The sequence below is a fragment of the Loxodonta africana genome, chromosome 4 (genome assembly GCF_030014295.1).
Source record: "Loxodonta africana isolate mLoxAfr1 chromosome 4, mLoxAfr1.hap2, whole genome shotgun sequence".
In the NCBI taxonomy this organism is placed as follows: Eukaryota; Metazoa; Chordata; class Mammalia; order Proboscidea; family Elephantidae; genus Loxodonta; species Loxodonta africana.
In genome coordinates, this window is record NC_087345.1 from 67,777,361 (window position 1) to 67,921,539 (window position 144,179).

Sequence of the window (144,179 nt, forward strand, 5' to 3'; positions counted from 1 at the left end):
CAACTTAGGCCTTGTGACCAATTACACATGATTAAAATTACTTCCCACATTCACATCCACAGTACTCGTCAACCATTTAACATCTCAACCAAAACGTTACACATGTGAAACAATCACTAACAGGCAAAAATACTAAACCTGTATATTTGGTATTGCAAATACACTTATGCATGAGCAAGCAAGGGATTCACAGTGAGAATCTACAGCTGCAGAAGCCTGAAAATGATTTACAAAAATTGTTAAATCATTAAAAAACTGTTTGAAAATATACACTTCTTGTTGTAGACCCCCACTGTACACACAACTATAAACACTGTTCCCTATGTAAACAAAAAAGGAAACATATAATAAGAGATTTGAAAAGTCTGGACATTTCCTTCCCGACAGATATTAAAGGCAATGTCTTTAATCTAAGACATTATACTGAAAGGACTATCGTATTTTAAAGACAAGATCACTGTCTCCACAGGTTTTTCAAAAAAAAAAAAAAAAACTATATAGCTGTGTTAATCAAAGCGCTTATTATTTTGTACAATACAATGATAATGATCTTGAATTTCTTAAAAAAAAAATTACAATAAGCTACAAGTATCAAAGAAGCAAAGTTATCTGGAGTAGTCTATATAGGAGCTCTTTGGACTTTCTTTTATTATGCTAAAATAGTGGTGCTTTTAGGATTTACATTATTGTACTCTCCAATACAAAGTATGGGGCGTGTTAAAGTATACAGTACACCATTTTCATACATGTACAACATCGGTGGATGAAGAATGTCTCTTAGCAGTAATACTGGATGTAGCCTCTGGTTTTACCAGTTGCATACTCTAGGGCTATTATATAAGTAAAAATCTCTCTTGTGATACTGGAAAGTGATTAGAATGTGCAAACTGATGTAGTAGCTTTCATCCGCCTCTTAAAGGGTACCACCACAGGAAAGTCCATTTAAGATGTTGTAGGTTTAACAAAGTTGGAATGCTGGCACTGTTGAATTGGGCAACAGTTTTTCAGACCTGTCAAAAGGAAAAAAATTAAGTGAAAACACGGGTTGAAAATAGGACATTAAAAAATCTAAAGGAACACATTAAGATAACACTCTTTAAGTGTTAGAAATGAAAATAAACACAGACTCTTGTCCTAAATCATTACATTAATGACTAATGAACCACAACTCATAGCAAAACACAGCATGAGTAGACATTTTCATCTTTGCATTCCAAAAAGATAAATGCTTTTCTGGTGTCACTTTGAAAGATTTTGTTTTGTTTTGCAGTAAAATTTTAGATACAAAAAAAACAAAGTACCTTTGTGCAAATTTCTATAATTACCTTCCAAAAGTTAAGAGAGAAAAAAATCCTATTAATATTTAGGTTAATCTTATTAGAATAGGAATAAAGAGATATTATCAATACTAACAAAATGGATGAACTTAAAACAGTGTTTACAATCCTAGAATTACATTGTTAGTATAGAATATACATCTAAACCAGGGTTTCTAGTATCAGAAAATCAATACCTTTCTTCTTTACTCTTTTAATAAAACTGGCCAAGAAGCTGGTTTTGAGAACTGTAAAAAATAGACTTATTTCAGGATGCCTCTTTACAGCTTTACCAACTGACAGTTACACATTCCCTAACTCTAAATTTAAACAGGTTCGATCAACTTTTTAAGATGGATGCCAGAAAAAACTGGTATTACACTAAAACTGTATGTAATTAAACTTTTAAAAAATACTAGTGAGATAAAAGAAGTAAAATCAGAACTCATTTCCTGCTAAATATTTATTTTGGATGATTTTCTGCAGGTATGCCTAGGCTAAATAAAAATGTTTTCTTTTTATTACATATATTTTTTTAACGGAGTTCAGGCTTATTGCAAGCTCCAGAAACAGCTGTTAATACAGATGTGGCTGCTGAAATAATTTGCACAAATGTGCTGAACTTTAGGCCCTCAGTGAGAGCCTGAAATCTCAACAGGTTTGGTAATCTAGTTTTCTAAAACCTAGCAGACAGGGTGTAGCAAATTGGAAAGGACAGATGGGAGCTGAGCTCAGGCATATGTGTGTTCTTGAAAATGGGCACGTGGACAGGAATGAGAGGATGTATTGCTAAACAGAAAGCCTTAAATGGGACAGAAACTCTAAAAAGATAAAGAATCAGAGTGGTATGGTAGTAAGGGCTATTTAACATAGGGGGAAGCAGGGCCACAAATCTCAAAATGTTCTCAAGGATAAGAGTGTAGTAAATAATGGTTTAACGATAACTGAGCAAGAAATTGTCTTTAGCATAAATGCAAGGAGCTAATAATTGAGTGCTTGCTATGTGCTATGCACTGATCTAACTGCTTTAGAGATATTGCTGTTGTTGTTAGGTGCTTCCTACTCATAGTGACCCCATGTACAACAGAACAAAATACTGCCCGGTCCTGCACCATCATCAAAATCATTGCTATGCTTAAGCCCATCATTGTAGCTACTGTGTCAATACATCACGTTGAGGGTCTTCCTCTCTTTTGTGGACCTTCTACTTTAAAGTATTAACTAATTTAATAGGATTGTTTTCAAAATCTACCTAAATATGTTGTATGCTCAGTTTTCCTTTGCAGTCTCACCTCTGGACTTTTATATTAGTGGTTCCCTCTCCCTGGGAATCCTTCAGGGGCTAGCTTCTACTTGTTTAGATCTCAGCTTGGCTATCTCTTACTGACAGACTTTCCCTCAATTCTCGATCCATATCTGACACATTTGGTGCCCTAGTTATAGACTCCTACAACACCCACAATAGCATACTGGTTAATAGCATGGAGTTGAGAGCCAGCCCACCCGGGTTCAAATTCTGCCTCTTTTATTTATTAACTATGTGGCCTTGAGTAAGTAATTTAATCTTTTTGTGCCTCAGTTCCTTCATCTGTACAATAGGAATAATGATGATTCTTTGTCTCACAGGGCTGTTGTGAGAATTCAATGAATACATAGACAGTACTTAAAAGAGTGCCAGTTGTTATTAGTCGCCGAGTCAATTCCAACTCATGGCAACCCCATGTGTGCAGAGAGAACTGCTCTATAGGATTTTCAAAGCTGAGACCTTTAGGAAGAACATCACCAGGCCTGTCTTCTGAGGTACACCTCTAGCTAGGTTCCAACTGCCAATCTTTCAGCTAGCACCAAAACTGTATGTGCCATCCAGGGACTCAGAAGAGTGCCTGGAATATGGTAAATGTCCTAAATGTTAGATGGTGTTATTATTAGTACTACCCTGGATTTATCCCATCAGAGGCATTTTTCAATTGTTTGTTTATCTGTTCCACTAGCCTCTAATTAGCTTCATGAGGTTAAGGGAGAAGGTCGATCTTATTCTCTGCTGTTATCACCAGCACCAACCAGTACCCTGCTGGGGCATAAGTATTTACTGAAAGAACTTATCTAGAATACTCACTTATATGGAACACCTTACTTCCGATGATGTGAGGTAAATAATTATTTCAATAGGGTATCATACTAATTCATGGATATCTTAAGAAGGAACTATTTCATTTTTAGAACTAACAAAAGACTCTATAGTTGTTTTCCTGACAGAGTGCCCTTAATGAAGATGAGTGGTTAAAGGTCAAAGGAAAGACAAATGAACATACCTGGCTCAGAGCTACAATGCATTCAGTATATTAAAGCAGCTGACATGATGACTTTTTGCGGGCCTTCCCAGGTACAGGAGTTTTTCTGTTAATTTGCCGCACTAGGTCATAAAAGATCTGCAAATACATTAGTTTTTTAATTTACAAGAGGAAAAAAAAAAAAAGTAAAGCAACAACAAAAACCAACAGAAAAAAAAAAAAAAAAGGATTTCCATGGATAAAATTGAACCTAGAAAGCAAATAGTCTGTTTAGTTAATGAATGACAGTAAAACTAGATATGCTTATAATTGCTGAGTTCTTTTGTATTAGTTTGTTTTTTGGGAGGGTCAAATTTTTTCTCCTTAAAGTAAGTACCAGTTGAAGGAGCTTCAGAGACCTTAATTAGAATATTTACAATCATACAAAAAGCCAACTCTTTACTTTTCTTCCAACTTTTCTATACAAGATAGCTTTAAGACCCCCTCAAGGCAAGAACCATGCAGATGCAAACCTTTCTAAATTTCAGTCACCATCGTTTATATAAAATCCTTCATACACCAGAAGACTTAATCTGTCTTCTACAACTCTATCATCTGTCTAGTCTTCTTTTCTTCATGGTAAGTTCCACTGTACCAGCACTTAAGAGACTGAAACAGCTTATTAACATGCATATATTTAACATAAGATTTTTTTGCCTGTAAGATCAACATAGTACTCTGAGCACACATTAACTTGGGGCTATATTAATACATACACGTTATTTCCTATTAATTATGAATGCTGAATTCCAACTAGAGTTATTTTAAGCATAATATCTGGCCATACCTCATTAACATTTATTTTTGACTTTGCAGAAGATTCTAAGAATGCACAGTTGTTCCACTGTCGTGCTAGATTTTGGCCTTGTTCCTTTCCTACAACTCTTTCATCTTCTAAGTCACACTTATTTCCAACCAGAATCATTGGAACCTAAAAATAAAATTTGTGAGGGTGAAAATAAGTAAGTAAATAAAAATATGCCCTAAAAATTCAAATCCAAAGAATTCTGAGAGAGCCCCAAGGATTATTTCTCATATTATGCCAAAGAAAAACAGCATTAATAATATACAAAATTTAGTTAAATATGAAAGCCTTAACACTGTTCATTTGTAATTCTTAAGCACAATTAATAATAAGTATTGATTTTCAGGTGTGTTAACTACACTGTCAATTGTCTCCACTGCCTTATCTCATGGAGATGTCATATGGTAACTCCAAAGAAAAGACAGAGAGGAAAAAAAAAGGAAAATTCTCATGTTAAATAAAATGGATATAATACAGGTCCTCAATGAGTCAATGCAGATACAAACAAGAACCTTTCACATGAGCTTCTTAGAAAACCACGACCTACTTATAAAAGAGACACGCAAAACTGAAAATTACAAAATGGACTTATAATTACAGTAAGCAAAAACACATAACCTTTTAAAAGGAAGTACAAAGAGGTGTTACTCCAGAAGCCAATATATTTCAACATTTAAAAAAGTTTAAGGAGTGTGAATCAACTTCAAGTTTTCTTGTTTCCTGACATGCATTTATCACATAAGCGTTTCTCAATTTCACAACACAAAAAGGAGAAATTTGGAAGGCGCCTATAGATTATTACAAAGCCAAAGTTAAATTAACTTAAAAAAAAACACAACCACTTATTAATAATGTCATGTGTTTGCATACATGTGGTATTTATAATTTTTAAAAAATACTATATGAAAAAATAACACTTATTCTGCAAAACCACTGTTAAACCTTTTGGCTTTCCAAAGCACTTCTGGGAAAAAAAAATTCGAAGTTGAAAAGCAAGAATTCTGTTTTATTAGGAAGAGAGAGTTTTATTTCTTGGAGATAAAGGAATTTCGCAGTTCTACACTGCTAAGTTCTATACACACACCACCCCCCACACCCACCCACCCACACCGTGTTCACTTAAAAAAAAAATATTTTAAACATGTAGCTGATGACTTGCAGGAATATTCTTCTGTATCCTACAATGAATATCACTTCCAAAAAACGCTTTTAGTATAATCATTCCCTTTAGCAGGTGGAGTGTGGTCCTTTGACCATGTAAACGATCAAGTATAAAGAAAAAACATCTAATACTTTCTTACATGGTACGGCAGAAACTGACCTTGTTGAATGAAATACCCTTTTTAATTAAATTAAACCACAACATGTAAAAGGTCGCACTTGGACAGTATACAGGAAATCAGACAACAGGAAGTAGGCTCTAGGAAAGTTAAGTATTATTTACTTTTTTCCCCCTCAAGTTGGAAAGTAACATTATGAACCACAAATTATCTATGTTCTAGTCAAGCAGCCATGTTCTAGCCTCATCCTCACATTTTCCACACATTCTCAAATTTGCAAATTAGCCCATCAGAGATTTTTTTTTTTTAATCCTCTTCTATTTTTACATTTTGATAATTTCAACACATTTTTTCAGGGCCAAACTCAAAGATCCACCATCTTCAAAGAGCTTCTTCTATTTACTCCAGCCCAAACTAATTTTTTATTGTTCTACAAATATTTGTTTTGTTAATTTTGACTCGTTAATTTTAAGTTCCTTAAAGGGAAGAACCATGTCTTTAAATTTTTTGCATTCCCAATATCTATGACAGTTCTAGGTATATCAGACACACTTAGTAAGTACCTGTTAGGGATGCAAACAACTGAAGAGAACTACGCTAGAAGAGAACTACAACTGAAGAGAACTACCAGAGACAGGTGAAAACATATATTAACTGAAAAATGAGGTTGCTATAAATAGGTAGGTTCCCTGAAGGTTCCCTTGTTCCAGAAGTCCAGAAAATGGCAGGATTTACCATGGGTATCTCCCAGCTCTCGCAATAGTTGCTACTTACAGTACAGTGGTTCTCAAGGTATAGGGACAGGAGCAGCAGCTTCACCATCACCTGGAAATTTCTTAGAAACATGAATTCTTGGGTCCTACCCCAGGCCAACCCAGGTTTACTGAATCAGTAACTCCGGGGATAAGGCCCAGCAATCTGTATTTTAACAAGCCCTATAGATGATTCTGATACAAAATGAATTTTGAGAGCCACTGCTACATATAATACAATAAATAATGAAAATAATCTTTTCAATAGGGATTAAACTCCATTATGACGTACTCTGAAGGGGCATCTAAATTAAGCTTCGGTTCTAATATATTTTTTTCCTTCTTTTAAAAATTATTATTATTATGCTCTTTCTATGTCATAGCTGCTTGAGATATGTTCGTATGTATGTGATTCTTGTTTAAAAAAAAAAAAGAGCTCTTAATTCTACCGGAAATTGGCCAGAACATCATTTATTCCATTTATTAACATCTGTCTTCCACATCCTTCCTCTCTCCCCACCAAATGCATGATTTAAAAATAGAAAGGGTATAAAATTTATTTTGCACAGGATAAGGTGGCAGGAAGAAATTTTTTCACTTTCCACATTATAAGGAAAAAACTTTTGAACATAAACCAGCAAAAAAGTTAAACTGAATACCATTACAAGGGTTTAAAAATAGAATGTATTAGAAGTCAGCTTACATCGTCAGTGTCTTTAACTCGAAGAATTTGTTCTCTCAGATCTTGCAAATCATTAAAAGTGGACTGTGCTGTGATGGAATAAACTAATGCAAAGCCTTGTCCATTTTTCATGTACAAATCCCTCATTGCTGTAAATTGTTCCTATAGTGGGAGGAAAAATTCATTAAAAAAAAAAAAAAAGTTTTGATAGTTAATTTGACAATTTTCAAAGTAAAGTCTACAATTATAGTTCAGTGAAGATTATTATAGTATAATGTAACGTTTCTTAAAATTACAGTCATGGAAAAATACAATTTGAAAAACTGGTATTTCAAGAAATAGGTTTTTTATTTTAAAATAATACATCAAACTAGATTTATGCATAATAAATACACTTGAGTAGGTTAGAAATATCTCATCTCCAAAACTTACTTAAACGCAGATCTTATATATGGTTAACAACTTTTTCATGTATCTTAATGTGTAAGGCATCCAAATTCTATTGTCAAGTTATTCAGCTATCTCACAACGCTCTAGCTCTATGAGGTCCATCAGCATGCTTCCCCATATCTTGTCATTTCTTCCTACCATTTTTCTCTTCACTACAGTGTGAGCTTTTGAGGGTTAGTACACAGTGCCTGGCGCATATAAGGTACTCAAACATTAGTTGAATAAATACCATATACCCAGAATACATCTTCCTTTCACCTTCAGATACCTATAAATCTAGTTGGCCTGTAAATACTTCGAAGGGGCAAAGATACCATGCAAAATAAATTCACAGTCACTGAAGAATGAATGTATGCCCAACTATTTTTCACATTATTTGAAATATGGCAATATACTCTAACTTGTTTTAAAAGTATTCCTGAGCTTATAAAAATTATCATTCTAATAAATGTTCTAATTCTTCAATAACTGACCTACTGTAATTAGAAAGCACACCATAAAAAAGAATGTAAGAATTATTCAAGAGAGTAAGAAAAATAGTTTCCAGATTTAATGTCAGTACTTTTAATAAGCTTAACTAATATTTGGCTATAGAGTACTAGCATTTATAAGGTCGATACTGTACAAACTGCACATACGCTTTGGTACTTATTTTACATACCGTTCCTGCAGTATCCAAGATTTCAAGCATACACTGTTGTGCATCTACTTCAACTTGCTGGGGAAAAGATTAAAATACACCTTTAGTTTTCACGAATACAAGACTACCTTAATATACACAAAGGCTAATGTGATTTTAAACACAGACACAGGTAAATCAAGGTTCAAAGACCCCTAAATTGTATTAGGTTTAAAAACCATGTGTTCTCAACTCAACACAAGGACACCTACAAGATCGAGTCTCAATATGCATCACTCAGCACTTAATTCTGGAGAGGCAATGATTTCAAAACAGCTCAAAGATAGTTCCAACAATATTGAACTGTTCCTATATCAACTCCTCTATACTTTTTACTCTTCCTCTAGATAGCCACAGTCCCTATCATTACTAGTAACAAGCAGTGCCACGGCTATCAAATTAATTACATACACTAACCAAAACGTGGGCAGTTCAACTGCACCAGCAGCTCCTTGGAAACCCTATGGGGTAGTTTAAAAAAAAAAAAAAAAAAAAACCAAACTCATTGCCAATGAGTCGATTCCGACTGATAGTGACCCTGTAGGTAGTTACCTCTTTTGCCTGATATTCCTTATGGTAAAAAAAAAAAAGTTGCTTAGATGTGAAAAGAAAATAGTAATACTGCCTTACAGCTGAGGTGCAAGAAGGCGTTCCCAGTTTTTCTGGATGACTGTGGACATGGAGGGAAAAATGGAAACAATACCTGTTTTTTTCCATCAGGCTGGCTGATACACAAAAAGTACAATTCTTTTTGTACTGTTAAAATGTCTGTGCAGTAAGCTTTACTGTCACATGCTGTGTTAGTGAACACAGGAATTCACTTTTCCATTGTTAGCAGTGGCGCTTTCTCAAGGAGTTCTAAGCAGGAAGCTTAGGTAGACCTCCAGACTCATACCTCAAGGTTTAAGAGAAGGAAGCCTGAGAATACTCAGTCTTTCTAGAGGGAAAAACATGCAGACTACCACTTGGAATGGATGGCCACACTCTAAAATCTGTAGGTCAAATTATAATCTTGGCGTCAAAATAAACTTAAAGATTCTCTATGTGTGTGCACACGAGTGTTTAAGATGCTCCTATACGGGCAAACACACGCCACGTAATAATCAGGTGTTAACTTTTTCCACCAAATAATTTTATAAATTAAATCTGCTTCTTCATTCTACTTTGTATACAACACTCAATAATTATAAAGCTAAAAGCAGTAAGTATTTATATATATATTAAAGTAAAAGCAAAAGGCCTTCTAAAGTAAGACATACCTTTCTATAAGAATCTTCTATCGTAGGATCATATTTTTCAACAAAAATTCCTTGAACAAACTGTACGGTCTGAAAAAAATTAACATACCATTATACTTCTTAAAAAAAAAAGAATTGAAATCTGTAAATTTTAAACTATTGATTTCACACTGCAGACTGTATCATTGAGGAAAAAACATAATCCATCTGAATGTATGTGCTGGGTGAGAAGATTATCTTAGGAACGACTCCTGTTTTAGCCTTAAGGGCTGAAATCTGAATTTTAATTAGAATGTATGTAACTATTGTGTATATACACACATGGGCACATACAACACACCTTCCCATCGCTTCAGATATATTTACAAATGAAAAAACACCTCACACCATGTTGTGCACACTTCTCAGTTTAATCCAACCAAGTCAAGTTCTGTGCTAGGTGGCTACTCTAAGTGGCCAAGTGAGGTGGTTTTCTCTCACTTGGAGAAAGAGAAGGTCAATCTATTTTTTATTGTGGGGCTTTGCTAAACTCTCAAATATCCAATTTATTTTCTCTACGTTTCTCCCCCTTTATCCCATCCCCACCACCAACTGTGTCTTCTTTCTTGTTACAGTATTCATTGATGCAGAAAACGTGGTTGCTAAAATTATGTTAAAAACTGGACAAAGGTAACACTTGAAAAAGATTTTTAAAATAAATGTTATTTTATATTTTCTAACAAAATATCTAGTATAAGCCTACTCACAGGGAGTAAGACCAAAATTCATTCCCATCTGACTCTGAAATACAAATCGACACACATTTATATGCTCTCACCCTCTGGGCTTAGCCCAAACTCTATTCTGGGATACTTCATGTCAGTTTGGAACTAATGTTCCAGAAAGAGTATGATTTATCCAGATACAACTGGAAGCAGAGTACAATTACAAGAAAAATATATTACTTCTAAAGCCATTAGGAGATTTTACCCTAAACAAAAGAAGCTTAATAATCAAAACCTAAACCTCAACAAAAAAAGAACATGTCTTGGAACGAATAGCTTAAGTACACTGGGAACGACTTACCAGAGCAGACTTTCCAACACCTCCTGAGCCAAGAACGACTAACTTATATTCACGCATGGTGCACACTTGTTGTTAAAACCTGTTTAAAAAAAAAAATAATGCTTAAGTAATGTCTTTGTTTTCACGTGCTTCTTATATAAATAAGACATACTCAAGAAAGCAGATTTATTTAAAATAACTATACTGTGCTAATCAGGAACATTCTTTAAACAACTCCTAAAGGATGCTATGGTAGGCTCTTTACGACAGAGGTAAAAAGAAACTACAGAGTTACAAAACATGACTTTCAGTAATACCCTAATTCAGAATCAAATATTTAGTCTGGTAAGTTAGAGAAAGGGGGGAGGGGGGATGGAAAACAGCACAAAAGGGTATTTTATTGGTTACAAGATACCAGTGACAAACATGTTTCCCACTATCCCTTTCTTAGAAGCCATCCCAAAACAAGAGCAGGAAACAAATGCAAACATACCATCAATCATCTGTAATCTTACATTTAACAGGTAGCTGAGTGCCTACTAAGAGCCAGGGATACACCCAGCAAACAAAAGACAAAAACCAATGTCCTCACTGAGCTAATGGTCTAGTGAAGATCCCCAGGATAGGGCAGGGATCTGAAAACAAATCTGACCCATTACCTATTTTTGTACATACAGTTTTACTGGAATACAGCCACACTCATTCATTTGTGTATTATGATTGTATTCTTGCTACAATGGCAGAGTTAAGCAGTTACAACAGACACCATCCAGCCTGAAAGCATAAGGTATTTACTATCTGGCATTTTTGGAATCAAGTGGAGGACGACAGGTTTGATTATTATGCAGAAAAAGTCTGCTGACCCCTGGGGACAGAGGAATGGTAAATGAGTCAGCACAGGAAGCTGAATCCCAAATGTATATTCCTGAAGTGGGGGGAGGTACTGACAAACAGCCCATTTGCCCCTGAAGAATCCTGAAAATGCTCTGGAATTATAGGTAGAACTGCAGAATATGAGTGCCCAGAATGAAAAGTTTACTGAGTGTTTAGCATGACGAAATACGGAAATACCAAAAAAAAAAAAAAGGAAGCCCATAACAAGGCTTATCATTATGAAACTTCAAAATACTAAGGACAGAAAGAGAAGATCTAAAAGTTTCTGCAGTAGGGGATCACATAAGAATAAAAAGCTCCCACACTTCTAAAAAAAAAACAGAAAAACCCTAATTGGTCAGTAGCCATGGTAGCTGCCAGAACACATTTTAAACTCCCTCAATTAAGGAAAAAAAGTTCTATAGTCATGGTAAGGAGCCCTGATGGTGCAATGATTAAGCTGCTAACAGAAAGGTAAGAATCAAACCCACCAGCTGCTCCTTGAAAGAGAAGACCTGGAGATTTGCTCCCTTAAAAAGGAAAACCTACAAAGGAGCCCTGGTGGCAGCCTGTTAAGTGCTTGGCTGCTATCCAAATGGCTAGCAGTTCAAATTCACCAGTTGCTCCTTGGAAAACCTATGGGGGCAGTTCTACTCTGTCCTATATGGTCAGTCGCTACGAGCTGGAATGGACTCGACGGCAATGGGTTTGGTTTTTTGGTTTACAGAGACAGAAGTAGATCATTGGTTGCCTGGAGGTGAGAGTGGAGACTAAACTATATATGGTCACAAGAGAACAGTTATGGATTGAATTGTGTGCCCCCAAAATGTGTGTTAACTTGGCTAGGCTACAATTCCGGTACTGTGTGGATGTATACCATTTTGTGATCTGTTGTGATTATCCCTTTTATTGTAAATCCTAACCTCTATGATGTTAATGAGGCAGGATTAAAAAAAAGGATTAGAGGCAGTTAAATTAATGGCACAGGACACAATCTACAAGATTAGGTTGTATCTTGAGTCAATCTCTTTTGAGATATAAGAGAGAGAAGCCGGCAGAGAGGAGGGGGACCTATCACCACCAAGAATGAAGAACCAGGAGGGGAGAGCATTCTTTGGACCCAGGGTCCCTGTACTAAGAAGCTGCTAAACCCTGGCAAGATGGACGACAAGGACCTTCCCCTAGAGCCAACACAGAAAGAAAGCTTTCCCTTGGAGCTGGCATGCTGAATTTAGACTTCGAGCCTCCTAGACTGTGAGAGAATAAATTTATCTTTGTTAAAGCCATCCACTTGTAGTATTTCTATTATAGCAGCACTAGATGGATAACTAAGGCAAGAAACTTTTGAGGAGATAGAGGTGTCCTAAAATAAGTAATGGTGATGGCTACACAACTGTATAAATTTTCTAAAATGCGAAAGCATAACACATTTGATTGCATCAACATAAATACTACCATTAAAAAATAATGAATATAAAAAGTAAAAAATTTTGGATATTGTATTTCTTAACAAGATGGTTAGGGCTCCAGCTGCTTCATTTATCCATGAATGAAAATTACTTGTTGCTAAAATGGATCAAGAATCATCCTGAATTGTCTTGCTATTTTTTATTTTTATGGGTGTAAACATAACGATGGGGGTGGAGTTTTGTTATATCAATGTCACCCAATTTTCTGAGCTCCTTTCAAGTTACATAGCAAAACACAGTAATCCATTATCAAAAAATTATTTTTAATAATCTCTTGGCTAATTTCATTCCATCCTTCTTAAATTTTGTTGAAAGCAAAGAATGGAAATCAAAAGATTTCTTAGAAGAAACTTCAAATAAATGGAATCATACAAGATGTGGTCTTTTGTGTTTGTATTATTTCACTTGGCATGTTTTTGAGGTTCATCCATATTATTGTTTCTATCAATAATTTGTTCTTTTATTTATTACTGATAAAAATATCTCCCTGCTACGGATATCCCATATTTTCTTTACCCATTCACCAGCTGATGGACATTTGGATTGTTCCCAGTTTGAGAATATTATAAATAATGCTAATCAATTTGTGTTTTAATTTAATAACTCAACCTAGAAGAATTTTTACTGCAGAGCCTTATGGACATAGAAAATTTAAGGTCAGCGATAAAGATTTTAAGCCTAAAAATATTTAGTGACAGAACATATCTAACTTATCAGTAAGCAGCTTTCTAACAAGGAACAGTGCTAAGAGGACAATACAACTGAGCATAATCATTATCTTTCTTAATCTTTTACTAATATTTCCTCATCTGGACCAACTGAAATATTTTATCTACATTCTGATAAATACCACTCCCAGGGGGTTAATTTTTCCCCTCAAAAACAGAATAACTAACAGTCCAATAGCCAATATTTGAAACAATATTTTTTCAAACCTTTGCTACTATAGCAGTCCTGAAAAACTGTTCGAACATTTGGAAATCTGTGACCTGTCTAAAGTCTCATGCACAATTTTAAGATGAGGAGAGACATCACATCGGATTTTCAAATGGGTTTGTGGTAACTACTGTTTGAAACCCTGAGACTAACTGCTTTCTCTGAAGATCACAAATGCAGACAATTTTGAAAGCACAGCACAGTGGATAACAGCACCTAAGTTTTAAATCCTGTCTTTGTATAACCTTGGGCAAGTCAGGAAATCTTTCAGAGCCTCACTTTCCCTGTAGGTAAAACAGAGGCAAAAACACCTACATAAAATTGTGAAGCAAATTACACAAGAATGTAAACCCCACAAGGGAAGGGATTTTTGTTTTCTTTATTGTTACATGCCCAGAACTTGAAACAGTGCCCAGCCCATAATATGTGCTTAATAAATTAAGGAATGAAATGTGGTAATTTTTCCTAAGAGTCATTGATATGATACCTGTACACCCATAAACCGCTGCCATCGAGATGATTCCAACTCATAGAGCCCCTACAGGACAGAGTAGAACTGCCCCATAGGGTTTCCAAGGAGCGCCTGGTAGATTCGAACTGCCAACCTTTTGGTTAGCAGCCACTGCTCTTAACCACTACACCACCAGGGTTTACACCTTGTACACAGTAACAATAAATGACAGCTGTTTAACACCATTAGCACTGGTCTGAGCTGGCACTCAATACAGTGAAACAGAATTGCTTTTTCCTCCATTAAGAATCAGAGCCCTGGTGGCGCAGTGGTTAAGAGCTTGGCTGTTAACCAAAAGCCTGGCAGTCTGAATCCACCAGCTGCTCCTTCGTAACCCTACAGGGCAGGTCTACTCTGTCCTATATGGTTGCTAAGAGTCAGAATTGATTTGGTGGAAACGGGTAATGAGTTTTCCACTGACAATCAGTTTTACCTACTAGCTCAATACAAAAAACTCAGTAAAGTTTTAGGATAAATGTGTTCACTATATAAACTCCAACTCATAGCGACCCCAAAGGACAGAGCACAACTGCCCCATATAGTCAAGGAGTGCCTGGTGGATTCAAACTGCCGATCTTTTGGTTAGTAGCCGTAGTTCTTAGCCACTATGCCACCAGGGTTTCCTCACTCCATAAAAGTACGTATCAAAAAGCAACGAAACCCTGGTGGCGTAGTGGTTAAGTGCTACGGCTGCTAACCTAAAGGCCAGCAGTTCAAATCTGTCAGGCACTCCTTGGAAACTCTATGGGGCAGTTCTACTCTGTCCTATAAGGTCACTATGACTCAGAATCGACTTGATGGCAATGCGTTTGGTGTCAAAAAGCAAATAACAGTTTAATTATCCACTGTTCTGGATTATATAATACTTTTCATTAATAAGACCTAAGATCCAACTGCAGATATTACTGACCCAAATTATGAACCATAGGAGTTAACTCTAAAAGTCACTGGGAAGTGAAAAAGTGTAACAAAATGATAAGTTGATGCAGTATTAAAAAAAATTAAAAGGCTCTTGTTAACTGTTTACTTGGTGGAGACATTTCTTGAGGACCTATTCTGTTCTAGCGTTCCAGGAGTCAAATCTATTCTTCAGATGGTCTCTAAATTCAGGTGGGATACACTCAAGCTCATATTTTGGCTCTCGTGGACTTGCTCTGATTTTCTTCAGTTTCAGCTTGAACTTGCATATGAGCAACTGATGGTCTGTTCCACAGTCAGCCCCTGGCCTTGTTCTGACTGATGATATTGAGCTTTTCCATTGTCTCTTTCCACAGATGTAGTCCATTTGATTTCCGTGTGTTCCGTCTGGCGACGCCCATGTGTACAGTCGCTGTTTATGCTGGTGAAAGAAGGTATTTGCAATGAAGAAGTCGTTGGTCTTGCAAAATTCTATCATTCGATCTCCGGCATTGTTTCTATCACCAAGGCTGTATTTTCCAATGAGTGATCCTTCTTCTTCGTTTCCAACTTTCGCATTCCAATCACCAGTAATTATCAATGCATCCTGATTGCATGTTCGATCAATTTCAGACTGCAGCAGCTCATAAAAATCTTCTATTTCTTCATCTCTGGCCCTAGTGGTTGGTGTGTAAATTTGAATAATAGTCGTATTAACTGGTCGTCCTTTTAGGCGTATGGATATTATCCTATCACTGACAGCGTTGTACTTCAGGATAGATCTTGAAATGTTCTTTTTGACGATGAATGCAACACCATTCCTCTTTGAGCTGTGATTCCCAGCATAGTAGACTATATGACTGTTCAATTCAAAATGGCCAATACCAGTCCATTTCAGCTCACTAATGCCCAGGATATCCATGTTTATGCGTTCCGTTTCATTTCTGACGATTTCCAATTTTCCTAGATTCATACTTCATACATTCCAGGTTCCGATTATTAATGGATGTTTGCAGCTGTTTCTTCTCATTTTCAGTCGTGCCACATCAGCAAATGAAGGTCCCGAAAGCTTTACTCCATCCACGTATTTAAGGTCGACTCTACTTTGAGGAGGCAGCTCTTCCCCAGTCATCTTTTGAGTGCCTTCCAATCGGGGGGCTCATCTTCCAGCACTATATCAGACAATGTTCCGCTGCTATTCATAAGGTTTTCTCTGGCTGATGCTTTTCAGAAGTAGACTGCCAGGTCCTTCTTCCTAGTCTGTTTTAGTCTGGAAGCTCAGCTGAAACCTGTCCTCCATGGGTGACCCTGCTGGTACCTGAATACCGGTGGCATAGCTTCCAGCATCACAACAACACACAAGCCCCACAGTACGACAAACTGACAGACACGTGAACACTAGTGACCGAAGACCAGACGAGTTGTGGAATGACATCAAGGACATCATCCACGAAGAAAGCAAGAGGTCACTGAAAAGACAGGAAAGAAAGAAAAGACAGGAAAGAAAGAAAAGACCAAGATGGATGTTGGAGGAGACTCTGAAAATTGCTCTTGAGCGTCGAGCAGCTAAAGCAAAAGGAAGAATTGATGAAGTAAAAGAACTGAAAAGAAGATTTAAAAGGGCCTCTTGAGAAGACAAAGTAAAGTAATGACATGTGCAAAGAGCTGGAGATGGAAAACCAAAAGGGAAGAACAAGCTCGGCATTTCTCAAGCTGAAAGATTCAAGCCTCAAGTTGCAATAGTGAAGGATTCCATGGGGAAAATATTAAACGATGCAGGAAGCATCAAAAGAAGATGGAAGGAATACACAGAGTCATTATACCAAAAAGAATTAGTTGACATTCAACCATTTCAAGAGGTGGCATATGATCAGGAACCGATGGTACTGAAGGAAGAAGTCCAAGCTGCTCTGAAGACACTGGCAAAAAACAAGGCTCCAGGAATTGATGGAATATCGATTGAGATGTTTCAACGAACAGATGCAGCGCTGGAGGTGCTCACTCATCTATGCCAAGAAATATGAAAGACAGCTTCCTGGCCAACTGATTGGAAGAGATCCATATTTATGCCTATTCCCAAGAAAGGTGATCCAACCAAATGTGGAAATTATAGAAAAATATCATTAATATCACAACGCAAGCAAAATTTTGCTGAAGATCATTCAAAAACGGCTGCAGCAGTATGTCGACAGGGAACTGCCAGAAATTCAGGCCAGTTTCAGAGAAGGACATGGAACCAGGATATCACTGCTGATGTCAGATGGATCCTGGCTGAAAGCAGAGAATACCAGAAGGATGTTTACCTGTGTTTCATTGACTATGCAAAGGCATTCGACTGTGTGGATCAGAACAAACTATGGATAACACTGCAAAGACTGGGAATTCCAGAACACTTAACTGTGCTCATGAGGAACCTTTACACAGATCAGGAGGCAGTTGTTCGGATAGAACAAGGGGATACTGATTGGTTTAAAGTCAGGAAAGGTGTGCGCCAGGGTTCTATTCTTTCACCATACCTATTCAATCTGCATGCTGAACAAATAATCTGAGAAGCTGGACTATATGAAGAAGAATGGGGCATCAGGATTGGAGGAAGATTCATTAACAACCTGCGTTATGCAGATGACACAACCTTGCTTGCTGAAAGTGAAGAGGACTTGAAGCACTTACTGATGAAAATCAAAGACCACGACCTTCAGTATGGATTGCACCTCAACATAAAGAAAAAAGTCCTCACAACTGGACCAATGAGCAACATCATGACAAACAGAGAAAAGACAGAAGTTGTCAAGGATTTCCTTTTACTTGGATCCACAATCAACAGCCACGAAAGCAGCAGTCAAGAAATCAAAAGACACATTGCATTGGGTAAATTTGCTGCAAAGGACCTCTTCAAAGTGAAGAGCAAAGATGTCACCCTGAAGACTAAGGTGCGCCTGACCGAAGCCATGGTATTTTCAATCACATGATATGCATGTGAAAGCTGGACAACGAATAAGGAAGACCGGAGAAGAGTTGATGCCTTTGTATTGTGGTGTTGGCGAAGAATACTGAATATACCATGGACTGCCAAAAGAACGAACGAATCTGTCTTGGAAGAAGTGCGGCCAGAATGCTCCTCAGGGCAAGGAGGGCGAGACTGCGTCTTACATGCTTTGGACATGTTGTCAGGAGGCATCAGTCCCTGGGGAAGGACATCATGCTTGGCAGAGTACAGGGTCAGCGGAAAAGAAGAAGACCCTCAACGAGGTGGACTGACACAGTGGCTGCAACAATGAGCTCAAGCATAACAACAATTGTAAGGATGGCGCGGGACCAGGCAATGTTTTGTTCTGTTGTGCATAGGGTCGCCATGAGTCGGAACTGACTCGAGGGCACCTAACAACAACAACATTCTGTTCTAAGAACTATGCTAGAATTAGAATCTGAAGACAAGAAAAGTAAATCTAGGAAATGATCATCTTTCACCAAAGAACTTAGGCTTATGAGGAAGACAAGCGTATATAAATAGATTACTGTAATACAGCTTTTAATATTCAATATCAACATTTACTGAGTACCTAAGACATGTCAGGCACCATTCTACGAAATCGGAATACAGCAGGGAACAAAAGACTCTGTCCTCCCTCATAGGATTTACAATCTAGAGGGACATAAACACAGTCAATATGCTATATGTCAAGCAGCAGTGTGGAAAAAAAAAATAAAACAAGGCAAGGGAAATAAAGAATGTAGGAATGGAAGGATTGCTTTATGTGGCTATGAAAGACCTGGGTTAAAGAGAAAGTACTCAGTATCTAGAGTCCTTTGAATAGTTTGATATTAAATCCTTTGTCAACAAAATGCTCTACCATTAGGCTTTGTCCCGTTCAGCATTTTAAAACCAACATCTTTCATGGAATAATTTAAGACATGATAAGGTGGCTGACGTTAAATTAGGATTTGGAGAGTACAGGGATTTGTCCAGGATCCACTGTAGAACTCATGGTATGGACGCCTCCTTCTTCCTCTGCCAACAGGGGCATAAATGGGATTGATTTACGGAGGAATCTTAATGCAGTTGGTCTTACGTGGTTCCGTTACGGTAGGTACAAACTGCCCCTCAGTGATATCCTTTGCCAGCTCTAAAAAGAAAGATGACTCCCCGCCCCCCACTCTGTAGCAAGAATAACACACAGATCAGGATAGGATGTTCCTGATTAGCACATACTCAGGATGCAGCTCTTAAAAGAGGGTAATGTCAATGAAATGTCCCTGAAGTACTGTTGCACTATCTCAGCCCACAGTGATTGCTCCCCTTTCTGACAAGCTGTACCAAATACTTTAGAACTTGATTATATACTATCTTGTATTGTTTTCTAAGAGGAAACAAGCTGTGGAAAGCAACATTATCTTGGGATCTAAGAGGCTTAGCTCTGCTATTTAGAAAGTTGTATCCCGTTACCATCAAGTTGATTCTGGCTCATAGTGACCCTACAGGAGAGTAGAATTGCCCCATAGGGTTTTCAAGGAGCACCCGGTGGATTTGAACTGTCAACCTTTTGGTTAGCAGCCGCAGCTCTTTACCACTACACCACCAGGATTTCCAGAAAGTTGTACAACTTGAGGTAAATCACTTAAATACCAGATTCCAGGTTTCTCATCTACAAAATGAAGGAATGGGGGAAAGCAGAGGAACTGTATACTCAGATGCCTTACATGAGACATCAGCCAGGTGGGCATGTAAATGTCTAAAGCAGCAAGCTGCTAAAGTCATCTGAATTCTACAAATTGTGAACATTGTGGAAACCAACAAAATTTATCTAGAGGATCACGATTTGGACACTGGACCACCAGCTTTTTAACTTCTGTACTAGCTGATCTCTGAAGTCCCTTTCAATTCTAAAACGCATTATTACATACATTAGGATCTTGAAGAATTACGTATGGATGGAATTTTAAAAGTATCTTAGCTTTTATATTCCTTCTCCTTATCACTGTACAAAAAGATGTAAAACTCTGCTTTGGTAATAAAATTTAATGATAACAATAACCTTTAACTTCATACTGGTGGTTTGATTACTATAAACATTTTGGAATTATCTTTTGAATATAATACAAATAAAACTAAAGGGGCTGAAAATAATACAGGACAATCTGCCTATAGCTGGGAAAATCCATTAACATTACTGAGCACTCAACCAAAGCAATATGCAAAGGCTGTCCACATTTCCTTCTTCCTTCCATCCAGCATGCTGAATCCCTGGGTGGTGCAAACAGTTAATGGCTGCTAACTGAAAGGCTGGAGGTTTGAGTTCACCCAGAGGCACCTGGGAAAAAAGGACTGGTGATCTACTTCCAAAAAACCAGCTACCGAAACGCTAAGGAGCACAATCTTACTTTGATGCACACGGGGTCACCGTGAGTCAGAGTCGACTTGCTGGCAACTGGTACTGGTCCAGCATGCTTGTTCCAGATGCTCTGTGTAAGGGATTCTTTCAAACAAGCTTAAGATTAGGCCATAGGCATGAGGTCCTCTCTTAGATACATACTTCTCTTTAACTATCACCCCAAACAAAGAGATTGGTCATATAGGGTTGGTGAATAATATGTTATCTTTAAAGACTGCTTTAATTCTATGCAGAACAGAATATAACAAAGCAGGCCAAAGGAATTAAAAATTTAAGTTTACATTAATTTAGTAACAAAATTTATACATAAGGTACTTTGAAAACAAGATTATCTTGAAAAGCAAACAAAACAAATTGATTCAGCTTTTTTTTTGAAATGGTGGACCTATGTTAAAGGACCTAAAGCAACTCTGTAATTTAAGAAGGTTAAACTAAATAGTAACCAACTGACATTTTCAGAGACTTTCTTAACCAAGTGAAGCCAGTTCATCATCTATAAATAAAGCCACCTGACTAGTCTGGAACCAATCTTAGTTTTTTTCTTATACACATAAAAGTAAATATGTGCAGCTCAGGGTGCTAAAAACATGGAATTCAAAAATAAGGAGACACAGAGCTGGCTATCTCTGCAGCTTACAGGTGGTACTCACTTATTTCTCGGCTGGTGTCTTAATCTGTAAAGTATTAACAGTGATAATACCTATTTCACAGGGTTGATGGGCAGATTAAGGAAGAATGTAGATTGTCAATAAAAACCTTAAATGTTAGTCATTATAATCAACAACTAGATGCAGTCGTCCTTATTTACTTTCGTATCCACTATTTGATCTAGAAATATTTGATGAATAGAAGATTGACTAGATAAGACTCATTTCCAACAAAGGGAAAAGCTTTTTTTTTAAGACCAACTAGTTTTTTTTTTTTTTTTAGTTAACTCTTACAGGTAATTGTCATTTAAGTTTATATCAATTATTGACAAATGCCATGGATCCCAAATGAAGATAAATGAAACAGATCTTGCTATTAAAAAAATAGTAGTAATAGTGCTTATCCTTGTCTTCTTAGAATTTACAGTCCAGTAGTAAAGAAAACGCCGCAGAGCAGAAATACTATTAAAGCCAACAGCTGTTAGGTCCTAGAGGCATCTGCTCTTAACCTCATAATTTGACTAATGCTTTAAATCTCATCAGTAAATACAGAAAGTAGAATCGAATGCTTGAAAAGTGATAAGCAACATTCTAAAAGCATAATTTCTTTCATTGAAACATCACATCAAAGGGTCATCCAATGTTGTTGTTAGGTGCCACCGTACTGACTTCCACTCACAGCAACCCCATGTAATCTAGAAAAAACACCCCACAAGGTTTTCTTGGCTGTGATCTTTATGCAAGCAGACTGCTAGGTCTTCCTCCTGTACAGCCACTGGGCGAGTTCAAACTACCAACCTTTCTGTTGACAGCCAAGGGCTTACCTTTGCGCCACCAAGGCTCCTTAATCACCAAAGGAAAAAAACACACACACAAGCAAACCCGTTGCCATGGGGTAGATTCCGACTCACAGCTACCCTACAGGACAGAGAAAAACTGCCCCAGAGGGCTTCCAAGGCATCTTTCTCCTGCAGAGCAGCTAGTGGGTTCAAACCACCGACCTTTTGGTTAGCAGCTGAGCACTTAACCACTGTACCAATAGGACTCCTGTAGTCGCCAAACAGCCATAGTCAAATTAAAGTTTTCCAAAACGCTGATAACTCAAGTGATTCTGTCAACCTCAAGTTGTTTAGCTACCCCCCATCCCATTTGGAATTCTGTGATCTTAAATTACAAAGAAAGGACTAAGTAAAAATACTTAACTACTGGTTCTTGAAGTCAAGTGACATTAGTTCTCCTACTGAACACTTCTGGGAGAGAAAATACTTGATTTTTCCTTTCCGCCTCCAACTCACAAAGTAGTATTTTAGTAGCTAAAGGGGACTGTGTTCTCTTTTTCACTGCCAAATAAAACTAACTAATTCAAATGTCAGAAGAGCCTGGTACTAATCCGTTGGACACAACTGATACAACTGAAAACTCCTGAGCAGATTTTAAAATTACTTTTGGAGGGAAAAATATGAGGCCCAAACACTACCTACTTCTCATATACTCTTTAAAAAATAAAACTTCTAATGGGGAATTACAAAAATACACTGCAAGCTGTTAAAATGAATACTGCTTATCATATTTACTTTCTGAGATGTCTGCGTCTCTTATGAGGACGAATGGGAAATGTTTCTAATCTTACTAACTCATCCTGTTGAGAAAGGTCTTCTTCGTGAAGGGAATTTCTAAATCTAGTCAAGCACAGAATTTCTAGACTATGAAACTGTTTGTACAACTTCTGACCATATTTATAATACCTCAAGTAGGAAAAAATTATTTTCTTGCCCTTTTCATGGATTAATATTGGTAGTAAATAAAGCTTATTTCAGTTAATCAAACCAACTCTCACTGAAATATTCAATAACATATACACTGACATGCAATTTGAGGTCATATTTTCCAGTTTTATTACTGTTGTTACCTTTCAGTTCAGTACTTGATCACATCTCTAACAGAACATACTAGCTAGAGGGTAACAATTTATCAGTACTCTGACAAATGTAGAACTACCAGTTTTTTTTAACAGATTTTTCAGCTGGAGTCAAAAGATGAGCACAGTAGTTAAGTGACCAAAAAAAAAAAGAGAGACCGAAGATGTTTCAAAAGCAGGCAGGAAAAAATAATGTGGGTTGTTCAAGATCATCTTACTAGTTTCTATCAGCTCTCTAAATAAGTCGGATTTCTGTATAACTCTTCCTGGCTCCCAACAGGACATAATCTAAAAAATAACCTACTAGTTTTTTTCCTCTCATCAGATCTAGCTGTAAATTCACAGGCAAACATATTAACTCAAAAGATCTTCTGTGTCCTCCAAATACAGTTTAAGTAGCTTGAGTATAGACATTAACCTCAATATGTGTTACATAGCGTGTGATACAAAAACGGGCCTTAGTTAACTACATTTTAAATTGGGAAAATATGATAAAATAGAAAAATGTAACTGTTACGAGTATAGGCTAATTTTAGATCTGACCGCTTGGGTTGGAATCCTAGTTCTACCACATCTTAGCTGAGTGATCATGGTCATGTTATTCAGTGGCATCACTTGGGTTGGTGTCACCCAGTACGATAATTCATGCTGACCTCTCTCCCCCATGGACCTCTTCCCATACCAGACCATACAGAATACTTGGTAATGTTTTTTGTACTAATGTAACTTGCAAATCATAATTCCTGTGTACCACTCTTTTTCCTTTAATTACTTCATTCTCAAAGAAGTTACTGATATAGGTTCAAAAATACTAATTACCATAACATTGTAGCTAAAACACCAGATAATTTGACAAAATCAGAGAGAATAAAAACACCAGCAACGACAAAAGCAACAGCACATGCTTGTAGTGCGTGCAGACAAAACCATGTCATTTGAAGCATCATTGTAACTGAGTAATAATGACAGCTCTGACTGGGACACATTAGAAGGTGCCAAAAGTAAACTGCTATAGAATTTTAGCCTTATAGGTATATTGATACATATAAGCTGTGTTTATAAAAAATGTTTTTGTTTTGATATTTTTATAAAAAACCATAAATTTCTGCTGAAACAGTGCATGAAAATTTTTACAAACAGTCATCCTGGTGTCACCCCTAATAGTGTCACCTGGTGCAGTCTGCACTCCCCGCCCCCTCTAGTGACACCACTGATGTTATTTAACCTCTCTGTGCCTCAATTCCTAGCCTGAAAATGGGAATAACCATATCTACTTCATAGAGTTTTTAAGAGTAAAATGCCTAGCCTGAAAATGGGAATAACCATATCTACTTCATAGAGTTTTTAAGAGTAAAATGCCTAGCCTGAAAATGGGAATAACCATATCTACTTCATAGAGTTTTTAAGAGTAAAATGAAATAACTTTTCCTATGCACAACACTTTGCACAAGTAGCACACACAGTAAGCAGTCAATAAATATTACTTGCTAATTTTTTCATCTCACTTATCTATTTACAGTGCTTAAAACCTGAGGCACCAAATGACTTCAAATATTTTTCCTTTTGTGACTGACTTGTTTCACTCAGCATGTCTTCAAGCTCCATAATATATTATAGCATGTATCAAGACTTCATTTCTCCTACTAGCTCAGTAGTATTCTATTGTATGTATGTACCATATTTTGCTTATCCATTTATTTGTTGGTGAGCATTAAGGTTGTTTCCACCTTTTGGCTTATTGTGAGTAGTGCTGCAACGAACACTGGTGTACAAGTCTCTGGTTTGAGTCCCTGCTTTTGTCTTTTGGGTATATATCTAGAAGTGGAAGTGCTGGGTCATATGTTAGTTCTATTTTTAGTTTTTCTGAGGAGCTGTCACACTGTTTTCCACAATGCCTGAACCATTTAAGATGTTCTTAAAAAAGCTGTTAAGACAAAGAGACAGAATGTCTCAGAAGCTTGGGAAAAACAAATATGACAAACATATTTTTAGTGGCCTTTCTACTCCAGAAGATACTTTGTTAGTTTAGAACTTTAAAATGTTTATAATGTTTGCACTGTGTGAGGTCACAATCAAGCAGGCATTACAAAACAAAGTGCTGTGGGTTAACAGAGAACTGTCTGCCTGTAGTAACAGACAAGGTTTCACTATGTGCATGTTTGAACCAGACCTTAAAGCAACAGGGAGGAGTTCACTGTGATATGGTGAAGTTATGGGGAAAAGGATTAGCATGAGTGAGAGCGTCTGTCGAAAGGAGTGAGAGAAGGATGTGTGGTATTCCCGTGTGCATGCTAGGAGCAGGGGGAAAGGGAGCTCTCTGCTGAGGAGTTTGGCCTCTACCCTGTAAAAGTTTAGAAGCTGAGAGATGAACGGTATGCAAATTGGGATATGATAGGGACAGATCTGTTTTCAAAAGATCACAGGAACTGAGGATTTATTTTATGAATTCTGGGGATTCATATGGTAGACTATGTCAAGGCAGTGACAGAAGGAATAAAAGATGGTGCATCTCTGAGAAACTGATAAGCCAGAATCAAGAGAACATGGTGACTGTTAGATAGGTGAGGAAGGAAAAACAAGATGTAGCATGATCAAATAGATGGACAGTGATGCCATGAAACAAGATAGGGAGTCTAACAGGAACAGAAGGTATCTTCTTTTACCTTTTGGGATCTGTCTCAAAGACAGTAGAGTGAAACCGGGAATGGCATGGACATGGCAATAAAACCAAAACCAAACCCACTGCCACTGAGTCAGTTCTGACTCATAGCAACCCTACAGGACAGAGGATCTGCCCCATGGTTTCCAAGGAGTGCCTGGCGGATTCGAACTGCCGACCTCTTGGTTAGCAGCTGTAGCACTTAACTACTACGCCACAAAGGAATTGGAAATAAGATGGTGACTGCCTATATTCAAAAGACTCAGGCATACAGAGAAAAAGAACACTGATTCATGCAAGGAGGTTATAAACATACTAGGTATAATTTGTTTCATAATATTTTGGGCTTAATTTAAGATGTACAATTTATTTGATTACAAATATCGACTTAATTTTAAGGCCTTATTTTTATAGTTTTAGTTGTAAGGTTCCATTAAATGAACTTCAAGGTATCTTTTGCCAGTTTATGTGGAGCAGAAATAGGAACAGAAAAAATTATCAATATTGCACAAAACCAAAACATTTTCTAGACTTAATGAGTTCCTGAGTGTAAAACACTCAATGGCTCGCTTCTATTATACAATAACCCATATCATATAAAAATCATTTGCTCATGCAGTGCCTGTAATCTTTGCACTTGCTCCTTTTCTTCTTCACCCGGAATCTTTTGTAACCAAGGCAGTAAGCATCTTATTTCTAATTTCCCTAGGAATAAATAGATGCTATTGCTATGTTCACACTACTGGCAGTGTTTATTCTACATTTGAGTCCCCCCCCCGCCAAAAAAAGTCTAGTCTAAAAACAAGTATCTACTAAAAATGAACAACAACAACAAAAAAAAAACACAAGAAAGCAAACTCCTTCTGTTGTGAAAAGGACATTTTTTCTTTAACTTTAAAATTTCCAGTTCTCTTCCTAAATTTTTTTGTCTTCCAAATCTGACCTTTACACTTCAATATAGGATTATAATGTGGGATACATCTGCTTTGAAGGGACAAGTAATTTTAATACAACAATGTGATCCAGAATTTTGCTGAAGAATCAAGTGCAAGTTGGATCAGTCTGACAAGAACCATGAAGAGCTAAAAAGATGTCAAAAGAGCTATATTTGGGACAACTGGATCTCCACATGCAAAAGAATGAAATTGGATCAATACCTGAAACTATATACAAATTTAACTTAAAAAGAATCAATGATCTAAATATAAGAACTAGAACAATGAAACTCTCAGAAGAAAACATAGGGATAAAACATCCAGGTCTTGTTTTTGACAATGGATTCTTAGATATGACACCAAAGCAAAAGCAACAACAAAAACTAAGAAACAGATAAACTGGGCTTCATTAAAACGAAAAAAAAAAAAAAAAAAAAAAAAAATTGCATCAAACAACTTTATAAGAAAGTGAAGATACAACTTAAAAGAATGGGAGAAAATATTTGGGAACCATATAAACAAATATACATTCCCAAGTAGATGAATAAATTGATAAGGGTTTAATATCTACAACATACAGAAGACAAAGAATCCAATTAAAAGAGGAGGAAAGGAACTGAACAGATTATTTCTCTGAATAAGATATAAAAATAGCCAGTAAACTCATGAAAAGATGCTCAAGGTCATTATAGTCATTAGGGAAATGCAAATAAAAACCACAATGAGATACTACCTCATATCCACTAGGATGGCCATTACAAGAAATATAGAAACTAAAAAATGTTGGCAGGGATGTGGAGAACCTGGCGTATTGGAGCCCTAGTGCATTGCTGGTGGGAACGTAAAATGGTGCAGCTCCTGTGGAAAACAGTTTGGTGGGTTCTCAAAAAGCTACACATAGAATTATCGTATGACCCAGCAATTCTACTCCTGAATGTATACCCAAAAGAATTACAAGCTGGGACTCAAACAGACACCTGTACATCAATGTTCACTGCAACATTATTCACAACAGACAAAAGGTGGAAACAACCCCCATGTCCATCAACAGATTAATGCATAAATAAAATGTGGTATATACATACAATGGAATATCAGTCAGTCATAAAGAAAAAATAGATTCTGATACATGATACTACATGGATGAGCCCTGGAAACATTATGTTGAATAAAATAAACCTCACATAAAAAGACAAATATTGTACAGACCTACTTACATGAAATATCTAGAATCACCAAATGCATAGAGACAGAAGTGGATTATTAGTGGTTGCTAGGGGCGAGAAGGAATGAAGGTTACTGCTGAGTTTCTGTTTGAGGTGGTGTAAAATTGTCGGAAATGAAGAGTGGTGATGGTTGTGCAAAATGATGAAAGCCATTAATGTTACTGAACTGTACAATTAAAAATGGTTAAAATGACAAACTTGTTTTACAAATATTTTATCATACTGAATAATTAAAAAAAAAAAACTATTCACATTGTTACAAGAAAAAGGAGAAGAAAATAAAACAAACCATCCCTGAAGAGTCTATTTTAGCCAAAAGGTTAATCGAATTAAGGACACTATTACTCCACACAGCTCCATGAAGTATGTTAAAATTTAATCATTACAAAATGGGAAGAATCTGGTCTTTGATGCCCTTTTTGGTATAAAGTACTGTATAAATATTTTTAATGGATAATTCTGTTTTCCAACAATATCACCAGGAATAATGTATGTCCCACTACGGTTTGCCTATTGATAAAATACACAAGAATTTTTAATAGCCACTTTATCCTAAATTATATACCTGTCATACACCCCTTAAGAAGCAGTCTCCACAGACTTAAGACCAAAGCTGAAACCACTTTAAAGGGAACCAAGAGGAAATTTTTCAGGCCATCTGAGACTCCTCTGCTATTGTAAACATATCTATACCTAATACAGTACATACCTGACAGTTTATGCAAATTTAACAAAAAATTTTGAGTACTATTACCTTCTAATAAGGCCATCAAGACATGTCTGATACAAATACATTCCTAAGTAGATGAACTGATCAAACACACTTTTGAATTTTCATTTGGACATTAAAGACCATCTGTCCAAAATAAGTATATTTGGAAACCTAAATAAATAAAAGCTCAAGTGCCTCCAACACAGCTCTCCCGCCAAAAATGAAACAAAAACCTAGGTGCCTAGAATTTATCACACCTCTTCAAAACTGTACTAACACAGTGATACACAAAAGAGATGATTACACAGTGAGGTGGAATCAGCGCAGTCAACTGTCCCAGTTTTATTACTTTAAGTCCCATGTCCCAGAAAACCCCTAGTCCTAGGCAAACAACGATGGTGGTCATCCCAGGTGGATCACATATCATGCATCGTAGGAATCTGCTTCCTCTCATGTTTCATAATCTTAATGTAAACATTTGGGGAGGGAGGCTCTGCACAGCCTTTAAAAAAAAAAAACAGAATCTTCTCTGAAATATATGGAAATTAAAAACTGAATTGTGTGCAGCACTTAGCAGCAGAGTCAAGTTCAAGTGTTTATGATAACAGACAATATCATATAGGCTTTACAGTTCACAATGTATTTTTACATGTGTTTTCCCATGTGGATAAAAGTCCAATGACTTCTCATGAAGAACACTGCCCCTTGTTGAATCTAAAAAGGAACTTTTCATTTAATTAACATGTGATAAACATTTTGTGCAGGACACAGTCAAGATTACAAAGATGAACAAAATGTACTTGTTCTCACAAAGCTTATAATTTTGTAGAAAAGGTGACATAAAAATATGGAAAATCAGTATCACGAGAAACACAAAATACTATGGGAGTTCAGAAAAAGGTGGCCAGTGAAGAACAGTTATAGTGTTTCAATTGAAAAGAACATGCCAGACAGAAGGAAAGTCAGAAGTACAGAAGGAAGCAAAATTCAGGAAAACCATCAGAATACAGCAGAAAGCAGTCTGAAAGGATCACAGAGCACAAAGGAATAGGAAAATAAAAACAGCTAGAGTGTCTGCAGTTAAGATAATGGAGATCTTGGTATTTATTAGTCAAGAGCCTTGACTCCATTTCATAAGCAACAGTATCAGACATTTTGAAGAGAAACTTACCATTATTGTGAAAAATAAAGGTACTTTAAACTGAAGAAAGGTATTCTAACAATAGAAGGCTGTCTATTACATCTAGCAAAGTTAAGCATTTCATTAAAATATGATTAATACGTGGCCTACTTTAAAAATGCATGAGTAGGCTTGCAATGAAAACCCATATTAAGACGGCAAAAACCAAAATTAAGAGGTCAGAAACAACATACCACATGAAGAATCAGTAAGATAATTGGTAATTTTACCTTTATTCAACAACATCATAAGGATGCTAAGTGCCTACCACGTACAAAGTAGTGTAGATACAAGACACAACATCTTTGGCTTCTTATTTTTCATAGCAGGATGTTAACTTTGATACCCCAGAATGTGGTATCTAAAGCAGATCGAGGTTACTTAAAGTTAATACCACCAGCACAAAACATGACTTAGGGTACCTGCCTAAAATCTCACTTGTATTGACTGTTATGCAATGGGCGAAAAACCATATTCTTCCTCAGAGAGTTTCTCTGGATCTACTCAAGTGCATAAACAAAAAATACTCAGTTAAGGCTTAAGTCCCTTACAGCCAGGGATCTGTGTGTAATGTTCACTGCTGTATAACCAATGCTTAATACAGTGTGAGGAATACAGAAGCAGCTTAATTGTGTGCTGAATGGAAGAAAAGTAGAGTTTCTTGTCCTTGAGCAGGAGGCTGGCAAAACTACGGCCCTCAAGCCAAATCCCATCTGTTGCCTATGTTTTTGCAAATAAAGTTTTGTTGGAACAGTCACACTCATGAAGTTTTATTGGAACACAGTCAGGCTCATTTGTTTAGGTTGCCTACGGTTGCTTTCATGCTACAACTGCAGAATGTGTAGCTGTGACAGAGACTGTATAGCCTATAAAGCCTAAAATATTATATGACTTTACTGTACAAGTTTATCGATCCTTGTCCTTTGGCTAGAGCTTGGAAGAGACAAGGAGAGATCCTGCCAATTAGTCCAGCAGTGGCAAGCAAATGGGTTTTAGCTCAAGCACCAGCTGAAAATATTAATGGCTGCTAACTAAAAGATTTGTGGTTTAAACCCACCTAGCGGTTCCATGGGAGAAAAGACCTGGTGATCTGCTCCCATAAAGATTACGGCCTAAAAACCCCACTGAGCAGCTCTACTCTGCCACATTGGGTCACTATGAGTAAAAAAATGGATTTAACGGCACTTAACAACAACATCACCTGGAGTGTAGTATTGAGAAAACTCTGAGACCAACTCTAGACTCAACGGGAAAGCGTACAGTTCTTAATTTTCAATGTCTAATGTGGCTTAAGGAGTCCCTGGGTGGTACAAATAGTTTGTGCTCAAATACAGACCTAAAGGTTGGTGGTTAGAACCCACCCAGTGGCTCTGTGGAAGAAAGGCCTGGTGATTTGGTTCCGTAAAGATTACAGCCAAAAACCCTATGAATACTTCTACTCTGTAACACATGGGGTTGCCATGAGTTCAAACTGACTCAACAGCAATGGGTTTGGTTTGCGGTAATATAGTATAATAAGTCCTTGGGTGGCGTAAACATTTAATGCTCTCAGCTGCTAACCAAAAGGCTGGAGGTTCACATCCACCCAGATATGCCTCAGAAGAAAGGCTGGTGATCTATTTCTGAAAAATCTGCCACCGAACACCCTATGGAGCACAATTCTACTTTGACACACGTGGGGTCGCTATGAGTGAGAGCTGACCTGTGAGCAACTGTTGTTTTTAATGTGGCTTATAATTCTGAAAATACCAGAAAATGCTGTAGAATACTTCATTTTAAATAGCTAGCACTGTTCTCTGAGTTTTACAAAGATGAGTTAATTTGCTGTAACGTATATACCAAAAACACAAAAAAGCCTAAATAGAATTACTGAGACTGGTTTACCTGAATACTGAAGACTGTCCACCAAAAACAATGATTTTGGTCCTGGCACAGCTGATGTTGCTCATTTTTACAACACTCATTTAATATCTCTATGTGCGAGGCACATTATTCATTTAGTCAACAGATACAGCTGTTTAAAGTCATTTAGAAAGTATGCTAAGTGGTGTTATCAGGGGAACCTACGGCAAGAAGGTAAGCCCCTCATATACCTAAAACTTCACCAAGCTTTACAGATAAAAATGAAAAGGGCAGTTTGGATAAAGTTAAGTTGTTCACATTTAAAATGAAATTTGATTGTTAGGAGACCATTTCTTTCCACTTTGATTCCTGAAGTGGTTTAATATACACAGTCTAACATTAAAGCATTCACACCACTGGGGCTTTGAAAGGGTTCCCTTTAGATTGTTTTAGAAAAATTTTTTGTCAGCCAGCAAAAATAATCCTCATCTGAAAACATTTTTAAAGATGTTCCTGTATCTTTGATAAGTTAAATAACACATCTGCATGGTACTTTTAAAATTTATATAGTCTTTTCACACATTGTTTCATTCAATCTTTAAAACAACACTGTGAAGATAAGGCATTGTTTCTGCATAAGGATTTGAGGTTCAGGCCACTTATCCAAGATTGAAGAACTAGAAAATTATAGAATTAGACTAGAATCTGGACCAGTGCTTTACAACACACTTTCTGTAATGATCTAAATGTTCTACAGCTGCACTGTCCAATACAGTAGCCACTAGCTGCACGTGGCTATGGAGCATTTGAAATGTGGTTAGTGTGACTGAGAAACAATTTTACATTTCATTAAATTTCAATTAAAGTGCTTTCTACACCACAGAATTTGCACCTCTGAACCTATGGAATAACATATCCAGAGCTTCAATACTCATGAGAAGCTTGGATCTACAAAAGAAACACCAGGGAAGAGAGTCTGCCTCTAACCTCATTCATGTACTTTTCTCTCACATGAGGACATCACTCTTCTTTTTCCTCACATAAACCTGCCTTTGATGATAAAGTTTTACTAAATTTTCTAGTGACGTGTATCAGACAAGGTTCTCTATTGCAAGTAACAAATCAACCTTATACAGCAACCAAAAAAAAAAAAAAAAAAAGACCCATTGTCATCTAGTCGATTCCAACACATAGTGATCCTATGTAATGGAGTAAAACTGCCCCAAAGGGTTTCCAAGGAGCAGATGGTGGATTCGAACTGCCACCTTTTGCATTCGCAGCCTTATCACTTAATCACTGTGTCACCAGGCCTCATTATATAGAAAAAGAATTCCACTGGAAGATACCAAGTAACTCACAAAGTTATGGTGAGGGCTAGCGAATCAAGTTTGGGACTTACATAGCCAAAAAACCCAAAATCATATTGCAAAATTGGCCAGGTGAGGAAACCTGGGGATTTCCTTCTGAAAAATCAGCCATTGAAAAGCCTGAGGAACACAGTTTTACCCTGGCACACATGGCATCACAATGAGCCAGAATTACTTTGACAGGCAACTGGTTTTTGATTTAGGTTAAGTATTTGTGCCCTAATTGCAAGGGAGGTTGGAAAAGCGAGTACTTGGCATTTTCATTTTCTATAAAGCAAGGTTGTCCATATGGCTGAATAATAAGGTGGAGAAATGTCAAACATAGGAAGTATAAGTTCAGATGTTGGGTAACCAGTTAGAATGACAAACGTCCCAGTAAAGGATCAATATTAATTTGAAAAAAATCTTTAAAAAGTACTGCTTTGGTTTGAAATTTTATTTAAAGTCATCCTAAGGACCAAAAAATAAACGAACAAATTTCTCTTAATACTGGATTATAACAATTTCAAGTGATCTTAAAAAACCAAACAAACAAAAAAAAACCCTTGTATGCTTATTGACAGCACTTCACATTTGAGATGTCTCATACGCATTTTAAACTCTGTATGTGCCAACAAAAGCACAAACAGCAAAAGAAATAAATGGGACCTCAAAAAGTTAGAAACTTTTGTTCACTGAAAACCAAAAAACCCCAAACCCAGTGCCGTCGAGTCAATTTCGAATCATAGCAACCCTACAGGACAGAGTAGAACCGCCCCATGGAGTTTCCAAGGAGTGCGTGGCGGATTCGAACTGCTGACCCTTTGGTTAGCAGCCGTAGCACTTAACCACTATGCAACCAGGGTTTCCTTTTGTTCATTGAAAGACTTCAGCAATAAAGTGAAAAGACAAGTTACTGACTGAAAGGGTATCTTTGGAAACCCTTTATCCAACAAGAACCTAATAACCAAAACATATACGAAACTTTGACAACAACAAAAGGACAAACAACCAATCATAAATGGGCAAAGAATTTAGACATCAGAAAGGACATTCAAATGGCCACCAAGCCATGAAAAGATGGTCAACATCATTAGCCATAAGAGAGATGCAAATCAAAACCACAATGAGATACCATTTCATTCCCTCTAGGATGGCTAAGATTAAAAACAAAAACAAACAAATGCCAGGAACAACAAATGTTAGCAAGGATATGGGGAAATTAGAACCCTTACCCATTGCTGGTGGGAATGCTAAATGATACACCTGTTGTGGGAAACAATGTGGCAGTTCCTCAAAAAACTAAAACTGGAACCACTATATGATCCAACAATTCCACTCCTAGGAATATACCTAAAAGACTTGAAAGCAGAGACTCAAAAAGAGACTAGTACACCAACGTTTGCTGCAGCACTATTCACAATAGCCAAAAGGTGGAAACGACCTAAATGCCCACCAACAGATAAATGGATAAACAAAACGTGGTACAAATATACAATGAAATACTACTCAGTGAGTAGGAGAAACGAAGTCTTGATACACGCTACAATATTGATGGAGCTTTACTTATGCTAAGTAAAATAAGTCAATCACAAAAGGACAAATACTGTATGACCTCTCATATAAAAAGATAAGACAAATGTATAGAGAAAAAAGTTTATCAGTGGTTACTATGGGTGGGAGGGATGGGGAAAGGCAAGGGTTAACAGTGATGGAAATATCACATTGATTAAGGATAGGGCTGCACAGTTGATTATTTTAATTGCTGTCAATAAACTGTATACCTGTAAAAAGTTGAACTGGCAAAAGTTGTATGATAGATATATTTACGATGACAACAAAAAAGAAAGAAAAATAGCTGCTGAGGCTGATTATGTACAACCAAAAACTTCATGGGATTTGGTTTCTTTGTTTGGAGGTTTAGGGTCATAGTTTTATGCAGCATCCCAGTTAACTGGCCTAATAACAGGTTTAGTGCCTCTGTTCTACCTCCTAGTTCGATGCATAGTGTCTGCGGTCTTAAAAACTTGTAAAAGGCCATCGAAGGCACACCAATAGATCTCTTATTTGCCTAGAATGACAGAGGAAGAAGGAGAGTCAGGAATAAGAGGAGAATATGGAATGTGTGGCTAAATGCCTCCATGAACAGCTGTCCCCTTTGACACGAGACCAGAAGAACTGGATGGTGCCTGGCTACCATCACTGAAGCTTACATAGAAGAATTCTGATCAACAGGGGAAAAAGGCAGAACAGAACTTCAAGTTCTCACGGGCTCCAGACTTCCTGGAGGCATGAAGGTTGGATGAACCCCTGAATACTTCTGCCATGAGATAATCTTTAAACCTTAAACCAAAAATATTCCCTAAGTCTTCTTAAAACCAAACCATACTTTAGCTTAACTAGTAAAAAATACCTGTCTTGAGCATTATGCTCTTTTAAGAACTATCTATATGAGGTAAACTGACGACAGCAACTCTAAAGATTACCACAGATAGGAAAATCAGGGGGCAGTTAATCTATGTCAACCTGGGAGGAACAACTCAGAAAAGGAGGATAAGAATGGTTACACAACTTGAATGTAATCAATGCTACTAAATGGTACATGTAGAAACTGTTAACAATAAAACTCCTCAATGTGTGCAAACATGAACTCATTTTTTGCATTCATAAACCAGCTCCTGTTTGTTATTTCTGTATCACACTGAACAATGCCAAAAACTCAACCATGCCAAAAACTCAACCCAAAATATGACAAAGTGCTCAAGTTCCCTGAATGTACTTGGTGCTTGTTCATGCCGCTCCCTCAGCCAAGAATGCCCTTGCCTCATCAAAACTGCCACCTCATTTTTCCTGAGTCCATTCAAACATGAGCTCCTCCTCTACAAAACCCTTTCTAACTCCTTATCCCACTTGAAGAATTTAGTAATTCTTTCTTTGTGCCCTGATTACAGCCTCTCACAATTTATTATAGCTGTTTATATGCCCCTCTTCCCAACTAGACCCTAAGAAAATTTGAGGGAGGGCTATTTCAATGATTACCACAAAGCAGGCAAACAGATAACTGATGAATGAATGTTGTAAATGTTTTCATTCATCTTCTACTCTGTCTTTTAAATATGAAAACCTTAATTTGAGAGGGGGGGAAAAAAACAAAACACCTTCACACACGTTCTTTTTTAAGTATGAAAACTGACGAACTTCATTGGGAGTAGTGACTTTACAGTGCCATGTTCAGAGTAAGGGAGCCCATATTCCAAATCTCGGAATGCCACAACTTAGTCTTTTAATTGAGAAATCACATATTCTAGTCCCCATATTAGATTGCTACCTCTGTACTAGGTACATTTGATCCTTGACACAATCCTGCAAGTACTGTTGTTGTTGTTATGTGCCGACAAAATTGATTCTGACTCATAGTGACCCTGTATGACAGAGTAGACTACCTCACAGGGTTTCCTAGGCTGTAATCTTTACAGGAGCAGACTGCCACATCTTTTCTCCCATGGAGCCACTGCTGGGTTCGAACCACCAATCTTTTGGTTAGCAGCCGAACGCTTAACCATTGCACCACCAGGGATCCTCTCTGCAAGTATAATTATCCCTAATACAAAGATTAAAAATAAAAACTGAGGCTTAGAAAAGTTATTTACCAATGACAGTAAACATAACTGAGATAACTTAGGTTTCTTTCTTTTTAGTACACCAGGGAGCCTCTCTAAATAGAAATGTGAATGCATACATTCCTAAGTCTATATAATAAGACATTTTTAGTCAGATGTTATGTTTCTGTTAAACGTAGCCTGGCTGGTATGGGCCACACCCTGGCATGACAGGAAGTAAGGAGTCATGCATGGGGTATTTGAAGATGTGGTTAAAACAAAAGTCACTGCTGGGAAGAGTGTGAAGGGAGGTCTCAAGGCCAGATCAAATCTAAATCCGAAGACACCAGAAGCCCAGAAGAGCTAAGTAATTACACTACAGCAGTGGCTATCCACCAAATGGTTCATATTTCCAACACTGGTACCAGTAATATCTCCCATTATAATAGGGATTTGGGGAGGGTGGAAGTTTTAAAATACACCCCTGAAAGACTCTGATAATATCCACCTCCCCCTTAAGACTGTAAGACCTATATCCCCAGCAAAGAAAGGTCAAGGTCCACCAGAGACCATCTCAGTCACCTTTTTACCTCCAAAGATTTTTCCCAATTTAGTACAACAAAGGAGGGTCTCTTGTTCCTCAGGTCTCTAGAAACGAGATTCTTCAGCAATTTAAACAAACTACTCAGTGTCTTAACTTCCAAAAGCCAAGGAAAAAAAGAGACACCACCGCTCCAAAGGGATGCTCATTATTAAGCTTAAGAAGGGTACCCAGATGGTTTTCCATGTTCCTAGCTAAACCAAATACTATAATAAGTACAGTTTATGAGCTTTTGTGGCAAAGGTATAAGAAATCAGAAACGAAGTTCTCAAGCAGTACTAGCAGACAGAATTTAAGGTAAGGTAAGAATTCCAGAATAATCCACATTTGTTTTAATGAATGGGAGAATGCCAAACATATTTCTTTTAATATAAATACCTAGATTTTACAATACCCCTTTCCCTCAAGGATGGGGAAACATTTTTTAAAACATAATTTACTGTCTGTTTTAACAGAAAGCTGGATTCAGAAATAAATAGAATTAGTATCTTCCATCAGAGAATACATGACTACAAAAATTAATATTTTCATTTTACTGTTAATCTAGTAACTAGGATTAAATGGCAAGCTTATGTCCGCCCCCAAATGCATTTGAAACCGTAATAAGAATGTCTTGGAGTTTAGACTGTGGGTTCATAGTCTGCATGACTATACACACTCTAATGCAATTTGAGGACCAGGACATTCCAATGGAAAATTCCCTGGTTAAAACTGCCAGGGATGTCTGAGGTCTTAAACTCTAGCAAACAGCCATCTAAGATGCATCAATTGGTCTCAACCTACCTGGACCAAAGGGGAATGAAGACTACCAAGGACACAAGGTGATTACAAGCCCAAGAGACAGAAAGGGCCACATGAACCAGAGACTACATCATCCTGAAACCAGAAGAACTAGATGGTGCCTGGCTACAACTGATGACTGCCCTGACAGGGAACACAAGAGAGAACTCCTGAGGGAGCAGGAGAGCAGTGGGATGCAGACCCCAAATTCTCATAAAAAGACCAGACTTCATGGTCTGACTGAGACTAGAAGGACCCCAGTGGCCACGGCCCCCAGACCTTCTGCTGGTCCAGGACAGGAACCATTCCCGAAGCCAACTATTCAGACATGGATTGGACTGAACAATGGGTTGGAGAGGGATGCTGGCGAGGATTGAGATTCTTGGATCAGGTGGACGCTTGAGATTATGTTGGCATCTCCTGCCTAGAGGGTAGATGAGAGGGTAGAGGGGGTTAGAAGCTGGCGAAATGGACACGAAGAGAGAGAGCAGAGGGAAAGAGCAGGCTGTCTCATTAGGGGGAGAGTAACTGGTAGTATGTAGCAAGGTGTATATAAGTTTTAATGTGAGAGACTGACTTGATTTGTAAACTTTCTCTTAAAGCACAATTAAAAAAAAAAAACTGCCAGGGAACAAAAACCAACAAAACACAATGGAACCACAGGCACCTCCCATAATTTTAATATCCCAATCTACACAGCAGCTTATGTAAACTATTACATGCCCGCACTGGCATTTGTAGCAAATTTTACTCCTAACATGTTGTTTTTAACTAATTTAACAGTTCTTCCTTTTATACTCTACCCTCTCCCGTTTATTCAAAGATGTGCTTAGTATCCAGTAAAATATAGACCATGATGAAAAATAAAAACCGCACCACACTTCACTGGAAGCCAAAAATAACGCTTACAATTGGCTTTTACATACACTATTCCACTTGCTTGCCTAACTACTAGGTCAGTCAGTAAGCACTTAAAAAAAAAGTAGCTTTGAAACATGCCTGTCTTGGCAATTCCGAGGGCTAAATCAGTATCCTAAAAACAGCTGATGCATACGTGCTTGGGTTCTTGGGCATTAGTATATACCAAATGAATGAATAAAGCCAATAAGAACTGAAGTGTGGCTGTTAAAATTCGGCTGCTACCATAAGCAGAGCATATGGGGGAAAACATGAAAAGTGGGCAGGCACTTCCTGTAATCAGTTCTGAGTTTCAAAGTAGCCTCTTCAGATAGTTACTTCTTTCCTTGTCACGACCAAGTGGTTCCATCAAATATTTAAAACAGGGATTGTGTTAGTCCTGTTCTATAACATTCCTATTTTAATCTTCTACTATGTTTTTACTTCACAATTAAATACACTCTAATTTTTAGAAACCTTATCAATTAGGAGACAAACTGCATTAAGACTTTCAAATGTATCAAGAAGAAACTATGGCTAAAATATAAGCTCTCTCAATCACTAAACATATTTCTTATACTTATTACTTTCCAGCCATTAATACACAAATTCTCATTATTTCCAAAGATTTATCCGGATACTATGGGATTAGGTGGTTCTTCCACACCCTTAAAGCCTCATCTCCAGCAGTAGTCATTCCTTTCTCAGTCAATGTCAAAAAGAATTCTTTGGTAATGACTCCTTCTAAGCTAACTGCTTCAAAGTAACATTTTCAGACTCCTTGTATTTTCCCCAAAGACACAACGTAATAAGGAGTATAGTCTTTCCAGGCCATTCCGGACTACAGCTTTGAAACTTTTATAGAAATTCTGAAATCATAAAATCCCCAACAACTGAAAGTTTCATAACTTATTTGGTGGCAAAAAACTGACCTGATATAAATTAACTCTTTAAACACCAGAACTTCATCTAAACACTTACATGAGACTATTTAGTTTTTAAAATTAATCCTATTTAGTGTGACTATCCATGTTTCGGAGCCCTGGTGGCACAGTGGTTAAAAGGCTGGCTGCTTACTAAAAGGTTGGAAGTTTGAACCCACCAGCTGCTCCTTGGAAATCCTATGGGGCAGTTCTACTCTGTCCTATAGGATTGCTTGAGTTGGAATCATCTCGACCGCAATGGGTATCCACGTTTCATTCTAGAAGTATTGATGGTGTTGGACTACTCTTACTTAGAACAAAAAAAAAAAAACCCAAAACTTGAAAAATTTCTGAATTCCAAAATATGTGGCACCAAGGGTTATAGGTAAGGGATTATGGATTTATAATCCACTTCACAAACATTTTCTGGAGCAAACCACTCCCTTGAGCATTCTTTGCACTTTATGTGTTGTTGCCCACTGTTACTCACTGTTAATCTAAAATTTATACACCCCTCCTTTTAAATTTCTCCTCTGACTACTGGAGCCTAAGAGTTTTCACTTCTTCCTCTGACTTTATAAGCACTCATCTGTATCACTTATTTGGGTTTTTATTATTACACTGAACTGCTATTTGCATTTCATATTGGTTAACTATTCACGCCTTTGCTTACAACATTACTCAATTTAATCCTAACATAAAGTAACTGAGAACAATTAGCTCTATGATGAACTAGCCCTCAAGAGACAGATGACCTAAACAATGAAGAATTATACTTGGAAATAAACGTAACACTAAAAAGAATATAAGAAGTAGTTTATGATGGGAATGGATAAAGAAAATCTACTGAACACCTTATGTATTCTTTCAGTTAAAGTGAAAAAATGTGAGCACTTACTACGCACCAGCTACTGGGCTAAGCATTTGTGATAATGGTGGACAAGGGAGACAGTGTCCCTGCTCTCCTGAAACAAATAGAGGGAAAGAAAAGTAAACAAATGGATCAATGTAATTACTAATTTTAATAAGAACTAAGAAAGTAATAAAAAAGGTCATGCTTTTTAATAAAAGGCAATCAGAAAACACCACTCTGTAAAGGTGACATTTGAGCTGGGATCTAATGTTAAGACTGAGCAAAAATTGCAGACAACTGAGGAAAGTTTATCACAGACAGAAAGTAGTAGTTAACATCAAAACACAAAGGTGGTAAAAAAGCTTGTCAGGTCATTAACAGAAAGAGGTCCAGACTAGCTACGGATCAGTGAACAGTGGAAAGGAGGTAAAGTTGTGAAGCAAGCAAGAATCGGACTACATAGGGCCTCCTAGGCCATGACGGAAACCCTGGCGATGCAGTGGTTAAGAGCTACCAGCTGTGAGCCAAAAGACAGGCAGTTTGAACCCACCAGGCACTCCTTGGAAACCCTATGGGACAGTTCTACGCTGTCCGATAGGGCCACTATGTGTTGGAATCGACTTGACGGCAACAGGTTTAAGCCATAATGAACTGGTTTTTATCCTAAGTCATGGGAGGGAGGGTTTGGGCGTACACTGGCTTCTGCGTGGAAGCTGAAGTGAAGGGGACAAGAATGAGTCGGGAAGCTCCTGTAGGAGTCCAGACAAGAGATGATTGTGGCTTAAACAAGCGTGGTATTATCACAGCAATACAGGATTTTAGAGCTTTAAAAGGCCTGAACAGCCATTTAATCAAACTTCCTCTACATAAAGATAATGTTCTAAACAGGAGTTGTTCAAGGTTTCATGGCCAGCGTCAGAACTGAAACCTAGGTCACCCAGCCCAATACCATCACTACTAACCCAAGCAGCTTAAGACAACAGGCTGCAATGAAATGCCAAGCACATCGTTTTTCTATCCCTTATGCCCAAAGGAATAAAACTAAAACTAATGAGAATAATGAAATAAATGTCTAATTTGAGCACCTGAAGGTTCAGAGAGAATGCATAAGGTTCCGCTGGGAAGCAGAAACATCCAAAATACTCTCAACTCAAACTGCTCAGTGATGAAGCTCTTAAAGTAAAACCTGAGAAAGCCAGAACCTGTGTAAGGCGGAAACCTGTCAGAGATGGAAAACTCAAAATAATTTCCCCAAAAACCAGCGATAGAAAAGCGGTAAAATCACGAGACCCAGAAAAACAAGGAATTCCATCTCGTTCCAGCTCTCACAGGTTTTACTGTACTTTAAGACCACCATCTGTTACCGAACAGGTATCCAATTATTCTCTACATAGGACCCGCTGGTAGACAAGATCTATCAACCACTAGAGCATCACAAGTGCTTTTCAAAGTGGGTTTTCTCATTCCTGTTCATCCAGAGGAAACCCTGGTGGTGCAGTGGTTAAGTGCTACGGCTGCTAACCAAAAGGCCGGCAGTTCAAATCCGCCAGATGCTCCTTGGAAACTCTATGGGGCAGTCCTACTCTGTCCTACTGGGTCGCTATGAGTCGGAATCGACTCGATGGCAGTGGTTTTTTCGGGTTCATCCAGAACTCTGGAGTAAGTAGTGTGAACGACAGCACTGCTGGCTAGAAAGAACCTTCCAGTCACCGTTCTCTTTCCTGCTGCACTTCCTCCTTCCAACTTCTTCACTGCCTGTTATCGCCACCAGCACTTTCAGCTAAACAGTAAAAAATGTTACAAATGCTCTCTATCCTCAAAAACTTTTAAATTCTTTTTGGTGAAGGATGATGAAGTAATGTTAGAGGGCTCTTAGAAGAAAAAAGGCTTAAGTATAAAAAGGCTAAGATGGAATGAATTTTCACACAAAATTTTTTTTAGCTAACAACTAAAACTGTGTAAATAGCCAGCAGCAACCTAGCGACTCATCTGGATGTCCTGGATATAAAATACGATCTCAGTAGGGTCCTTAATTCAGAAATGCCAGAATAGCCGACCAGTTAATTATTTAATATACAGAGAACTAATGCTTCCTATTGAACTCCCTCCCTCCCTCACTGTGGGATTAACTCATGTAGGCATGAGTTCTATAAAGCTTAATCTCTGAAGCTACATCGAAGAGCATTTTCACACTTATTCCTTCTCTAAACCATTCCAGACCCCTTTTTCTCTTCCTTTGGTGTCAACCCTGTTCTTTCAGACACTGGTGTTCAGACTTAATATTCTCTTTACAGAACACACTCATCTTATTACCTCTAGGGAAATAACTGGCACTAAATTTCCAAGAAACTGACTGTCTTAGTCATCTAGTGCTGCCATAATAGAAATACCACAAGTGGATGGCTTTAACAAAGAGAAATTTATTTCCTCACAGTCTAGTACGTTACAAGACTAAATGCAGGACTTTGGCTCCAGGTGATGGCTTTCTTTCTGTCGCCTCTGGAGAAAGCTCCTTGTCCTCAATCTTCCCCTGGTCAAGGAGCTTTCTTAGGTGCAGAGAGACCCCATGTCCAAAGGCTGTGCACTGCTTCTGGTGCTGCTTTCTTGGTGATGTGAGGCCCCCACTCTCTGCTTGCTTCTCTTTCCTTTATCTCTTGAGAGAGAAAAGGTGGTGCAGGCCTCACCCCAGGGAAACTCCCTTTACACTGGATCAGGGAGGTGACCTGAGCAAGAAGAGCATTACCCAAAAACCCTCCTACCCTAATCCTTTTAATCAGAGATTATGACTTACAACACATAGGAAAATCACAAAATGGAGGACAACCACACATGGCCTGACCAAGTTAATACACACATTTTTGGGGGGACATAATTCAGTCCATGACACCAACCAAGTACAGTATATAATTTATCCATATTTCTTACTGCTTTCATAATTTTGAAACTAATTACTTGATCCAAACGCATGTTAGGCTAAAAACCCTTTAAAATCTGGAACTGTCTTTGGTATTTATAAAAAAACAATAGTTTAACAAGGATTGCAACAATTGTTTTTAAACAAGTATGAAAAAGAAACACCATTCTCCCAAAAGGTAAAATGTTATTATTCTGGAGGTGTTTTGGAAAAGTATCTACTAAAAGTAGACAAAACACCAAATTCTCAGGTCAAAAAAACATCACTAAGCTTGAAATGGGGAAAAGTCTATTGCTTCACCACAGGAAAACTATTAAATACCCCAAAATTCAGAAGGTCACCTATTAAAAATCTACCTAAGGTTTATGTTAAATCTTGGACACACACGCATCTGTCAATATATGAGAGTAATGAGGTGTACACAAGTTTTAAAACAAAAAATAAGTTTAAAAATGATAAACCTATTACTGTGAGCAAAATACTGAATGGACTCCTCAAAAGGGGCAACATGGTTAAGATATTAACCAAAAATGATTATACATTAATAAGAGATTTAAAGATAAACACATGAAAACACTGCCTTACATTTACCTATGGTTCCCACTCCTCTACCTCCTCTCAACAGAAATACAAACAAATCAGAGACATTAAACACTAACAGCAAAGCATGAAAAATTAATATCAAAGAGTTGGGAAACCCAAGTTCTACTCCTGGCTCTCCCATTACCACCTCTGCTACCTCAAGACCTAGCCCAGACTTCAGCTTCTTTTAAAAATGAGGCATTTGAACTAAACTGTTTCATTCAACAGATAATAGCTATATTAATAAAGTTTTTTTGATGTTTAAAATTCTGCAATTATCCTTTTAGTTTGTGTGAGGATGACAACGTTCTCTCATTCACACTGTTATAACTGATCAAGTATCATTCTTACTAAGGATATATATTCACTCAACATATTTGAAGACACATTACAGAGCTTTGAAGAAATGCTCTTTTCTTGATGCTTGTTTTTGAGTCTTTAACCTAGTGTCTGAGAACACAGTGTTTGAAATCAAACACGGATCCAAATTCCGGCTTCTCCATGTAGTGGCTGTGATTTCACTTCTGTGTGCCTGTTTCCTCACTTGTAAAATTGGGTAACGGAGGGCTCTTTCGCCGCATAGTGAAGACTTAATGAAGTAATATATATATAGTGCCTGGGACAGTGGCTGACACACAGAAAATATTTAATGCATATTTACTATTATATTTTCTGGGGAGATAGCATGAACCTTACTATATGGTTTAATGGAAGGCAGCCGAAGTCTGTGTTTTGCCTCTAGGCTAGTCAATTGACATTTTTCTCTGTGCCCAAAATAACCCATCACATTGATCTAGTTTTACTGTTAACTCTGGAACAGTAAGGCTTCCTGGTGGTGCAGTGGTTAAAGCGCTCAGCTGCCAACCAAATGGTCAGTGGTTTGAACCCACCAGCTGCTCCATGGGAGAAAGACGTGGTAGTCTGCTTCGTGAAGATCTACATCCTTGGAAACCCTATGGGCCAATTCTACTCTGTCCGATAGGGTCGCTATGTGCCAAAATCGACTCAACAGCAGTGGGTGTTGATGCAGCAGTAATACAGGTGGCTGACACCATATGGGGATTCTGCTATCAATACCTCAGTCCTATGTATGATTATTTTAATGAATTCCTGCATAATCACTTATAAAAGAGGGTTTCTGCTAAATAGTAATAATGCTGAGTCTATCTATTTTACTTTCTTCCATATCAAAATGACAGAATCTCAAGATTTGGAAAGGACTTTTCAACTTCTCTCTTAATGACGTTTCTTTTGCAATAGCCTGGAACAGTCACCTAGACTCAGACTGAAATTCTAACATGGTGACCAGGAAAAGCAGTGGGCAAGAAAAATAGATCAAGTAATAGATTAAGTATATCTCTGGAAGGCTCAGAATTTAAAAGTTACTTTCTTTTGCACATTTTAACACACCAGCAGTTAACCTTTTTGGTCTTCTTGTTGTTGAGTCAATTCTGATTCATGGGGCCCCATGTGTGCAGAGAAAACCATAGGTTTTTCAAGGCTGTGACTTTTTGGAAGCAGATCAGCCGGCCTGTCTTCTAAGGTGCCTCTAGGTGGGTTCACACTGCCAGCCTTTCCGTTAATAGTTAAGCACTTAACTGTCTGCGCCATCCACGTACTCCTTGGTTAAGTGCTTGGTTACTAACTGAAAAATTGGTGGTTCGAATCTACCCAGAGGCAACTTAAAGAAAGGCCTGCTGATCTACTTCTGAAAAGCTAGTAATTGAAAACCCTATGGAGTGTGGTTATATTCTGATACACATGGGGTCACCATGACTTGGAAATGACTCGATGGCAATTGGTTTTTCGGTCTTAGGATGATGAAAATTACTGAGATTCTCAAAGAGACTGTCATGTGGATTATACCTATGGATATTTACTGTATTCAAAATTAAAACAAAATTTTAATATTCATTAATTTAAAATAAAACCACTACATGTTAACAGAAATAACTTTTTTTGAGGAATAACTGTATTTAAAAAAGGTGATAACAAGATTGGCATTAGTTTAAATCTTTACAAATCTCTTTAATGTTTGGCTTAATAAACGACAGCTAGATTCTCAAAATTTGCTTCTGCATTCAATCTGTTGGAATATGTTGTTTTGGCTAACATGAAGAAAACTCAGCTTCACACATAATAGTTGGAAAAGGCAGGAATATTTAAATAGTCTTTTTAGATTAAATGTGGGTATTCTTTTAGACGGTTCTGACTCACAGTGACCCTATATGACAGAGTATAACTGCCACATAGGGTTTCTTAGGCTATAATCATGGGAGCAGATTGCCAGGTGTTCTCTCCTGCAGAACCACTGGTGGGTTCGAACTGCCAACCTTTCAGTTAGGAGCGGAGCTCTGAAGCCATTACGCCACCAGGACTCCTTATTCTTCTTTGGCACTATACCAAAACTCGACAGTTGGTTGCAATATGGAATGGGAAACCACATCAATAAACTCTATATCCTCTATAACATTAAAAACCGTTAGTCTAGCTAGACCTTTGGAATGATTTTTTTAAACTTGTGCATGATTTTGTAACTCATACATTTGGTCATTTGTAATACACTCTTTCACCCAATTATGCCATCTTTAAGTGTTAACACATTATACATTATCAAAAAAACTCATGTTCATTAATATCATCACCAATATAACCAGGAAAGTCTTTTAAATACTGGAAGCTCTCAAGTGTACAATGGCTTATATAAGTTTTCTAAAATTCTAATTTTCATTTGAAATCTTGAGCTTCATTACTGACTACAAATACTGTCAGTTATTTTCCTTAAAGTGATAGGCCCCTTTTGTTTATTTTCAGTCTAATACCTAAGTATGAATAACCATAGTTTGTCAAGCACTCTTTAAAGTAAAAATGGTGTTCCACGAAGAAGGTGTCTGGTTCAACCTGCAACTCAAATAAAATAATCACACAGATGCTTTTCCAAAAGTCTACGGTTATACTTCAGAATGCAGCAAAAGTATTTTAAGTGTACTTTCCATTTTGTCATATTATACATTAAAAACATGTGTACAAGGGTCAGGATTTAGTAAAAATTTCTACTGCTTCATCACAGACATTCGTGAAGCTTTTTAAAAAACTGTGACTACTTAGCAGTGAAGTAAACGATGACTAGTACAGTGTGGTGCTCTAACCTGATTCCTTCTTCAGTACCGGCAGTTTTACCTACCAAATGTCAACCCAGTAAAAAAGACAAAGAACATCTTATTATTATAAAAATAATTTCATCCTTGCAGATCCCTGAAAATGTCTAAGGGATCCCCAGGAGTCCTTGGACCCACTTTGAAAACCACTGAACTAGACAATTCACTTAAGTTGTTTAGTCATAATTATTCTTTCTTAGTCCTTATTTATACCTTAATGGGATCTTAAAAATCAAATAAATCAACTTCAATTGAGAGAATCAATGCTATATGAAAATTAAAATTTTATAAATAAGAACTAATACTACTTTGGTATATTCTTTTACAGTTTATAAAATATTTATGAATAATACTTTTAATCCTCAACAACTCTAAGAAGTATATGTCACCATTCCCACTGAGGAAGCAAGGAGATAGGAAAGCTTCAGAAAGGGAAGTACAAATTTTGCCTGAAAATATATTGGTGGAATTATATGTTAATTTCCTTCTTCATACTTTATTATATTATAAATATTTTAATAAGACAACGAAACAGGCAAACATATTTGAAAACTCAGGCAGTCTTACCAATACAAATTCAGTGCAATTGCACAAGTTCAACAATTTCAATACCAGTAGGAGAAAAAGAACAGATGCATACATGTTTATGTAACTCATCCCTATCTCTTTTTTTGTACAGTTATAGAATTAAAGATTCCTGAGGGATTCCCAAGTTTTGTTATTGTTATTGAGAAGTTTAACAGTAACGTATAAAGCTTAGAAGCAGTAGCAGCTATAAATACGTTTGCATTAACAGCATAATATAGTAATAGGTTTCCGTATTTTCACTGCAACCTTAAAACACAAAGTTGTCAGTTGGATGCAATATACATAACACATTGAAACCTAAAAACTTTTAAATGAAATACCATATATTCATATAATATAAACCATATAATACCAATATATTTTATTGATACCCTCAGTTCCATTAACTTAGAAAGTCTCTCCAATTTTTTAAGTATAAAGTGATTTTGAAAAATATATTGTTAAGACGACAAATTTCAAGACACAGATAACTGACGTTTCATTTTACCTAACGCTTTCCATTTTCTCTCCAGAAGCTTTTGCCAAAAACTGCTATCAAATGGACAAAACAGACTGTTTACTTTCATCTGCTTTTCCTTCCGACAAGGCAAAGAGGAAGAAGGCAACCCAGACCAAAAAACCTCATGCCATTGATTCTGACCCATAGGACCCCATAGGAGAGAGTAGAACTGCCCCGTAAGATTTCCAAGGCCGTAATCCTCATGGAAACACACTGCCACATCTCCCTTCTACAGAATGGCTGATGGGTTCAAACTGCTGACCTTTCAGTTAGCAGCCGCGTGTCAAAAAAGTTCACTGTATATTAAAAAAAAAAAGGTTACTAAATGAAATGCTGAATGTTTTAAACATAGGAGAAAAATCTTATTTTATTAAAGTGTATATTTACTGAAACAAAATTTCAAAGCAACTAGTGAAAAATACATCAAGAAGCTCTATGATATAGTAAAAGTAATGGTTTCATGAGTTAGTAATTTAAAGTTATCACAAATATTTCTACCTGCTTTTAATGGATGCTCTATTTTAACAACTTTATTCAGTCTACCCATATAATAGTTAAAAACATTCAATCCCCCACCGCTTAAAAAGATCAAGTTAGAACAAGTCATCTCATGAAATCAAAATTCCATTTAAATCTAAAAGGTCTGAATTATGTGTGTCTGTGTATGTATGTCCACACTGCTACTGAAATACACACACGAGTGTAATAAAAGAGTAAGCTTTAGGAACCAGTTCAATGTAAAATTCAAAATTAGAATGTTAGATAATTACTTTATGATCAGACTAAAATTCTTAATTTAAAAATGAAAATATTTCTAGTATTCAAACATCTCATATACAATCAAAATTTTAAGCATAGTGATACTCTAGAATATTGCCCTTATGTATAATATAAACCATAATATATCGTATGTAATATATATTATACATACAGTGTATAATATAAGGTGGAAATTCTGCAATTCATTTTACACGTTATTTTTAAGCAACTTAAACGTTATTTAAAAACCCGGTACATTTCTTCTATTCACCCTCCCCCTTTTTTGGGCAGGGGGCTCCTTTTTGGAAACAGAATTTAAAATTTTTTGATCTAATGATGCAAAGCAAAAATTCTTTCCAAATTGCTACTGAAATAATGGTCAGTTGCTGTCTACCCTATTTGACTAACAACAGGAATAGTGTTAGAAGTCTGGAGAACAAGTGATACTTCTTTTCGTTGGTGGTGAATTAAAAAAATTCTAGTACTCTCAGCTAAAGGGATTGACTCTAGAATCCAGTGCTAAACTGGATTCAAAGTACACCAAATTATATTTAGCAATTCGGTCTGTACCATATGTGCATAAATTCATTCTACTTTTTGTAGTTACTGCTTCTACAGAGTTAACGAGATTTCCAAAGAACTAATAAATTAAAAGACTTTTAAGTTTTTAAACGGTAATTAGTACCCTTCAATACTATGGAAAAATATCTAAGAAGACTGAAAAACATTACGCTGTCAGCACAGGGTAAACCATGGTACAATACTCCTGTTTATAGATGGTTTAACAGAAAAATCTGTCCAATGTTATGATGAATCACTGCATCAGCCAAAATGTCCCATCATGAGAAGGCTAACAGTTAAAACTTTTCAGCCGAACCTCTTAAGACCACTGAGTTCTCAAAAACGACAAGCTTTTATGGTCTTAGAAAGTTTAAGATCCCTCTTGATCAAGTTTTTCTGATAAGTAAACTTGTGACATCACTGCCATAAAAGAAAAAAAACAGCTTTTGAATACTTAGTTCATAAATGCTCAACTATTTCTAGGCCAGTCAAATTTAGACACCACAGATCAATGCCAAACCTCTTTATCAATACAGATAGGCACAGGCGCACATTTTAACTGTCTTTAGTAAAATAACACATGCAAATCAGTAAGATTTCCTTGATATTCAATTATAAACTGTCGTTTAAATTATGCTTTTTGAAAACAAACAAAAAAAACACTTTTGTAAAATAAGCCAAATTCTCTTTGTATCAGATCTAGCGTCACTGATTAATTTCACTCCCTCAACAAATATTTATCAAGTAGCTACAACAAAAGATAAAGAAAAGTGAACATGAGCTTTTCATCCAAATCTATCCTATACTTCACCTTTAAAAAAATGTATTAGTAGTTACTATGTAATCAATCTCTGCATAGATCTTCCACCAATCTTATATTACATGGAAAGACACACCTGATTAAGACTCTTACAGGCATAAATCAAATTTTATGATCAATTCTTTACTATACCTCACTAGACCCACATGGGGTGGCCACAAGTCAGAATCCACTCAATTACAAAAAGACAATATGGCAGGTTGTCATCATGGGGGTTTTTCTTAACGTAGCTAAAATATTGGACATTCTACTGTAAAGCAGTATTTTGAGGATAAAATGGAAATCAATTTGTAAAGCAAAAGAGATCCCAAAACCAAGATGGAAATGTTTCTCTTCGAAAGATTACAACATTCTCTTCAAATATCTTCTCTTTCAATGCTCATTACCATTAATCCCTAAATCCAAATACTGAAGACTTACTTGGTGCCCAGGCCAGGCTCTAAGAACTGAGAATACACTGGAGAATTAAACAGGTGATGTCTCTACCTTCACAGTACATTTTAAATGAACTGGTACTGTCTACGTACAAGGTACAACGTCAGTGCTTTGGGACACACAAAGAACAGACGTATATATTGTCTTCGGAGCTTACAATTTAGCGGAAGAGATAAGAGTGATGATTTTCATGGAGGGCTGGGGGTGTGGGAGTTCCAGAGAAGAGAAGGCAGAGCAACCATTTTCATGATCCATGACACATATTTAAATCAAGTTGTTAGTATCTGGGCTCTCCAGTTGTATAATAATATCTGGCACATTGAAATCAAAATGACCACATGTGTTTCAAAGACTGACTTTGGGGGTTCTCTGATAAGGTAGAGTCATGTTTATTGTGAATGTCAAACAAGAAAATGCAACTGAAAACTCCATGCAGTACAGCGATTAAAAGCATGGATAAGCTGAAATAAGGCTATCATCCAAGGTTCTGTGTCCATGAAGTTATCTAACCTCCTGAGCATCAGGTTCATCTCTTAAAACCTGGGGATGAAACTACCCGAGTGGTGTCTTGCACACTATTTGACTAAGGTACCCACCTTCTTTGGGTATGATGGGAATATCAGCTACAAAAATGTAATTAGCTATAAAATGTCCTATTTCTTCCTCCAGGTTCTCTACTACAGACAAACTATTTTCCTAAAAGTCAGGAGACACAGTATGGCCACTAACTGGTTATCTTATCTGTTCTAGTCCTCAGTTTCCTCCTCCATAAAAGGATGATCTAAATAGTCCCTTCCGGCCCTTAAAAAGTCTCGTGACTCCATTATGACTCAATAAATACTATTTCAAGAGTCATCTTTTAAATGATAGGAAGTTGAAATGAAATGAACGTCTCCCTTTCCTCTAAATTATTTCTTGCTAAGATAAAAAGCATTCTAATTACAAAAAAGACAGCTGCAAAATGAATTTACAAGTTAGAAACTTTAAGTTATAAGCACTCAATTATACCTCAGCTGTTGCAACAGTGCGGGAGAAAGATGTGGCAGTCTGCTTCCACAAAGATTTACAGCTTTGGAAAACCTATGGGGCAGTTCTACTCTGTCCTACAAGGTCGCTATGAGCCAGAATCCACTGGACGGCAGTGGGTCTGATTTGGATAAACAACAAAATTCCAATTAGAGTGAATTAATGTAAAATTTAAAAAACCCACCATCTTCGCTGAGTGCCAACTTTTTATCCTGTAAAAATCTTTCCCTTTAGTATAACACAAAACTGCTTATATTCATACCAAACAGTACTTGCATAACAAAAATGCTTTTCTACATTATTAAGGGGGAGGGGGGAGGCAAGCGAAGGGGAAGCAAACCATTCGAAGGGGAAGCAAACCATTCGCTTAAACTTGCAAGGATGATCTTTTCCCCAAAGGCCATCAGTTTTTTCAGAAGAAAAATCTGGAGGGCTCGGTTCATTGAAAATAGTTTTAAACAAAATTCATGGCGCTGATAGTTTTGGATGAGACACATCGACATGGCTGAAAAGAGAACAGGACAAACTTCCTGGATTTGCTCTCCCTCTCTAAAGAGATTTCCTCTTGCTGACGAAGGGAAAGGCCCCTTTAACAGTTTTTCTCTACAGTGGTTACTGCCAGACTAGGTGGGGCTCCCTTTGCTGTCTTCCTCCAGCCACTTCCCGCAACAAATGGAGCACACCAACCCCGTTTCAGGGAAACTTTTTCCCTGTCAGGCTTGAGCCCTCAGGGCGCCGGGGAGTGGTTTCCCCCGAAGGCTCCTCGCCCAGGTTAGGGGCCGGGGTAAGCTGTTCTTGCAAAGGATAACTTTCTGGTTTCCGTTCTAACTTCCACCCACCCCCGGGAGATAACCAAGGCGACTTGCTAAGGGGGCTCCGCGGCGGGGTGACGAGTCTTGAGCCGTGGGGGGCGACGGGCAGCGGGAAAGGCGGCGGCGTCCGCCGGCAGGAGGAGCGGGCGGGTGGGGGGGGGGTCCTCGGGCTCTCACTTCCTCCGCCATATTTCAGACATTTGACCCCTTCCGCAAAGCGCGCCGTTCTCCCGCGGCGGCGGCTCGTCCCCGCCGGCCCCAGAGTCGGCCCGTTCGCTGGCCGGGCGCCGGGCCCTCGCGCCACCTGCCGCATGCCGAGGAGCCGCTGCTGCCACTACCGTCACCCGGGGCCCCTTACCGCTCCGCGCGCCCCGCCCGGCCCGCGCCGCACCCCACCCGCTTCCCTCAGCCGGCGCCGGCCCCCCGCCCCCGCCCCGCGCGGCGGCCGCCGCTCCCCTCAGCGGCCACGCACGCACTTTGCGAACCTCTGGCGCTGTCACCGGGTCCCCGAAGCCAGCGTCTTCCAACGTCTCGCGCTCCCTCCCGGTCTCTGTTCCCGGCGCCACGGCGGTCCTGCCGCTACCGCCGCCGCCGCCGCTTGGCTGGTTACACGCCTGACTCTGGGCGAGGTTTGGCGGTGTCGCCTTGACGTCAGGCGTTCAGCCTCGCTCTCGCTTCCGTCCGCGGGCGGGGCGCGAGGGGCGGGGCGGGCCGCCGCGTGGAGGCGGGGCCGCTGCGCGCGGGGGTCCTCGCTGCGGGCCTCCTGCCCCGCCTCCCGCTCTGCACGGGGCGCAGGCCGGATTCTCGCGGCGCCTTTTGCGGCACTTGGGCGGCGGAGTTTCCTGCGTAGTTTCCTTCGTGTCTCCAACACATCTTCAACCACGCCTCAGTCGGCCGGCTGGAGGGCTGGATCTTGTGTCAGCAACCCTGAGGGCGCGCCCTTACCACCCCAGTGGGTTACAGTAATGCAAAGGGCTTAGAAAACCTCCCAAACCTCGTAATGAGTGACGTGGCCCAAAAGGTAACTTTTTTATGCCGACTGTAATTCAGTCATTAATGCCACCCAACAGTTGGTGTTCGTGTATTCATTCCTTTGTGCTGGAGCAAAGAGCCGGAGAAGTGACAGCGCGCCGTTTCCACACCTAGAGTTTGTGTGAAGGAGCCTAGGCCAGGGCAGTCTTCATTCCTGAGTTGGTTTTTTTCTTGAACTGACGAGTGTTCCATCCAGTGATGTTTTAACCCGTCTAAACTTTTTTCGAATTACCAGGCCAAAGTCAGTAATCCCCGAACAAGTTTCTATTCTATACCCAAATCAACACTATTTGCATGAATAAAATAAATTGCTCATTTAATGCCTGACTCGGGCAGCTCAGAGACTTTAAAGAGTTACCCGTACGAAGGTGTAGGGTGTGACTTAAGGGTACCAGAACGCACTTCCGTTGCAAAAATGCCTTGTTCCAAAAAGGGCGGAGTTATAATGGAAATTCTCTTAGCATGGCAATTTACCATCGTTTAAGAAAAGACTAAAAAGTACAACTTCCCTTGTACAAGAAACTTATTGGATCTTTTTTTTTTTTTTGAAACCAGGTTTAATGGGCGGAAAGATTGAGAGAGCGCAAAGTGCAGGGAAAAGTAGGGGTTAGGGGCCGTTGAAGCCTAACCTTGGCTTAGTTTATAGTTTAACTGGGTCCTGTACAAATTTTTCCTTTTTTTTTTAAAATGAGAAAATTTTTAAACAGAGAAAATTAGTTTCTCATTAAATAGTTAATACACAAATTGTTTTGTGACGTTGGTTGCCAACCCTGCAATGTGTTGACACTCTTCCCTTCTCTACCCGGGGTTCCCTGTTTCCATTTGTCCAGTTTTCCTGTCCCTTCCTGTCTTCTTTGATTTGGGGCTAATGTGTCCATTAGTCTCATATACATGATTGAACTACCAAGCACGTTCTTCACATGTGTTGGCCATACAGACCTGTCTAATCTTTGGTTGAAGGGTGAACCTCAGGATTGACTTCAGTACTGAGTTAAAAGGATGTCTGTCTGAGGCCCCTACTCTCCAGGTTTCTCCAGTCTCTGTCAGACCAGTAAGTGTGGTGTTTTTGTATGTGTGTGTGTGAATTTGAATTTTGTTCTACATTTTCTTCTACTCTGTCTGGGACCCTCTATTTCAGTTCCTGCCAGAGCAATCGATGGTGGTAACCAGGCACCATCTAGTTCTGGGCTTAGTCTGGTGGAGGTTATGGCAGTTGTCCCTTAGTCCTTTGGACTAATCTTTCCCTTGTGTCTTTGGTTTTCTTCATTCTCCTTTGCCCCAGCTGGGATGGGACCAGCAGATGTACCTTAAATGGCTACTCACTGGCTTTTAAGGCCCCAGATGCTACTCACCACAGTTGAATGAAGAACATTTTCTTTATAGGTTATGTTAGGCTGATTGAACTAGATGTCCCTCAAGACCATGATCTCCAGCCCTCAGCCTATTAGCTTGGTTCCTAAGGGCGTTTGGATGTACCTGTGAAGCTTCTATGACTTTGCCCTGGCCAGGTTGTGCTGACTTCCCCAGTGTTGTGTACTGTCTTTCCCTTCACCAAAATTACCACTTACCTACTGTCTAGTTAGTGTTTTTCCCTCCCCATCCGTCCCCTCCCTTGTAATCATCAAAGATAGTTTCTTACTGTGTGGAAACCTTTTCATGTGTTTTCATAATAGTGGTCTCATACAGCATTTGTCCTTTCGTGACTAACTTATTTCATTCAGCATAATTCTCTCCAGATTCATCCATACTATGAGATGTTTGGAAGACTCATCATTGTTCTTTATTGTTGGATAGTATTCCATTGTGTGTGTGCACCATAGTTTGTTTATCCATTCATCTGTTGATGGGCACTAAGGTTGTTTCCATCTTTTTGCTGTTGTGAATAGTGCTGCAGTGAACACCGGTGTGCATATGTCTATTCATGTGAGGGCTCTTATTTGTCTAGGACATATTCCTAGGAGTGGGATTACTAGATTGTATGGTTATTTCTATTTCTAGCCATTTAAGGAAGTTCCATATCTTGTTCCAAAATGTTGTACCATTTTGTATTTCTACCAGCAGTGCATAAGAGTTTCAATCTCTCTGGAACCTCACCAACATTTGTTATTTTCTGTTTTTTTGATTCGTGCCAGCGATGTAAGGTTGAGATGTTACTTCATGGTCATTTTGATTTGCATTTCTCTAATGGCTTTTTTTAATGGCTAGTGATCGTGAGCATTTCCTCATGTATCGGTTAATGACCTGAATGTCTTCTTTGGTGAAGTCTCTGTTCATATCCTTTGCTCATTTTTTAATTGGATTATTTGTCTTTTTGTTGTCGAGGTGTTGGATTTTCCTATAGATTAGAGATTAGACCTTTGTCAGATTTGTAATGGCCCAAAATTTTTCCCAGTCTGTAGGTTCCCTTTTTACTCTTGAAGTCTTTTGATGAGCATTAAGTGTTTAATTTTAAAAGATCCCATTTATGTAGCTTGTCTTCTGCTGTTTGTGTATCGTTAGTTATGGTTTTATCCTGTTTATGACATACTTTAGGGTCCCTAGTGTTGACCCTATTTTTACTTCCATGATCTTTGTAGTTTTTGGTTTTATATTTAGGCCTTTGATCCCTTTCGAGTTAGCTTTTGTGTATGGTGTGAGGTATGGGTCTTGTTACATTTTTTTGCAGATGGGCATCCAGTTTTGCCAGCACCAGTTGTTAAAAAGACTGTCTTTTCCCTCATTTAATGGACTTCGGGCCTTTGTCAAAGATCAGGTGGCCATAGGTAGATGGATTTACATCTGAGTTCTCGATTGTGCTCCATAGGCCAGTGTGTCTGTCCTTGTACCAGCACCAGGGTGTTTTGACTACCATAGCAGTGCAGTAAGTGCTGAGGTCAGGTGGTGCAAGGCCTCCTACTTTGTTCTTCTTCTTCAATAATGCTTTACTTATCTGGGGCCTCTTTCCTTTCCATGTGAGGTTAGTGATTAGTTTTACCATCTCGTTAAAGAATGCTGTCTGTATTTGGATTCGGATTGCATTGTATTTGTGGATTGCTGTGGGCAGAATTGACATTTTCACAAAGTCAGGTCTACCTATCCATCACCCATGAGTGTGGTATGTTTTTCCATTTATGTGTATCTCATTTGGTTTCTTGCAGTAGTGTTTTGTAGTTTTTTTTGTGTGTAGGTTTTTATGTTCCTGGTTAGATTTATTCCTAAGTATTAAAAAAAAAAAAAAAGTTTTTTTTCTTATTTAATTTTTTAGAAGCTGTTATAAATGGTATTGTTTTCTTGATTTCCTTTTTGTAGTTCTCTTTACTGCTGTATAGAAATCCAACTAATTTTTATATGTTGATCTTGTATCCTGCTGCTCTGCTGAATCCTTCTGTTAGTGGCAGTAGTTTTCTTATGGAGTCTTTAGGGTTCTCTATGTATAATATCATATCATCTTTGAATAGGAATAGTTATACTTCTTCCTTACCAATTTGGATGCCCTTTATTTCTTTTTCTTGTCTTATTGCTCTAGCTGTGACTTCTGGCACAATGTTAAATAGTGGTGGTGATAAAGGGCACCCATGTCTTGTTCCCATTCTCAGGGGGAATGTTTTCAGCCTCTCTCTGTTAAGAATGATATTGGTTGTTGGTTTTGTGCATATGCCCTTTATTGTATTGAGGAATTTCCTTTCTCTTCCTATGTTTTTTTATCAGGAATGGGTGTTGGGCTTCACTGAATCCCTGTTGTGCATCGATTGAGATGATCATGTGGTTCTGTTATTTATGTAGTGGATTATGTTGATGATTGAGTTTCTAATGTTGAACCATCCTTGAATACCTGGTATGAATTCCACTTGGTCGTGGTTTTTTTTTTTCCTTTTTTTGATGTAGTGTTGAAGTCTACTGGCTAGAATTTTCTTGAAATTTTTTCGTCTATGTTCATGAGAGATATTTGGTCTGTAATTTTCTTTTTTTTTTTTTTTTTTGTGGTGTCTGCCTGGTTTTGTGGTATCAAGGTTATACTGGCTTCATAGAATGAATTTGGAAGTACCCCTTTCTTTTCTGTGTTCTGAAATAGTTTGAGAAGTACTGGCGTAAGCTCTTCTCTGAATGCTTGGTACAATTCTCCAGTGAAGCCAGAACTTTTTTTTGTTTTCAATCTCTTTTCTAGTTATGCATCTGTTCAGATTTTCTATCCCAGTTTGTGTTAGTTTGGGTAGGTAGTGTGTTTCTAGAAATTTGTCCATTTCCTCTAGGTTTTCAAATTTGTTGGAGTACAGTTTTTCATAGTACTCTGTTATGATCCTTTGTATTTCAGTTGGGTCTGTTGTCATGTCACCCATTTCATTTCTTATCTGGGTTATTTGCATTCTCTCCTGCTTTTCTTTTGTCAGTTTGGCCAATGGTTTGTCAATTTTTTTGATACTTTCAAAGACCAACTTTTGGTTTTGTTGATTCTATTGTTTTTCTCTTCTTTAATTCATTTTTTTTTTAATTCATTTACTTCTGCGCTGATCTTTAATACTTCCTTTCTTCTGGTGTCTGTGAGTTTCTTTTGCCATTCTCTTTCTGTTTGTTCAAGTTGTAGGGCTAACGTTTTGATTTTGTCCGTTCTTTTTTGATGTGTGTGCCTATTGCTGTAAGTTGACCACTGAGCACTGCCTTCGCTGTATCTCAGAGGTTTTGCTATGATGTGCTTTCATTTTCATGTGATTCTAGAAAGTTTTTTATTCCGTCCTTGTTTTCTTTTATTACCCAGTGGTTTTTAAGCAAGGTGTTATTCGGTTTCTGTTAATTTTTTTCCTTGCCCTTCCTGTTTCTAATTTCTACTTTTATGGTGTTGTGATCAGAGAAGAAGCTTTGTATTAGCTCAGTGTTTTGAATTTTGTTGAGGGTTGCTTTGTGGCCTAAGATGTGGTCTGTCCTGGAGAACGTTCCATGTGTGTTGGGAAAGAATGTATACTTTGCTGCTATTGGGTGGGGTGCTCTATATATGTCAGGATGGTTGATTGTTGCCTTATATTTTCTGTATGTTTGTTGAGTTTCTTTCTAGATGTTCTGTGCTTTACTGAGAGTGGTATCTTGAACAGGAACTGTCAATTTCTGTTTTTGATGCTGTTAGAGTTTGTTTTATGTATTTTGGAGCCCTGTCATTGGGTGCATAGATATTTGTTATGGTTATGTCATCATGGTGGATTGTGCCTTTAATCATTATATAATGTCCTTCCTTGTCTTTTATGGTGGATTTTGCCTTAAAGTCTGTTTTAGCTGAGAGTAGTATTGCCATTCCTGTTCTTTTTTGCTTGCTGTTTGCTTGATATATTTCCTTCTGTTGTTTGATTTTGAATGTATTTATGTCTTTGTGTCTAAAATATGTCTATCCTAGACAGGATATGATGGGTCATATGTTTTTTTTAAAACAATCTGTCACTCTCTGTCTCTTTACAGGTGCTTTTAAGCCTTACATTCAGTGCCATTATTGGTACGTGTGAGTTTATTGATGTCATTTTGTGTTGTTGTTAGGTGCCGTCTAATTGGTTCTGATTCATAGCGACCCTGTGCACAACAGAATGAAACATTGCCTGGTCCTGCGCCATCCTCATAATTGTTGTTATGCTTGAGCCCATTGTTGCAGCCACTGTGTTAATCCATCTTGTTGAGGGTCTTCCTCTTTTCTGCTGACCCTCTACTTTACCAAGCATGAAGTCCTTCTCCAGGGACTGATCCCTCCTGATAACATGTCCAAAGTATGTGAGATGTAGTCTCACCATCCTTGCTTCTAAGGAGCATTCTGGTTGTACTTCTTCCAAGACAGATTTGTTCTTTCTTCTGGCAGTCCATGATATATTCAGTATTCTTCTCCAACACCACAATTCAAAGGCGTCAATTCTTCTTTGGTCTACCTTATTCATTGTCCAGCTAATGCGTGCATATGAGGCAATTGAAAACACCTTGGCTTGCGTCAGGTGCACCTTAGTCCTCAAGGTGACATCTTTGCTTCTCAACACTTTAAAGAAGTCTTTTTCAGCCAAATTGCCTGAATACAACGTGTCTTTTGATTTCTTGACTGCTGCTTCCATGGGTGTTGATTATGGATCCAAGTAAAACGAAATCCTTGACAACCTCAATCTTTTCTCTGTTATTATGACGTTACTTATTGGTCCAGTTGAGAGGATTTTTGTTTTCTTTATGTTGAGGTGTAATCCATACTGAAGGTTGTGGCCTTGGATCTTCATCAGTAAGTGCTTCAAGTCCTCTTCACTTTCAGAAAGCAAGGTTGTGTCATCTGCCTATTACAGCTTGTTAATGAGTCTTCCTCCAATCCTGATGCCCCATTCTTCTTCATACAGTCCAGCTTCTTGTATTATTTGCTCAGCATACAGATTGAATACGTATGGTGAAATGACACAACCCTGACACACACCTTTCCTGACTTTAAACTATGCAGTAGCCTTCGTTCTGTTCAAAGAACTTCCTCTTGATCCATGTACAGAGTCCTCATGGGCACAATTAAGTGTTCCAGAATTCCCATTCTCAGCAATGTTATCCGTAATTTGTTATGATCCACACAGTCTAGTGCCTTAGCATGGTCAATAAAACACAGGTAAACATCTCTCCGGTATTCTCTGCTTTTAGCCAGGATCCATCTGACATCAGCAATGATATCCCTGGTTTCACATCCTCTTCTAAATTAGGCTTCAATTTCTTGCACTGCCCTATCGATATACTGCTGCAGCTGCTTTTGAAAAATTGTCAGCAAAATTTTGCTTGCGTGTGATATTAATATTGCTAGATAATTTTGGTATTTGGTTGGATCACCTTTCTTTGGAAGAGGCATAAATATGGATCTCTTCCAGTCGGTTGGCCAGGTAGCTGTCTTCCAAATTTCTTGGCATAGACAAGTGAGCACTTCCAGCGCATTGCATCCGTTTATTGAAACATCTTAGTTGGTGTTCCGTCAATTCCTGGAGCCTTGTTTTTCACCGATGCCTTCAATGCGGATTGGACTTTTTCCTTCAGTACCTTTGGTTCCTGATCATATGTTACTTCCTGAAATGGTTGAATGTTGACCCTTTTTTTTTTGGTACAGTGACTCTGTGTATTCCTTCCAACTTCTTTTGGTGCTTCCTGCATCTCTTAATATTTTGTCCATAGAATCTTTCAGTATTGCAACTTGAGGCTTGAATTTTTTCTTCAGTTCTTTCAGTTTGAGAAATGCTGAGTATGTTCTTTCCTTGTGATTTTCTATCTCCAGGTCATTGCACATGTCATCATAATACTTTACTTTGTCTTCTTGAGCTCCCCTTTGAAATCTGTTCAGCTCTTTTACTTCATCATTTTTTCCTTTTGCTTTAGCTATTCAACATTCAAGAGCAGGTTTCAAAGTTTCTTCTGACATCCATTTAGGTCTTTTCTTTGTCTCTTTTTTTTTTTTAATTGTGGTTTAAGTGAAAGTTTACAAATCAAGTCAGTCTCTCGTACAAAAAGTTATACGCACCTTGCTATGTACTGATAGCTGCTCTCCCCTTAATGAGACAGCACATTCCTCCTCTCCACCCTGTATTCCCCAAGTCCATTCAACCAGCTCCTGTCCCCCTCTGTCTTCTTCTCTTGCCTCCAGACAGGAGTTACCCACGTAGTCTCTCATGTCTACCTGAGTCAACAAGCTCACTCCTCACCAGTATTATTTTCTATCTTATAGTCCAGTCCAATCCCCGTCTGAAGAGTTGGCTTTGGGGATGGTTCCAGTCTTGCGCTAAAAAAGGGTCTAGGGATGATAACCTCCAGGGACCCTCTAGTCTCAGTCAGTCCATTAAGTCTGGTCTTTTTATGAGAATTTGAGATCTGCATCTCACTGTTTTCCTGCCATGTCAGTGATTCTCTGTTATGATCCCTGTCAGGGCAGTGATTGGTGGTAGCTGGGTACCATCTGGTTCTTCTGGTCTCAGGCTGAGGTAATCTCTGGCTTATGTGGCCTTTTCTGTCTATTGGGCTCATCTTTACCATATGTCTTTGGTGTTCTTCATTCTCCTTTGCTCTAGGTGGGTTGAGACCAATTGATGCATCTTAGATGGCTGCTTGATAGCATTTAAGACCCAAGGCACCACTCACCAACGTGGGATGCAGAACGTTTTCTTAATACATTTTGTTATGCCGTTGACCTAGATGTCCCCTGAAACCATGGTCCCCAAACCCCTGTCCCTGCTACTCTGGCCTTTAAAGCATTTGGTTATATTCAGGAAACTTCTTTGCTTTTGTTTTAGTCTGGTTGTGCTGACCTCTCCTGTATTGTGTGTTGTCTTTCCCTTCACCTAAAATAGTTCTTGTCTATTGACTAATTAGTGAATATCCCCCTCTCTCTCTCCCCACCCTCATAACCATCGAAGAATATTTTCTGTGTTTAAATTAGTTTTTCTTGAATTCTTACAATAGTGGTCTCATACAATATTTGTCCTTTTGCAACTGACTAATTTCATTCAGAAGAATGCCTTCCAGATTCCTCCATGTTATGAGATGTTTCATGGACTCATCGTTGTTCTTCATCCTTCTGTAGTATTCCATTATGTGCATATACCATAATTTATTTATCCATTCCTCCATTGATGGGCACCTTGGTTGCTTCCAACTTTTTGCTATTTTAAACAGTGCTGCAGTGAACATGGGTGTGCATGTATCTGTTCATGTGAGTGCTTTTATTTCCCCAGGATATATTCCAAGAAGTGAAGTTGCTGGATCGTATGGTAGTTCTATTTCAAGCTTTTAACGGAAGTGCCAAATCGATTTCCAAAGTGGTTGTACCATTTTACATTCCCAACAGCAGCATATAAGAGTTCCAGTCTCTCCACAACCTCTCCAAAATTTATTGCTTTATGTTTTTTGGATTAATGCCAGCCTTGTTGGGGTGAGATGATATCTCATTGTGGTTTTGATTTGCATTTCTCTAATAGCTAATGATCATGAGCACTCTCCTGTCATTTTAATAACTTCTTGCTTTGTTCATGTATGATGTCTTTGCACAACTCATCTGGTTTTCAGTCATTAGTGTTCAAGGCGTCAAATCTGTTCTTGAGATGGTCTCTAAACTCAGGTGGGATATACTCAAGGTCATACTTTGGCTCTGGTCGACTTGTTCTAATTTTCTTCATTTTCAACTTCAACTTGCATATGGGTAATTGATGGTCTGATCCACAGTCAGCCCCTGGCCTTGTTCTGACTGATGATATTGAGCTTTTCCATCGTCTCTTTCACAGATGTAGTTGATATGATTCCTGTGTGTTCCATCTGCCGAAGTCCATGTGTATAGTTGCCATTTATGTTGGAGAAAAAATGTATTTGCAATGAAGAAATCGTTGATCTTGCAAAATTCTATCATGTGATCTGCAGCATCATTTTTTATCACCAAGGCCATATTTTCCAACTACTGATCCTTCTCTTTATTTCCAGCTTTTGCATTCCAATCAGCAGTAGTTATCAGTGTATCCTGATTGCATGTTTGATCAATTTCAGACTGCAAAAGTTGGTAAATATCTTCAATTTCTTCATCTTTGGCCTTAGTGGTTGGTGTGTAAATTTGAATAATAGTTGTATTAACTAGTTTTCCATGTAGGCGTATGGATATTATCCTATCACTGACAGTGTTGTACTTCAGGATAGATCTTGAAATGTTCTTTTCGATGATGAATGCAATGCTATTCCTCTTCAAGTTGTCATTCCTGGCATAGTAGACCACATGATTGTCCGATTCAGAATGGCCCATACCAGTCCATTTCTGCTCACTAATGCCTAGGATATTGATGTTTATGCGTTCCATTTAATTTTTGACTATTCCAATTTTTGTAGATTCATACTTTGTAAATTTCAGGTTCTGATTATTAATAGATGTTTGCAGCTTTTTTTTTGTCATTTTGTAGTGCCTTTTTTTTTTTTTTTGTGGTGCTGATGTTTTCTTTGTTCCTCTAGTAAGAACACAAACTTCTGTGCTGAGTTCCTTTTGTTCAGGAAATTTCTTTTCTTTTCTTTCATTATTGTAGATTTTGTGTTTACAAAGACTATATTTTTCTTCTTTATTTTGATGAATAAGTTGGTAACTTTCTTTGTTGTTACCTTGAAATTTACCCCTACTAAGTTTGAACCAGTCTTTTATTACTTAATTTTCCCTTGACTTTCGGTTGGTTTTGTCTGTGTTTTCCACATTTGCAAGTGCTGTACTTACACCATCTGTTCCCCCTTTTGTTGTCATCATTTACAGATGGACATCTCTAGTTCCCTGTTTAGAATCTTTTAGTTTAGTTTTATCCTTGAGAGTTCATTATGTAGGTTAGTATTTGGCTGAAATTGACCTGTGTCCTAGATTCAGGTTATTGTCTAATATTGTTGGTTCTCTAGCCGAAGGACTCTGTTTAATAATTCTTATAAATTTTGTTTTGTTTTTACAAATTCCCTTAATTTCTATTTATCTGGAAATGCCCTAATTTCATCATCATTTTTGAGAGAGAGTTTTGCGGGATATATTCTTGGTTGGCAATTTTTTTTTCTTTCAAGGTTTTATATATATTATCCCATTGCCTTCTTGCCTGCATGGTTTCTGCCAAGTAGTCAGAGCTTAGTCTTATTGTTGCCCCTTTGCGGGTGACTTTTCGTTTTTCTGGAGCTGCTCTCAGGATTCTTTCTTTGTCTTTGGTTTGGTGAGTGTGATTATGATAACGCACCCACTGCCATCGAGTCGATTCTGACTCATAGTGACCCTATAGGACAGAGTAGAACTGCCCCATAGAGTTTCCAAGGAGGGCCTGGCAGATTTGAACTGCCGACCTCTTGGTTAGCAGTCGTAGCACTTAACCACTACACCCCCAGGGATTATGATATGTCTTGGTGATTTTCTTTTAGAGTCTATCTTATGTGGGGTTTGTTGAGCTCCTTGGATGGTCAGTTTTTCATCTTTCATGATATTAGGGAGGTTTTCTGTCAGGAAATCTTCAATGATCTTTGTGTTTTCCATTTTCTCCCCCTGGTCTGGAACTCTAATCATGTGCAAATATTTGCTCTTGATTGTATCCCACATAGTTCTTAGGTTTCCTTCATTCTTTTCTCTGAATTTTCCCCAAAATGGAAGTGATAGATTTGTCTTCAGTTTTACTGATTCTATCTTCCATTGTTTCAAATTTGCTCCTAAAACCTTCTATTGCATCATCCATTTCTGACGTTTTGTGCTTATCTTTTGAATTTCTAATCGCAGCTTTTGTATGATTCCTAATTATTTATTTTGACATTTTGTTGTATTATTTTCATGAATCCTTCTATTGCTTTGTCTGTGTTTTCCTTGATTTTGGCTATGTTTTGGTTGGTTTTGTCTGTGTTTTCCATGATTTTGTCTGTGTTTTCCTTGATCTCTTTCCTAATCTCTTGGAGAGCCCTGAATATCAGACATTTGAATTCCCTCTCAGGTAGTTCCAGTGTCTTTTCTGCTGCTGGAAGATCAACTGGTGCTTTATTCTGGTTGCTTACTGAAGCCATCTTGTCCTGTTTTTAAAACATGTTTTGATATTTTGTGTTGTCCCTGAGATGCTCAGGTATTATTGTCTTTATGTTTTTATTTTAAAAGATTTGTTTGTTTTGTCCTGCTTTTCTATTTTGTTTGGTTTTGTGTGGGCGGATGGGTCAGGTGTGCTTTGTTGCTTGCTCACCTGTGGGCATGATAGTTCTTACCACCTTGTCCAGGTGTTCAAGGCTGGACACTCAGCTGTGGTGCAGCGGGCAGGTTCAGCAGAGAGGAAGGAGCAGAGATGGGTCATTTGTCTGCAATGTGAACTGAACCAGGGGCTGGGATGGGGTCATGGTGGTGGTGGGTCAGTGTCACGAGCTGGTGGAGAGGGACCTGGGGTCTTGGCCAGTTCCCCTCAGGGCCATAGTTGGTGGTGGGAGTGGTTTGGAGCTGGCCTAGAGGGGCCTGCGATGTGGGTTGGGTCCCCTTAGGGCAGTGGCAGGTGGCAGGAGGGGCCAGAGCCAGTGAGGAGGGGCCTGGTATCTGGTGGGGAAAGGCCTGGGGCCCTGGCTGGGTCCCTTCGGGGCCACAGCTGGTGGGGCAGAGGAGAAAGGTGGGGGGGGGGGGCAAAGGCAGGGACAAATGGGGCTAGATGGAGGAGGGCAATAGGATAGGTTGGTACTATGGTTCCTGGCATTCGATGTTGCCAGGATGGGGTGGTTATAGCTGCTGTTCACCAGAGGGGTGGGGTTGTAGGAATGTGCCCCTGTGGTTATAGGTTGAGAGAGTCTGGGCTCCTCCTTGAGTTGCAACCAGCAAATATGATCTTAGCCATGGGTGTGTCCATACCGTAACTCTCTCTCCTACTGGGTATTTCATGGAGATGACTTTCTGCACATGGGGTTGTTGGTTTTATTCTAAGATGGCCATGCAGAGTCATGCTGTTTAGCTAGGAACCTCTACTCCATATGTATTCCTTCCCAATTGTCTATGAGTTTCTTCTTCTCCTCAGTGACTTCCAATTTAATACCTTATCCCTTCATTTAAGGTTCAGCATTCCAGGTTCCAGGATTGATGTCTGTATCTCTCTTACTTGTTTTTTTGGGTCTTTGTTGCAGTGGATGGCTTAGTGTGTCTGAGCAGTCTGCCATCTTGGCTCCATCTCCTTGTACAAATTATTCTTGAAATAAATTTTCACAAACTGACTTGATGGCAGTGGGTATCAGTATTCATAAATTTGGAAGGCTAATAAAAAGTGTGACTAATTATACTCCTTTTAAGAATATGTGTTAATTGAAAACTAAGATAACGTAGGTTTAATGAATAGATAAGAATGGATTATAATTAACCTGTCAGCTTTCTGTAAGTGCTTTCTAGGTGTTTTGCAGTTTAGGTTAATTAAACATGTTACATATTTTCATAAATTCGATTTCCTTAGGAAACCCTTTTTAATGGATGTTTCAAAGGCAAATTTCAAAATAGTCTGTGAAAGTTGTGAATAAACGAGTTACAAACAAATTTAATTTTACTATTTTTCAGTTATTACATGAAACTTTAAGAGAAGTCTGAAAGCTTGAAACTCAGAGCTCATGGAAGCAGGTGTTTTGTGGAGATACTGGGTTTTTGTTTGTTTGTTTTTACCTTTCTTTGACCTTTGGGCAATTGTTTTTTTTTCCAGAGAAAATTGGTTTTAGAATATTGATATTCGGACTATTTAGAGTTTGGGAGAATGTGTAAAATAGGTTATTTTAATTAAAAATACATTTATTTTCTCCTATTAGAGTGGAAATCATTGCACTTACATTTAACTGTTATCTCGATGCAAAAGAGGCTAGAATTTGCATTTCCACCACTGAAGCCATGTTTGGGTGTTTGGGTTTGACCCCTTGTTCCTCTTTCCTTGATATCTTCATCTGGATATTCCATTGACAACTGGAACTGGTCACATGTGCAAATTGAAACCATCATCTTCATCACCAAAGCAGTCTCTCTTTCAGTTGTATCATCATCTTTAAAATTATCCAGTCTCCACACCTGGCACTTTTCTCTCTGCCTTTCTGGCATAATCAGTTGATTGTCATTATCTATTACATAGTAATTCAACAAGGCCTTCACTGTGTTTCCTCTTTTCCAGTTTTACTAAGACCAAATTTGTTCAGGTTGGCATTACTTCTCAACTCCCAGACTTTTGCAGCACCCTCATAACTTGCTTTTGGCATTCAGTCTGTTCCTGCTGCAATCTATTCTGCACATTGTTGCCAGATGGATTATTTTAAAGTATACTGAGCAAGTCCCCCACCTCAAGTGTCCTCAATTATTCCTCTTTCCTACCAAAATAAAGTTAAGATCCTTGTGTCTCACTCTTCCGTTTTACATAAAACTGCCTTACAGTCAGAATGGACTTGCCCAAATATAATGCTTTTCCACCTCTCTGCTCTGTAGAGATGATTTCCTCTGCCTGGTATGTCCCTTCCCATCACATTCTGTAAATATCTTGTCCATTTTTTCATATTCAAGGTCCGTCTACTTTCTCCAAGGAAGAACATCTTTTCTGATACTTGCAACCTAATGTAGTCTCTTTTCTTTCGAATCCCTGTAACCCTTTTTGCTCCTTTCTTTCGTCACTTATGCTCTACTTTCCTAGTGGAACGGGTTCGCAAACTATTTCTGTAAAGGGCCAAATACTAAATATTTTAGGCTTTATGGGCAACTACTCATCTCTGCCATAATAGCACAAAAATAGTCATAGACAATAGGTAAAGAATAGTTGTGGCTTTATCCTAATACGACTTTATTTATGGACACTGAAATTTGAATTTCATATAATTTTCACATGACAGAAAATGTTATTCTTTTCTTGTTTTTTGTTTTAACCATTTAAAAATGTAAAAACCATTTTTAGCTCATGGCTGTACAAAAACAGGTGGCAGGCTGAATTTGGCCAATGGGCCAGAGTTTGCCAATTGCTGTTCTCAGGTCTGGCTTCATAGGCATGTGACCTGTGCAATCAAACGGAACCCGGTGTATATAAAGGCCCTGTGCTTAGTTTAATGCTGTGCTGTCTCCATCTTGAAATTTTTAATAACTTGACAAAAAACTTTGCAGTTTCATTTTGGGTTGGGCCCCATATTATGTAGCTTCTTGCCTGTATTAGAAGGTAAAATCTGTAAGATCTGTGGACACACACACACACATATATATATATATATATTTTAAAAACTCACGTTTGTCCCTGTTAGCACCTGGTATAATGCTTTTCACGTAATAGGAATCCAAGGTTTATTTGTTGGATTTACAATTCCTAAAATACCATGGAATAGTGGAGAATGCGAGTCAGAGCTCAGCTCCACCACTTACTAACTGCATGAGCTTGGGCAATTTCCTTAAGCATGTTGAACCTAAGGTTTCTCAACTATGTGTATATATATATATATACACATACACATAGACATATGCGTACACACATACATACATAAACCTGTTGCGACTGAGTTGATTCAGATTCACGGTGACTGTCATGAATTGAATTGTGTCCCCCCAAAATATATGTCAACTTGGCTAGGCCATGATTCCCAGTATTGTGTAATTGTCCACCATTTTGTCGTCTGATGTGATTTTCCTATGTGTTGTAAATCCTGTCTCTATGATGTTAATGAGATGGGATTAGTGGCAGTTATGTTAAGGAGGCAGGACCCAATCTACAACATTAGGTGGTGTTTTAAACCAAGTTCTTTTGAGATATAAAGGAGAGAAGTGAGTAGAGAGACATGGAGACCTCATACCACCGAGAAAGCAGCACTGGGAGCAGAGCACATTCTTTGGACCTGAGGTTCCTGCGCTGAGATGCTCCCAGACCAAGGCAAGACTGATGGCAAGGACCTTCCTCCAGAGCCGACAGAGAGAGAAAGCCTTCCCCTGGAGCCAGTGCCCTGAATTTGGACTTTAGCCTGCTGGACTGTGAGAGAGTAAGCTTTTCTTTGTTAAAGCCATCCACTTGTGATATCTCTGTTATAGCAGCACTAGATAACTAAGACAGTGTAGAGCTGCTCAATAGGGTTTTCTTGGCTTTTAATCTATATGGAAGCAGACTGCCAGGCCGTTCTTCTGCAGCGCCTCTCGTAGGTTCAAACTTCCAACCTTCTCAACTATAACTTGGGGGTAATAACACCTGCCTTTCAGAACTGTTATGAGATAATGTGTAGAAACTAACCACTGTCTCAGCCTTTGGGACTAGAAGAAACTGAGTGTTAGATTTTCCCCGTAACTATTGCTGTATTTAACCTGATACAGTATTTCTAGTTTTGCATGTCATTTGGTTCCTTAGAAGTTTTACTTCAAATAAAATCTATACTTTATTAATATCAAAAATCCACATAAGTAGAAGACTTATTGAAAATTCAAATTAGATTAAAAAAAATCAAACCCAAGTTTATAATTTTCCTAATTAACAGTTACTGATTATCAATACTAACAAGAGTCATGCTGTTTAACCTCCAATTGAGCGTGGTCATTGGTAGTATTGATTATCATTAACCTTAAATATTATTATGTTATTTCATTCACAAATGAACGTTACTGAAATTTAATCCTTCCAAGGCAGTTCCTTACTGCCACTCTGCCTCTGATGTGTGTGTGTATATAAAGTATGGTATATAAATACAATTCTGCACCTTAACAGCAGCGTGCGTGGTTGGGGTTGGAGGCTGAGAAAGATAAAGCTGCTTGTTGGATGCGAAAGAGGAAAATCCATGGCTTAAATCCCCAGTTGGTTTGCATTCTGTTTTCTTGGTCACAGATTACGATCCAAACTCCAGGCAATTGTTTTTTAAAGTCCAGCATTTAATAACATGAGAGACCAGGTAAGAGCATATGAGACCATTGCCATTGTAGGAAAATAACTCAGAACTTATTCTCTTCTAGCATAGTTTGTGTTCCTCTATGATTTCTGTTTTGGAGGAAACCATCTACTTATATGTAAGAAAAATGAGGCAGCTTAGGATGTTTTTTACTCTGTGTAAAAACTGTAATAACTGATTGTTTGTCTAAAGACAAACATTCTGTCTGTACTCTTAGCAGTTGTGGGCTTGACCACTAAACCTACCTATGCCACATTAAATAAATCTTACAGTTCCATAATTTTGTCATTGCCAATATCTCTGATGCAAGGAGCAGATTATACTTAAAATTTTCCCCTTTCTCAAGGCCTTGCTGAAAAAAAAACCATACAAATGAAAATGACATTACCAGGGCCATCAAACAAATGAGTTTTAAAAGCAGAAAAGCGTCGGAAAACCAACTTCGTGAAGTACCCCCTTGCCATGAAATTTTCAGAAGAAATTTAAATTAAGGAAATCATTGTAAGCCACATGTAAGTACTTTTCAGAATCTGGGCTATCCTCAAATCCAACAGCTAATATTATCATACTAAAGATGCTCAAAAGTTAAAAGTTTAGGCATCCCTTTGGAATTTGTTATTATTTAGCTTCTATTTAATTACCTCAAGACCTGTGTATGAATCATATACTTTAATAATAATTACCAAATTCCAAGAATTAGGTATTAATGAGGAGCCCTGGTGGTGCAATGGTTAAGCGCTTGGCTGCTATCTGAAGGGTCATCAGTTTGAGCCCACCCAGCGGCTCTATGGGCGAAAAGACCTGGCAATCTGCTCCCATAAAGATAGCAGCCTGGGAAACCCTATGGAGCAGTTCTACTGTTTGATACAGTTTCGCTATGAGTCAAAATTGACAGGATGGCACACAAAAAGCAACAGGTATTAATGACCCATTATACAGATGTGAAAGCTAAAGTTTAGAAAGACTAAGTATCAATATGTGAGCAAGGCTGAAACTTGTATCCTAGTTTGTCTGTCTTCCTTTGGCACCATGCTGCACTATTTATTTCCTTATTAATGCTGTTCTTTCAGCCAGAAAATCTCTCCTGTCTCTTTTGTATTTATCTAAATCTTAAATCTTCCTCCTTCATAGATCAGTTTTGTCTATAGTGCTTTCTCCCTTAGGTCTGTATCACTCATTTGTAACTTATCATACATTGCTTTACTTAGATTGTTTTTTGTCTTATTCCATCCTGAGTGTCATGGAGTGAATATGTTTTGCACATAGGAAAGACATGAAATTTTGGAATGCTGTGGATTGAATTGTGTCCCCCAAAAGTATGTGTTGTAAATCCTAAACCCGTATACCTGTGGATGTAATCCCATTTGGGAATAGGACTTTCTTAGTTATGTAATGAGACCATATCAGTGTAGGGTATGTTTTAACCCAATCACCTTTGAGGTATGAAAAGAGCGGATTAGGCACAGAAGCAAGCAAGCACAGATGGGGAAAGATAGATGCCGCACTACTTGACGATTGCTGAGGAACTGCAGAACAGAAGCTAAAAAGAAACAAAGATCTTCCCCAGAGAGGACAGAGAGAGCTCTCCCTAGAGCCGGGCCCTGAATTTGGATTTCTGGGCTCCTAAACGGTGAGAAAATTAATTTCTGTTTGCTGAGCTCACCCACTTGTGGTATTTCTGTTACAGCAGCACTAGATAACGAAGACTCTGAGACACTTGAGAACTGAAACTATATATTTACATTTCTTTGTACCTGCCACTGCCTGGCATCACATATTGGAAATAAAATGTCATTGGGGGGTTCTTGCTAATCTTGATTAGATTCTCCATGCTGTGGTTAGTGTATTTGTGAGCTCTGGCAGTTTTTTAACATCTTTGAGTCTCTTCTTGTTAGTCTTTAAAATGCAAACAACAATGTCTGTAATACAGGGTTTTTAAAAAGACTTAAAATAAGTGGCCAGGTATAAAAATGAAAGTAACACAGAGTAGTGACTAAGTGAACTGCCTCTGGAGTTAGACTGTAAGGATTCAAATACAGGCCCCTCTTATCCTGGGGAATTTACTTCTTGGTGCCTCAGTTTCTTCGTTTATAAAGTAAGTATAATAATAGAACCCACTTTATGGAGTTATTGTAAGGATTAAATGAGTTAACAAAGCAAAGAGAACAGTGCCTTCCACAAAGTAAGCACTCTACAAATGTTAGCTATCGTTATCTAAAAGATTCTCAATGAATGTTGATTCCTGCCATGTTTCCTGGCACGATATTACTTTGTGCAAACATACTAAGAATTCAACAAATGTTTGTTAAACTTTTGTTTTGCTTCACTTATGACAGCCCTCAATTAAGGATTGGTTGCTTCTTTATGTCAGTAGTTTGTAACTTGAAAATATAAATGCAACGGAAACAATGCTATACAGTTTATAATATCCCATTGTTGTCTAGTTGATTCCGACTCATAGCAACCCTAGAGGACAGAGTACAACTGCCCCACCAGGGTTTCCATAGTAGTATAAAAAAAAAAAAACTAGTGCCATAAAAATAAGTACCTTAAAATATTACTTGATTTCTAGGACAGCTCAAAAAAAGCCTATTTAACCCATATACTCTAAAAATGGAAACCCTGCTGGCGTAGTGGTTAAGAGCTACGGCTGCTAACCAAAAGATTGGCAGTTCAAATCCACCAGGCGCTCCTTGGAAACGCTGTGGGGCAGTTGTGCCTTGTCCTCCAGGGTTGCTATGAGTCAGAATTGACCCGACAGCAAAGGGCTTGGTTTGGTTTTTATTTCAAAAATACTGTTCTGAAAGTGCTATTTCAACTACTACTAATTAGCATTTTCCTTAGTTTCCTCAGCACCATATTCTTGTGTTTTTCTTTTTCTCTGGCTGTTCCTTTTCAGTCTGTCTTTGGGCTTTCTCTTCCTCCTCCTGAGCTTTAAGGGCTGGAGTCCTTCAGAGCTTGGACCTTGGTCCTATTCTTCTTGTATACTTTCTTCTGGGCAGTTTTAGTCATTCCCAAGGCTTTGCATGCCATTTAAATGGCAGTGCCTCATAGACCTGTATCTGTAGTTCAGAATTCTCTGCTGAACCCCAGATGCATAGAGCCAGTTGCCCCCTGGAAAGTGTTCCTTGGTTGATCACCTCCAAACATGCTGTTCCTCCAGGAATCCTTATATCAATAAATAGCACCAAGTCCCTGAAACAGAAACCTGACACTTCCCTCCACCTTACTCGATGTTATCAATTCTTCACCAAGTCCACTGATTCTATCTCCCAGATAACTCAAATCTGACCATTTTTCCCTATTTCCTTTTTCTGGTTGGTTTATGTGCTTTCACTTTTATTCCCTCTCCTATCTAAAAATTAAGCAGCCTTAATTTGTTTTTAACTTTTTATTGTGGGAATTTTCAAACATACGTGTCTTGGTTATCTAGTGCTGCCATAACAGAAGTACCATAAGTGGATGGCTTTAACAATGAGAAATTTATTTCTTCACAATAAAGTAGCCTAAAAGTCTAAATTCAAGGCGTCGGCTCCAGGGGAAGGCTTTCTGTCTCTGTTGGCTCTGGAAGAAGGTCCTTGTCCTCCATCTTCCCATGGCCGAGGACCCCATGTCCAAAGGATGCGCTCTGCTCCTGGTGCTGCTTTCTTGGTGGTGTGAAGTCCACAACTTTCTGCTTGCTTCCCTTTCCTTTTATCTCTTGAGAGATAAAAGGTGGTACAGGCCACACCCCAGGGAAACTCCCTTTACCTTAGATCAGGGAGGTGACAATCCCACCCTAATCCTCTCAACATAAAATTACAATCACAAAATGGAGGACAACCGCACAATACTGGGAGTCATGGCCTAACCACGTTGACACCTATTTTTTGAGGGACACAATTCAATCCATGACAATACGTAAATAGAACAGTTTAATGAATCCCATGTATTCATCACTCAGTTTCTGCATTTATGTCTGTTTTGCTAATACTGTTTCATCTATGCCCTCCTTTTTTTTTCCTGGTGGTATAAAGTTTAAAGAAAATTACAGACATTATTTCTTTTCATCTGTATGCATTTCAGTATGCAGCTCCTACAAATAAGGACGTTAAAAAAAAAAAAACCCCACAACCACAATGTCATTATCACACCTAACAAAATTAAAAATGAGTTCTTAACATAATCTAATACCTACCTATATATAGAATTTCCTGATTGCATCAAAGATGGCCTTTTACTATTGGTTTGTTCAATTCATGATTCAAACAAAGTCTAAACATTACATTTAATTGTGTCTCTTAAAAGTTTCTAACACTTATTTTCCCTTTGTTGAATGAGTGACCATTTTTATTTTTTCTTTTGTGATGTGCCTTTTATTATCTTTCAACTTCTATATAAATGGCACCACTTTAGGTCAATAACTTGATAACAATTACTTAGCAAAAATTCTATAGCATTTGCATTACACGTATGCACGGTAAGGATCAGCATGAATCCAGTCCCAGAATGTGGATTGGATGGACCCAGGCCTCACATTCCCACTTCTTTATTTTTGTCGCCAGTCACCCCCGCAGCATTCCCTCTCTCTGACCCTAGCCACCCAGAGCTAACAAGTTAAGAGGACACAATTCCTCAGATAGCCAAATAGGCAGATGCTAGCTGCAAGTTTGGGGAGTCCACATGACCCAATCTTCTGATCTGCTGGCCACAAATTTGGGACTGGTTTCCCATTACCCCTTTAGGATGCCAGCCGTAAGCCCAGGAGTCCACATGACACACTTACTTTCAATCCTGCTGGCTCCTACTACCCCTTAGGGTTCAGTGATTCACTGGATCAATTCACAGAATTCATGGAAAGTATATGTATTGGTTTTTTTTTTTTTTTTAATACTATACATAAAAACCAATTTACTACAGCCCAAAAGAATACAAATGAAGAGATACACAGGGTGAGGTATGGAAGGTTTCCCAACATAAAGCTTCCATGTCCCCAGGAACGCTCTACCCTCCCGAGAGCAGATGTTCTCATCAACCAGGAAGCTCTCTGAGCCTTAATGTTCAGGGCTTGTATTGATCAGTCCTGCATGCTAGGCTAAATCATGCTTCCTGAGGCTCGGTGATATCAGCCTCTTGGATGAGTTTTGTCTGGCCAGCCCTACTCATCAGCACAAGTTCTAAGGTATGGCTTAGAAACCCGAGATCAAGGCATCTCATTTATTTCAAGGGTTATTGCTCCAAAGGCAAGGACAGAGGTCACCTTACTTAGGGTATCCTAGATCCTTTACCCCACAACATCGTCATAAATACAAAACTGAAACAAGAAAATGTGAAAGATGGATTGAAACTACTCTTCATTCATCCCAAAATGTGGACAAAAAGTGCAATCATAAGCAATTACAATATACTAGATTTTTACATAATTGACTCATTTAATCCTTTCAAAAACCCTCTGAGTTAAGAATTTTTAGCCCCTTTTTCAGATTAGCAAACAGGCTTAGGGCAGCTAAGTAAGAAATCTGAGGCTGCAGCACTAGTCTGAGGCAGGGCCAGGACTGAAACCCAGGTCTCTCTGTCTGGGGCGCTCATGGTCTTTCTATATGGCCATCTGGCTGCTATAGCTGCTTTAGTAATAAAGTAATGAAGTTTTGTTGTTAGGTGCTGTCGAGTCAATTCTGACTCATAACGACCCTACGTACAACAGAACAAAACACTGCCTGATCCTGCACCATACTCACAATCCTTTCTATGTTTGACCCATTGTTACAGCCACTGTGTCCATCCATCTTGCTAAAGGTCATCCTCTTTCTCTGACCCTCTACCAAGCATGATGTCCTTCTCCAGGAACTGGTGTTCTTAATAATATGTCCAAAGTACATGAGACAAAGTCTTGCCATCCTTGGTTCTAAGGAGCATTCTGGCTATACTTCTTTTAAGGTAGATATGTTTGTTCTTCTGGCAGTCCATGGTATATTCAATATTCTTCACCAGCACCATAATCCAAATGTATCAATACTTCTTCGATCTTCATTATTCATTGTCCAGCTTTTGCATGCATGTGATTAGGCAATTGAAAATACCATGGCTTGGGTCAGGCGTACCCTAGTCTTCAAAGTGATATCTTTGCTTTTTAATGCTTTAAAGAGGTCTTTTGTAGTAGGGGGCAAAAATTACTAAAGGACAATTCTGGTAGATTCTTTAACCGGATAAGAAGGAAAAATGAAAAAGAAAAAAAAGTCCTATCTGGGTGTGTGTGTGTGTGTGTTGGTGGGGGGTGGGAGTAGACTGTTTTCTAGTCTCTTAAAGTGAATATATTTTAGAAAATAATTACTCAGTGAGATTCTGATACTAGTTAACAGCCTAACAGTGGCAGAAGCAGCCTTTTGGAGGACATTTATCTCTCAGTCCATTTCTTTTTTTCTTTTTAAATTACGTCCTTTTGCCTTTTTAAAGACTGACTTTAACATCACTAATGTGTTTATACGTTTCCTTCCTGCTTTGCAGTAGACCTCAGAACCACAACTTTTTTTTCAGTAGGATCCCCTTCCCCTTCTAGCTGTCTGTATCTAAATTCTTCAGTGCCTTGTCATGTCCTCAGTGCCTAAAAAAGCATGTCAAAAGCCATGTCAGCCAAGGGAGGGAAATTATGTTTAAAATATATTTGGCCTGAAAAATTCTACCTGGCTTACCAGTCTGCCTGGATGAGCCTGCATGTATGAACCTAAGCCGTGAGCCACTCCAGCCTCTTCTTTCTATTTTTCCTCTGTTAGTTTAAGATGACACAAGAATTTCCCTGGGTATTTGCACATTCATAATTGCTTCATAAGTGGAGATGACCACAAAAAACAAAGAAAAAACAAAGAATAGCTGACCAAAAATACAAGAGAAGAAAGATAGTTGAAATGACTTGTTTATGAACTTGGGCTCTGGGGTCAGAAAGCCTGGGTTCAAATTCTTGCTCCATGACTCATTAGCCATGAGAACCTGGACTATTTACATATCCTTAGTTTGAGTTTCTTCACCTCTAAAATGGGGGAGTCCCTAAGTGGTGGAAACAGCTAACTCGCTTGAATGCTAACTGAAAGGTTGGCGGTTAGTGTCCACCCAGAGACACTGTGGAAGAAAGACTTAGGGATCTTGTTGTTAGGTGGCGTCGAGTTGGTTCCACTTCCAAAAAATCAGCTATTGAAAACCCTATGGAGTGTGATTCTGCTTTGACACCTTGGGGTGCCATGAGTCTGATTCTACTTGACAGCAGTTAATGCTGGTACTGATAATAGTATCTACTTCATAGGCTTGTGAGGATTAAATGAAACAATCTATTTAAAAGCCTTAGCAATCTGTCTTGCACATAGTAAGCACTCAATAAATGTTAGCCACTATGATTTTATTATTATTCCTTTACATCTAGCTTCACTTTTAAAAGTTAGATTGGTAGATTTTTCCCATGGGTCTTTAGGAATTCACTCCATATTTAGATTTCTTAATTATATAGTTCCAGGGGATGACTTCAGTATCCACAGCAGCTACAAGGGTAGCTGATACAGAGATACTGATGAGGCCTGAAGTTCTAATGAGTTTGTGAAGTTTGCTGGGAAGAACAAAGACATTGTCATAATTATAAAAGTATCCCTTTGTGTTTAGCTACTTTCTCTCAACTGTCAGAAAATAAGTAGCATGGAACATAGGATTGCTTTTTGAATATTCTGAAACTTTAGATAGTTCTGCAATTGTTTGGTAGTATTTGTTACCCAACCCAATTGATAACAACCCAAGCTGTAAGTACAGGAAAATTTCGGATCACTTACCTCATGGCTTTGCAGTATGTATTTGGTGCCTTGACATAATGAAATGCCTCAGTTTTACCCACAGAAGTGTGATCCTTTTATGAATTGTGTGTGTGTGTGTGTGTGTGTGTGTGTGTGTGTGTGTGTGGAGAGAGAGGGAGAGACAATAGAGAGGACTGTAGAGCTGTAACTTGTTGAAAAGAGTAAACCCCAAAAATGTGAGGGAGACATCGTGCCAGGCTTTTTACAAATGAATCCTCCAACACTTCAAGGTTGCTATTGCTATCGATTACATCTTAAAGATGGGAAAACAGGCTCAGAACTTGCTTGTGTGAGAGGGTAAGCTGGAATTTGAACCTAGGTGATTTAACTCCAAAGTCCATTCTCCTTCCCTCAAACCACGCAGCCCCAAACCAAAACTTCTTGCCACTTGTCTCTGTCACTGTCAGTGGAGCTAGCATCACTTTTGGAGCTGCTGTGGCTTCTGAAATCACCCTTTGGAACTCCTGTTATCACTGATGGAATGTAGTGGTTGCTCTTTGCCTGCTAGCCTGCCCTCTGCACAGGGAGAGAAGCTGCTGCTTAGAAGAAGTGAATCGGATGGGCACAATAAGACACCTTGTTGTTGTTAGGTGCTGTCAGGTCGAAACACTGCCCGGTCCTACGCCATCTTCACAATCGTTGTTATGCTTGAGCCCATTGTTGCAGCCACTGTGTCCTTCCATCTCTTTGAGGGTCTTCCACTTTTTCCCTGACCGTCTACCAAGCATGATGTCCTTCTCCAGGGACTGATCCCTCCTGATAACATGTACAAAGTATATAAGATGTAGTCTCACTATCCTTGCTTCTAAGGAGCATTCTGGCTGTACTTCTTCCAAGACAGATTTGTTCATTCTTTTGGCAGTCCGTAGTATATTCAGTACTCTTCGCCAACACCACAATTCAAAGGAGCCAGTTCTTCTTTGGTCTTCCTTATTCACTGCCCAGCTTTCGCATGCATCTGAGATGATTGAAAACACCATGGCTTGGGTCAGGTGGACCTTAGCCCTCAAGGTGACATCTTTGCTTTTCAACACTTTAAAGAGGTCTTTTGCAGCCGATTTGCCCAATGCAATGCGTCTTTTGATTTCTTAACTGCTGTTTCCATGGGTGTTGATTGTGCATCCAAGTAAAATGAAATTCTTGACAACCTCAATCTTTTCTCCATTTATCATGATGTTGCTTATCAGTCCAGTTGTGAGGATTTTTGTTTTATGTTGATGTATAATCCATACTGAAGGCTGTAGTCTTTGATATTCATTGGTAAGTGCTTCAAGTCCTTTTCACTTTCGGCAAGCAAGGGTGTGTCATCTGCAGAATGCAGGTTGTTAATGAGTCTTTCTCCAGTCTTGATGCCCCATTCTTCTTCATATAGCCCAGCTTCTCAATTATTTGCTCAGCATACAGATTGAATAGGTACGATGAAAGGATACAACCCTGACGCACACCTTTCCTGACTTTAAACCATGTAGTATCCCCTTGTTCTGTTTGAACGACTCCCTCTTTATCCATATACAAATACCTCATGAGCACAATTAATCGTTCTGGACTTCTCATTTTCTGCAATGTTATCCATAATTTGTTATGATCCACACAGTCAGATGCCTTAGCATAGTCAGTAAAACAGAGGAAACATCTCCTGGTATTCAAGGCCCCTGTATCCTAGAAATATCTCTTCTCTTTTCTGACCTAAAATGGCCACTATCATAGCCACTCTTGGTTTAGAAAACAGAAGTGCCATTGTCTTTAGAAATCCTCTGGTACAGGAGACACACGCTTGCTACCTGAGAGTAAGATAGAGGGACTGTGACTTCCTTCCAGCTGTCTCTCATTTGCACAGCTTAGTTTATCAGAGACGTTAGTGGTTTCCTCAGAAGGCCTAGAAAGCCCATCCCTGGAAAGAGACACTTGACAATAAAGTGTCACCAGGGCTCAGTGATGGCTCAGTGAGGCCAGCATGCTGGGTCGGGGTCCTGAAACCCAAGTAGTGGTGGGGCAGCCTGAGGATTCCAGGATACTGAGAGTGTGCCTCAGCCATGGGAAGTCGGTAGTAGTGATGGCTTGTCGGCTGCAAGTAGCAGAAACCTATCTGAGCTATATAAGCTAAGAGGGAATTTATTAGAAGGATACAGAGACATGTCATGGAACTGTGGGGTTATTCAACAGCCAGGCCTCAGGAAGGGAGAAGCCAAGGAGAGTCCTGGGACTACAGGATCTGTTCCAATCTGTAGGTTTCAGGGTGTAGCTCTACAGGTACTTGACTTTGCTCCCAATCTCAGTTTTCCTCAAGCCTAAACCGAGAGTAAGAATGTGATACACTCACCTTAGGTTTTTGCTTACAGTTGGCTTAATCAACAATGGCTGTGTGTGGGGAGGGGGAGATAGAGGTACAGTGGGAAGTTCACACAACAGAAGCAGAAGCATACCCGCAGATCAGCCAGCTTCCTGAGAAGAAGGGCTGGGGCAACACTACATTAGATGTCAACCACATATCACCACAGAAACAGGTCTTATTTTGGGAGACATTCTGTTAGAATAAAAGAGCTCTGGTGGTGCAGTGGTTACGATGCTCAACTGCTAACCAAAAGGTGGGTGAGTTGAACCTACCAACCATGAGAAAGCTGTGGCAGTCTGCTTCTATAAAGATTATAGAGTTGGAAACCCTATGGGGCAGTTCTACTCTGTCTTATAGAGTCTCTGTGAGTTGAAATCAACTCGATGGCAATAGGTTTGGTGTTTTGGGGTCTGTTAGGATACTGGTTAATAATGTGGGTTTTGGAGCTAGATTGCCTGACCTCAAATCCCAGCTCTGCCGCTTCCTGGACAACTTATTTAAGTATTTGGTATTCCCCACTTAAGCAGTTGCTGTTGAGTTGATTTTGACTCATGCCAACCCCATATGTGTCAGAGTAGAACAGTGCTCCATGGGGTTTTCCATGGCTGATTTCTCAGAAGTAGGTCTCTAGGCCTTTCTTCTGTGGCTCTGGATGGACTTGAACCTCCAGCCTGTCAGTTAGCAGTGAAGTACCATTTGCACCACTCAAGACCTCCTGTTCACTTTTAGAGGGGTGATAAAAATGTTGCTGTTGTATGCCACTAAGTTGATTCCAACACATAGCAACACTATATGACAGAATAAAACTGCCCCATAGGATTTCCTAAACTCTAATTTTTATGGCAGCAGATTGCCAGGTCTTTCTCCCATGGACCAGCTGTTGGGGTTCTAACTGCCAGCCTTTCTGCTAGCAGCCAAGCGCTTAACCACTGTGCCAGCAGGACCTCTTGGTGATAAAAATAGTACTTACTATATAAGAACATTAGGATTACATGATTTAATACCAGCAGAGAGCTTAAAACAGTGCCTGGCATTCAGTCCTCAATAAAGCAACTGTTATTATCTAGTCTTTGAGGCACTGCAGTATTTACTAAACATGCGAAATGAGGCCACCTTATTTAAAAAATGTCAAATGTCTTACTGTGGTGGCTGGCGTGTTGCTGTGAGGCAGGAATCTATGCCTCCAGTATTTCAAATACTAGAAGGGTCACCCCTGATGGACAGGTTTTAGCGGAGCTACCAGCCTAAGAATTGGAAAAAGGACCTGACGATCTACTTCTAAAAAAAGTGGCTGGTGAAAACCTTATGAATAGCAGCAGAACATGGTCTGATATAGTGCCGAAAGATGAGACCTTCATGTTGGAAGGCATTCAAAATACAACTGGGGAAGAGCTGCCTTCTCAAAGTAGTTGTTGTTGTTAGGTGCTGTCGAGCCAGTTCTGACTCATAGTGACCCTGTATACAACAGAATGAAACATGGCATGGCCCTGTGCCATCCTCACAATCATTGTTCTACTTGAGCCCATTGTTGTAGCCATTGTGTCAGCTCATCTCATTGATGAACTTCATCTTTTTCACTGACCCTCTACTTTATCAAGCATGATGTCCTTCTCCAGGGACTGATCCCTCCTGAGAACATGTCCAAGTGTGTGAGAGCAAGTCTCTCCATCCTTGATGGTAAGGAGCATTCTGGCTGGCTGTACTTCTTCCAAAACAGATTTGTTCTTTCTTCTGGCAGTCCATGGTGTATTAAATCTTCTTGACAACACCACAACTCCAAGGTGTCAATTCTTCTTCAGTCTTCCTTATTTATTGTCCAGCTTTCGCATGCATATGAGCTGACTGAAAATACCATGGCTTGGGTCAGGCACACCTTAGTCTTCAGTGTGGCATCTTTGCTTTTTAACATTTTAAAGAGGTCTTTGCAGCAAAATTTCCAGTGAAATACATCATTTGATTTCTTACCTGCTGCTTCCATGGGTGCTGACTGTGGGTCTAAGTAAAATGAAATCCTTGACAACTTCAATATTTTCTCCATTTATTATGGTGTTGCTTATTGGTCCAGTTGTGAGGATTTTTGTTTTCTTTATGTTGAGGTGTAATCCATACCAAAGGCAGAAAGCATCAAAAGAAGATGGAAAGAATACATAGTCATTGTACCAAAAAAAACTGGTTGATGTTCAGCCATTTCAGGGAGTAGCATATGATCAAGAACCAGTGGTATTGGAGGAAACTGCACTGAAGGCATTGGCAAAAAACAAGGCTCTAGGAATTGACAGAATACCAGTTGAGATGTTTCAACAAATGGATGCAACACTGGTAGTGCTCACTTGTCTATGCCAAGAAATTTGGAAGACAGCTATCTGGCCAACTGACTGGAAGAGATCCACATTTGTGCATATTCCAAAAAAAAGGTAATCCAACAGAATTCAGAAATTATTGAGCAATATCATTAATGTCACATGCAGTTCTTTCAGAGTTCTCAAAGTAGAGATGACCTTAATGATATGGATGATGTCAAGCTTTCAAGACTTTCATCTGCTGATGTGGCACGACTCAAAATGAGAAGGAACAGCTGCAAACATCCATTTATAATTGGAGCCTGGAATGTACGAAGTGTGAATCTAGGGAAATTGAAATTGTCAAAAATGAAATGAAATGATTGAAGATAGATATTCTAGGCATTAGTGAGCTGAAATGGACTGGTATTGGCCATTTTGAATCAGACAGTCATGAAGTCTGCTATGCTGGGAATGACAAATTGAAGAGGATCAGTGTTGCATTCATTGTCAAAAAGAACATTTCAAGATCTATTCTGAAGTACAACTCCGTCAGTGATAATATCCATAGGCCTACAAGGAAGACCTGTTAATATGACTATTATTCAGGTGTATTCACCAGCCACTAATGCAAAAGATAAAGAAATTGAAGATTTTTACCAATTTCTGCAGTCTGAAGTTAATCCAATATGCAATCAAGATGCATTGATAATTATCAGTGACTGGAATGCAAAAGTTGGAAACAAAGAAGAAGGATCAGTAGTTGGAAAATATGGCCTTGGTGATAGAAGTGACTCTGGAGATTGCATAATAGAATTTTGCAAGACCACCTACTTATTCATTGCAAATACCTTTTATCAACAATATAAACAGCGACTATACCTGTGGACCTCAGAAGATGGAATACACAGGAATCAAATTAACTACAAATTCGACGGCAGTGGGTTTGGTTTTTTCTGGTTTGTGAAAAGGGATGATGGAGAAGCTCTGTATCATCAGTTAGAACAAGGCCAGGGCTGACTGTGTAATAGACTATCAATTGTTCATGTGCAAATTCAAGTTAAAGCTGAAGAAAATTACAAGTCTATGAGAGTCAAAGTACAACCTTGAGTATATCCTACCTGAATTTAGAGACTATCTCAAGAATAGATTTGATGCATTGAATACTAGTAACTGAAGACGAGTTGTGGGATGATATCAAGGACATTATACATGAAGAAAGAAAGAAGTCGTTAAAAAGACAGAAAGAAAGAAAAGGCCAAAATGGATGTCAGAAGGAACTCTGAAACTTGTTCTTGAATGTAGAGTAGCTAAAGTGAAAGAAAGAAATGATGAAGTAAAAGAGCTGAACAGAAGATTTCAAAGGGTGGCTCAAGAAGACAAGTATTATAATGATATGTGCAAAGACCTGGAGGTAGAAAACCAAAAAGGAAGAACACGCTCAGCATTTCTCAAGCTGAAGGAACTGAAGAAACAACTCAAGCCTCAAGCTGCAATATTGTAGGATTCTACAGGGAAAATATTGAATGACACAGGAAGCATCCAAAGAAGATTGAAGCCCTCAAATTCTTGTAAAAAGACCAGACTTAATGGTCTGACTGAGACTAGAAGGACCCCAGAGGTCCTGGTCCCAAGATCTTCTGTTAACCCAAGCCTGGAACCATTCCCAAAGCCAACTCTTCAGACAGGGATTGGACTGGATTAAAAAGGTTTTTTTATAAGATAGAAAATGATACTGGTGAAGAGTGAACTTCTTGCCTCAAATAGACATATGAGACTATGCGGGCAGCTCCTGTCTGGAGGGAAGATGAGAAGGCAGAGGGGGACAGAAGCTGGCTGAATGGACACGGGGAATACAGGGTGGAGAGAAGGAGTGTACTGACTCATTAGGGGCAGAACAACTAGGAGTACATAGCGAGGTGTATATAAAGTTTTGTATGAGAGACTGACTTGTAAACTTTCACTTAAAGCACACACAGACAAAAAGATTGAAGGAACACACAGAGTCATTGTATGAAAAAAGAATCAATTTTTTTTTAGCCATTTCTGGAGGTGGCATATGATTAATAACCAGTGGTACCGAAGGAAGAAATCCAAGCTGCTCTGAAGGCATTGATGGAAAAACAAGACTCCAAGAATTGAAGGAGTACCAATTGAGATGTTTCAGCAAATGGGCACAATGCTGGAATGCTCACTTATCGATGCTAAGAAATTTGGAAGACAGCTGCCTGGCCAACTGACTGGAAGAGATCCATATTTGTGCCCATTCCAAAGAAAGGTGATCCAACAGATGTAGAAGTTATCGAACAATATCATTAATATAACACGTGAGTAAAATTTTGCTAAAAATAATCCAAAAACGGTTGCAGCAGTACATCCAGAGGCAACTGACAGAAATTCAAGCCAGATTCAGAATAGGATTGTGGAACGAAGGATGTCATTGTTGATGTCAGATGGATCTTGACTGTGTTTTATTGACTATGCAAAGGCATTCAGCTTCATGGATCATAACAAATTATGGATAACATTGCAAAGAATAGGAATTCCAGAACACTTAATTGTGCTCCTGAGGACCTGATACATAGACCAAGAGGCAGTTGTGCAAACAGAACAAGGAGATACTGTGTGGTTTAAAATCAGGAAAGGTGTCTGTCATGGTTGTATCCTTTCACCATACTTATTCAGGCTGTGTGTTGAGCAAATAGTCTGAAAAGCTGGACTTCAGGATTGGAGGAAGACTCATTAAAACCTGTGATATGTAGATGACACAACCGTGCTTGCTGAAGGCAAAGAGAACTTGAAGCACTGATGAAGAGCAAAGACTACAGCCTTCAGTACAGATAACACTTCCACAAAAAGAAAACAAAAATCTTCACAACTGGACCAATAAGCAACACCACAATAAATGGAGAAAATATTGAAGTTGTCAAGGATTTCATTTTACTTGGATCCACACTCAAAACCCACGGAAGCAGCAGTCAAGAAATAGAATGACGTGTTGCATTGGGAAATCTGCTGCAAGAGACCTCTTTAAAGATGTTACTTTCAGGACTAAGGTGTGCCTGACTCAAGCCACAGTATTTTCAATCACCTCATATGCATGTGAAAGTTGAACAATGAGTAAGGAAGACTGAAGAAGAATTGTATTTGAATTATGATGTTGGCAAAGAATGTTGAATATACCACGGACTGCCAGACTAACGAACAGATCTGTCTTGGAAGAAGTACAGCCAGAATGCTTTTTAGAAGTGAGGATGGCGAGAGCTCATCTCATGTACTTTGGACATGTTATCAGGAGGAACCAGACTCTGGAGAAGACATCATACTTGGTAGAGGGCAGCGAAAAAGAAGATCCTCAATGAGATGGATTAAACACAGTGGCTGCAATAATGGTCTCAAAGATAGCAACAATTATGAGGATGGTGCAGAACCAGGCAGTGTTTTATTCTGTTGTACATAGGGTCACAGTGAGTTGGAACAAACTCGATGGCACCGAACAACATCGAATTTCATGAACGCACGATGTTGTTTGGTACTGCCGAGTTGGTTCCGACTCAAAGAGACCGCATGTACAACTGAATAAAATATTGCCTGGTCCTGTGCCATCCTCACAATCATTACTGTGCTTGAGCCCATTGTTTCAGCCATGAAAGCAAAACAGAGGTGAGCAATTGGATACTTTCTTATGAAATTCCTATATAGTTTAACTTAGACATCAATATGAATACAACAAATTATAAAAATATGTAGATATAAAAATATTTATAATAGAATTAAAACAAAGAGAAAAACAAAATGAAAAGCAAACAAAAAAGAAAATTATGTGAATTTAACACCAAAAGCACAATTCATTAAAGAAAAACATTATAAATTGGAGTTCATCAAAATTAAAAACTTTTACTCTTCAAAAGGCGACATTAAGAGAATGAAAAGCCGCAGTGTAGATGAAAATATTTTCCAATAATATACCTGATAACAGACTTGTATCCAGAAAACGGAACACTTACAACTCGGTAATAAGACAAAACACTTAATTAAAAAATGGGCAGAAGATATGAAAGACATTTAATTAAAGAAGCTATATGAATGGCTAATAAACACATGAAAAAATGCTTGACGTCTTTAGTTTGGAACATACACATTAAAATCACAATGAGATACCACTGCGTACTCACTAGAATGGATGTGATCTCAAAACCTGAAAATGCCAGGTATTGGGAGATACAGGGAAACTGAAACCCTCATTGCTGATGGGAATGTAAAATGGTGCAGACATTTCAGCAAATAGTTTGACCATATCTTAAAAAGCTAATCATAAATTTACCTATGACCCAGCAATTCCACCTCTATGAATCTACTGAACAGAAATAAAAATACAGGTTCACACAAAAACTTACATGAAAGTGTTAATGGAAGCATTAATCATAATAGCTAAAAACTGGACACATCCAAATGCCCAATGACTGGTGAATGTTTAAGTAAAATGTGGTATTATGCAATTCAGCAATTAAAAAGTGAAATACTGAGATATGTGTCAACATAAATGAATCTCAGAAACACTATTCTAAGTAAAAGAAGACAGACACAAAAGACTATCTTGTGTGGTCCCATTTATACAAAATTTCTAGAAAAAATAAATCTACTGAGATGGAAAGTAGTAGTTGTCTGGGGGCGATGGTTGCAAAACTGCGTAAATTTACTAAAATCACCAAACTGAACGCTTATAATGGGTGAATTATATGGTATGTAAATTATACCTCAATTATTGTTGTTGTTAGGTGCCATCAACCACTGCCTGGTCCTGCCCTATCCTCACAATGGTTGCTCTGTTTGAGCCCATTGTTGTAGCCACTGGGTCAATCCATCTCTTTGAGGGTCTTCCTCTTTTTTGCTGACTCTCTTCTTTACCAAGTATGATGTCCTTTTCCAGGGACTGGTCACTCTGATAACATGTCCAGAAAACAGGAGATGAAGTCTCACCATCCTCACTTCTAAGGAGCATCCTGGCTGTACTTCTGCCAAGACATTTCATTTATATGATAAATGGAAATACGTCAATAAAGATGCTTTAAAAAGAATGTATATAGATACTTCTGTCTTATGCTTCAATCGTTTTGACTGAGGTACTACTAAAAACTATAAAAAAAAAAATAGCTAGAGATAATTAAAAAGAAGAAACCTGTCTCAAACCAACATTATTTGTTGAACCTCTTTGTTTCCTCCCTATCTCCCCCAGTGATCCACCCTATTGTAGTAACTTTCTCTTATCAGGGTTGATAATCATGTATGGACGGTGAAGTCTAAGAGTACTTTGAATTGAGACATTAGGTAGACAATCTTTGTAGACTATTTATATTGCTCTGTTCCCACTCCTATTTGCTATTATGCAGATCCAAGCATTACTGGAGTGTAAGAAACTGTTCTCCAAGGAGGATTCTCCAGTATTGATTTCTAAAGTTGCCTGCTCGTACCCAGGGGTTTTTTCTCTTTCATGTGGCATACAGCCCTGATCGTGACAGGAAGAAAACAACTTTCAGGTTGAGTGGTGCATCAGAAAGACTTCTCCTGTTACTAAAAAAAAAAAATTCTCTTCATGATTACTTCCTGTGCCGAACTATCAAATATTCCCCCTGACTGCAGCCATCTGGGGATTTGTTGTTTGTTTCATGCCGGCATATTGTAGCATAAGGTACCTGGAGTGAACAACATTCATTTATATACTCATCCATCCATTCATCCATCTATCTGTCCATCCATCCATCCATAGATCCTTCCACCAATCCATTCATCATCTACATGAACATTCAGCAGTGATTCCTTGAGTACCAGCTATGTACCATATACTGTGCCAGATATGAGGGTCTGAAACAGTGAGTAAGAAGGGCATAGTCTCTAACCTCACAGAAAATGTTCAGATGACATAAAAAGGGCCAGTACTGAAGACACATTTTCCTTACTTTCTGAGTTTTCTTGCAGCTGGCTTTGGCTCCTTTGGTGGCTGCACTGGTGGCATTTCAGGCACTGTGGTGACTATGAGGTAGCTCTAATAATGGAGACAAGGAGCTCTGGGTGCTGACATGGCTTTGATCCATTGTCAGTGGTCCCTCTGGCAAACTCAAGTGGGACAGTCTTTGAATCAGCCTACTTTTTAATGGCAATTCCAGAAGTGTCAAGGGTGGCAACAAGAACTTTGGTGGCAGCTATGTCATTGTCAGTGGTGCCTCTAGCACCTTTGTAAATTAAACAGAAATGCAAGTTTTGAATCTTTGTATGAAGATATGCCTCCTGTGTTATTGTAGTTATCGTTGAGTCGAGTCTGACTCATGGTGACCCCGTATACAACAGAATGAAACATTGCTCGGTTCTGCACCATCCTCGTGATTGTTGGTATGCTGGAGTCTACTGTTGTGGCCATTGTGTACTTTGAGTGCCTTCCAACCTAGGGCTGGCTTATCTTCCAGCATAATATCAGACAGTATTCTGTTGTGATCCATACGGTTTTCATTGGCTGATTTTTGGAAGTAGATCACCAGGCCTTTCTTCCTAATCCGCCCTAGTGTGGAAGCTCTGCTGTAGGTGGTCCTGCTGTGCTTGCTTGGAAACACATTGATTCTGTAAAGTAGAGCATCTTTGTATCATACTTTCCCTAAGAACCTAGAATTCATTTGTTTCTTAAATATTTCTTATTTCCGTGGATATATAGCAAATCAGGAGCCCCAGTGGTACAGTGGTTAAAAGCTCAGCTGCTAACCAAAAGGTTGGCAGTTTGAATCCACCAGCCACTCCTTGGGAACCCTATAGGGCAGTTCTACTCCATCCTATAGGGTAGCTATGAGTCAGACTTGACTTGGAGGCAACAAGTTTTTATAGCAAATCATGTTTTCTTTTTGACTCTTTCAGTATTTTCAGCCTGATGGTATGTAGTAGTTAGGTAATAACATTAGATAATATTGTTTTAGAAAGGGAAATTAAGAATAATATGCCCAGTTGGGATTCTAGAGAGAAAGAAAGACAATAAGTAATCAGCAAATTTATAAATAGGACCAAAAGATAGAGCTCCAACCTTTACTTTGGGGAAAAAACAATAAAAATACGTAAAAATGGAACAGTAAATGATATAATTGAGTTAAAACCTCACATGAATATTGTGAATATTGTATTTTCTGAATAGTCCGAGCCCAAGCCTGTTGCTGTCGAGTCGATTCTGACTCATAGCGACCTATAGGACAGAGTAGAACTGCCCCACAGGGTTTTCAAGGAGTGCCTGGTGGATTCGAACTCACAACCTTGTGGTTAGCAGCTGTAGCTCTTAACCACTACGCCAGCAGCGTTCCCTTCTGAATAGCACTTCTGGCCTAAATGGACCCTGCATATGGTTGAGTCCAAAGTTTCTTGAGTTACATGCTTTTCAGAATGCCACATAGTCTGATCTACTTAAATACATCAGTGGCATGAAAATTGCTATGGTAGTTCCTTTCTTCTTGCCTGTTTGAGAGTTACTACCATTGAAAGTGGAGTCCCTGGATGGTGCGAACTGTTAACATGTGTGGCTGTTAACATTGCTTGGTTCCAACTAAAAGGTTGGTGGTTCAAGTTCACCCAGGGGTACCTTGGAAGAAAGGGCTGGCAGTCTCCTTCCAAGAAATCAGCCACTGAAAACCCTTTAGAACACAGCTCTACTGTGACACACATGAGGTGGCCATGAGTTGGAATTGACTCAATGGCAACTGATTAACTGGTTACCACTGAAAGCACTTCCTCTTAGGTCAGGGATGACAAATATATGGCAAATGTATCCATGCCCAGGGCTCCAGCACTTACGCAGTACAGTATTATTTGCCACTGAATCCAGGTATGGTCTCAGCATCTTTTTCAGCTCAGCATCTCAGGCCGCACTACCAGTTGGAATTAACACATGAGATGAAATCTATTTGTCATCCTTGGGCTAGGGAATACAAACGGGCATAAGTCTAAAAGTCTATAGTGAAATGAATATATGTTACTTTGTTATTGCCTGGTAGAGTAACAGCTTGTTTTTTTTATCATATCAATACCTGCTCCTGAAGACTTGGGAGAGAAAATTTGAATAAGATTGAGCCAAGAATGACAGTGACCAGGCCTGGTAGCCTGAGGAGCTGGGTCAGAAAGGCAATGCAGAGAGGAGTGAGAGATGATGGAAAAACCAGACTTGGCTTATTTCACAATTTCCTTGTGGTCATGATGCTCTAGCTCAGTCTTTTTCTTAGCACTATCCTGAAGAGTTCAGTGGAGAATGACTCAGAATAAAGGCTACTCACAGTGAGTCACTTGCCACTTCCTGCATTACCTGGACTTTCTGGATGTCTTTCACCAAATACTGGTTAAAGCAGCCCAGCCCTTTCTACTTTGTGATGACTGACGACATCATACTTTGAGGCAAACCTTACTTGAGAGGCAAACATCCCTGTGCCCATCATTTCCACTGTAAATGGAAATAAAGCTTTAGTGGCCTCAGAGGCCATGAGGTTTGTGGCTTTACAGTGAATATCCTGAAGTCATGTGAGTACAGCCAGCCAGCCAAATCATGATGTTTCACTTAAAATCCTCCGATAAAGTAACTTAATAATGGCGATAATTTTATTGGCCCATTTAATAGGATAACTAAGACAATAGAACAACCTTGTAAATTGCCTCTTTCCCCCTTACTAAGCGTGTGACCTTGAGCAAAAAATAAAGTAGAATCATTGCTTATTTAAAAAGAAAAACGATAGCAAAATTTATTGAGTATATACTGTACTGTGTTCAAGATATTGAGATTGGTTCTGTGGAGTCTTCAAAGATGGAAAAAACATAGGCAGTGCCCTGATGGAGCTTCAGTGTAACAAAGGAGGATAAAGACAAGTAGATCAATAACAATAATACAAGGCAAAAAGGAGATGTGTCTTAAGAGAAGTGTCAGTGTTGGGTGGAGGACAGGTCATGGTCTACTTACCAGTTGTATTAGTTTCCAAGGGCTGCTCTAATAAATTACCAGAAAATGGGTGACTTAAAATAACAGAATTTTACACTCACACGGTTTTGGAGGCTAGAAGTTTGAATTTAGGGCATTGACAAGGCCATGTTCTTTCCAAAGGCTTTAGGGGAACACCTTTCTTGTAGCCCCAGGCATTCCTTGGTTTATGACAGTGTAACTCCAATCTCTGCCTCCATTATCACATGGTATTCTTCCCTGTGAGTCTGTCAGTGTTTCTTCTCTTTTTATATGGACATCAGCCAGATTGAATGAGGGCCCACACTACTCCAGCATGACCACGAGTGTTAGCTAATTACATCTGCAAAGACCCTATATCCAAATAAGTTCACATTCACAGGGAGTTAGGAATTCAGCATATCTTCTTGAGGGGCACAATTCAAACCATAACACAGGTTGTCTGACATATTCAGGTTGAAAAGGTGTTCAGCAAAGGCTGGTTGTTTTTTTTTTTTCGGTTTGGTTTTTTGCTGATGAAGAAATAAAAGGCTGCTTCCATTTATTTTACTCCCCTGCACATTATTCATGGGGGAAAAAAAAATAGTCAGCTTTAATAGTTTGAACTTAACATATATGAGGTTGTGGTATATGTTTTTAAATTAAAAAGAGCTCAATCAGAATACAGAATACATTAACACTGGGAAATGTGAATTTCCTCTGATATAAGCCAGAGGCTTCGGAGCTGGTTATGATGTCCAGCAAGGAACACAAGGGAGGCATGATGTTTGCAAATCAAACTCTGTTCATTCAGAACAAAGCTGCCAATGTGAAAGAAACTTTACTCTTTTGTTACTTTTAAAAACTTTTTCTCTTCTTTTGATTCCAAGTTGAAAGAAGAGCTCGAGAATTTTATAGCAACAAGCTAAAAATTGTCAGCAGCAGGATTCTAACCCAATTAACAAATTGGTTTCAATGAAAATAAAATTGGGATCAGTTTTGGTTGCTTTTCTTCTCCTCCCTGCTGTAGAATCCTGCTGTAATTATTATTTTTATTTTTTAATATCTAACTTTACGCAGGAAAACAAAACTAAGGTTGTAGAGTATATAATTTGCTATAACTTTCATTTTGTTCTTTAATAACCTCCCCACCACCCCAGACTTCAGATTTCCACAATTTTACACACTTTTTTTTTTTCTAGAACGTGAAGAATGATCTCCAAAGAAGAGACCTGTTAGCAGGTAATTATCTACGTCTCTTCTTATTCATCTCAAACATGGAGCAAACTACCGTATTTGAGATATGTATGTATAGCCTCAACTTACTTTTGATACACTAAAAGCAAAGTCCAATAGAAATGGACAGAAATAATGCTACTAGTATTTCATTCAAGTTGCTTTTCCAACTTAAGAATTTCAAATGTACTGTATAACCAAATTGTGGTTGTATCATCATCTATATTGTATTAAAAAAAAATTAATATAGTTTAAATAATTTAAACTACATAGTAGCTTAAATAGTGGGGCTGAAACAGCCCAGAACTGGTGATTTCTAATTAGTTGGGCCACCCTCTGCCCTATGAAGTGTGTATATCACATCTCTCATCTATTTTTCCACATTCACAAACATGCAAATCCCTCTGCAGTTCCTACTTAGGCAGTGCATTTTATTTCCAATAAAATCACTTACTTCCTCTTCTCATTTGTAGGACTAGATTGGTTTGTTCTTTCATCCTCAGACCTACAGAATGTATACCTGAATTTTAATATATGATGAATGTATTAATAGTTTGTTCTTGTCTCAGTGTTCTTTTTCTTTTTACCTTTAAAGTGTTTTATGGATGCCTTTAAATAAAATATTTTCCTTGTTGACTTGGATATTTGTGGCTATATCCTTTTATCTTAGCTTGAAACTCCTTTCTTTGCCTCTCTCTCATCCTCCTCTCCACCATTCCTCCCTCTCTCCCTCCCACCTTCCTTTCCTCTTTCTTTTCTTTGTGGGATTTATATCATATAATAACAATCAAGCAACAAAAAATTAGAAATCCAATAAGGGTCTAAGAAATCTAATAAAGATCATCATGCTTCGTAAAGTAGAGGGTCAATGAAAAAGACGAAGACCCTCAACAAGATGAATTGATATAGTGGCTGCAACAATGGGCTTAAACATAGCAATGATTGTGAGGATAGTGCAGGACTGGACAGTATTTCGTTCTGTTGTACATAAGGTCGTTATGAGTTGGAACCCACTGGATGGCAACTAACAACAGCAACAACAAGTGTCTCAAACCCTAAGTATTTTCCTCTTAAATGTGACTAGCCCTGTGGTACATAATGCTTCAAGCTTAAAGGTCAAGTCCAGACTAAATTATTTGGTATTGATGACAGAGGCAATGTTGTTGTTGTTGTTAGGTGCCGTTGAGTCAGTTCCGACTCATAGTGACCCTGTGCACAATGTTGCCTGGTCCTGAGCCATCCTTATGATCATTACAATACCAAGAGTCTATTTACAAAATGTTAGAAGAAGAAATCAGTGGCTGAGATGCCCTTTCTCTCTCTCTCTCTCTCACATACACCGACGCACATATGTAGCTAGCTTGATAAATGGTAGGCAATTTTTATAGTGAATACTCTAGGGTGTGCTATTTAAAACAGACCTTATTTAAAGCTTCTTTGTTTGAAGGGAGTTGTTCTTTACTTCCTGACATTAAGATACAATATTTTCAAAAAAATTTAGGACTTTAAAATTAAATTCACCTCAGTAAATAATGTGTTTACGTTTCTTATTATAAATCTCTTTAAACGTTTATGGGGTAAAAGAAATATATTTTTATTGTGTTTCTGTTTTCTGTGAGGTACCTAACTTTGAGTCAGGGCCCAAAAGATAGGCTGCTTGGGCTGAAATCCAGGCCCTTCCATTCTCCACCTATATGACCTTGGACAAGTTATTTAATTTGGGTGTATCTTAGTTTTGTCACCTGTAAAGTGGGGATAATGACAGGACTCAGCTCATATGTAGTTTTGAGGACTAATTTGATAATACCAAATATTTAGCAGTAATGAGTATTCACATTACTTGGATCCACAACTGACACCCATGGAAGAAGCAGTCAAATGACGAATTGCATTGAGAAAATCTGCTGCAAAAGACCTCTTTAAAATATTACAAAGCAAAGATGTCACCTTGAGGACTAAGGTGTGCCTGACCTAAGGCATGGTATTTTCAGTTGCCTCATATGCATGTGAAAGGAAGACTGAAAAAGAATTGATGCCTTTGGATTATGGTGTTGGTGAAGAATATTAAATATACCATGGACTGTCAGAAGAACGAACAAATCTGTTTTGGAAGAAGTACGGCCAGTACACTCCTTAGAATCAAGGATGACGAGACTTGGTCTCACGTACTTTGGAAATGTTATCAGGAGGGGCCAGTGCCTGGAGAGGGACATCATGCTTGGTAAAGTAGAGGATCAGTGAAAAAGAGGAAGGCCCTCAATAAGGTGAATTGACACAGTGGCTGCAACAATCGGCTTAAACATGGCAGGAATCCTGAGGATGGCGGAGGACTGGTCAGTGTTTCATTCTGTTGTACGCTATGAATCAGAACCAACTCGATGGCATCTAATGACAACTACTTTTAGGAGGCAGCTCTTCATATTTTGGATGCACCTAACAACAACAAGCATTCAATAAATGTCAGCTCTTACTGTTGCAGATACCTTCAATTACATCAGCACCCTCTGCCCCTATCACCTTGTGAGTAGGGCATTATTGTATCTATTTTACAGATGAGTAAACTCAAAACCAGTGAAGTTAATAACTTACCCCCAAGTCACCGAAATTTTCACCAGCAGAGCTGGTATTCATTTGAACTCTATCTGCAAACTTATGCATAGCACTACACTACACTGAGTTCTCTGCATATAGATTATAAATCATTACAGAATGTCTTCTGTATGACTTTTGGCTTTTAGAATAAATCAGTAAATTGGAATTTATCAAGTATTCCCAAAACCAATTAATTCCAGCACCAGAAATATTTGTAGCCATCCTAAAATTTTATTTTATGAAAAAGAAACAGATGATTAAAAAAATAAATTGGGGAATTTAACTGAAGAAGAAAAGTAGGAGAAAGAGGGAGAGGAGGAGAAATATACAAACATACACATGAATCCCAAGTTTCATTTCAAATTTGGGGTAGATTCACACCAATCTCTTACCCCATTTACATTACCTGTAATTATTTTGGAGGCATCATAATATGGCTTGAAGGACACAGATTTTGGGATCAGAGTTTGGCTCTGCTCAGTTTGGAAGTCTGGAGCCTTAGTTTTCGTACCTCTAAAATCAGGACAATGATATGTATTTCATAGATTTGTTAAAAAGATTAAATGAAATGCATCCATGTTTGTGAAATGCCTGAGATAGTGCCAGATGTGATGCCCAGTGAATGGTAGGCTGTCATGACATAACTAACTTCTGTAATAATTTTTGCGAAGGATCTTAACAATATCAGAGGATATTCAAGATTAGTATAATCATAACATTGTGAGATTTTAGGGATGGATGATAAGTTAGCTTTCTAGTTCAATATCTTCATTTTATGTTTGAAGCAGCTGAAACTCAGCAAGACTAAGGGAATTGTCCAAAATCATACAGCTAGTTATTATTAGTGTTGGGACTAGAACCTGGCCTCTTAATTAATGATTTCCCTAATTTTTTGGAGTTATGAATGAATGATCATACCACTTGAGGAATAAACTTTGAAATGTGAATATCTGTGAAGAGGGTTTATGATCTTTCTAATCAAGTAGCTTAGTAAAGTTAGACATACTTAATGATAGCAGTAATTATTATTGTGCTGAATGATAACAGGCATAAATGGTAGATTGTTTATATTAACAAATGTCATTGTAGTTATTTTATATAGCCAAGGCAAGAAAGGGAAAATAAAGAAGAGTAGGAACTACTACTTTTTGAAGGTTCTTAAATCTGTTACCCAGGGGGCCTAGGTAGCTGGGTTTCTTTGGCCTGGGTATTATTGAGGGAGGATTATATTACCGGGATTACATAGCTCTATTGCCTGGACCCAAAAACAATGGCACCATGTCTGTGGCCATGGTTGTACGTAGACATGGAATTGTTGTTTTGGAGTCCATCTCTAAGAGTGCCCAAATAAAGATGGTGGGTCCCAGCCCACACCTGCGTTGAACAGGCAGGAAAGGAGTCCTCAAAGCAACAGCATCTTAAAAAGGGTCTCCTCATCCTGGCACGCATCACATTATGTTGTTGTTAGTTGCTGTAGAGTCAATTCCAACTCGTGGCAACCCCATGTGTGCAGAATAGAACTGCTCCATGGGATTATCAAGGCTGTGACCTTTTGGAAGCAGATTGCCAGGCCTATCTTCCCAGGCATGTCTGAGTGGGCTTGAACTGCCAACCTTTCAGCTAGTAGTCAAATATTTAACCATATGCACCACTCAGAGACTCCCTGATGCCAATATTGATAACCAGATCAATACCAATGTCAGCACCAATAGTAATACTATATTAGTGCTAATAGCAACACTAATTCCAATATTATTAAATGCCAACACTAATACTTCTGCTATTTCTGATACTACCCGAAAACAACCCATACTAGCTCCGTTTTATTGAGCGTTAAGTATATGCCATACACTATGCCAAGAACTTTGTAGGTAATATCACACTTAATCCTCACAAAACTCTTTTGGTGATAAAATATTTAGTGCTTAATATGTGCCAGGCACTCTTCTAAGTGCTTTACAGTTATTTACTTACTTAATTTTCCCTACAGCCCTAAGAAACAGGTACCTGTATTACTCCCATGAATGAGGAAATTGAGGAACCACGAGGTTACATAACTTGCCCAAACTCACGCAGTTAAATATGCTGCAGGGCAAAAAATTTAGGTTTCTCAGACTCTAGGTATTGCGTGTATATGTGTGCTCAGAATTGTGTCAGGATGGTTTTAAAAGCTTTCTGTATGATTTCTACATCTGCTAAAGAAATTTGTGATAATATACTGTGTTTTCGTTAAAGATAATTTTATCCTCACATTTTGCTTCACTTACAATTACCTTTTAAATTTAGAAATATTCTCTCTTGATTTCTTGATTTCAGTGAAGTGACTTGAAATAGGCTTTGAAAACGACACCAAGATTGGGCTACAGTTCAGTGTTGCGAATAACATTGAGGCGGTTTTTTAAAATCTATAACTTTGAAAATAATCCAAAACATTCTTTTGATGAGTACTTCATCATATTTTATTTGTGTATTTCTCTTTAACAGTAGACAAAGATACCAGAACTATTTCCTGATATTGTTCTTGTCAGGCACCACTTTTTTATAGAAATTTCTTTCACTAAACTGGATTTTGGGGAAAGCATAGAGTCTGACGTTCATGGGGAATTTTTAAAGGAATTTGGGTTTTATTATTTTCCTTAGATTCATATTCAGTCGTAGTATTCAGACGGGTGTCCCAAGGAAGGCCTTTGAGACTGAAGTCTGTTTTTCTGCAGATCAACCAAAACTTAATCTGTACAGAGTAAATGTGTAACAGTTTTTCTGAGTCTTAATCCTCCGCTGAAGAGAGGACTCAGGGGTCTAGCTGGTGGTTCGTTTCTCCTTTAATCCTTGCATTGGCCCATAACTACAATCCACTGTCATTTGCAGCAGAGTTAACATTTTACAGCATAGACCTTTCTGGATGACAGTGACTGAAATCAGACATCCATACATTACAGCTTTCACCAGGTTCCTGAACTGTGAAAGGTCCTACAACCCGGGACCAGTTCAGTCAGGCATCTAATCATATCACAAAGTAGTCCATAGGCTCGACAGAACTCTTATGTGCCTCGGAGGGAATGCAGGAACCACCAGGATTCTTTCACGATTTAAAGCAGTGTTCTTAATCTGAGGTCTGTAGCCTCTCAGGGTGTCTGCTTAGAACTTAGGGGTTTGTCAACCTGATGGGAAAAATTACATAGTTATTTTTACTGATCTTTAGCTGAAATTTAGTATTTCCTTCCTGTAGAGTGAAGAAGAGGTCTGGCTTTTGCCCTTGGCTACTGGCAGGTGATCTCCAGGCTCCTGAGATGTCCTGCCTGATAAGTGTCCATTTGCCTGTGGCCTTTGGCCACTACCACCACCAGTTTCCATCCAGTCAATTCTAACTCCTGGTGCCCCCATGTGTGTTAGAGGAGAACTGTGCTTCCAAGGGTTTTCAGTGGCTGATTATTCAGCAGTAGATCACCAGGACTTTCTTCCGAGGCACCTCTGGATGGACTTGAACTTCAACCGTTTTGGTTAGCAGCTGAGCACATTAACTGATTGTACCACTTTTGGGCATCAGATGGTCTATCAGTGTGATTTATGATGGGGGCTTTGTATCATGCAATATCAACTCTGCTTCCAGGGAGAGTGGAGACTAAAGGTAATAGCCCAACCTCTGGGAGGGGCTGGAAACTAAAGATCAGCCACAGAGGCAGTATCTAATTGAGCCCAGATAAAGACTGTTGGCATCACAGGCTCAGATGAGCTTCCCTGGTTGGCATTACTCCCTGTATATTTCTCACATTGATTTTGGAAAGTAACATGACTTCACAGGGAGAAGACAATGGAAGCTCCATGTCTGTTACTTTTCCTGGACTCTGCCCTATGTACTTCTTCCACGGCTCAGTTTAGTCAGTGTTGTTTCCCTGTAATAAGCCCTAGCCACGAACATAATGGCTTTCATTGAATTCTGTGAGTTCTTCTAGACGATGATCAGGCCTGGGAGTGGTTTTGGGAGCCCTGAACTTGCAATTGTTGTCAGAAATGAGGGTGGCCTCATGTGGACTGTCTCTGTAACCATACGGTTAAACTTGCAGCTGTGTTAGAGGGGACTGTACTCTCTAACTTTGCAATTAGCTTAAACTGATGCTCTTCATATACCATGAACCACAATAGTATCAGCTGTATTCAAAGACATCACAGGTATTTTCTTTTCACATTAGAGTTGTTACTTGTCTTAGTCATCTAGTGTTGCTATAACGGAAATAACACAAGTGGATGGCTTTAACAAGTAGAAATTTATTCTCTCACAGTCTAGTAGGCTAGAAGCCCAAATTCAGGCCATCAGCTCCAGGGGGCGGCTTTCTCTCTCTGTCAGCTCTAGGGGAAGGTCCTTGTCATCAATCTTCCCCTGGACTAGGAGCTTCTTAGTGCAGGGACCCTTGGTCCAAAGGACATGCTATTTTCCTAGCACTTATTTCCTGGTGGTATGAGGTTTCCATGTCTCTCTGCTCCCTTCTCTCTTTTATATCTCAAAAGAGACTGGCTTAAGACACAACCTATTTTTCTAGATTGAGTCCTGCTTCATTAACATAACTACCTCTAATCCTGCCTCATTAACATCATAGAGGTAGAATTTACAATACATGGGAAAATCACATCAGATGATAAAATGGTGGACAATCACACAATACTGGGAATCACGGCCCAGCCAAGTTGACACACATTTTTGGGAGACACAATCCAATCCATGACATTACTGATATTGCAAAATATCATTTATCTCTTTCTATTTTGAAATGATGCTAATTATTAGACCTACTGCTGTATCCTGAAATTTAACGCCTTAGTAACCCACATTTTACATTTAAGAAGCAATGGAATAATACTTCTGTAATAAGTACTTACCTATTACATTTAAAAATATTTTGATAACTGTATTTTAATATAATTTATTTCCAATTCTATCCATTTTATTTTTATAGATTTTAAAACATTTTTCTGAAAGGAGTCCACAGTCTGCCAAAATGGTACATGGCACAAAATAGGTTAAGAATCTCTGAAGAGTTGGTACAAATGTGTGTGGACAGAGAGAAACTCTGGTCAAATGCAGTCTCCAAGCCTGTGGTGTCCCAGAGAATGTTATGAAAGAGAGACAGAGCACCTTATTTTCCCTTCCTGGATTCAGCAAGGATGACTCATTGTCAGTTTAACAGATTTGAATCAGAAATGTTGAACATGAAGAATATGGGCCAGCCATAGCCAGGGATGTGAGCAGATTTCAAGGGACAATGGCCAATAGCACTTCTGCCCACAGCATATCAAGCATGAACCCAGGTAGGCTGTGACTTTTCTATGGATCTTGCCAAGCAACCACCCATGTAATTTCTGCACAAGTTTACCTGTGTTGCTAAGTACTCCTGTTCCCAACTTGAGGGGGATAATGTGTAAAACACATTGACTCAACTTAGGTCCTTATTCTTAAAGGTGTATACAGGAGAATCTAGCTTTTACTTTTCAAAATTTAATATGAATCTAACAGTATTACCTCTATTCAGAGCTTGACTCCATGACTTGGGACAGCTATTATCTTGAGATAATTACTTCATTCTCTGATTACTCATTGACAAAAGCTTTTATTTAAAAGAGCATAACCTTAAAATAGAAATAATTTGGGAAAATTATGTGTATCAGCTGGGATTAAGATCTGCTGCATACAATTAGAAACCCCAAATCACTGCAACATAAACAAGATAGATATTTATTTTCTCTTGTGTTAAAAATATGCCTGGAGTAAGAAGTTCAGGACTAGTACAACTGGACCAAAGCAAAAGCTAAGACACATCCAAACACTTTGAGGGACAGAGTAGGTAGGGGTGGGGCCTGGGGACTATACTTTTGGAGGACAACTAGGTCAATTGGCATAACGAAGTTCATAAGAAAATAATCTGCATCCCACTTTGGTGAGTGGCATCCAGGGTCTTAAAAGCTTGCAGCTAGCCTTCTTCCAGCTAGCCTTCTAAGATGCATCAATTGGTCCCATCCCACTTAGAGCAAAAGAGAATGAAGAAAACCAAAGACACATGGAAAATATTAGACCAAGAGACTAAAGGATCACATAAACCAGAGACTCTACCAGCCTGAGACCAGAAGAACTAGATGGTGCCCAGCTATCACCAATGACCACCCTTACAGGGAACACAACAGAGAGCCCTAGACAGAGCAGGAGAAAAGTGTGGAGCAGAACTAAAATTCACGAAAAAAGACCAGACTTAATGGTCTGACAGAGACTGGAGGAACTCCCAAAATTGTGGCCCCCAGATGCTCTGTTAACCCAGAACTGAAACCGTTCCTGAAGCCCACTCTTCAGACAAAGACAGGACTATAAAACAAAAATAATACACCTGAGGAGTGTGCTTCTTGGTTCAATCAAATACATGGGACCAAATGGGCAGCTCCTGACTGCAGGCAGAATGAGAAAGCAGGAAGGGACATGAACTGGTTGAATGGACACAGACAGCCCAGGGTAGAAAGGGGGAGTATGCTTTCACATTGTGGGGATTGCAACTAATGTCACAAAACAATATGTGTATAAATTTTTGTGTGAGAAATTGACCTGTATACTTCCACCTAAAGCACATTAAAAAAAAAAAAAAACCAGAACTAGTGTGGCAGGTCTGTAAAGTAACTGGCCCAGACTCCCTCTATCTTTGTGCTACTCCATCCTTAGCAAGTTACATTTAGTCTCTAATTTGCCTCGTGATTTATTACAGCTGATTGAGCTCTAGCCATTGTATCTGCATTCCAGAAGAAGGAGGAAAGAGGAAGGATAAACAAGTTCTTCTGCCAACTAAGGTAGCTTTCTTTTAGCAACCTTCTCAGTAATCCCATTCAACATTTCTTCATAGACTTCATTGATAAGAACTTGGTTACATGATCATACCTAGGTGTAAGGATGGGAAAAGTAATCTCATAATCAGGTGTATTGTTTCCAATAAAATCGTTCTATTTCTAAAGAAGAAAGGAGAATGGATATTAGGCAGCAGCTTGTGGTCCCTGTGACTATATGTGTATATATATGGGACTTTAAGCATGTACATGCTTTAGAGTGGCACTCAAGAAAGAGCACTGGACTAGCAGACAAAAGTCCTGGGTCCCAGTCCTACCTCTACTTTTCACCGACAATACCTTGAACAAATCACTTCTTTGAAGTTCAGTTCTTTCATTTATAATCTGGATGTGTCCATTCTTTCCCTTTCTGCTTTCTAATTGTTGTGAACCTTAACTGAAATAATGTATATGAATGCACTTTTAAAACTAGAAAAACCAGAAAAACCAAACCCATTGCCATTGAGTCAATTCTGACTCATAGCGACCCTATAGGACAGGGTAGAACTGCCCCATAGGATTTCCAGGGAGCGCCTGGTGGATTTGAACTGCCGACCTTTTGGTTAGCAGTCGTAGCCCTTAACCACTATGCATTGCACAATGCAAGATGCTTTGTGCTTCAGGAGGCATGGGAGCTGTAGCCAGGAAGGTCTGTTCAGCAGATCTTCCAGTAAACGACACCTAAAACTTTGAGGCAAGAAACAACCCCCATCTCTATATTGACTTTTCAACTTGTGATAATGTATTTTCTAAGATTAGATGGAAATTAAACTATGGTATTTTTTCATCAGATCATTAATGATGCCAGCTACATGTACTATATAATAGCTGCAAAAGTGGACTCAAATGTACCAACGATTGTGAAGATAACAGAAGACTGGGCAACAGTTCATTCTGTTATATGTAAGGTTGCCATGAGTCAGAGATGACTTGATGGCAATGAACAACAAAATGACAACCTGTACTATAGTTGTGATATAGGTAAGGAAATAAATTTTAAATGATAATATTATATCTTGTGGCCGATATCTTCAATGGAAGTCTTGGTAACTGTTGAGAAGAATCAACTCTTGTTAGCTGAAGCAGAAAGGATGTTGTTTCAATTTACTAGGGTTACTGTAACAATAAACGGCGAATATACACATGGACCTCGCCAGATGGAACACACAGAAATCAAATTGACTACATCTGTGGAAAGAGACGATGGAAAAGCTCAATATCATCAGCCAGAACAAGGCCAGGGGCTGACTGTGGAACAGACCATCAATTGTTCATATGCAAGTTCAAACTGAAACTGAAGAAAATCAGAGCAAGTCCACGAGAGTCAAAATATGACCTTGAGTATATTCCATCTGAATTTAGAGACCATCTTAAGAATAGATTTGACGCATTGAACACTAGTGACTGAAGACCAGATGAGTTGTGGAATGACATCAAGGATATCATACATGAAGAAAGCAAGAGGTCATTGCAAAGACAGGAAAGAAAGAAAAGACCAAGATGGATGTCAGAGGAGACTCTGAAACTTGCTCTTGAACGTCAAGCAGCTAAAGCAAAAGGAAGAATTGATGAAATAAAGGAACTGAAGATTTCAAAGGGTGTCTCGAGAAGACAAAGTAAAGTATTATAACGACATGTGCAAAGAACTGGGGATGGAAAACCAAAAGGGAAGACCACGCTCGGTGTTTCTCAAGCTGAAAGAACTGAAGAGAAAATTCAAGCCTTGAGTTGCAATAGCGAAGGATTCCATGGGGAAAATATTAAACGACGCAGGAAGCATCAAAAGAAGATGGAAGGAATACACAGAGTCATTATACCAAAAAGAATTAGTCAATATTCAACCATTTCAAGAGGTGGCATATGATCAGGAACCGATGGTACTGAAGGAAGAAGTCCAAGCTGCTCTAAAGGCATTGGCGAAAAACAAGGCTCCAGGAATTGTTGGAATATCAAATGAGATATTTCGACAAAGAGATGCAGCGCTGGACGGGCTCACCCGTCTATGCCAAGAAATATGGCAGACAGCTTCCTGGCCAACTGACTGGAAGAGATCCATATTTATGCCTATTCCCAAGAAAGGTGATCCAACCAAATGTGGAAATTATAGAACACTATCATTAATATCACATGCAAGCAAAATTTTGCTGAAGATCATTCAAAAACGGCTGCAGCAGTATATCGACAGGGAACTGCCAGAAATTCAGGCTGGTTTCAGTAGAGGACATGGAACCAAAGATATCATTGCTGAGGTCAGGTGGATCCTGGCTGAAAGCAGAGAATACCAGAAGGATGTTTGCCTGTGTTTCATTGACTATGCAAAGGCATTCAACTGTGTGGATCATAACAAACTATGGATAACATTGCGAAGAATGGGAATTCCAGAACACTTAATTGTGCTCATGAGGAACCTTTACATAAATCAAGAGGCAGTTGTTCGGATAGAACAAGGGGATACTGATCGGTTTAAAGCCAGGAAAAGTGTGCATCAGGGTTGTATTCTTTCACCATACCTATTCAATCTGTATGCCGAGCAAATAATCCGAGAAGCTGGACTATATGAAGAAGAATGGGGCATCAGGATTGGAGAAAGATTCATTAACAACCTGCGTTATGCAGATGACACAACCTTGCTTGCTGAAAGTGAAGAGGACTTGAAGCACTTACTGATGAAGATCAAAGACCACAGCCTTCAGTATGGATTGCACCTCAACATAAAGAAAACAAAAATCCTCACAACTGGACCAATGAGCAACATCATGATAAACAGAGAAAAGATTGAAGTTGTCAAGGATTTCATTCTACTTGGATCCACAGTCAACAGTCATGGAAGCAGCAGTCAAGAAATCAAAAGACGCATTGCATTGGGCAAATCTGCTGCAAAGGACCTCTTCAAAGTGTTGAAGAGCAAAGATGTCACCCTGAAGACTAAGGTGCGCCTGTCCCAAGCCATGGTATTTTTAATTGCATCATATGCATGTGAAAGCTGGACAATGAATAAGGAAGACCGGAGAAGAGTTGACGCCTTTGAATTGTGGTGTTGGCGAAGAATATTGAATATACCATGGACTGCCAAAAGAATGAACAAATCTGTCTTAGAAGAACAGACAGAATGCTCCTTAGAGGCAAGGATGGCAAGACTGCATCTTACATACTTTGTCCCTGTTGTCAGGAGGGATCAGTGTCTGCAGAAGGACATCATGCTTGTCAGAGTACAGGGTCAGTGGAAAAGAGGAAGACCCTCAATGAGGTGGAATGACACAGTGGCTGCAACAATGAGCTCAAGCATAACAAAGATTGTAAGGATGGCTCAGGACCGGGCAGTGTTTCGTTCTGTTGTGCATAGGGTTGCTATGAGTCTTAACCGACTCGACGGCACCTAACAAGAACAACAACAACTGTAACAAGGTACCTCAACTGGGTAGTTTAAAAGAAAAGAAAATTTTGCTTCCAGTTCTGGAGGTCAGAAGTCTGAATTCAGCATATTGGCAGGACCGTGCTGTCTCCCAAGTTTCTAGAGGAAGATCCTTCTTTGTCTCTTCCAGCTTCTAGTAGCCCCAGGCGTTTCTTGGCTTGTGGGAGCGTAACATCAATTTCTGCCTGCCGTTTCACAGGATTGTCTTCCTTCTGTGTCTCTCTTTGTCTTCACATGGTGTTCTTCCTGTGTCTGTTTCTCTCCCTCTTCTCTTTTTTATAAGGACATCAGTCATATTGAATTAGGGCCCACCCTACTCCAGTTTGACATCATCTGAAGTAATTATATCTGCAAAGATTCTATTTCCAAATAAGGTCACATTTACAGAAAGGGAGGGTTAGGACTTAAACATATCTTTTTTGGGAGACACCCGTCAACCTATAACGGATGTATTACAGGATTTAAAATGACTTAAAGAACCACTGGGAGCAGGGAGCTGAAGAAATAGCCCCTAGGCTGAGCTTCTAGGGACAACCCCCAAAGCTCTGAGGGAACTGCACTGCTGATCCTGCCATGATCAAGAGCCATCTGCTAAGTAAGGAGTCTTGCTTGAGTTTTCCGCTCTAGAATCATACTGCTGCAGCCTCAGTCTGATCCAGCTTGATCCACACCAGCAAAAGGCACCTAACCTCAATCAATCCAGAACCCTATCTTTAAGGGAGTCCAAGAAATACAGCTTTTATCTTTACAACCTCTGCTAGAAAGAAAAACACCTAGATGCAAGTTGGAATAGATGTTGGATGTGTCAGTCCACATATCTGCTAGAGTGAATTTTAGAATACTTATGAAATGGGAAGTGCTATTTGAAGTCCAAAAACACTAGCTACGTGTCTTAGAGATGAAATGATTTCAGTGTGACATAATATAATCATAGCAGAAGATTGAATGAGGAGGCAGGAAGCATAGGAAATATTCACATAAATGTATCTGTTGCATGTTATTTTTAAGTTAATACATTTGCATTAGCATTAAACCCAAGTTAGGCATGTGGGTGTTTCACTGAGAATATTATTTGCTCATATATATAAACTCTATGACTTTCTGTTTGCTTCTGTTGATTAGGACCAGATTAACTTACTCATTTTAATGTATTTACACATCATGACAAAACCACAGTAATTAAAGTTCAACATGTACCTAGAGGTGATCTAATGAAATTTTACTGAGTAGGAAGGTTCCTAATAATTATCTTTCTGCTTGAGCAGCTTAGTTAATAAAACAGAAGGTGTTCAAAAATAAGAATAGGCTAGAGTCATAGAAGAATGACCGCAGTTCTTAATGATTCTAAAAAATATTGTGGAAAAGAAAAGATATTCATTAGAGTGAAAAACAGTTTTGATGTTGCGGGTCAGCCCAGCTTCTGAGAAGGGCAGATTTTCAACCTGATAATGTGGAACATCCCCAGGCAATAGGGCTATGACCGCTCCCTGATTGGTGTATTGGAGTAAACAAATATGGTCAATGGATGGAAGAATCAGATTGATGTTTCCAAGACTGCTTTGTTGCTTTTAGTTGCCATTGAGTCAGTTCCGACTTACGGTAACCCTGTGTGTGCAGAGCAGAACTGCTCCATAGGGTTTTCAAGGCTGTTACTTTTTGGAAGCAGATCACCAGGCCTGTCTTTAGAGACACCTCTGGGTGAGTTTGAACTGCCAACATTTTGGCTAGTAGTTGAGTGATTAACAGCTTGCACCACACAGGTACTCCCCCAAGACTTCTGAGGCAGGGCTTATAAAGAAGGTAGAGGAGAAGCAAAGACGAGGACAATGGGACAGTGAGAATATCCTTTCTAAAATCTGTTTCGTTTTCCCCTAGGAGAATGGTTCTCAAAATTTTTGGTCTCAGAAATGCAAATCAAAACCACAAGGAGATACCATCTCATCCTGGCATTACTGGCACAAATTAAAAAAAAAACAGGAAATAACAAATGTTGGAGAGGCCGCAGGGAGATCGGAACTCTTACGCAGTGCTGGTGGGAATGAAAAATGATACAACTATTTTGGAAAAAGATATGGCGCTTCCTTAGAAAACTAGAAATAGAAATACCGTATGATCCAGCAATCCCAGTCTTAGGAATATATCCTAGAGAGATAAGAGTTGTCACATGAATAGACATATGTACACCCATGTTCACTGGAACATTGTTCACAATAGCAAAAAGATGGAAACAACCTAGATGCCCATCAACAGATGAATGGATAAACAAACTATGGTTCATATACACAATAGAGTATTAAACAATGATAAAGAACAGTGATGAATCTGCGAAGCATCTCATAACATGGATGAATCTGGAGGGCATTATGGTGAGTGAAATAAGTCAATCACAAAAGGACAAATACTGTATGAGGCCACTACTGTAAAAACCCCTGAAAAGGTTTACACACAAAAAGAAACAATCTTTGATGGTCACAGGGAGTGAAGAGGTGGGAATGGGAAAACACTAAATAAGACAATAGATAAGTGGTAATTTTGGTGAAGGGTAAGACCATACACAATACTGGGGAAGACAGCACAACTTGTACAAGGCAAGGTCATGGAAGCTCCATAAACACATCCAAACTCCCTGAGGGTCTGAATTGCTGGGCTGAGGGCTATGGGGACCACAGTCTCGGGGAACATCTAGCTCAGTTGGCATAACGTAGTTTATAAATAAAATGTTCTACATACTACTTTGGTGAGTAGTGTCTGGGGTCTTAAAAGCCTGTGAGCGGCCATCTGAGATACTCCCCTGGTCTCACCCCTTTGGGAGCAAGAACGAAGAAAACTAGACATACAAGGGAAAGATGAGTCTAAAGAATTAATGGACTACATCTACCACGGCTTCCACCGGACTGAGTCCAGTACAGCTCGATGGTGCCTGGCTACCACCACTGACTGCTCTGACAGAGATTACAATAGACGGTCCTGGACAGAGCTGGAGAAAAATGTAGAACAAAATTATAACTCAGAAAAAAAGACCAAACTTACTGGCCTGACAGAGACTGGAGAAACCCTGAGAGTATGGCCCCTGGACACCCTTTTAGCTCAGTAATGAAGTCACTCCTGAGGTTCACTTCTCAGCCAGAGATTAGACATGTCCATAAAACAAAAAAGACTAAAAGGGCACAGCAGCCCAAGGGCAAGGCCTGGAAGGCAGGAAAGCTGGTAATAGGGAACCCAAGGTTGAGAGGGGAGAGTGTTGATATGTCGTGGGGTTGTTAACCAATGTCATAAAATGAGATGTGTACTAACTGTTTAATGAGAAACTAGTTTGTTCTGTAAACCTTCATCTAAAGTACAGTAAAAAGAAAAAAAAGTAAAGAAAAGCAAAAGGAAAAAAAAATTGGGGTCTCAGAATCTTTTTAAACTCTTAAAAATTATTGAGACCCACAAAGAGCTTTTGTTTAGGTAAGTTATATCTCCCGATATTTATCATATTCAAAATCAAAACTTAGAGATTTTAAAAAGTATTAATTTTTTTTAAATAATAATAATCTATTATATGTTAACATGAAGGTTATTTGCAATTTAAACCCATGTCAATGAACTTTTTGTACTATATTACATTAAAATCCATTGGTCTATTTTGTACTTTGACTGGATCTTTTACCAGTTCGTGATTTTGTAAAATCATTTATTGGTAATTTGGAAAATACTAGTCCACTGAATTATGCAAATATTCCAAAGGTTGATACATTATATATATTTAATAGTCTATTGTGTTTTCAGAGATTTACATAGCAGTTTAGTTTCCCGTTCAGCAATTTCCATACAAATTTTTCAGTGACATTGGTTACATTCTTCACAATGCATGAACATTCTCATTATTTCCATTCTGGTTGTTCCATTTCCATTAATCTAGCTTCCCCGTGCCCTTACATTCTCATCTTTGAAAGTAATTGTTGACAGTTTGGTCTCATATAGGTGATTTTTTAAAGATGCATAGTAATATTCATTATTTATTGAGCCAATTTGTTATTTCGGTTAGTTTTAACCTCAGGGATTAGTTTTGGTTCAAGGTTTGAAGAGTATCTCAGGGCAAGAGTCTTGGGGAGCCCTCCAGTCTTAATCAGTCTAGCAGGTCTGTTTTTTTTTTTTGAATTTGAGATTCTGTTCCACATTTTTCTCCCAGTCTATCAGGGCCCATCTGTTGTGGCTCTGATTAGAATGGTTGGTAGTGGTAGCTGAGCACCATCTAGTTCTTCTGGTCTCAGGGTAGATGAGTCCACTGTTCGTGTAGACTAATTGTCCTATTGACTAGTTTCTTCTTTGAGTCTTTGGTTTCCTTCTTGCTCTTTTTCTCCAGATGAGTACAGAGCAATAGTTGTATCTTAGATGGCTGCTTGAAAGCTTTTAAGGTCCAGACACTACTCTCCAAACTAGGATGTAGAACATAACTTTATGAACTATATTATATAGTTGCTGGAGATATTCCACGAGACTATGATCCTAATCCTTTAAACCCAGAAATCCAATCCTGTGAGGTGTTTGGTTATGTCTATGAAGTATCCGTAACTGTGCCTTTATGTGCTTTATTATATATGTGAATATATATGCATACAGTCACACAGATGGAAATACATATACATACACCTATATATACACATATTACAATGTATTTTTTTTTAAATCACATTTGTTAATGTCACTACTGGCTTCATCAGAAAAATTCTAGCAATTGGGAAACTGTCAATCTTAAGGTGGCAGACAGAAGTTTTCCAGAATTCTAATTTTCACTCGAATATTGAATTTTATCATTGTTGACAAATCCTATCAGTTGTTTTCTTTGAAGTGACAGTCTCACTTTATTCATTTTTTGAGAATATATCTGCCAAATACCCATGTTTGAATTAGCATAGTTTTTCTGTCAGTTGTTCTTTCAAGTAGAAAATGAAAAAAAGTAGCTAGTTCAGCTTGTAATTCAAACAATTGGACAAATACTTTTTCCGAAGACACCCATTGTACTTCTTCCGTATATAGAAGTGCTTTATGTGTACTTCACATTTCATTACACAAAATATACTGTATTTTTACATAAATAACGCACACTTTCTATGGTTGTTTGCCAACTGCTCCTTCCCCCCATGAGGTATTTTCATAGTCGTGTTAATTTTTTTTTTTACAGCAACATGTAAAAAAAAAAAAAAATTGGCGTAGCAGCACTTATGAAAATGTATTGCAGGGGGAGGGAGTGGTTGTCTAAAAACGGTGTGGGAGTGGTGTCTGATCTCCTCTAACTTCACAAGGGGGACAGAGAATCAAGATCAACAGCCCAAGGCTGATTCTGTGAGGCAGAGGTCAGACATGCCTCCTCTCTCCGCCATCTTTACCAATTCTAACACCAAATGTCTCTCCCCAGGTGCTCTCTACTTCTCTGCTGGGTTCAATAATTCATTGCAATGGCCACACAGAACTCACAGACAATACTCATGATTATGAGGTTTATTAGGGAAGTAACAGTTTGCAGTTCAGGTTCGGGAATACTCAGGACACAGTTTTTCCATCTGGACAGCCTCTTCCCAGCCATCATAAGCATGCCTCCTTGGCCCTCAGCCTCTGCCCTGCTCAGACAAGTGTTACAAAGCTCTTTTAGCTCTCCCAATAAGTGCCCAGAGACACTCTACCAGCAAGCTTCCTGCCCAAAGGCGCTCTCAGCTTTCTCCCTCGGTGGGCTGGGAAGCCCATCACACCATCTCCTGCTGTCATTTCTCTGCCACCGCTTTCTTCTCTGTCTCCTGGTTCCAGGAGCTTCTCAGCACAAGGATTCTGGGTCTAGTGCAGGCGGGGATCCCTGGTCCAGGAGATGCACTCTCCGATCCTGGCTGTTCTTCCTTGGCGGTGATGGAATCCTCTCTCTCACGCCTCTGGGATGGCTCACCACAAGCCTAGCAGGATGGCAAAACTCACCAATCACTTTGGTGGGCCACAATTACCCTATTTGCATAGTCCCACCCAGTCACTTAGGTGAGAGTTGCAAGAACATAGTGAGAAAGGACACACAAAAGTGATCCATTGCACAGCAGGTTGGCAAATAAATGTAGAAGGCACGTGTTATTTGGGTAAAAATACGGTACCCCAGGATCAAGATGTAAAAAAAGTAATAATTTTTCCTGCTTCGTCAAGGACATTCTTAAGTGAAAGTGGCATTTTTTCCCTTGTGAATGCCTCATGGTGAAGAATACAATGCCTACTAGTATAGTTAATGTCACTGGCTTGATTTGTGCTAAAATGTCAGTAGTTTTGTCCATTGTTGCTTTTGTATCATGAGTGCAAATCTCAACAGAGGAAAAAGGGCAAATAATGCTTTAGTTTTGTCATGTTTCATACTGTCGGTTGTATGAAACCCCTGAAATACTGCTGCAGTAGTATTTGAACTGACAGTCCCTAGGCAGCTTTGATATTGGTTTGTGGTAACTGTCATAGCCAGGGACAGTTTTGTAGCAAGGAAGCCACCATCTGTGCTAGACCCAATACATGAAATATTAAAGCAATCTTAGATTATTATTTATTAATCATGTATTGCTACTTGAGAAATCAAAACTTATTAGCTTGAAGAAAACTTTATTTTGTTAGCATTTCCAAGATTACCTCCTTGGTGTTCTTCTAATATACACTCTTTCTGGACCATCTCACCCATGCCTATGGCTTTAGTGCCCATCATCTTGAACACAGTCAGTTCCAGGTTCTGTACCTCTTACTAAGAAGTCCTCCGAGTTCTGAGCTCACATTTCCAGCCATTTTCCTGGCACTTTCCCCTGGATGTCTTACAGGCACCTCAAATTCAAACCCCCCACCAAAAACCAAAAAAAACAAAAAACCGGTTGCCCTGAATTCTGACTCATGGCAACCCCATAAGTGTCAGTGTAGAACTATGCTCCATAGTGTTTTCAATGGCTGATTTTTCAGAAGTAGATTTCCAGGTCTTTCTTCTGAGGTGCTTCTGGGTGGACTAGAATTCCCAACCTTTTGGTTGGCAGCCAAGTGCATTAACTGTTTGCAACACCTGGGGACTCCAAATTGTTCGAAATTGCACATTTTTTCCTCTCAAACCTACTGCCCCTCCTCTGTTTTCTCTCTTAGGTGCCCAAACCAGAAACTTGGAAGTCAATCCTAGACTCTCTTTCTCCCCAATTCCATAACTAATTGAGCCTTAGGTCTTGTTGACTATGTTTTCTATCTTTTGGATCATCTTGCTATCCTGCAACTCCATTGCAAGTCCCTGGGTGAATAATTGCCTTTAGTATCCTGACTGGTTTCTCTGCCTTAGATTTGCCCTACCTCAATTCATCCCTCCTTTTAGATACTAGTATTTCTACTTCCTAATGCCAAAAATGGTTATATTAATTCTTCTCACATGGCATGCAGGATCCTTTAGCATCCACTCTTGTCTCTTTCCAGCCTTCTTTCCCATTATTTCTTCCGTTTCCAGTTCCCACAAAGTTCCGTGCTCTTTGGCACTTTGGTGATTTTGCTCATGTAGTCCCCTCTGCATAGAAGCCCTTTGGCTTTCATTTGCCTACCTGAAAGTGACGCCTGTTCTTCAGTACACTTTAAGTTTGTAACCTGGCCCTTGAGCCTCCCAGTGCTTCTGCGCAGGGGAAGCCCTCCTCAGTGCGCCTGCGCAGCCAACATCTTGCTACCTAAGCACATGAAAGCCCTGCCTCCCCGCCATTTGGGGAGTCGGCTCTGAGGACCTTCCTTCTGGCTCTTTGCTCTGTACATTGCAAATAAAGTTACTTTCTTCTTCTCAAAGGCCCATGTCCAGATTACTGGCAAGTGTGAGCGCGCCGGGAGAGGACCCCCCTTCCCGGGTTCCATAACAAGCACTCAGTGGGAGTACATCCCGATCTTTCAATTTTCGACCTCTGTGTAGTCCCACAACTCCTTGTGCGTATCTCCGTTATAGAATTTATTACACTGTATGGTTATCGTTGATTTTCTTGCTTGTCTCCATCAATAAACTTCATCTTTTAGCACAGAGTCATGTAATGTTCATTTTTTTCCTCTGGTGCCTATAGCAGTGCTGGGCACATAATAGAAATAAGTAAAAATTGTATTAAACTAATTGGGTAAAATAATTTTTATTAGAAGGAATGAAAAATTTTATGTCTTCAAGGATTTTTTTGAGAGGGGAGGTGTCTATATGATACTGCATCAGTATATTAAAAAATTATGGTGGAATAATGCTACATTTTTATGTAATATAATTTCACATTTTTTTTTTTTTAAGTATTGATTAGGTTTCTATTGGATTCACCCATTTGCCTCCTTTGTGGAAGTAGCATGATATAATTATGCAATGGATAATAAAGGGTCCTTGAAATGGGATGGGGTCCATAAGAAAGTTGTTTTTGCTTAAATGCTTCCTTTTTCAAGGGATGAGCCAAAGTACTCCTGTGCTGCAGTTTCTAACTGCCTGACACTGGTTGGGTGGGGTGGGGTTTGGGTAGGGCAAATTGTGCCATTAAGCTGAATCCTAGAGAGGGGTGAAAATCCAGGAGTATGAAGGGGGTCCTTTCTCCTCGAATATCTGGGAAGGCCTGTTAATAACACTGTCTTGAAGATCAAGGCACCCATGATTACTATAAGCCCCAGCTTTAGGATTATTTTCATCCTAGATTTTCTCAACTATGGCTGAATTGTAGAAATCAAGAGGCAGAATCGGGGATTCCACCGGGGGGTGATGCTGTAGGAATCACACTTAAGCCATTTTTTGGGAGACTCATGAAATAAAAGAGCATCGTTAGGAGGATCTCACAATTTTATGTTGTCTCCTGGGAACTCTTGAAAACATACAGAAATGATTTCTTGGATGTGAAGAGTCTTCAGTATTTCACGGTTTAATTGTGAGGATTTACTTTAGCAAGTTAGATTTATCCACTGAAGACTCCCACCTGAAATGTGAAGCGGAGGAGAATTTGGTTCTGACAAGCAATGTTTCAGAGTTGTCCCCGGGAGGCCCCTTGCTGTGTTGACTGGGGAAATCTTTTGATGTTTCAGAAGGCTTCTTAGCACAATCCTTTCTTTGGCCTATTTTTCTTCTTTTTTTTTCTTTTGTTGAAGTTGGTCCCTCATTTCATTATACTTACTGCCACAAGATAACTGACGTATATTTTACTCACACCTATGTTGAGCTGAACACTTTATCCTACTCAAAGATCATTCTCTTCCATAGTAAATACTTAATTTTATCCCAACTTTTTGAAAACAAGGCTTTTTTCATTTTCAAGGATAAACAATTTATTCTTTAACCCTATGGTTTAGATGGATAATATATGTTCATTTCTTTTCACATCTGGGTATATTTACATAAATATTATTTTACTCCTTTTATTACAGAGTCTCAGTTTTTATTCTATCAAATATATTTCGTATGGTATCTTCATGGTTGGTATGATCACTAAATGCAGAACAATGCCTCACATGCCAGCACATCTTTTAAATAATATATCAACATCATATTTTGCCATTTTGACAAAATTTCTCTTTAACCCCTAAGTATAGATTTTGATTCCCCAACACATTTTGTTGTCCATGATTAATATCTCAATTTGTATAATTTCTTTATATGTGTGGTTTATATAACTGTTTCAAACAATGTGATCACAGAATGTAAAACAACATAACGAGAGAAATGCATAGAACTCGAGTCTCTTGCATTTGATTGTATTATTGATTTAATGGTAATCTTATTAACTGTGTAACTTTCCAAAGTGTTTCCAAACGTTACTTCATATTGCTAAGCAGAGAAGCTGTCCTTTGGAAAGCTGTACAGATAATTTTGCAGAAAGGACACAGTCATTGCAAAGTACGTTTTAGCTAGAAGCTAAAGCAAATAAAAGCTGCAAATGAACCAATAAAAAAAGAAAGAGAAAGGCATTTGGAAAATAAATCCTGTGATTCACTTAGAGAAGAACTGTATGTTTCCTTTACCTGTTATAGTGGTATACCAGTTGGCTGGCCAGCCCCTAAAACCTTCATATCCTGTTTTCCAATTATAGAGCTACCATTTAATGCATCTCCAGTGTTGAGCAATGACATTTTGGATCATTTAACTAACTTCTTTGTGCAGGTTACCCTCCTTTATCAGAACCATAAAAATGAGACTGACGGCAGCCTTTATAGTCACTGTGAAGAATAGCCTAATAAGTTGGTGAGTCACGAACTCATTCTTTCCTGTTGCCCAGTATTTCTAGCAAAGCTGAAAGGTCGAAGGGAAAAGTAACCATACATTTTGTAAACAGACAAAGAAATGTAGTGACAATGTTAACTCTGACAATATTAAAGCCAGTATGAAAAATAATGTGTTTACATATCTTAAAATCAAAGTAATCACTGCATAGTAATGAGGCTTAAATTTGTGTGATCAGGTGAAATCATGATATATATCTGCTGGAAAATATACTCAAAATCACCTGGAGCCACAATAATTTGCAGAATTTTTCACCTTAGAAAATTGCTCCATAGACTGTTTATTTTAAACCATCTTTGTGTAGTATTTTAATAATATAAGATGACCAGTTAAATGTTTTCTGCTCACTATTACTATAACATTAGATGAGTGAATAACATAAATACACTTCTGTGTTCTGCCACTGATAAGGCTGGCATGGTAAAAGGCTTCCTCCTTTGTTTTCAGGATTTAAATTATTGGGTTGGACAGTGTTATGGATTGAATCATGCCCCCCATCAAGAAGATATGCTGAAGTCTGAAGCATTGGTACCTGCAAATGTGACCTCATTTGGAAACAGTCTTTGAAGATGTTATGATTTAAGTTAACACAAGGTTATACTGGGGTAGGATGTGTCCTAACCCAATATGAATGGTGTCCTCATAAAAGAGAAGATACATGGAGGCACAGAGGGAAGATGGCCATGTGAAGATGGAGGCAGAGATTGGAATGACCTATAAGCCAAGGAATGCCAAGGATTGCCAGCTGGCAGTCACTGGAAGCTAGGAGAGAGGTAGGGAACAGATTCTTCCTCAGAGCCCTCAGAAGTCAGTACTGTGATTTCAGACTCCTAACCACCAGAACTGTGAGAAAATAAATTTCTGTTCTTATAAGACACCGATTTGTGGTACTCTGTAATGGCGGCCTTAGGAAACAGATATATTGAGAGAAATAACTGCATACCTAAATTCTTTCTGATGGGGACAACACTTTCAAAAGAATTTAGACTTAAGCTCTCTTTTTCTGAGATTTGAGTGGTCAAAAAGGAAATCCAAATCCTAAATCTACCTTTTTCTACTGTATTCCAGAAGAAATCACATTTTCATACTGGTTTTTGCCAGGTAATATCGTGAGGGTATTCAGACCGTATGTTCACAAATGACATAAAATTTTGATTTTTGATGCATCGTCTCCAAATGTGGTTATACCTAGCATCTCGGTGATGGGATGCATCGCATACCTTTAAACGCACATCTTGTCATTGGATTACATTGTCACGGGTTAATATTTTAGAATAAATCCTGCAATTACCTTGTGAAGATTGCATTGTAGTATGTGTGTGGGGGAGGGGGAGTGTTAAAAATATTACTTTGCCAAGTGTTAATATTTACATAATTTTTGTAACCCATTATGCGTATTTCTTCCATTTTAAATGAAATGAGAGTCTCAAAAAAAAAAAAAAAAAGAAAGAAAGAAAGAAACCGGCTCTTTCTTGACCTCTGAGAGCCTTTAAGAAAAAAAGAAATACAAATAATACACGTGAGAACCTAAATGGTTTTTCCCTGGAAATAACTGTGTGGTTTATAGAGGCGTGAAGTAAGATTCAAGGAAAGAGTCTTACCTAGAAATTAGGCAGGGGGAGTTGGGACTAAAAAAAAAGGAAGAAAGAAAAAGACAGAGAGATACAGTGAGGTGCAGAGGTAGAGAGAGAGAGAACTTAAGACATCAGAGTATGCACATTAGCTAGACATGATTTCAAAAAGAGTTGTTCACCTTTTGATTATCTAAGCATTGACTGGGACACATTTACCATTTTATCTATCCTAGTTTAACCTGAAGGGGCCTGTATGATGCAATGGTTAAGCATTGCTATCTGAAAAGTCAACACTTTGAACCCACCAGCTGCTCCACTGGAGAAAGATGTGGTGGTCTGCTTCTATAAACATTACAGCATTGGAAACCCTATGGGGCAGTTCTACTCTGTCCTGCAGGGTAGCTGAGTTGGAATCCACTCAACAGCAATGGGTTTGGTTATTGCTTTTTTTTTTTTTTTAGTTTATCTTGGGAGTCTTTGGGTGGTACAAACAGTTAATGCTCTCAGCTGCTAACTGAAAGGCTGGTGGTTTGAATCTACCCAGAGGCACCTCAGGAGAAAGCCCTGGCAATGGACTTCTGAAAAATCAGCCATTGAATACTCTATGGAGCACAGTTCTACTCTGACACATATGGGGTTGCCATGAATTGGAATTGACTCAACGGCATCTGGTAGTTTAACCTGGGAATGCCCCCTTTCAGCAAAGCACAGATACAGTTTTGTTTGAACCCTAAAAAGTGTTAATATTTTCAAGTTGAACACCAGGGAAGTTATTTTCCTTCTGGTAAGCCATTTTTTGAAGCATCCAAATGGTAAATTGTAAGTGGTGATTTTTTTTGTGGGAGTACTGTCTCCTATTCTTTCTTCTGTTTCTTTTTCTCCTCATGAAGCATTTCTTTTTGCTGCTCTGAGCCTTGCATCAAGTCCTATGCCAGGCTTATATCCTTCTTTCCTCCTGATTGAACCTGTTCTGGATCAGCTGTGGTATCGTCTCACCAGCTCTGCAGAACTAATACATACTAAGTTCTCCAAAGGGTGGTCACTGGACCAAGAGCATCAGTATCTTCTGGGAGCTTATTAGGAATGTGAATTTTGGGACCCTACCCTAGAAGAATTGGAAACTTTGGGCGTGGGGGCCAGCAATCCGTGTTTTAATAATATATTAAAGCCCTCCAGGTGATTTTGAGTCATGCTACAGTGTTATTCATTGGTAATAGCTGAACATTTTTGTTTTAATAGGAGACACTATCTTCACTAAAAATGCATTTTTAGTAGTGGAATTTCAGAGTATCAGTAACAAAGGGAAGTTATTCTGCCGTCCCTGAGATTATACCACTAAGTAACTCTACTTATGCACAAAATGGTTGCTGTTTTGGGTACAAATGCTAAAATAAATTATTTGAAGTTGCAAATAAATCAGGTGGTAGGCAAGTTAAGAGTGAATACACCAAACCCTACTCTTTGCCGTTGAGTCGATTCTGACTCATAGCGACCCTATAGGACAGAGTAGAACTGCCCCATAGGGTTTCCAAGGCTGTAGTCTTTTACAGAAGCAGGCTGCAACATCTTTCTCTTGTGGAGCCGTTGATGGGCTCAAACTGCTGACCTGTCAGTTAGCAGCCAAGCACTTAACCACGGCACCACCAGGGATACTAGTTACAGAGAACTAGGTTGTAAAAGATTTGGTTTTAGTTTGTTAATAATGAGGTAGGGAAAAGATCGAAAAGAAATTTGCCACTTTATTGCAAACATGGCAAGCTTCCCCCCTCCTTTTATCTTTTTGTATTTGACCTTGAATGATTACAAGAATGGCTACAAAGCCACTAAAAATTAAAGGTCATCTTACTACAAAGGAATTTTTATGCAGTCGCTTTAATGTTGATAGATCTAGATTCCAGACTGTTATTAACTTTCTCAGTGGTTTTATGCAAATGAATTACTTTGTCCTTCAATTTCTCTTTCTGTTGTAGATATTTTCAATCTATGGGTATAAAGGGTATATGGGAATGGAGACAAAAACTATTGGAAAATATTTTTATAATAATTTACTCTTTCTAAGCTATGATCATGAATACCGGTGTGCTTATTATATAAAGCATGTTTTCTCTTTTGTGTTTCTTCTACACAGACCCTTCTTGTTCTCAGAAGTTAGATTATCGAGGCAACCCTGAGGAATTATGTGAATTATATACTAGTCAAGTTATCATTGCAGTCAAGAGTTTAAATATTACTTTCAGCTCGGGGTGTATATATCGTTATGGTATTGTTTTTGTTGTTGTTAGGTGCCGTTGAGTCGGTTCCGACTCCTAGCGACCCTATGCACAACAGAACGAAACACTGCCCGGTCCTGAGCCATCCTTGCAATCACTGTTATGCCTGACCTCATTGTTGTAGCCACTGTGTCATTCCACCTCATTGAGGGTCTTCCTCTTTTCCGCTGACCCTGTACTCTGACAAGCATGATGTCCTTCTCCAGGGACTGATCCCTTCTGATAACATGGACAAAGTATATAAGACGCAGTCTTGCCATCCTGCCTTCTAAGGAGTATTCTGGCCGCACTCCTTCCAAGACAGATTTGTTTGTTCTTTTGGCAGTCCATGGTGTATGCAATATTCTTCTCCAACACCACAATTCAAAGGCGTCAGCTCTTCTTTGGTCTTCCTTATTCACTGTCCAGCTTTCACATGCATATGATGTGATTGAAAATACCATGGCTTGGGTCAGGTGCACCTTAAGAGGTCCTCTGCAGCAGATTTGTCCAAGGCAACGCGTCTTTTGCTTTCTTGACTGCTGCTTCCATGGCTGTTGACTGTGGATCCAAGTAAAATGAAGTCCTTGACAACTTCAATCTTTTCTCCGTTTATCATGATGTTGCTCATTGGTCCAGTAGTGAGGATTTTTGTTTTCCTTCTGTTGAGGTGTAATCCATACTGAAGGCTGTGGTCTTTGATCTTCATCAGTAAGTGCTTCAAGTCCTCTTCACTTTCAGCAAGCAAGGTTGTGTCATCTGCATAATGCAGGTTGTTAATGAGTCTTCCTCCAATCCTGATGCCCCGTTCTTCTTCATATACTCCAGCTTCTCGGATTATTTGTTCAGCATACAGATTAAATAGGTATGGTGAAAGAATTACAACCCTGATGCACACCTTCCTGACTTTAAGCCAGTCAGTATCCCTTTGTTCTGTCCGAACAACTGCCTCTTGATCCATGTAAAGTTTCCTCATGAGCACAATTAAGTGTTCTGGAATTCCCATTCTTCGCAGTGTCATCCATAGTTTGTTATGATCCACACAGTCGAATGCATTTGCATAGTCAATAAAACACAGGTAAACACCCTTCTGGCATTCTCTGCTTTCAGCCAGGATCCATCTGACATCAGCAATGATATCCTTGGTTCCATGTCCTCTACTAAAACCAGCCTGAATTTCTGGCAGTTCCCTTTTGATATACTGCTGCAGCCGTTTTTGAATGATCTTCAGCAAAATTTTGCTTGCGTGTGATATTAATGATATTGTTCTATAATTTCCACATTCGGTTGGATCACCTTTCTTGGGAATAGGCATAAATATGGATCTCTTCTAGTCAGTTGGCCAGGAACCTGTCTTCCATATTTCTTGGCACAGACGAGTGAGCACCTCCAGCGCTGCATCTGTTTGTTGAAACATCTCAATCAATATTCCATCAATTCCTGGAGCCTTGTTTTTCGCCAATGCCTTCAGAGCAGCTTGGACTTCTTCCTTCAGTACCATCGGTTCCTGATCATATGCCACCTCTTGAAATGGCTGAACATTGACTAACTCTTTTTGGTATAATGGCTCTGTGTATTCCTTCCATCTTCTTTTGATGCTTCTTTGATGTTATGGTATACAAATGAAAAGTGTGCACATGCACAATCTCACCAATAAGGACAAAATGCACAAGCAACCACAAGGGCTGATTGTTTTATGGGGACCAAAATCCTCTTCCTTTTTTGTGGTAATATGTTACTGCCACGTAGTAGGTTTATGAATAGAACAAATGAATAGACTAGACGGCACTGGGCACTGGGTTATTATTTCTAAAGCAAAATGAACAGGAAGGACTTAGTTCGTCTTTAGTTAAGAATGTGGGTGACATTTGGCTCTAAGGAAGGCATGGTGAAGAGAGCAGAAAAAAGGTTACCCAGGAAGATTTCACACAGACCCTTCAGAGTTCAATTTAATAGCTTTTGACTGCATATTTATCTTGCTTCTGTAAGGATTTTCTGCAAGCTAACCTTTTAAGGCAGCTAGAGGAATAGCGAAGAGAGAGAAGAACACCAAGTTTCCCAGAAACTGGCAGGGTAATGACTATGACTGTGCAATCACCTTTAACGCCACTTGCAGAACTCCAACCTGGCTGCTTCACCAAGGGCCCAAAGCCACTGACACATGGGTGACTTTGAGCAGCTGAGCCAGCCCAAGTTTATGTCTGATCTATCTCAGACACAATAATCTTTTTTTTTAATCTAGCATTTTCTACCTCATTCTCTCAAAGCACTATGCAAATATTTGCTGATCTTCCCAACATCTGATGAAGACACTAAAATAAATGTATTTAATCTCACTGGTGTATGGATGGGTGTGCTAGGAAGAAATCTAATGATCTCCTGTACTTCATGTCTTTAGTGATAATATACACAGTGTGGGATAGGAGAAAGAGTCTGACCTTTGAAGTTGGAGAGAACTGGTTCTGCATCCCAGATCAACCACTTTATTTTTGGCATTGGCAGGTTATTTAACCTTTCAGAACCCTAGTTTTTCATCAGAAAAATGGCATAGTAATGCTAGTTTCATGCAAACCTTAAAAATGCTGTATGTAAAATGTGAAATGTCTGATGCCCAGCAAGCCCTCAACATTTAGTAAAAGTTCCAAGAGTCTTTAGTCTTTAATTTCATCTGTTATGTCATGTGAAGAGGAAATGCGTAGAAATTCTGGTCTGGGGGATTGGGCATTTACTGCTTTCAGGAGAATTTCTCAGTTGTATGTGGGTGGTAGCCCTGAATCCACCTTTTTATCCCATGACAAGGCATCACAATAAAGAAATTTTCATTTTTATCTAGGATGTATTTGTTAATCTGTGGTCAAGCTCTTAGCCAGATCTTTTGCAGGATTCCTTTGAAAGTCCTGAAAGAAAGAATTCATTTAGTACTTACACTCGCATCACTTAAATTTTATGTCTTTTAGGATTAAGCAACACTTGAAATTAACTTCTATTTTGAGCATTTACCTTTAATAAAAGCCAACAGTTGACTCCTGCTGTGATGGACACTCTCCTGGTACGACAACATCCAGGCCTTCAGGGTAAAAACTCAGGGACCAGCTGCTCACCGCTCATGGTCTCCTCTGCTGAAACAGGTCCAGCTGAACTCTGCTTTGTTCTCTGGGGTCTGGTCATTGCCTGGCTCTTTCTTGCTTGCTTCTGGGCCATCCACTCTGCCTGGTCCACTCCAGCTGCTTCCCATTCACTTCCTGATTTCACAGCTCACAGAGGGCTTGGGAATTCTTCCTGAGCCAGGCAGTGATCATCGTTCTTAACAGCTGGCAGTTTTCCTGCCAAGTGGGAGTCTTCCTCTTGCAGCATCCCGCACCTGTGTGCAGCTATATTGCTTCTGGATGTGTTCATGGCAGCCAGAGCTAAGAGCACGTACAACACAACCTGAGCTGAATTCTTGCTCTAGGCTGTAGGGGAGCCCGCCAACTGCACATCTCATTGGGGGCAATGGAAGTCACCCCTGCCCTGTCCCCACCTCCAACCCTTGGAGAAGCATTATCTAAGCAGACTTCTATGTATTCCTGTCCTGTCCTGCTCCATTTCCCCAAATGAGAACACTAAGGAAGGTCAGCAGACCTTGTAACTAGCTAATAAAAACTAGCTAAGCAGGGTTAAATCATGGAAAACACCAGAGGTCCAGACAGGAAATAGGGGCCAAGAAGAGCTTCAGATGGTTGACAAAAACAGGATTGGCTGTCCGTTCACTCTGGGGAATAAGTGGAGTAGGCCATGCTCGTTAACATTTTTGTGCCTCTGAGGATGTCTTCTTTCTCGAAGTTCTAGTTCCTAACCCAACTTCCTCTTTCCAGTAATATCCGGGTGTGGTGCAGCATTTTCCAGCTCCATGGAATACTAATGCCCTGAGGTGCTCTTTGAAGAAAAGTTTCCATGGTTGAATAACATTGTGCAATACTGTACACTGTAACTCACTTAGGAAGGTTCACAGAGTGTGTATTAGAGGCTCTTGGAAGTTCTGCTTTACCCAGAGGCTCCCAATGTTATTGGACCACAGAATGCTTCTTTCAAACAACACCTAATAACAGCCAGTTAAGTTAATGTTCAGGGGACATGTTGTTCCTTAAACCCGCCAAGCATACACCCATCTCAGGGCCTTTGTTCTTGCCGTTCCCTCTGCCTGGAATGCTCTGTCCATGGATATGCACATGGCTCACTCCCTCACTTTACTCAGGTCTCTGCTCAAATGTCATCTCAGAGAAGTCTTCCTTGGCGATCTTGTCTGAAAGAGCCTCCCCTTTCACCCCCATCCAGTCACTTTCTAATTGTTCCCTTGTTCTGCTTTAGTATTTTTTCATATCACTTACAGCTTTGATATTATAAGTCATTTATTTGTTAATATGTAAAAACTAATTTGAGAAGCCCTGGTGGCACAATGGTTAAGCACTCAGATGCTAACAGAAAGGTCATTGGTTTGAACCTACCATCTCCTCTGTGGGAGAAAAGATCTGGTGATCTGCTCCCGTAAGGATTACAGCCTAGGAAGCTCTATGGAGCAGTACCACTCTGTCACGTGGGGCCACTCTGTGTTGGAATTGACTTGATGGCAAACAATAGTTGACTTACTTTAGACAAATCGATTGTAATTGTTACAGGGGATCTCAGGTCTCGCTTGGCGTGGCCATAGAGACACAAAATGGGTGAAAGCAAAAGATTAAACTTTATTTGGTTGGCCAAGGAAAGGCACACATCAGGACTTACGTCTCCAAGATGGCTCCCTCAACAATGACTGAGACAGTTTTTACCAAAGGCAAGAATCGAGGAAGGGTCCTGGTGGGAAGGAGCAAGTTCGTTGATTGATCTGGCCTGAAAAGGCATTCTTGGGGCAGTTCTGTCGTCTGCGCTTGCTCAGTTCCAACGGGGGGGGGGGGGGGGGGGCGGGGCGCGGTCTCTGAAACTGGATCTTAAGCTTGGACCCTTCGTTTCTGAAAGTTTTCCCCCAATCTTGGGCTGCTAAAGTTTGGTTCTGTTTGGTGGGAGAAAAGTTCCGGGGTCACCCAGAGGAAGGGGTTCATAGTTCTGCGCATGTCAGGTGGGCCAGATTTGGTCTTAACTGGTTCTGTGGTCTGCAGACCCCAGCCTCTTGTTTTTCTTATCTTGGATAGGAAATTGGACAATTGCCTAAAAAACACCTGGAGACGCCAGTTAGAAGGGGAGGTGGCTCACGTTACTCTGCTTACAAGTTGGGGATTGGAAATGGTGCCTGGAGGCCGTTGGCTTCATAATTAAAATGGAAGGTCCATGAAAGCAGAAACATTCTTTTGGTCTCTGATATTCTAAGCTCTAGAATCATGTCAGGTGCAAAGTTGGCACTCAACAAATATTTGTCGAATAAATCAATAGTGGAAAAGAGAAAGGGATCTCAAGGAAGAAAACCTGGTATCAAACTTCTACTTGGCCCTTTTTCTCTCTCAGTGTGACTTTGGACAAATTCCTTCATTGCTTGAATTGTTGGTTTCTTTATGTAAAATGAGGAGAAATAATACCTGCCCTGCCCTTCTCATAGGAATATGAGGAGAGCTCAGCTGTGATGGTGCCCTGTAAACTGTCAGGGGCTAAACGAATAGTAAAAACAAACATGGTACTGTTGAGTTGATTCCGATTCATGGCATCTCCATGTAGTACAGAGTAGAACTGATCCAGAGGGTTTTCTTGGCTATAATCTTTATGTAAGGGGTTCGCCAGGCTCTTCTTCCGTGGAGCCACTAGATGGGTTTGAGCAGCCAACCTTTAGGTTACCAGCTGATTGTAAACCACTTTTCCCACCAGGACTCCTGAACCAATATCAAACCCGCTGCTGTCAAAGTGACCCTATAGGACAGAGTAGAACTGCTCCATAGGGTTTCCAAAGCTATAATCTTTCGGAAGCAGACTGCCACATCTTTCTCCTGCAAAACAGCTGGTGAATTGAGACAGCCAATCTTTTGGGTAGCAACTGAGTGCTTTAACCACTGTGCTATCAGAGACTATTATTAAAGATAAAATGCAAAAGAGAAGAGGGAGGTAACCCCTATGGCTGGGATCAGATTAGCTGGGAGTATGAGGATAGGTTGTTTTGACATAAGGCGGGCGGGGGGAGGGGTGGGATAGGAAGGACCCTGAAAAGGCAGTGTGAACTGGAAAGGAAAGACCCCATGATGTTGTCCTACAATCACAGGGAACTGGAAGAAGTATTTAAGAGAGGGAAAAATATATACAAGACGAGGCTGGTGGGGCAGTCTGATAGTTACTGCTTTTTGAATGTTTACTATATCTGTGGCACTATGCTTTTTAGACAAAGTTCATTTAATCTGCGTGACAACCTTATGGGGTAAGCATTGTCTAGGTTTCGTTTGTGAGGAAACTCAGGCAGAGGGCATTTCGATTTACCCAAGGTCACATAAGAGTCCAGACCTAAATACTGATCTGTCTGAGGCCCAAAGATCTCTTGCCTCCCATCCACCCTAGTTGGGTCTGCCTCTCATCCTATTTGGAAGTGGCACTGCACAGGTAAGGGCTAGGTTAACCAGGGAACACCTGTTAGCCTCTTCCTTAGCTCTGTATAGGAAAAACGTTGAACTGTATACCCACAGGATGCCACAAACGTTGCTGATCCATACAACCATCCGTGTGGGTTGCTCTTTAGGGGGAGGGAGGGGGGAAGGAAAGGGGAAGGTACGAAGTTATTAAGATGTAGCAGCGGTTTTGGTTTTGTTATAGGTGGAAATGCTTAGAAAAAGGAAATTTTTGAGGCTGGGGTATGTGGAAAATGCTACTAGCCTTGTTTACTTGTATTATTTTCTGTTGCCAGGGCTTATTTCTTCTTAAATCTTGTTTTTCTTGGTTTTTAAATCATGTGTCAATATTATTTTCATGTCCCCATCCAAAAATTATAAATGTCTTCAGTAACAAATGTTGGAAATGGATCAATTGAATAAGACCTAATATTCTCTGTGTTGCCAATGTTTGCCTAATGAAGACCTAAATCAACTTTGAAAACCTTTATTTGGATATTAAATTCCATAAAGACTTCTTCCTACCAATACCATAGTAGTCTTGGTGTGTGACACTGACCCCCATTGAAGACATTGGGAACTATGCCCATAAAATAGGGGACTATGGCTGAAAATCAAAGCTTGACAATTTTAGAATATGGGATCATTGAAATCTCTGGGATAAAATGAACATGCTAAATATCTTTTCTACTCCACAGAGCTGCTTTCCTTGTAGATGTTGTCAGGGAGTGAGTCTGGAAGGAGGCAAAACGGGGCTAATAATAGCCTTTGCGTCTCTGGGTTGTCATGAAGATTACATAAGATAATGCAAGTGGAGCATCTGGCACATGGTAAACACTCAGTAAATATTAGCCAGGATCATTTTCACAACCGCTATCCTCTCCATCCTCAGTGATGATATAAGTTCGTGAGGGAAGTACCAGTACTAGTTGTTGTAGAGTTCAATCTGACTCATGGTGACCCCACGTGTATCAGAGAAGATCTGTGCTCCACAGGCTTTTCACTGGCTGATTTCTCAGAAGTGAATTATCAGGACTTTGTTCTGAGATACTTCTGGGTGGACTCAAACCTCCAACCTTTCTGTTAGCAGCTGAGTACATCAACTGTTTGCACCATCCAAGAACTGTTTAACTCATCTAAATGATTCTGATGATACCTTGTACATTGTTATTGTTGTTGTTAGGTGCCGCCGAGTCAGTTCTGACTCCTAGCAACCCTGTGTACAACAGAATGAAACACTGCCCAGTCCTCACAATCGTTGTTATGTTTGAACCCATTGTCGGAGCCACTGTGTCAATCCATCTCATTGAATATCTTTCTCTTTTTTGCTAGCTGATCCTGTACTGGACAACGTTCCACTGCTATTCATAAGGTTTTCACTGGCCAGTTTTTTTTTAGAAGTAGATCTCCAGGTCCTTCTTCCTAGTCTGGAAGCTCCTCTGAAACCTGTTCACCATGGGTAACCCTGTTGGTATTTAAAATACCAGTGGCAAAGCTTCCAGCATCACAGCAACACACAAGCCACCACAGTACTACAAACAGACAGACAAGAGGTGGTTGTACATAGTAGGTATTTAATAATCACCCATTTAATAGAATGAAATTCACATCTTAACAATACTCCAAAACCAAAAACCAAACCCACTGCCGTAGAGTTGATTCCGACTCATAGCGACCCTCTGGAACAGAGTAGAACTGCCCCATAGGGTTTCCAAGGAGTGCCTGGAAGATTTGAACTGCCGACCTCTTGGTTTGCAGCCATAGCACTTAACCACTATGCCATAACAATACTCAGTGTATTGCAATTGGCCCTCAGGCTTCTTAAAAACATGGCCTCTCATAATTAGCATATCTTCCTTGCACATATTGCCAGGTGTCAGTCTGAGTGAACACCCCACTCCACCAAAAATAAATCTGTGGTGTATTTCTCAAAAGCATATCTTATACATTTTAAATGTTACCTTATTTTTTGGACATGCACTAGTCAGATTGGATTTGATGACCTTCTCTGGGAGTCTTATTCATATGGAGCGGGTACATGAAGAGAGTCACAGCTGTGAAAATCAGATGATTGAAATAGCATTTCATTGGAGAGAGAAGGCAAGAATTGACTGTCTTATTAAGAAGCACTGTGATGATAAAATGTGATTAAAGTGAATCAGAATAAATTACCAAGCAGGGGTCAAGAAAGGGTAGTAAGGAGCTTGATCATGGAAACACAGATCCAGATGAATTGATTCTAAGGGCGTTTGTTTATAATAATTATGCACAAATGTTTGGATAATGATCACACTCCCAATTATGTGAAAATTATACCCCTTTCAATTGCATAATACAGTTTACATGCCCATTATCAACTGAGCCAAGGAACATGTAATGATGTGAAACCTAAGATCTCCAATAAATGTTTCCATAAAAAGTGACAGTCAGCTTTTCCTTTACTTATATTTAGTTGTCAATTTAAAAGGAATCAAATTTCACTACATCATATAAAGAAAATATCCTGAAGGTACTAACTCCTGCTGTTTCAGTAAGCTACTCTATATTTAGAACATTTCTGTGGCTTTCAGAAAAGCAGCCTTCACAACCTATCCTAAGTGGTTAAAGTAGTAGCTGTTTATAATGAAACTAAGGAATTTGTGATGTCATATTGTATGTGGCAATCCCTCAATTAAAAGGGTAGGACTAGAAAAAGCCAAACCCTATGGTTATATCATGCAAGCTAACAAAATGTATCAAAAGCTTATTATCCATGGTCACAGTTTGCAGCAAGATACAATCTTTAGAAAGTGAAAGAGGCTGTTCTTTTATGTAACTTGGCTTTGGAAGCCTGTGGTGACAAACCACACAGATCAACAGCCCCCTTTGAGCAAATGTGGAAAACCACTTATTAGTTCCACCATTCTATGCATCCCTCCCTGTGGCCCCACTTTGTTTTTCAACTATTTTATTTTTGGTAAAAGTTAGGCTTACCAAGCTCTGAAATCTATGAAATCTCCTGCCATCTATTTTAACACACTGAAAGTGGCTCCGATATCAAAATTGGGGCATCATGTGTAATAAGCAGGAGAAATGCTATTTCATTAACAGTTGGCACCAGAATTCCTCTCAGAAAGGAAAATGTATTTACTTTGAAAAATACCCCGATAAGAACTTGGAGAGTAGAAGAGAGCCCCTGAGGGGCTTGGGTGTGGGCGGAATGTTTTTGAGACAAAGGAAGCAATTTGGCAGTAACTTTGAAGAGAGTCAGGGGAGGGTAGGGAGAGAGTGGTTGGAGCCAATGGGAGGGTGGAAAGCCGCTTGCATCTTCTTGACTCTTCCTTTCCACCCGCTTGCACAAATCTTTGCTGAAATTACTAAACTGACTAAATATTTGGTGCAAGGTTTTTTTTTTTTAAAGAAACTTGTGTGAGGGCTGGGCTTTGTGTCTGGATCAACTGGGCAGAACAGAGTTAACTTGTGGGGACCTAAGAGGGTGGAGGCAGAAAAAAGCCTCTGAAACAAGCTTTTAGGAATTTTTTGAAATTGTGGGGAAAATACCCTGATAAGAACTTGGAGAGTAAAGAGCCCTGATGGCACTACCGTGTAGTACTGCTATCATCAGTGGGAAACTACTGTCATAGTCTTAAACTGCTTCGTGGACAGGTACTTGGAAATGTAACCAAACGAGGGTTCTTTTCCTGTCCTATTAGCCGATTGAAATAAGACGGATGCCACACCGCCAGCAGCAAGGGAAACAGAAGGTGGAAATTTGTTTGCGTGAACAAGGAGCAACATGGGGCTTAGAAGCCAAAAGACCACGTGCTCCCTGTCTGAGGAGGTTAGGGAACTTTTTATTTCCAGTGGCGTCTGGGGGTTGTGTTTGGTCCCCGGAACTCTCTGCCCTTAGCCCTCCCGTGTGCACATTTGGAGGTCTGGATGTTGAATCATGTCAGTGATATTCAGGTCCAAGGACAGATTGAGGACACAGCTCTTCAGGTCCTGTGCATGCTCCAAAATCCTGGTTCCTGTGTGCATGGGATTCTGGCACCAAATTCAAACTGCGGTTAGGACTGCAGCGTGGTCAGGCCAAACTGCAATTAGAAGCCATGGCTTGGCAGGCTGTGGGGGCAGGGAACCACGGCAGAGTGGGGGAATTCTTGGCAGAGGCTTCAGAAACATGACTGTAGACACTAGCCATCATCATCACTTTTGCAGTCTTTGAACTGGCCAGACATCAAAATAGTGCTAATTTAAGAGGCTGGCTGATGGAATAACAGGTTTTCAGGTATAAACTGGAAAACTGATTCTTTAATAGAATAGCAAAGAACATTAAGTTCTTAATCTTAACATTTTTGTAAGCATTCAACAAAATTAATTTTTTAAAATATTCAAAATTAATTCAAAATGCCTAAAAATGAGGGATAAATTCAGGACCAAAATAGTGTCTAATATTACCAAACAACTCTTCATTAGTCAAAGTTGCTAAGGTACAAATGAAGGTAGATCAACATATTGGACTTTTTTTGCAGCTATCATTATGTCTGTCCTAGGATCAAACCTAGAGGACCACCATGTAAACCAATGGGCAAAAGGGTAGAAATATATTTGACCATGATTCACAGTCTACCTTAGGCTTTTATGGGCATAAAAATAATAATGGTATATTACTAAAGAAATAATTTAATGTGCATTGGATATTTCCTGTGACCGGAACACTCTGACCCAAGGTTTCAGATTACATCACCTCCTGAGCCACATCTTCCCTGACCACCTTATATAAAGTTTTCCTCTGTACATCACCCTTTGGATTTTCTTCACAACACTAATCACTATCTGAAATGATCCTGTTCTTTTATTTTTTTAAACTTGTTTGTGATCTGTCTGCCAACCATTCAATGTAGAGCCATGTGCCCTTTTCAGTACTGTTTCTCCAGCTCTAGAACAATTTCAGGAGATAGCATATGATCAGCAACTGATGGTGCTGAAGGAAGAAGTCCATGCTGCATGGAAGGCATTGGTGAAAAACAAGGCTCCGGGAATTGATGGAATACCAATTGAGATGTTTTAACAAATGGATGCAGCACTGGAAGTACTCACTTATCTATGCCAAGAAATTTGGAAGACAGCTTCCTGGCCAACCGACTGGAAGAGATCCATATTCATGCCTATTCCCAAGAAAGGTGTTCCAACCAAATACAGAAATTATCTAAAAATATCATTAATATCACATGCAACTAAATTTTGCTGAAGATCATTCAAAAGTGGCTGCAGCAGTACATTGACAGGGAACTGCCAAAAATTCAAGCCAGATTCAGAAGAGGACATGGAACCAGGGATATCATTGCTGATGTCAGGTGGATCCTGGCTAAAAGCAGAGAATACCAGAAAGATGTTTACCTGTGTTTTATTGGCTATGCAAAGGCATTCGACTGTGTGGATCATAACAAATTATGGATAATATTGCGAAGAATGGGAATGCCAGAACACTTAATTGTGCTCATGAGGAACATGTGCACGGATCAGAGGCAGTTGTTCGAACAGAACAAGGGGATACTACATAGTTTAAAGTCAGGAAAGGTGTGCATCAGGGTTGTATCCTTTCACCATACTTGTTCAATGTCTATGCTGAGCAAATAATCAGAGGAACTAGACCGTATGAAGAAGAACGGGGCATCAGGATTGGAGGAAAACTCATTAACAACCTGCATTATGCAGATGACACAACCTTGCTTGCTGAGAGCAAAGAGGACTTGAAGCACTTACTGACGAAGATCAAAGACTACAGCCTTCAGTATGGATTACACCTCAACAGAAAGAAAACAAAAATCCTCACAATGGGACCAATGAGCAACATCATGATAAACGGAGGAAAGAATGAAGTTGTCAAGGATTTCATTTTTACTTGTATTCACAATCAACCTCCAGGGAAGTGGCAGTCAAGAAGTCAAATGATGCATTGCATTGGGCAAATCAGCTGCAAAGGCCCTCTTTAAAGTGTTAAAAAGCAAAGCTGTCACCTTGAAGACTAAGGTACACCTGACCCAAGCCATGGTGTTTTCAATTGCCTCATATGTATGTGAAAGCTAGACAATGAACAAAGAACACCAAAGAAGAATAGACGCCTTTGAATTGTGGTGTTGGCGAAGAATGTTGAATATACTGGACTGGCAAAAGAATTAACAAATCTGTCTTGGAGGAAGTACAACCAGAATGCTCCTTAGAAGCAAGGATGGCGAGATTACATTTCACATATTTTGGACATGTTATCAGGCAGGTTCAATGCCTGGAGAAGGACATCATACTTTGTAAAGTAGAGGATCAGCAAAAAAGAAGATTGTCAATGAGATGGATTGACACAGTGGCTGCAACAATGTGCTGATGCTTAACAACGACTGTGACTATGGCTCAGAAGCAGGCAGTGTTTCGTTCTATTGCACATAAGGTCACTAGGAGTTGGAACCAACTTGATGACACCTAACAACAACAGGACAATAGCTGGCATATAATCAGAGCTTACGAAATCTTTGTTAAATCACCTAATGAATTTCACTCAGTATCTAACCTGTAGGATTTTTAAAATCCTCATATTGTTGTGTGCCATTGGGTTGATACCAACTCATAGTGATCCTATAGGACATAGTAGACCTACCCCACAGCATTCCCAAGGCTGTAAATCTTTACAGAAGCAGATTGCCACATATTTATCCCATGGAACAGCTGGTGGGTTCCAACTGCTGACCTTTCAGTTTGCAGCTGAGCACTTAACCACTGCAGCACCAGGGCTCTTCAAAATCCTCATCTTAATTTTGAATGATGTGAATGATGATCACTTTGTACTCATCAAGATATTTTGCAAGAAAAAATTCACGATCATAGCCTCTCTGCCCTCAGAGTGAATCTAGAGATTCAATTAAATGATATAATATTAGAGTTCAGTTTTGGTTTGAAGGAATGTTTTGGTATTCCATATTAGTTTTAGGTTAATAGCATTATTAGATTACATTCTTGGGTCATTAGAAGGATGGGTTCACTTTTTAAAATTTAATTTAAGAGATAAATTCAGTGGTAGAAGCTAGATAGGAATCTATAAGATTTAGTAGGATTTAATATTTATTTTATGACATAATCACAAATAACCAAAACTAAACTAAACCTGTTGCTGTTAAGTCGATTCTGACCCATAGCGACCCTATAGGACAGAGCAGAACCACCCCATAGGGTTTCCACAGAGTGGCTGGTGGATTCAAACTGCTGACCTTTTGGTTAGCAGCTGAGCTCTTAACCACTGCTCCACCAGGGCTCCATAATTACATATAGGGAATATATATTTGAAAAGAGAACAAAACCAAAAATATTCATTAGGTCTATATTATAGATAATTAAAAGAAGATATTTCAGGTTTAAATGCATTGTTTTAGGAAGGTGGAACTTTTTTCTACTTCGTACCTTTTTGCTTTGGTTTTTGGGGAATGATGACACATGGGGTCACCATGAGTAATAATGGACTTGATAGCAACTGGTGGTGGTTATTTGTCAATTATATGTGTCCATAGAGGTCTTGTTTTACAATGTAATTTGACCTGTTAAACATAAAAATTATTAGTTTTATTTTATGTATATTTCCCACCCCCATATGAGAAAAATAATAAAAGCACATCTTGGTTACCTAGTGCTGCAGTAACAGAAATACCACAAATAGATGGCTTTAAAAAACAAGATATTTGCTCACAGTTCAGGAGGCCATTCAGGGCATGTCTCTAGGGGGAGACCCTTCTCTGTCTATTTCAGCTTCTAGTAGCTGGCAGTCCTTAGAGTTCCTGGGCTTGTAGATGTATCTACCGTGTGTCCTTCTTTATATGACGTCTTCCCCGATGTGTGTCTCTGTGCCTGTTCTATTATTTTCATTACTTAGAAGTGATTGGGTTAAAAACCCACCCTACTCTGGTGTGACATCATTAACATAACAAAAATTTCTGTTTCCCGTAAGTATAGGGAACAGGAGGTCAATGCTTATTTTGGGGGGACACAATTCAATCCATAATGGCGTCGTTGAATTAAAATGAATACATAAAAGAAAGTTCCAGGAATTTTTTGAAATTTCCATTCTGGAATTGGTGCATGCATATTTGTTCCTCATCAGAGTAAAGAAAGAAGTGTTTTCATGTATTTATCCATGAACAAAATGTTTTTGTTTTGTCTCCAAAAAAGTGCAGTAAGTATATTGGTCATCTATTTCTGCACAACAAATTACCCTAAAACTTAGTGGCTTAAAACATTAATAACATTTATCATTGCTTAAAGTTTCTGTGAGGGATTAGGGAGTAGCTTGTCTGGGTGACTGTGATTGGGGGTCTCTCATGAGGTTGCAGTGAAGATGTTGACCATGGCCTCAGTCATCTGAAGGTTTGACTGGGCCTGGAGGACCTGCTTACAAGATGGTTCACTCATATGGCTGGCAAATTGGTTGTTGGTAGAAAGCCTTAGTTCTCTGCCATGTGTGTCACTCCATAGGGTTGTTTGAGTGTCTTTACAACATGGTTGATTCCCCCCAGAGCAAGTGATACAAATGAGCAATGTGGAAGTGAAAGTGTTTTTTTATGACCTAACCTCAGGAATCACACACCATCACTTCTTCCATGTTCTACTGGCCACACAAACCAACCCTAATTCAATGTGGGAGGGGACTACATGAGAGAATAGATGCCAAGAGACAAGGATCATTGTGGGTCATGTTGGAGGCTGGCTGTGATGGTGAGAAATATCACAATTATCTTAAAATCTACCACCATTACGAATTTTAAATTTATTTCCAATGTTTCTAAAATGTGCTTTGCAAATGGAAAAAGCATTTAACAAAAAGTCCTGATAAACATAAAAATAACACTTCCCCCCAAATATTATGAACAATATATATCATCCTACTGGATAAAGAAAATAAGTAAATATTTTAACATCTGTTTTGTAGGATTGTAAACATCCTCTGCTTTTGGTGGGTAATGAGATCAGATAATCGAAAGTAAAGAGGGAGAAAAGGGAAAGGTTGGAAAAGAAAATAACAGGAATCAGAGAAAGGGAAAAACAATATAAAAAAGAGGAGAAAGGAAACGGTATAAAAGGGAAGAGAGAAGACAATGGGAGAGTAAGACAAATGGTAGTAGATCTAGAAGACAAAGATACGTAAACAAGAGGCAAAAGAAGTATAGGAAAAAAAAGATGATCTGAACAAAAGAGAGAAGGAGGAAAAGAGAAGATCATGAGGAGAGAAAAGTAATGGAAAAAAAAATTAGCTTTCTCATTCTTTTCTTCTCCCAGTTTTCAGATCCCTCTTCACCTCAGAATATGGCCAGGAGCTAGCCCCTTTTTTGTGGTTTTCTCACTTTGGGGTCGGCAGTTCAAATCCTCCGGGCGCTCCTTGGAAACGCTATGGAGCAGTTCTACTCTGTCCAATAGGGTCGCTATGAGTCGGAAACGACTTGACGGCACTGGGTTTTAACTGGGTTCACTTTGTTTTCCTAGCTTCTCTGGGAACTTCCCTTTAATGCCTGGTTCTCTGAACTCTGGTTTTCAGTTTGTTGCTGAAACTGGGTTGGATAAGAGTTTCTGAAGAGGAAAGGGGAGGGGCCATCTTATTTAAGATCTAACTTGTCACTTATAAGTGCACACTATGTTGTTGGATAATATACTTAAGTATTGAAAAAATGTAATTTCTTAGGAGGAAAAAATAAAACCAGACACAAGCGAATTATTTTTGAGAAAATTTTGGTTCTGTAAACAATTATTTCCAATTTTGGTTTTGGTTTCCTTTGTATTTTCTGCAGATTAGTACAGTTCATTTCACATTTTTGATTCCGGCTCACTTCAGTTCAGGTTCCTGCTTCAATTATGTTTCTGTGGTTGAAGTTAAATTCTGATTAAAAAAGTACTTAGCTGGCAGGTTTGATGGCCAATACTTAATTTTTTTTAGAAAATGATAACATTACATAATCTATGCTCCAATGATATTTAACTTACAGATAGATGTAAAGGAAATTTGGATAACTAATTTTAAAATATTAAATGAGCATATTGATATGCTATTTTAGTATATTTCCAATGTACTTTTTGATGTAGAAGTTTAACTTGCAAAGGTAAATTTAATCCAAACAGCTCACATAATATGCAAATGTCTTTATAGACGATTTCTCACCCTGTCCTCTCCCCAAACTGGTATATTTTTTAAAAAATTATTTAAATTAAAACATTTTCAAATATGTAATATATTCACCAAGTCCACTGTTTATCTTACTTGGAATTCATTGGACTTCTTGAATTTGTGATTGGTATCTTTCATTACTGGGGAAAATTCTCAGCTGTTATCTCTTCAAATATTGCCCCATTCTCATTCCTTTTTCCTTCTGGAACTCTGATTAGAGGCATGTTACTTTTTCAATCTGTCCTCCATTTCTTTTAACTTTTCTTACTTGCATCTCTTTGCTTCTCTGTGCTTCCTTGTAGGCCATTTCTTCTGCCTTAGCCTACATTTTAGTAATTTTTTTTTTCAGCTATGCCTAATATGTTGTTAATTCCATTGTCTTAGTTACTTAGTGTTGCCGTAACAGAAATACTACAAGCAGGGAGCTTTAAGAAACAGAAATTTATTTTTTCACAGTGTAGAATGCTAGAAGCCTGAATTCAGGGCCATCGGGGAAGGATATCTTTCTGTCGGTTCTGGGGGAAGATGTTTGTCTCAGCTTCTGTAGCCTCAGCATTCCTCAATTCCTTTGGCGATCTTCATACATCATCTGTCTCTCTCCTCTTCCCCCTCCCTCCATCTGTGCTTGCTTCTGTGTCTAATCCGCTCTTTTTATAGCTCAGAAGTGGTTAGGTTTAGGACACACCCTACACTGATATGGCCTCAGTAACATAATAAAGGAAACCCTATTCCCAAATGGGATTATATCCACAAGTATAGGGATTAGGATATTAAGTCATATTTTGGGGTGACGCAATTCAATCCATAACACCCACCCATTTAGTTTTAATTATGATTATTATGCTTATTAGTTCTTGAGGTTTTATTTTATTGTTTTTCAAATCTGCTTTCTCATTCCATATAGTTTCTTATCATGTGGATGTATTTTCAAGCTTGACTTTTATTTAATGGAGAAAGCATAGTCATTTTGTAATCTGTATCTGATAATTCTGGGATTAGAAGTTTGGAAAACTGTTTCTACTTTCTGTAATTTCTGCTGGTTCTTGCTCCAGTACTTTGTTTCCTGATGACTGTGAGCTGCTTATTTTCTTTGGAAAATTATCTGTGAGCATTCTTTAAGACTCTGTGTGATGGTGGTTCTTCCAGCAGGGATTTATGTTTGCTTCTGGTGGGTGCTTGGGAACACTACCAACTTTTAACTTTTTCTTGGATTACCCAGCTTGTGCACATTTGAACTGTAGAGCTTCATGAAGGCTTACTTGTCATTGCAACTTATTAAGGGCCTCCTCCTTTACAACTCTCAGCACCTTTCCTTGTAGTCCCCGGGGTAAGAGACTGTTGTCGTTAGCAGCTGTCAAGTCGATTCCGACTCATGGTGAGCCTGTGTGTGTGGAGTAGAACAGCTCCATAGGGTTATCAAAGCTGTGACCTTGCAGAAGCAGATGGCTAGGGCTGTCTTCCAAGGAGCCTCTGGGTGGGCCTTCTGGCTAGTAGTCGAGCACTTAACCATTTGTACCACCCAGGGACACAGGGGAAGGGGTAGTGGGGTTTATTTTTTATTCAATCTTATACCAAGGGACACCTGTGATTTGGGATCTGAGTATCGTATTAGATTCTCGAGCAGGCCCTAGGCCTTGTCTTTTGTTTCTCCACATCACCCTAGGCCATGGAACCCAAGGCTGAGCTTGAGCAGGTTTGGCAAATGCCCTTGGTGCCATGCTCACTTCTCTGGGTTCCCATCTTCACTATGATTTCGGCCTAATAATTCTTTCCTAGCATTCCTTTAATGCTTTTAAGCTCTTAGTACCATTTTTATCTAGTATTTTCAGTTACTTTCAGCTGGAGGAGGATGATTGTTCCAGTTATCTGGCACACTCTACTACGAGATATGAAAATGATGATATAAAATTCAACAGGTACAAAAGAGTATACAGTGCGAAGTTCCTCTTATCCCTGTCTTCCTAATTACCATATGATCATCTCAGTAGATGCTGAAGGAACATTTGATAAATTCAAACTTCATTCACATATACATACAGACTCTTAGACACTTAGAAAGGAAACTTTAAAAACCTGGTAATGGTTTAACATCATAATTTAGTGGTGAAAATTTGAAGGCATTCCTATTCAAGTTAAGAGCAATTTTAAGATGCCTTTGTCACTACTTCTATTTAATATTGTACTGGCAGTCCTAGCCAATACAATAAGACAAGGAAATGAAATATGATGTTGCAGAGGAAGACAAAATCTTTTTCTTATTGACAAAAGATATGACTGTATATAGACTCTAAAGACCACCTATTAGAGCCAATAAGAATTCAGGAAGCTTACTGGGTATAATAGCATTCACATATTAGTAATAATCATTTGTAAAATTAGTGGAAAATATACAACTTACAATAGCAACAAAACTATAAGGTATCTTTAAATAAAGTTAATGAAATACCTGTAAGATTTTATTGAGAAAATAGAACATTCAGAATGACATTAAAGAAGATCTGAATAAATGGAAATATATATCACTCTCTTGAAGGTGTCTTAGTTATCTAGTGCTGCTATAATAGAAATACCACAAGTAGATGGCTTTAAAGAAGAGAAATTTATTTTCTCACAGTTTAGGAAGCTAAAAGTCCAAATTCAGGGAGCCAGCTCCAGGGGAAGGCTCTCTCTTTGTGTCAGCTCTGCAGGAAGGTCCTTGTCATCAATCTTCTCCTGGTTTAGGAGGTCTCAGTACAGGGACCTCAGGTCCAATGGATGCACTCTGCTCCTGGCACTACTTTCTTGCTGGTATGAGGTCCCGCTGTCTCTCTGCTTGCTTCTGTCTTTTATATTTCAAAAAAGATTGACTTAAGACAAAACTTAATCTTTTAGATTGAGTCCAGCCTCATTAACATAACTGCCTCAAATCCTGCCTCATTAACATCATAGAGGTATGACTTACAACACATAGGAAGATCACGTCAGATGACAAGTTGACACATATTTTGGGGGACACAATTCAATCCATAACAAAAGGGAATATTAAATGTTATATGTTTATCAGGTATCGGTCTAAGTGCGGAGCCCTGGTGGTGCGGTGGTTAAGAGCTCAGCTGCTAACCAGAAGGCTGCCAGTTCAAATCTACCGTCTGCTCCTTGGAAACCCTACAGGGCAGTTCTACTCTGTCCTGTAGGGTCGCTATAAGTCGGAATCGACTCTACGGCAACAGATTTGGTTGTTTTGTTTTTTTTTGGTTCTCAGTGCTTTTAAGTTTTAAGCCATTAAAAAATATATATATAAACAAATCCGGCCTAGCTGGATTTAAATCCTATCTCCATCACTTAGTAGACATATGACTTTGACTTTGGAGAAGTTACTTAACCTCTCTATGCTTCAGTTTCCTGACCTATAAAATGACAATAACAATATTCATTGTTATTATGTCAAATGGTTGTTGTGGGTTTGGCTCTGGAGCCCTGGTGGCACAATGACTAAGAGCTCAGTTGCTAACCAAAAGATCCGCAGTTTGAATCCACCAGCCACTCCTTGGAAACACCATGGGACAGTTCTACTCTGTCCTGTAGGGTCACTATGGGTCAGAATTGACTTGATGGCAACAGGTTTGGTTTTTGTTTTTTTGAGGCTGGCTCCAGCAACTCTTAACTACTCTCCTGCTTACAAAGCAATAGAAAAAATAGAGCAACCCAGCTGAAAAATAGGCAAAAGAAGAGTAGGAAATTCACAGAAGAAATACAGTGCACTCAGTGTATTAAAAGATGCTAAACTTCACTGGCCACCTAAGAAATGCAAATTAAAACAACATGATATGTCACCTTTGCCTCCAGACTGGTAAAAAATATATTAAAAAGATTCCAATACATAAATGACATAAAAATTAAAAACGCTATAATAATTATAATAATAATCCTTAGACTGCACCCTTAAAAGAAACGATGGCAAGACTGTGTCTTACATACTTTGGACATGTTGTCAGGAGGGATCAGTCCCTGGAGAAGGATATCACGCTTGGCAGAGCACAGGGTCAGCGGAAAAGAGGAAGACCCTCAGTGAGGTGGACTGACACAGTGGCTGCAACAATGAGCTCAAGCATAACAACGATTGTAAGGATGGCTCAGGACTGGGCAGTGTTTTGTTCTGTTGTGCATACGGTCGCTATGAGTCAGAACCGACTCGATGGCACCTAACAACAACAACATAATAATAATAAGTGAAGATGTGGATACTGACAACTTTTATACTTTGTTGGTGGAAAATAAATTTCTATGATATTTTAGGGAGGCAATTTGGCAGTGTTAATCAAAATTACAAATTCCCAAACCCTTAGATTATTGTTAGTTGCCATTGACTCAGCTCCAACTCATGGCAATCCCATATGCAACAGAACAAAACGTTGCCTGATCCTGTGCTATCTTCATGCTCATTGGTATGCTTGAGTCGATTGTTGTGGCCACTAGGTATTTTGAGTGTCTTCCAGTCTAGGGGGCTCATCTTCCAGCACTGTATTGGACAATATTTTGTTGTGATCCATAGAATTTTCATTGACTAATTTTCAGAAGTAGATTGTGTGGCCTTCCTTCTTAATCCTGTCTTAGTCTAGAAGCTCCACGGAAACCTGTCCGCTATGGGTGACCCTACTGGTATTTGAAATATGGATGACATAGCTTCCAGAATCATAGCAATATGCAAGCCACCACAGTATGACAAACTGACAAATGGTACTTGAGCACTTAACCATTTGCCATGCAGGAACTCCTTAACTATACAATAAAATGCAACTTAAACATTAGAAAGAATGGGGTCTGTGTATATTCTGATGTGAAAAAAATGTCCAAAACAGAGCAACAGGTATGGTGTAATTATATTTGGGTTATAAAACACAAACATCTATGTCAAGAGCATGCCCCTCTGTGTATTCTCCAGTGCCTGGTGCTTTTCTCCCATCCCTGAGGTGGATCCTAGAGTGTGCCTCACCTTGAGTTTTGCCTCCTGTCTTTGTTCCTCCATGTGAGGGATTATTATTGAGATTCTGCTGGGGTCTTGTGTACTTATGTCCTGTCTGAACATAAGGATCCTTTCTTGAACCAAGATTACTCTGCTTCTTGTCTAGCAGTCTTTGATGTTGCTAGTATGTGCTAATCACTTTGCCTTAGTTTCATTGCTGATATAAGTCTGTTCATACATATATGTTTTTATTTCCTTGATCGTTTCAATGAGATTATGGGATAGGGGCAGCTGGAAACTTGTGTTCAGATCACCTTGTTGCCTGTAATAATTTTTATACCTTCTTTTCCTCCCCATTTTCGGTAATTATTTAGGGATATTTTGGGGGTTCTAATGCCAATAACCAAACATTTGGAAGAGTACAGATTTGGGAATTTTGCCAGGACCAATTAAAAAGCAAAGTTTTGATAGAGGAACTGATAGAATGAGGTAAAAATTAATGAAAACTTGTTTAAAGAACAATTTATTTCACATAGGTAAAACAGAGATGATTAATTATTTGTACACTTACAACTGTAATGATTTTAATTGATACCGGTCTTTTACTTTATTTGAGGGGACAGTTTGTATTAGGGGAATGAAAGGACCAGACTGGGATACCAGTGGCTAAAATAGGTTGTTTCTTGCAGGGCATGTGATGAACAGAGATTATCATCCAATAAAGCCTACAGGAAGGAAGGAGATCAGAATGGTTCCTATGAAGACAAGGAGGTTATCTTCACTTTCTATTGGGCAGCATATTTGTCAGCCTTGGAAATAACTACAGATTTTTAAAATCATAACTGGACATACATATGGAGCACCCTGCATTAAAAAAGTAAGTTCATATTTATATATTTCATCAGTGTTAACAATGTGCTTTTACAAGTGTTTGCCCATAGGGCTCTCACTACAATCTGGGTGAGGTGGACAGTTTCTTATTGTCCTTATTGTGAAGATAAGCAAACTGCAATTCAAAGTGGTGAAATGATTTAACCAAGGTCACACATTTAGTTAGTAGAAATTCTCATATATAAAAGCTTTTAGGTATGATGTTTTATATATATATATATATATGTATTTATATTTAAAACTGGTTCATATATATGATGCATTCAACAGCTGTAGGGACAAATTAATGCACTGATACTCTTGAACACTGCTAAGTTTTTTTTTTTTCACAAATATGCATAAAGGACCAAATGTAAATAGGGTTTAAATATTGATAATTCCAATAAGATTCAATTGCCATGGAAAACACTGATAGCTCTCTGAAATTGGCCATCAATTCTGCATTCCCTAGGGTTGGGAGACATACCAAACCTCTTTTCCTCAGCCTAAGAGAGGCCAGTAAGATAAACAGAGTATAAGCGTGTTTCAAAGTATAGCGTCCACTCCTTGTCCTCTCCATTTTCCACTTCATTGATTTTCCTGGAAATCTATGTTTGTAGATGAATATGAGTAAGCAGAGGAGAGTTAATTAACAGACATTTGTTGGACACCATTATGTATAAAACACTTAACAAAACATCTGGAATGATAAAAGAAAAAAAAGATATGGACATGATCCCTGAGAAGCTTAGAATGTAAATAGAAGAAATAAAGCTAATGAAAGCAAACACAAAATAATATATGTAGAAGTGTGAAATAATTTAGAACAAATTAACCTCATCATTAATAGGAGAATATAGAGTAAATGATCAAAGCAGAACTGGGCAAATATTGGAAAACTGTCTTCATTTGACAAACGCTGAGACAAATTTTAACATCTGTCTGAGAATAAGATTCATGAAGAGGAGTGAGATGGATTTCCTTGGTGTGGAGTAAAGTATAAGGGGGAAGGGAAGGAATTGGTAAATTTACCACTACAGATAAACACATATCTTTAGTGACATGGGAAATGGTATGAAGACATGAATCTGGAAAGAAGATTTTAAATGCACAGTTTATGACCCAATTTTTTAAAATGAATTACCTTAAAAAATGTTAGGGAAGGCTTTTTTCTTAAAAAGGTTGTTGTGTATTTGTTCTGCATGCTTATTTTTGGTATTGATATTAATGGGCAGCAGAAGATTAAATAAATGCCAAGAAATTACAAAAATCTTTATTATCATACACTGGAAGTTCCTGGGTGGCACAAATGGTTAAGTACTTGAGTACTAGTCAAAATGTTGGCAGTTCAAACCCACCCAGAGACGCCTCAGAAGACGGGCCTGGCAATCTGCTTCCGAAAGATCTCAGCCTTGAGAAAACTCTGTGGAGCAGTTCTACTCTGTGCACATGGGGTCACCATGAATCAGAATCGATTGGATGGCAACTAACAACAACAACATCCCATACCTAGCAAATGAGTGCAAAATATGAATGTCTCATTTCTCCAAGCAGACACATAATTGAAATAATGTGGACACTTCTTTGATCCAATATATATGTACTTATCATATGTGTAGAGCCCTGGAGGTGCAGTAGTTAAGAGGTACCGCTGCTAACCAAAAGGTCGGAAGTTCGAATTCATCAGTTGCTCCTTGGCAACCCTATGAGGCAGTTCTACTCTGTCCTACAGGATTGCTATGAGTTGGAATCGACTCAACGGCAACGGGTTTGGTTTTTGGATCATATGTGTACACATGCATGTATGTACACAAGGCAGCTGTGGTGAACTCTTTACTTGGAGTCAGTGGTTTT

General features: G+C 38.9%; 2 protein-coding genes across 4 annotated transcripts; one reads left to right on the forward strand and one right to left on the reverse strand.

Annotated features, from left to right (window-relative positions):
• Window positions 1-563: 563 nt before the first annotated feature.
• On the reverse strand, window positions 564-53,560 carry RAP1B (RAP1B, member of RAS oncogene family). Of its 3 annotated transcripts, none has more exons than XM_064283914.1 (8): window positions 53,410-53,559; window positions 10,598-10,676; window positions 9,554-9,622; window positions 8,277-8,333; window positions 7,187-7,327; window positions 4,434-4,577; window positions 3,629-3,745; window positions 564-1,010 (listed from the first exon to the last, which is right to left on the reverse strand). In XM_064283914.1, exons 2-7 carry the CDS (start codon window positions 10,652-10,654, stop codon window positions 3,659-3,661), a joined length of 555 nt encoding a protein of 184 aa, XP_064139984.1. In that variant the 5' UTR covers window positions 10,655-10,676; window positions 53,410-53,559; the 3' UTR covers window positions 564-1,010; window positions 3,629-3,658. The 3 variants fall into 3 exon arrangements, with proteins under 3 accessions (XP_064139984.1, XP_064139985.1, XP_064139986.1); XM_064283915.1 differs by having other exon boundaries at window positions 53,401-53,559; XM_064283916.1 differs by lacking the exon at window positions 564-1,010 and having other exon boundaries at window positions 3,624-3,745; window positions 53,410-53,560.
• On the forward strand, window positions 53,236-53,904 carry LOC135231295 (putative HTLV-1-related endogenous sequence). The gene has a single exon (XM_064285125.1). It carries the CDS (start codon window positions 53,236-53,238, stop codon window positions 53,902-53,904), a length of 669 nt encoding a protein of 222 aa, XP_064141195.1.
• The last annotated feature ends 90,275 nt before the right edge of the window (window positions 53,905-144,179 follow it).

Excerpts from the sequence above, each read along its gene's own strand:
- LOC135231295 (XM_064285125.1), top strand. The coding sequence starts at position 53,236 with ATGCCGAGGAGCCGCTGCTGCCACTACCGTCACCCGGGGCCCCTTACC.
- RAP1B (XM_064283914.1), bottom strand. The coding sequence starts at position 10,654 with ATGCGTGAATATAAGTTAGTCGTTCTTGGCTCAGGAGGTGTTGGAAAG. Across the intron at positions 9,623-10,597 it reads GTGTTGGAAAGTCTGCTCTG|ACCGTACAGTTTGTTCAAGG; the intron begins GTAAGTCGTTCC and ends AATTTTTTTCAG. Across the intron at positions 7,328-8,276 it reads TCTTGGATACTGCAGGAACG|GAACAATTTACAGCAATGAG; the intron begins GTATGTAAAATA and ends CTCCCACTATAG.